The sequence below is a fragment of the Oenanthe melanoleuca genome, chromosome 7 (assembly GCF_029582105.1).
Source record: "Oenanthe melanoleuca isolate GR-GAL-2019-014 chromosome 7, OMel1.0, whole genome shotgun sequence".
Lineage (NCBI taxonomy): Eukaryota > Metazoa > Chordata > Aves > Passeriformes > Muscicapidae > Oenanthe > Oenanthe melanoleuca.
Genome location: NC_079341.1, coordinates 26298961 through 26423632, shown reverse-complemented (window position 1 = coordinate 26423632; position 124672 = coordinate 26298961). Strand labels below are relative to the sequence as shown.

General features: G+C 40.8%; 2 protein-coding genes across 2 annotated transcripts; one reads left to right on the top strand and one right to left on the bottom strand.

The window, feature by feature from the left end:
• Window positions 1–15618: 15618 nt before the first annotated feature.
• SLC49A4 (solute carrier family 49 member 4) lies at window positions 15619–78264 on the bottom strand. Its single transcript, XM_056496956.1, has 9 exons — window positions 77818–78264; window positions 58321–58414; window positions 46092–46354; window positions 40461–40590; window positions 35345–35453; window positions 34652–34719; window positions 29700–29827; window positions 20283–20465; window positions 15619–17128 (listed from the first exon to the last, which is right to left on the bottom strand). Exons 1-9 carry the CDS (start codon window positions 78152–78154, stop codon window positions 17013–17015), a joined length of 1428 nt encoding a protein of 475 aa, XP_056352931.1. The 5' UTR covers window positions 78155–78264; the 3' UTR covers window positions 15619–17012.
• On the top strand, window positions 78247–116750 carry HSPBAP1 (HSPB1 associated protein 1). Its single transcript, XM_056496955.1, has 8 exons — window positions 78247–78668; window positions 90541–90726; window positions 96235–96419; window positions 100205–100341; window positions 103489–103660; window positions 111028–111111; window positions 114093–114203; window positions 114408–116750. The coding sequence occupies exons 1-8, from the start codon at window positions 78632–78634 to the stop codon at window positions 114957–114959; spliced, it is 1464 nt and encodes a 487-aa protein (XP_056352930.1). The 5' UTR covers window positions 78247–78631; the 3' UTR covers window positions 114960–116750.
• Window positions 116751–124672: the final 7922 nt, after the last annotated feature.

Sequence of the window (124672 nt, the reverse complement as noted above, 5' to 3'; positions counted from 1 at the left end):
CAGCAGAGTCAGGAGCTGGTGTAGACCTAGCAGCCTGTCTGAAGCACCTGCTGTGCTCTAAGTTGGCACAGTGGTTCAGCAGCCCTGAACCCCCAGCAGCACAGCCAGGCAAGAGCAGCTGGGTCAGAGCAGGATCACCAGGGAAGCAGGATAGCACTGGTGGCAGGTAGCCTTCAGGGAGGCTCTCCCAAGGCCCCTAAATCCCATCTGAGGAGTGATGGCTTTGTGCCTCATGCCATAACGAGTTCACCCTGTCTCACTGAATTTCCAGATGCCCCTCAGCAATATTTAAAATCCTGACTTTAAGTAGTTCTAACAAGTATGTAGCCCAAGGGTTGGAAATTATTACATTAGACTATCAAGATGGGATTTCCCAGCTTTAATTTATGTGATTCAGGAGAAAACACTGGATCCCAAGATCATTCCAGCCATTGTAAAATCAAAGCTGTGTCTGAGCTTCCCCATCAGAAGACTCCCTGTATTAACACACTCTGCAATTACCATGCACGTGGCAAGATTGCAGCTGGAGTTCGAGGGGATGCAAGCAAGTCAAACCTTGCAATTATCTCAGTTTTCTGTTTTTCCTTTCTCTTTTCCCCTCTCCCCTTTTAAATTTTTTTTTTCCATTTTTGCCTTCACATAGTAACATGATATAAACTGATTTCTTTTTCTCAGAGTACCATATGAAATTATTTAAATGTTCAAGTCACCAAGATGGGTGACTACTGCCATTGTGCTCAGGAGGTGGATATTTTGTAGGCTATTGGAGGGCAGATGCTTTGAGGATGGTGCATGTGGATATAGTTTCATCAAGACATTCCTTCTTATCAGCCATCCAAATGGATTCAGCCCTTTTTCATATAATTGGCAATCACAGCAAGGGGCTGTAGTCTCCATTCGAGCAGAAAGCAGAATCCAGGAGAGAGTGAAAAAAAGAAATCAGAACACTGTATTACTCAATTAATGTTTGCAGGAGAGTGCAGTTCTTTGAGGACGATGTTAATGCCGTGTGAGAGTTGCATTTTTTATGAGCTCTCTAATGTGTGGCAGGTTAATGACACCATGTGCAGGGATATTCTTGCAGTCCAGGTAATTTGGCACCTTGAGCATCATGTCTGTAATATCTGTACAAGTCTGAGTTGCTCCTGCAGCTGGATGTTAAACTTGCTAAAATTTCCTATTCCTAACACCATCTTAAACTGGAGTAGAAATGCATTTCCTTTGGGAACAGTGCTTTCCAGAAAGTTCATTATGCTATATATATAATTCTTTTTCCCTTTACTTCTAAGACAGAGAAAAGGAATCCTGGGTGGTTCCTCTGTAGGTCTGGAGACACTGTGTCTCTGCAAACCCTTTGGATAGGATTCAGGTGTACAGGACGTGAAATATGATGGAAATCTTACACCAAGTATGTAGTGGAAACATCTGTAATTAGGCCATTCTCTCTTTTTCCATGGAAGCTGCCTTTCTCCCAGGAGGGGGGTGTGCCTGGTGCTGTTATCCAGGGATGTTGTGCCACTGCTGTTGGGTTTTCCTGGAGCAGTTGCCAGTAACTCACAGCTCACTGACAGACAAACCACTCGAGGATCAAACCCTCACATAAGAGGTGCTGTTGCTCTAAAGGTGCACTTGAATGTTCAGCATATGAGCCAGGGCTGCTCTTAGTGTATGACCTGTACAGATACTCTAGGAGAAGAACATGTATTGTTTAACACCACTGTTCCTACTGCCTTGTGTTCAGAAAATGAAGTGTTTGCTTTGCAATCAACAGAGAGCAGGAATGGAGCCCGTGTCTGGCGCAGACAATTTGATGCCTCTGGTGATAATCTGCTGTTCAGCCCACCTGGAGAGAAAACTGCTGTCCATTGAGATTGATTTATTCTTTGTACCAAATATAGTGGGGGAGAGTTTTATATATATATATATAAAAATATAAATATATATATAAAAATGTAAATGTAAAGTTTCTGTAACAACTTACTCTTCTTTTTGTAACAGTGTATACATCTATCAGTGGATAGATACAGTATATATTTATAATATATACACACGCAATATATATATTTAGCAAAATGCCTGCAGAGGAAACTTAGAATAAGAAAGGCAGTTCTGGTATTCAAATTCCACAGGGACAAACTGAAGAAAAAGCCCTATAAAAATCTAGTACCCTTTCTATTAGGTTTAAAAACCCACTTTTGAGGTAAATGAAATATAATTTTTTAATTGAAAAATAAATTGATTTTTCTAGTTAGAAATGCTGATTCTCCCCTAAATCATTCTGGTTAAGAGTTATTAAGAAAGAGATACTTGGTACTGTTTATATTTTCATAATAAGCCTCCTAAATTTCTCATGTGTATCACTCAATTGTTTTTGTAATTATAAGTAGGGAGTAATTGTGCAAAGAAAATTAAAATAGCAAGTAGGAGTAACAAGTCTTGTAGCATTAGAGCAAAAGACATCATCTGTTAGAACAGGGAAAATGTCATCTTCCGTGTTAAAGCAGTCAGTAACTGCCTTGTGAGTTATTGATCAGCTTTACAAGTCTTGCCTTACAGTCACACCAGGAGGTTTTATCTGAAATGTAGGAAAAGAAGGCCTGTGAACCCATGCCTTTTGTTTTTCAGAAGGGTCCAAAAAAACCCACCAGGCCATGGAGACACCTGGTGCCATGAGTGTCTCTGGAGCTTTCTGTCAGTGGCCAAGGCTCTGCTCCAGGAGCCAGCCCTTACACAGGCAGGGCACAGCACCCTCAGACCTGTCTGGCATGGCAGAGAAATACCCATAAACCAGGTGTGAAGGATTCATTCTTCTCCAACAAATCACTTAAATGCCCTCTTGATCAAGGCCTGAACTCCCAACAGATGAATCTTTCCCTTAAGATTTTTAGAAGGAAGCTTCAGGTGGCTTTAAGAGCAGTTTGGGGTAGGTGAGAGAGCTTTCTGTCCAACTTTGTTTTGCATGGTTGCCAGAGCCTTCAAAACTGGTCAGAAATCCCTCTGGAGCTGGGTCCTTGTGGGACTTACCCAGTGTCAGCTGTTCTGTCTGGAAATACCTTCTTTAGAACCTTTGGGAAAAATTAATGTCTGCATTAATCCTGGCTGGAGGAGCAAAACCAGCAACCCACTATTTACATAGCCACAAACTTAAGTGCTCAATAGCATTCAGTGTAAGTTTGGGTCTTGAACCTGTTACTTTTCCATTCTGCCTCCAGCCTCAGCTGCAAATTCATCCCTGCTATTCAAGAGGATTCAGTGCTATAGGAGCAGTATGTGGCTTTCTGCAGGCCCCAGCCATGATTTGGTTTTAAACAAATCTGGTCATGAAAAGGATTTACACTGCACTCTGGTTCTGACGCCTCCGTCTGCTGATTCTCAGGCCACGGAGTCAAGCGTGGATGGGCCATTAATAACTGGAGCAAAAATGTTATTAGTACCAAAATGTCAACCAATGTGAAAGCCAGCCAGCTGCACAGCACTGTGCTTTCTTTCCACATCCCTCCTTAGACAGCATCCAGACCTGCCCACACCTAAAAGCCATGTGCTTAATTAGGAGCATTCCCACAGAGGAAGCTTTAGGGAGGACGCATGGTATGTGAGATGGAAATGATAGGATTTAGCCTGTGGTTGAGGTGGGAGAGTGACAGATGCAATATTGGATCTTGGATACATGGGAAACAATTATGTAACACAGAATGCTTGCCCCAAAACGACTGGAGAGTATTATTGGACTCTGTTGTGAAGGCACATCACCTTTCCTATGCAATCGAACTTGATGGTACTTTAGCATAAAGGTGACCTAGACTATAATCACTGCCTTAGACACTGTGAATTTTTTTTGGGTACTCTGTATTTTTATATATTGTACAATGTAAAGAATAATTCAGAAATAAAACAGACCAACCTGACAAGCCTGTGAGTTATTTCTCCTGGGTGGCCAACACGTGGTGGGGCTGGGGCTCCTGACAGTGCTGGCAGGATGGGCCAGCAGGAACGAGGAGGAGCTTCCTCCTGACCTTGGTGGCCAGTGGCCATGCAAAATCCACTCAGCTGCCTGAGTGGGGATGGGGAATTGCAGCATCCATCCGTCCTCCCTGTCTGCACTTCGGCCACATCCTGAGGCCCAGGTCTGGATTACATTTGTTATGGGTTGTAGCCTCTGTGGACACCAAATTGTGTTTCTGAATGTAAGGCTCCCTTCCCCCCATCACAAGCTGGGGTGCCTTTCAGAAATGGTGTTTCTGAGTGAGGTGCCCACTGAGGTAAGATTGAATATTAATTTATCCTGCAGATCTGCAGTAAGTGTCTCCCTTCTGCTCCTCAGCTCTGCACAGGTGACACCGAGCCCCCAAGGGCACAACTGCTCTCTGTGCCAAGCCAGCAGAAAGACATTCATCCTCTGCAGAGCCTTTCAGCTGTACATGCTCAGCTGCAATGAAATCCTGTCACTGCTGCTGCTGCTGCTGCTGCTGCTCAAGCCCTACATATTGATGCAAAAAGTTATAAAAAGCTGAGGGACACGTTTTGATTGAAGGATGATCGTAGCCTCGTGTTGAAGAACGTTATAGCTCTTGTTGCATTTATTAATCAAAGTAAAGACCATGAAAAGTGACAGAGTCAGGAACATTTTAGTTTATGTTCCGATACAGCTTAAGACTTATATTGAAGTTCCATACAGAAAATTACACCATAATGTCGTAAAAAATAGATTGGATTGCTAATAACCTGAAACGTGCTACACCTGCATACATAATACTTTAATCCTACTAAATCATAAGCTATCATTTGGGTGTTTTCATATTCTCAAGTGTGCATACAGGAATTTCTTTTCAATGCAGACCATTAAAAAGTAATTGAGAGGCACAAGATCAGTAAAAACAAACTTGCTGTGAATAAGATGGATTTTTTTTTTTCCCAGTTAGTTTGCACGATAACACAGGGAGGTCATTTTTGAACAGTTTTGTTTTGCATCAAGACACCTCTGCATACAATTAGAGCAAAGTGTTACGTTGGAACCAATTTCTAATTTCCCTTAAATCTGTCTACCACCACATTTTTTTCTACTTGCTAATTTGATTCATTAACATAACAGTTTCACTTGTAACCTCAGTAAATTCTGTTCTCTCACCTTCACTGTGCATCTCAACTGTACCCTTTTATCTCTTTAATTCTTAATTGTGTGGAAACAGAGAGAGTTCTGTTATCTTGTGGGTTCCCCATGAGGTGTGGGAGCACCCCCAGCAGCATGGGCAAAGCAGGGACCCAGGCCAGGCTGTAGAGCTGTCTGGGGGAGCCACAGCAACAGCTGCAGCCCCACTGACCCCCTCCAACCTGGCTCTGGTAGTGCTCAGAGGTTCAGTATAAAAAAATGCAGGAAAAAGCAGAAGTTTCCTCATGACTCAGGTCTGGTCTCCCTGTTTCCTCCCAGCTCCCTGCAAGAGGCACTTTGGGGACATGCTGGGCCAGATGCTGCAGTGACAAACCTGTCCCTTCCCTCCAAATGAAGCCCATTTGCTGTGTTTTCTTCTCTGTTAAGGGATGGAAATATTCATGATTGGTGGGGCAAGGGCACAGCCAACACTGGGTGCTGTGGAGGTGAGGAGGGGCAGGGAACTGCAGCCCAGCCCAGCCCCTGCTCATGGAAACACTGGAGCAGGGACTCAGATGGATGAGTTGAAACCACCACAGAGCAGCTGGGCAGATGTGTCTGGGCATTGTCCAGAGCCAGTTAATTTCCTCCTCTGAGCAGGCACCACATCATGCAGAGAGCATGGAAATAAGAAATATCCTGCAGCCTGATTTTAGCAAGGCTGTTGGCTCTCTCATGCATGAGCCTCATGTGTTGCCAAGAGCACTGGCCAGGCAGAGCATGGTGCAGACACACTCCTTGGAAAGCAGTCAGGCTGCAGCAGTAAAAAAAGCCTCAAGTGAATCCCCCACTGCCACATCAAGCACTGCTGCTGGTGCCCAGCACCCCCACCAGTGTCCCCATAGGCACCAGTGCCCCCAGTCCCCCATCACAAAGTGCTTACGTGCCCTGGCTCTGACTCCAGGATTTCCCTCTGCCCACACAACCATTTCACTCCTCTGTGAGAGCCCACATGGTCGTGCTGCTGTGACCAGGCAGGGGAACAGTCCCAAGCTCAGCCACATTCCCTGTGTTGGCCTAAATCAGCTCAGTCCTGAAGAGATAGCACAGAGCAAGCACCTCAGTGTGTGAGTCAGCCCAAAACTCTGCTCCCCTGGGTACCTCCTGTGCTTCCCCCTCAAGGGCACAGCCAGGGGACCACACACCGTTACCAAAAGCTTTAGAGACTTATCACAAACTGTTTTGCTAACAGTTGAAATGCATTTTGACATGGTTTGTTTTGTTCATTCATTAAAAAAAAAAACTCTGATGGAGTTGTCATTGCACTTTCTGTTTAAAAAAACTGAGGTTCAAATTAATCAAGGAGGTGACAGTGTTCAGCTGTGCCCAAAGGAAAAAACCCAACCACATGCACACATCCCCTGTCTTTGGTGAGATTTCACCCCTTCAGTCTGCTGACAATATCTCCAAATCAAACCATTCTCCTCTGGGGTAAGGACTGAAGTGGGTGAAGGTGATTTTGGTGCTGTGACAGAAATGTAAAGCTGGCTTTTGGCAGCTGGGCAGACTCCCACCTTTTCCTGCTTGCCCTGGTGTGATCACAGGCCAGGTTTATTTTGTGACCCAGAGTTTTATCACCCTTTTTTTGTTCCGACTGGCCTTGTGTTGACACCTCACAGCAACTGCAACGTGTAAGGGCAGCTGGTTTGCATTTTAAAACTACTGAGATGACAAGGAAATCTTGTTGTGCTGCACACCAGCCACACTCATCTGTCAGCTCCATGGTGTGGATCTCTACAGAATATGGAAGGTGCAACTCTTTGGGTCCTCCCAGCAGCTGAGGCAGATCTGGAATCCAGCAACCACTTAAAGCTCCTCCTGGCTGTGGGGGAGCTGTGGAAAGTGCCTTCTGGCTGAGCAGCTGTGCTGCAGCATTGTCACCCTTCAAAATAACATCTCTGGAAATTCTCAAGGTCAAACTTCACAGTTTGTGAGCTGGCAATTAACTGGAAGCAAAAAGAAGTCCTGGCTTTCCATCACTCTGGAGACAGTGAGGTGTGTCCCAGACTCAGGGTTAGCATCAACCACAGTGAACAGCAACAGGCTCTGAGGTTCCATCCATCTAAGCTTGCTGTATTCCTTCGTTTTTAAACCTCCCATAGTCATTTCCTTGCTGTCATGGAAATAATGGAGCCAGCAAAGGATTGCTCCCCTCTCAAGCACAGGGTAATGAACAGCCATCAGAAACATTTGATATTTCCATGATGTGAAGCATCAATGGCCACAGAGAAAACTGTCCCCATTTTGGCAGTACTTAATTTACTGTCACGAGCAAGCGATCGGTACGAGAGAGCAGGCACAATGCTGATACACTTTTATTACCCTGCCAGGAGCCACATTATTGTTTTCTGTTTTCACATTTCTTAGCAACAACATTTTTTTGTTCATAGGTTTCTTCCTAGGAGCTTGGCTGGAATTATTTTTATGTTGTCCCCAATTTACATGCTGACTTACATCAGCCTGTCCTCGAGCTTTGCTTTCTGCCTGAAAGCCTCCTGGCAATTACTGCTGTCTTCTGCTGATCCATCACTCCTTTGGCTCTGGAGGAGACAAACCTCCCTGCCTGGCAGAGCTGCCTGTCCTGGGGAGCAGCTCAGCCCCTGGCAGGCCCCACTGTGCCAAAGCTGCTGGAGCCAAGGAGGGGCTGGAGTGAACAGGTACAAACTTGTACTCTGAGCATCCCTTCTGCATGACCCACATCCCTCCATAGCCAGGATAAAACCACCTCTAATACACTGGGTGTAAAAGGTGGGATGAGCTGCAGTGCTTGCCACAGGCTCAGGCCTATGCTGAAAATCTCTCTCATAACATTTTTTTCTGCACATCAGAGGCAGTAAAGGCATTTCTGGCAGAGCTTCCCCAGCCCTGGACCTGCCTGCAGATACAGAGCAAAGAAATGGAGCAAAGTAAGAAAGATCCCAGAGAGAAACCTCACTGTGGCCATGGGACCTGCAGAGCCTCCCAGGGCTGTGGGGCTCTGCTCCTGGGCTCATTTGACTCCTGAAGAGTTAAGGTGGTTTTTGCAGCCCTTAGGCCAAGGATGACTTCAGTGGGTGGCTGGCCTGCACTGGGAGAGTGTGCTGCTGCTGGCACTGGCATGAGGAATCCTGGCATTGTGCACACTCTGGACTTTCTCCTCTCTCAGCTCAAACTCAGGTTGTGGCAAAAAAAAACCCAAAAAAATTTCTCGTTGGAAATTTTTGTTCACGTGGTGATGGGTACAGAGTAACATCATGGCATGTGCCAAAGGTAAAGGTGAATGCCTTGGGTCCCAAGTCTCTGATGAGAGCCCAAATCATGCTCCTGGAGCAGGTAAAGTCCTGCAGCTCCTCAGTTCTCATGACTCACAGCCAGAGGGTAAAGGCAGCTCCACCTTCCTTGGGGGCTGCTGCCCATGTTTCCCAGCACCAGCATCCTTGGTGCTGGGCTGCAGCCCAAAGATGCCAAAACACACAGATCCAGCATTTACAAGTGGCCCCAACCTTTTCCCAGCCTCTGCTGCTCCCACAGCCGTTAGACATGAGGGTCTCTGTGAGAGCTCACCCACATCTGGGTACATCTGGGCACTGCACCAAGAGCTTTCAACCAGCTGGCCCCAGCCCAGCTGCTCCCCCGTGTGCAACTGCAGCACAGCTGAAGAGGGAGATGCCAGCACCCAGCACTCTCTCAGGAAAGCAGAATAAATGTCATTTATGTGCCAGGGAAACAGCAGACTTCAACAACAGCAAAGATGAAACAGAAAATGGGGAAAAAACCTGAGAAAGAACGACCACAGGGACTTCACCAACACACAAAACTACATCAGGGCTCTGAGACAGACCCTCAGTTCTCATCCCCCTAAGGATGGAGATTTCTGTAAGACTGCAAAGATAAATACAACTGGGAACTGTATCATTAGAGGCGCTTTAAGCTCCCATATATAGCCTGGAAAGAGACTGTTGCTAAGAATAGTGGGGCCCAGATATTCCACGACATGAGAGTTGACAGATTTCTTCCCAGCACTAATAGGATGTGAGGCTATTTTAAACTTGCCCTGGTAAGTAGTCAGGGCGTTCTTGAAGAGCTGGTCCTAGAAAATAAACATAGATCAAGAGATGCTGGATCGGGCCCACTTCAATTAAATGCAGGATAAACACAAGGAAGGTTATTACCAAGGGTCTCCTTTCTAAAAGCCCCAACAGAGACAGTGATGGTGGGAGCCACCAAAATCAGCTGGCCTGCAGCATCCTGAGCCTGGAGGAATCAGGGTGTGAAGACAGAGTTTGATGGGGTGGTGGGGCTGCAGAGGCTGCACCACTGCCAGCCCCTTCCCCTCCCTCGGGGCACACCAGCAGTGCCAGACCCCCATCCCAAAAATCACTAAGAGCCATGGAAATCTTTCACTGGCTGGGTCAGGAGATTGGATGAGGCTGCATTCATTTAGACTAAACAACCCCCATCTTGTAGCAGTATCTGCAGTGGGTTTTGGCAGCATTATGGCAGAGATAAACGACTCCCTTGTGCTTTCTTGGAAGTGATGAACAGTGATGGCAGCAAACTGAGTAATCTCTTTAATGTGCAACAACCAGTACGTAAAATAACACGCACTTCATGGTCAGAGTCCAGTTTTAAATAGAAATTACACAGTGGATATGTTACATTGACAAGTATTTAGTGGTTTCAACATTATTTCTCAAAAATAAAAATACACCACATTGGAATATCGCATACAAAATGTAGAATTTGCCCTAAAATAAAATTCTATCAAATCACTTAAAAAATTACAAAAGTAAAACGCATACAAACAACTCCAGTAAAACTGAACAGTCTTACAAGCCGAGGATGGTTTACAAAGATGTTCTCCAAGATGTAAAACCCTCTTCATTCTCCATATGTTCATGCAGTTCAAAAAACCCCAACTGCTAGGTGTGTCCCATAATTAAAAGCTGTTTCTATGACCTTATCAAGTACTTCTTTCTAAAATGCACAGCGGAAGACATTAAACGTGGTAGGGGAAAAAGAGGTTTTAATCTAGCAGATTAATAGGCAGAGAAAATAAATATGTCTGGATCATTGTCCCATGGGAGCAGGAGCTGATGGCAGGCTGCCCATGGGGACACCCTGCAGCTCTGCTGGGCTGGCTCAGCCCAGGTGACAGCAGAAAGGGCAGAGCACACAGAGGAGCTGTGGGCAGGAAGGGGGCAGGGAACACAACTCTAGTTTATATTGCACATTCAGGGTGTCCCTGCTGGGAAGCATCCCCCTTCCCTGGCATGAGTGGGCACCCCAGGCCCCAAGCAGCCCTTTCCCAAGCCCCCTGACTTGTCACACACAAACCTGCACATCCCCTCTGTGAAGGAAAACATGGGCTTGGGGATGTTGTGGCTTTGACAAATACATAGACTAAGGTTGGAGAATTGGCCTCAGCCTGAAGGGAAAATCCTCCCATAAAGCAAAGTTTTTTCTGGTGGTATTGTCTTCATGTAGCAATGCCAAGTGAGTGCAGTGAGTCTGTCCAGATGCAACAAGCAGATAGATCACATGGAGGAAGCCAGTGGGGAGAGAGAGACTGCAGAGAGCAAGTCCCCCCTGCCTTCCCTGCTGCACCTTGGAAAACCAGCAACTCTACATCGTGTGCCACCACCATGGCTGTCCCTGTCCCTGCAGCACAAATCCCATCTCAAACAGAAAATGAAGGTCACAAACTCATCCTTGAGGAAGGAGAAAACGAGGCTCTGAAACAACTGGGCTGAAGCAGACACCCCTCCTGTGCAAATACCCAGGTGCCCAACATCCCCCCCCAGGCACCATGGCTCAGTGCTTCCCTTCTCCCTCTGTGCTGCAGTCCCGGCTCTCCACCAGGGCTTGAGGCTTCCCACGGTGCTGCTGGGGCTGAGCAGTGAAGGAACAGTGCTGGGGCTGTGGGGGGCATGAATTGATCCAAAAACATTGCAATCCCAAGTAATTGGCAGGAGCCAGCACATCTGTGCAAATATTTGCTTTTACTTGTCAAAACTTTGGACAGAGTTACATTTCTTCCTTTATTTATTAGTTTCATCTGGCTTAAAACACAAACTGCAAAAATTGTAAGCAGATTGACATCTTCTTCTGACTTCAGTGGGGCTGTGCCTGCTCTGGGGCAATTCTCTGCCAGCTGAAGTGACAGTCCTGCAGGAATCAAGGCAGATATTTCTGTGCACCCACAACCCACCCAGCAGCAGTCACAGCTGCAGGGGAGTGAACAGAGTCTGGTGATGATTATGATCCCCTCGTGTGAAGCAGCAAGCCTGGAGGCTGCTGGCTGTTTCTGGTGGAAAGGAGGCAGCAGCCACAAAGCAGCATTTCCCTCTTCTCCCCCCACAGCTGGAATGCTGGGACCCATGGAAGGTGACAAAGTTATTGTGTGTTTTGGCAGGGTTGGCATCTGCCCTTGCACAACTGTGCTTCCATACACACAGCAAGCTCCTTGCACACCTCACATTCCTGCTCTTCCCATGTGGTGCTTTAACAACCCTGAGAATGGCAGCACCAACATCAAATACCAAATCAATTCCCAGAACTGGTGTAGGTTCCCACAAGTTACTACAATGGTCTGTACTTAGTATAAAAGGAACCTCCTCAAAACTAATGAAACAGAGAAAATTTCAAGAGAAATGCCTTTGTCAGAGACACTTACTGATTTGCAAGTGACCCAACAGAAGAAATGAACAATTAGAGCCCTGCTGTCACACCATTACAGAGCAGTTTTATCCACTGTGCAAACTGTGCAATCCCATTCATATTTCAGTCACTCCTGACAATTAAATCACATTTCTCTTTCTTGTAACAGCCAATACATGCACATCAATCAATGCAGCTTGTTTATGTTGCAAGGCCATGCAGTCACTTGCTCAGTATACTGTAGAACAAGCCCAGCATTAACATCCCTGTCACCACAAAATTTCATATTTTATATGGACTTTATCAGTCCAATGCAGTATTTTGGTGCTGAAATGCCCCCTGGAACTGGGCACTTTTTATTACTCAATCCATTCTGTTGCTCTCCCCAAGTTTACCACTACAAACACTGACAGAGTCTGGGATTTTCCAACCCACTCCAAGATTCAAGTCATCCCACTCCCACTCTTTTCAGCTCTGTCAGATGGCTGGGAATAGCTGTGATGCTGTGAGCCTGAACACCTGACACACACAGTGCCCATCTGCTTGGCCTCTCTAGGTGTGGGAGCTAAAATCATAGGTTTCAGGTAAATTACAGTCTGCTTGTAACAGATCATCTGTTCACAATATGTGCAGAATCCTTTGGGTCTGCACTTTCTTCCAACTGGCATGATTTTCTAAAAATCTCTATTCTTATGTACATTAAGTACATGGTCAGCCAAGCCTTCCCTGTAAAATTGCTCTGGAAGCAAGGAAGCTCTTCACACCAGAGGATTCCAGAGTTAATGGGTAACAGCAGTGACCAGAGACAGGAACTGCTCTAAGTGGAGCCTGCATTTCCTAGTCCTGAGCCTCCCCATGAGCAGCAGGGGAGCTTGCACAGCTCCACAGCTCAGGAGGAGAGCCAGCAGCTCTGAAGCTGCACCGAGGTGTCACTGAGCCAAACCAACCTGGGGAGCAGCCCATGGTTAAAATGAACCATCAGGAGAGAGCAGCCACTATGGAGCTCCATTCCAGCATTCCCAGTACAAACCACAACCATTACCTGTGTTTAGGGGCTCGGCACTGCTGGGGAAGACGTTCTTCAGGGCCATGAACTTACAGGCCACCAAGAGAAGGAAATTCCAGGGTTTCTCAGGGCACCTTCCTCTGCTGGCAGGTGACAGACCACACAGCAGCCAATGCTGTGACTGCTCCCAGTGAGAGAGACTCTGAACTTCCACTATTAAGAAAAACATTAACAGTTTTGAGCCTATTCTGCACAATTGCTACTTGCATCTGCACTGCTAAGGGCTCTCCCTGCACTTCAAACTCAAACTTCCAATGAATGCAGCTTGCCTGGCAGCTTGGATTCTTGCTAAATCCAAATAAGGGTGGACCAAGTGATAATGCTTATCCAAAAAACTATTCTATGGGTTTAGTTGTGTTACTGACATGAAATTGACTGCTCCTCCACAGAAAGATGCTGCTGTGGGGCCCAGATGGGGATAAAGTGTTTTTCAGAAATCTCAGCAAACACATTTAAAATCCTCACATCCATCCTGAGCCAGACTTGCTAATGAATAAAATCCTAAGCCTGAAGACTCTGTGTGTGGAAAGCAGCCATGTCCTGCACAACTTCAAGTGATTTGGGAGCAATCCTTTGACTTTCACTGGGGCAGATTTCCATCAGAGTTGCTGGGAACTGGGGTTGAGCCCTGACTGCAGTGGTGCCTGTGAACCCAGTGCAGGTTTCAGGGGGCCTGGCTGGGCTGGCCAGCCCTGGGGAAGGGTCCTGCTTTGGTGCAGAGGCACTGGTGGCTGCAATTCAGACCATGCTGCAGTGCCAGCAGACACAGGGCATGGGCTCTGCATGGCAGTGAGGGGCTGCAGGGGTTGTGTCCCTGAGAAGCAGCTGGGAGCTTCTCCATGAGTGACAGAGCCAACACCAGCCAGGCTCCAAATGGGGCAAGGCTGAGCCCTTCAGCCATGGTGATAACACCTCTGGATATCAGATTAAGAAGGGAAAAGAAGTTACTGCACAGCAGCCATTGCAGGAGAGGGGAGCAGCTCTGCAGGTACCCAGGTCAGTGCAGAGGGAGGGGCAGGAGCAGAGATTCCCCTGCAGCCTGTGATGCAGACCATGGTGAGGCAGCTGTGCCCCTGCAGCCCACAGGGAGCAGAGACCCACCTGCAGCCTGTGGAGAGCCCCATGCCATGCAGCTGGATGCCCAAAGGATCTGTGGGCCCGTGGGAAACCTGCTGCAGCAGACTCCTGGCAGGACCTGTGGCACAATGGAGAGGAGCCTAGGCTGGAGCAGGTTTGCTGGCAGGATTGTTCCCAAAGGTCTCTGCCCACACTGGTGAAACTTGTGGAGGATTGTCTCCCCTGGGAGGAACCCCATGCTGGAGCAGGGGAAGAATGTGAGGAGTCCTCAGGTGATGGTCTGGCCACAGCCCCCATTCCTTTTCCTCCTGTGCTACTGAGGGGAGAAGGGAGAGAAAACCACAAGTAAAGCTAAGCCTAGAAAGAAGGGAGGGATGGGGTAAGGTGTTTTCAAGACCAAGGTTTTATTTCTCATTATGCTACTGTGATATGATTGCTAGTAAATTAAACTAGTTTCCCCAAACTGAGTCTGTCTTGCCCATGATGGTAACTGGTGAGTGATCTCTCCCTGTTCTTACCTCAACTCATGAGCTTTCCATTATATTTTCTTTCCCCTGCCCAGCTGAGGAGGGCAATGACAGAGTGGCTTTGGTGGGCACGTGGGGTCCACCCACAGTCAACCCACCAGAGAGAATCAGCTGCCAAAGCATCAGAGTCACAGTGAGCCATTCACACTGACTCAGAAAAACAATCAACAGGGTTTGAAACAAGAGGTTCACTCTTCTCCCCTGCATCTGGAAGCACTGACAAGTATTCTGAATTGTCTGATGCCTTCTGGAACAGAGGAAAAATAGGTTATAGTCTGAATTCTGTGTAAAATGTTTCTCTGTCTTAAAACAGTGAAAGGATTAGAAATCTCTGTCACTCAGGACAGTGCCTGAGCTGAGCAATTTTAATCTTTATATAGCTACAGTAAATTGCAGAAACAGAGTTCTGAAGAGCCATCCAAGCTCACAGTTCTGCCATGACAATGCAACTCCAGAATCTTGGCAAGCGATCCTTGGTTTCAGAATACAATAGGTAGCAGCAGCTACTGGATACTGAAACTAATCCAGGCACTAAAACATAGTAAAAAGAAGCTGGACAGTTAACACCACTCATCTGAAAAGTAAGGGATGATGCCAGTGGATCTGAATGTGCTGGTTGGACTGATTTCATTTTCCCTATGCAGGTAAGCTACACTACTACAAAGAGCCTGCTTCAAGACAGGAAAGATCATTTAGAGCTGATAGAGGCAATGAGCTAAATCCATTTTCAGTTACTACAGTAAGTACATCAATTGCTCTGAAAGCATAAAAGCAGGGAACAGCTTGTTTTATTTTACTGCACAGATACACTCCTGAGTTAAGTCTTAGAGGTGTATTTTCTCTGCAAAAGGAGAGCAGGCAGGAGGAACAGATTCATATCTGTGAGCTTACCGTGTTGGTGTCACCCCAGGGGCAAAGAAGAGCGCACACAGGAGCAGAGGGTTCTTGATTCAGCTTCTAGAGATGCAGAGCCTCCTCCAACACGTGCACCCACCCCTGCCACAGAACTGCCAGGGCAGGAAATCATTCACCCCTGAAAAGAATCCCTGTCCCACTCATGGCAGTGACTGGCTGGGTTACAAACAAGGGCCCATCACCTTCCCCAGACAGGATCACCTGCAGTAAACCTAGGGAAACACAGACCCTTGCACAACTTATATATATATATATATATATGTATCTCTTATATATATAAGTTTTATTTGTGTATACATTGATATAAATATGCACGCCCCCATACACACACACCCCCGTAACACAAAGCACAGAACACACACACACACATACAGAAATATTTCAAATGATGCTGAACTGAAATCTAAGAATATAATTAAGAAATCATTAGCAGGTTTAAAAATTGAGTTAAAAAACTATTCAAAGTGTCTTTAATACTTCTGTTCAAGTAAGGGCCAGAATGACCACAGGTTAGTACTGATAAAAAGAGCTGGCATTAATTTCCCATATTATGCCAGAACTCATGAGTTACTCCTCATTGTCAAACTCATTGTCATTTCGCCATCAATGCACCTCCTCAGCTAGAAAGGGTTTTTTTAGGAAACAGTGATTTCTCAAGACTTGGGTTACAAGCAGTATTGTTTAGGCACCCTCAGTCATAAACTAATCCTAAAAACCACACAGACCTTAGAGTATCAGGAGAGAATTAGCAGGACTCAGACATCCACACCCACAGTATTCAGTGGCACAAACAGTAAAAAAGGCAGTACTGGAGATGGAGGATGGGAAGGTGACACAGTGGTGGCCTTTAGAACAGCAACATTTACCTAGAGTGATACTCCAGTACACCACAGATGCTCCATATTCAGGAGATATGGAACCATGGTGGCATTTCAGAGATGACTGTGGGCGCAGTTTGGGATTCAGTGGCAGCTAAAGCTATTGTTTACTTGTGCTCCAGGGTGGTAACAAACACCTCTAAAAACACTGCAATTATTTGGGATATTTAGTATGGTAAAAACCCTGGTACCAGCGTCTTATATCAGAACCCGCTTTATTAGAATGTAAATGTAGTGTACAAGCACCAAATAATTTTAGCTTAACTGTTTAATGGACATTCACTATATAAATGACTAGTGATTTTAAAGAGATCTTGAATAAAAGATTTTTGTTTTCTTATTTTTTTCCTTTTGTTAAGATTATTTCCTATTTTTATTCTGATAGAAGACTCTGAAGATTACTGGTACCTTGGTGTGTATAACCGTGAGTCAGCACACAGGCACACACACACAAACACAAAACATACATCTCACTGCTACATCAAGAGCCTCCTCAACAGAGAGCCCCAGCCCTGGCACAGGGACCTGGACAGCAGGGAGATTCTCTTTGTGCATTTCGGTGTCACCATCACCACTCCGTTCCACATTTATGGCAAATCAAGATGGTCTTGAACGTAAGAACAACCCAGCCCTCACCCTCTCTAAATAAAGCCACGATTAAGTCTGGAAATTTCTTTTTTTTTTCTGCTGTTCAGCTGTGCAAATCCAGGCAGATGTGCAGACTGCAAAGCCGACTTCAGTCTCTTCCAAGCCCTCACCAGTGATCAGACAGAGACGACGACATCGAGATAGAGTCTGTCGTAGGACTCGCGGAAGCACAGGATGAGGAGCAGGCTGAGCAGACACGACCCTGGCAGGCACCAGTTGAACCAGGAAAACTCTGTGGAGCACAACAGAGACCCACTCAGTTACCAAACATGTTCTGTGTTTAGAGTGACCAAAGCTTGGACTGATGGCAGGTTTGAAGGAAATTGCTGTGTTCTGACAAAATCCTGGCAGCTCCCAATTGATCAATGGTTAACAAGGTCTGTGAGCCTTCTCCATGGACACCTTAATTATATATATTTATACATTTATGTATTTATATATTTATAACCAATGCCTCCAGCTAATGTAAATCCTCCTTATTCAACCTGCCAATGAAGAGAACGGGGGGAAAAAAAAATCTATCATTGCTAATGGAGAATAAACCACTTCCAAAGACTCTGCTCATTAGTCCCCTGATTTCTATGGATTGAGAACCAACATTAAAAGCATAGGAAGAAACTGGGTTTGATTTTGAATCAAACCTGCTACATCGTGTAAAGAGGGAAAACCAATTCCTCAGAAGAAACTTGTGCATAATACGATCAATTCAATTTAAAAGTCATTGCACAAACAGGTTCTCAGAAGCCTCTTTTCAGCTGCTCTGAAACAGCTAACATGCTGCTCTTAAAAGCCTGTGTTCTGGACTCAAGAAATCCTTTAATCTGAGATTTGACTAATATTTAGCAGATTGATTCATGGGTTTTTTCAAATAAGTACAACACAATTTTCTTTTTTAATGTGTCAATTTATCTAAAGAAATATTAATTTCACTGGATAGTGTTTTACTTATTTTTTAAAAAATCCATTATTATTATTATTATTATTATTATTAATAATAATAATAATAATAATAATAATAATAATAATAATAATAATAATAATTTAATTTTGCAGAATCTAAACTCTCTCTCCAGGTCTGAGTTAATCAAAATCAAGGCTTCATCACTGCTACTTTCTTAAATCTGTAATTTATATTGCTGAAAGAAAAAGCATGATTTATTTTAAACAATGCAAAGGACACCAGTCAGAAAGCCTGCAAAATCAACCTTCCAAAACCAGTAACTTTCAACAACACTCTCCCTGATCCACCAAAAATCCTTATGGATTTGTTTAGGCAGTAATATTATTAAAATCATAGTAAAATTTTCCTAGGCTTGGAGAATACTGTTATGTGGTGTTATGTGATGCCAGAAGTCAACAGGCAAATGCTTTGCTATTATTTTCCTTATAACATTCCTCCTTAATTGGATTAAACAGACTTTAATTAAAATATCCTAAAAAATGAAATTTAACTTGGGAATCCTTCATGTCTTTTTTGATCTGGAATTTGTGATACTCGTGTGAAGCCAAAGGTCAGGTTCCTTTTGTTTTCCCTTGGAAGTCCCTGCAGAAAAGGCAAAGGAAAGCTCATCCAGAGGCTGCAGCTTTGGGGCACAGAATGAGCAGCAAGGCTGAGCTTTAGGAAGGTTGACAGCCCCACTCTGCTGGCTGAACCAAAATCTTCAGTGCACTGGAAAGCTTCCAGGGTTTGGGTCCTCCACAGAATTTGCTGTATCAGTACAAGGAGAAAAATAGAAATTGGAATGAAAACTACTGAAGATTATTTGGCCTAAAAGGAAAGACCAAGGGAACAAGACAAATTTGACTGAGTTTTGATTTATCTGTAAGCTTCTTAAATGTCATTAGAGGATGTATTTGAATCAAATGAAAGCAAATGATTAAGATCATTATCTACCTTCTAACGGATTTTTTTAATCAGAAGAGCCAATAACACCCTGGCACTGATCCCCCCCAGTGACCACACACTCCTACTTTCTATCAAAGAATGGATTTTCCTAAGCACAGATTACTTTATTTTCTTTGCTTTTGAAGAAATAGGGAAAATATTTTAAGTGTATGGGTATACCAATTTCAGATTTATCCTAACCTGCATTTACTGATATCTCGTAGGGAAAGAAATATGAGAGACAAAAAATGGTCCCAAATACCCTATTTATAGGGGAATGAGTCCATTTTACTGTAGTTCTTTCATCAGAAGTGAGACACCATATCCCCATCCTCATTTATTATGTAATGCCAAACTCTGAAAAAATTTTCAGAATATTCTGTGTCATCTGGCTCAGGTACAGATGTCAGAAATGATAGTATGTCTGAACAGAGTTACAATCAATTATCAAAAGCATACTTTAAAATGTAAAGACTAGCTCTCATAGCACCCAAGGCTAGCTACAGTTCAGCATCAGTATTAAAAATATTAAACTATTTCTCTCTGTGTTCACAAACCAAAATTTGGAACATGGTTGTCATCCTGCCTGCAATTTCCTGGCAGAAAGACAAACCATGCTGAAAAATTGGCCCAGGTTGAAACCATGATAATTTCTAGCAGAATTCAATCTCAAATTTGTCACTCTCCTCTTAGTTATAAAAGACAACATCTTAAGAAGGAATAATACATAAAAACTCACATTTTCTAAAGGTTTACAAGTACTACATAGTGATGCAAATGTTTACCATAATGACAAAATACAAAGAAAAACGTCTGTGTCTTTGAAAGGCATTAATAAAGACCACTTCCCTTTGAAAGCAAGCTGGGTTCTTATTGTACATTTAGAGTAATAATATATATTATAATCTACTAAACACCAAGTTTCAGTTATGATTATAAGTTAGGAGGAAGCAAATAATACTTGAGAGACAAGAAAGTCTGAATAAATTGACAAAACCATGAAGTGAAATCCTGTTGAACTGGATTAGGCCACAGGATTACCCAAAGGAAAGCCTGTTCTGTCTTTTAGCAGTGATCAGATCTCTGACCCACTGAACAGAGCTGGCTTTAAATGGGGCATTTCTGCTCTGCCCCTCCTGGGCAATACAGTTCTACCCAGGAGCATGAGGCTGGGTGAGCTTTACTGTGGTTCTGAGCACCCACAGTACAAACATTATTAATGCCCACATTACCCAGGCCTTTGTAAAATATGGTGACACTGTGTACCTTGGTGGTTTCTGGCTACAGCAAATTCAAGTACAATTATTTTGCATCTAAGAAATTTCATTTTTATAAGCATGCATATAGGAAAGAATAATTAAAATTCTCCTTCCTTGCTGCCCTTGATTAGATTCAAACATTTGGTTATTAATAAAAATTGTATGTGCAAATCCTTCCTTTTTACTGACAAAGGTATGTCCTTAAGGAGAATTAAATTTTTCAAGTGGCTTATATTTCTTACCTGTATGGTAAAATGTGAGGAAAAACAAAAGCACTCCCATGAACACATTACTCAAAAAGGTGACAACTCCACAGCTTATTCCTTCTGGAACAGGATAGACTGTCTCCACAAAGAGCTCAAAGAATATTGGTACGCTGCTGTTGAGGAATATACCCAGTAAAATGCAGGATGTGTACAGTGTAGCTATGAAAGAAATAAAAACAGTTATTAATTTCATGCTGGTGTTTTTCCCCCCTATTCAGAGCTGCCAAGAATACTAATATCTGAATAACCAAAAATGCATAACCTTATTTTTATCCTCTGTGCATCAAAAAGAACATCACACCCCACTAGCTTTAAAAAAAAAAAAATAGAAATACTGATTGATTTATTTATCTATTTATTTAAACAGAACCCATGAAGATACATTCAGTAATTTGGACTTCACTTGTAAGTAAAACAAACAACAAAATTATGAATGCAAAGCATCACCTACAGTTTGATTTACCTCTGAAACAAACAGAAAATATTGTCCTACACACAATTAGGACAGGGAGCAATTAATGCACCAAATTGGAAATGGACATGGATTAACCTTTTGACTTAGCTCTAAAGGTCAAAACTAATTTTGCTTCCATTTTACAAATAAATACTAATGATCTACTAGCTATCAAGACATTAGTATTCAGCACAGCCTGAGCTGCAACATGTTGAATCTCTTCTGGCTTCAAAAGGAAATGAAGGGCACCCAGCTCCTGACAGGAATGGGACAGATTTGATAATGCAGATTATTTGCTGCTGTACAACAAATTGTTTTTCTTGGACAAACCAAGAGAAAATTGTGACATTTCTTCAGCAGTCTCAGCTGTTTTGTTCTACAATTTCTGACAAATACTTCACAGTTCTTAATACAGAATCTTAAGATACTTATATTATCATTTAATAAATACATTATAGCTATTTCTGAGCAAAAAATCAACCTCACAAAACTTAACAAAAATGTAGTATATATTTAGAAATTTAAGTAAGTTTTTTCTTAGTGCTGTCTTGGACAGAGAAGATTTCCTGACTTGCAACCTCAATAACCCGAGGTTATTGACCAAATAAAAAGAAACAGAAAATTATCAGAAGGCTTTAAATAACCAGAAAACTCTGGAATAATTTCTGAGGTTCCACCAAAATACAAAGAAAACCTAAAGAAAAAAAAATTAGATTCAAAAGTGTTATTAAGTCACAGGCAAATTATTTATAGTCTTTTCACTGCAGTGGAAAGATTATATGGTACAAAATCCTTAGAAATTTTCTTTATATAAATATATGTGATTATATTTCAGTTTAATTTTCACTCTTTTGTCTTGAAAGGAGAGAACAGAAACAGCTCTGCTTCATCTTTTGTTAAGCACTGCTCAAGCTTTCAATTGAGAAACTGTTAAGCAGGAAATGTTCAGCTTAACAAAAAATTAAAAACCAGCTTTTTAAAACATAAAAAGTCATGGAAAAGAAATAAAGGCATTAAGAAGCAGAAAGGGCTATCTATCACATCCTCTATTTCATGTGGTTTGCTTCCAAGGTACTAGGACATTTCTTTCTCAACAGAGGACTTGTCTGGACAGGAAAAAGGAGGGAGAGCTGGCCCTACTTTTTTGAATATACCACAGTACTCTGAGCTGTTAAGCAAACACACAAAAAAATCAAACCAACCCTCTCAAAAAAAAAAAAAAAAAAAAAAAAAAGGTAGATTTTCCTACTCTTGAATTTTCCTGTCATAAACTGCAGAATAAATCAAAGAAATTGATGCAAAATACATCCAGGAGTTGTCAGAGAGGAAAGAAAAAACCCCATATAGTATTAGGATGTTCTTCCTAATGCACTCCTCCAGCTAACACTGAAGACCTGATTCCCTAGTTAAAAGATCCATAGATTTTTGCTGGAAGTCCTCACCAGTATTTAAAGTTTCATGAGCCACTCTTTGAACTCCCATTTACCTCAAACACTGCTGCATATTGCTCTAACTCTCTCTAACTGCTGCTGAGTGTAGCCAGAACATCACACTCAGTGGTTTGAAATTTTTGATTTGGCTTGAGAGACCAACACATAAATGAAATAGAAAAATCTCTTAAGAGAAATGAACATCTGCCCCTTATTACACTCAGCTGAAGATGACTGTAAAATTGACTTTTAACTTCTAGAGAACATTTTCAGAACCTCCCCCAAAGAAGCGAAGGTGGCACCCAGCCGTAATTCTGTATTAGAAACTCAAACACTGGAAACAGTTCAGAAGCTGCTGAAAGCCTCAACAGCACCATTGAAAGTGAAGCAGTGAAAGTGTCAGAAGCAACATCTCTACAAGAGGCCTAAAACATCTTGGGAAATCATGCCTCTGAACAGAGACAATGTCTAGACATGTAATTTCCAGAAACTTAAGAGTCACTGAGATGAAGGCAAAAATTAGCAGCCATTTAAAGACTTCAGATTTTGCTTAACACAGCAGGTGCCAAGGTTTCCATAAATGAGCAGAAGCCTTCAAACTAGATTTGCTAGTTTAAAATAAGCCAGTTGAATTACATCATTGCTCACCACTCACTCAAAGGTATGAAGGTGACCAGAGCACAAGTGAACAAGGGCAGTAACTCACATTTCCTTGTCATGACACTCACACAAACACACTGGCACACACCTCACACTTCCACACTGAGAGGAAAAAGCAGCTTTAGCATCACCCTTTGGCTGCCCCAAAGAATTGCTTGTCTTGTGCACACCAAGAACTGCCAACTGAATACCAGGGACAGCACATCAGCTGAGATCACAGGTAAAACACTTAGATCACTGATAAAACAAGGTCTGTGTGTACAGGTACAGGTAGGCACATCTTTGGAATTAATAAGCAGAAATGCCACAGCAAAAGGCCAGACAGAATATAGCATCCACTAGATGCCAATTTAAGTTCTAACATCAAATGGAAATTATAGCTTTCAACTGGGAAACCACAAAAAGAAGCTCTGAAAATGAGAGAGATGTGCACATCTGAAAGCCTTCTTTAAATGGTATATATTGTAGTGATAGGAAACTGCTTTTTATTTCATGCATCTGTAAATCACCCAGGGTTATCCTGAGTGCTATACAAATGAGCTTATTCCAGTAACTTGGCAACTGAGTCACAAATCCAACTGGTCAACTAGACAGAAACTCAAAGATAAGACACACCGTTTTAGAAAAATAAGATGCGGAAACAAGCAAACTCAGAGTTCAGAAGTGGTCTTTGTTTTTTATTTCTCACACTAAATAGTGTATCTCATATTCCAGCTTGTGAGTGACAGGATAGTAGGGAGATGTCATCTATTAACAGGGACCATTTGCTTTCCATCAGAGGGACCTTGTGCTGAACGAACACAAACAATTACCATGATTTTATACTGCAGAAGAACAGCTGCTGAAGTTACAGCAAATGTTCTTTCAATTAAGACAATCTTAATGACAGTCATTGGAAATGAATACAAGGATCTGAAAGCACTGACAAAAACAAAAAAATAGAGAGATGATTCACCAAGAAGCTAACATGTCCTAAAGAATAACAACTAACTTGGATAGGCATACCCTGGAGAAGTGTGTTGTGCTACTGCTATAAAAAAAACACTTTTTCTCAAGAAAAGGAATTAATTATTGCCTGTGAAGTTACGTGCAAAGTTGCATATCTAAGACAATGGCAGTTATGGACAGCAACAATGGAACTGGGCTAGGTTTCTTAAAACATGACATTAATTGAAATGGCTTAAAATATGTTTGTGCATTAAGCAGCTATTTCTCATGTTGACCACTCCAAAAAGATCAGCAAAGGCAAAAAACCCATCCAAAGCACAGCTGTTTCAGAAACTGGCCAGGAGCTGCTGCAGCAGGAGGCCCAAGCCATGTTTTATCACGTCATGTTCATGCTTGAGGCATGATGTAACCCTTGCTATTCTCTCAGCACTCATTCTGCTGGCCAGGAAGGAAGCAGGGAATAAACGTGTCTTGATAATAGCACAAGAGATGTTACCAGTTTGATGACTTGGGACTGATGCCTTAGCAGAAAGAGGAGAAAAAGTGGCAAGAAGGAAGGTTTATCTGGCTTATTTCGATAGGCCTTCAGCTACTGGATGGCAAATACATGCCCATATCCCAGAAAAAGACTTTCTCTCCTCCCAGCCACAAGCTGTGGCAAAACCTTTCTGTTAATTAAACAAAAAAAAAAAAAAAAAAAAAAAACCAAAAAAAAAAAAAAAAAAGCGGGAGGGAATGGGAGGGAAGTTAGGAATTCAAGCAGGGAAGTGATTTCAATGGCAGCCTTCTCTTGGTGTCCTCAGATGAGCTTGCAATTCAGCAGAAGGAGACTCAACTATCTCTGATATACAATTTCCCAAAATTTTCCAGGATGTTCTGCAACATGTTTAGCAATTTACTCTTAAATTATACAATCACTAAATGTATAACTACAGAGCCTGATCCAAACCCAAATGAAATTGATGGAAGGACCTCAACTGATGTGACTAGTTCTTATCAACCATTGGCACATGTATCTTGGCTGACTTTTAACAAAGAATATGAAATATTACCATTTTAAAAAAACAGTTTTCAGATAAAATTGCACAGGAAATGCTGTATCAAGTGCAAGCAAGTGGTACAGTATCTCCTTCCAAAGTCCTCCGCCAGAATCTCTTGAACTCTGCACATTTTATAACAGTTCTCTTCTGAGACACTCTCAGCCAAAACTCACACAAATTTTATATAGATAAACAGGAGAGTAAATACAATGGAATATATTCTCTTGGGAGCAGCACACAATTTAAAGCAAAACATATGGAGATCTAGGGCACTTTGTTATTGCCCATTATAACTGCAGCCCAAACAGTAAAGTGAAAGGATAATGTCTCATGTGAATGCAGGCTTTGTTGACTTTAGTGCTTCAGTATCCCCATGACCAATTCAAACAATTCAAGTTAGTTCCAGCCAAAATCTGAAGTCCATTAAAGTAGAATAAAACCTTCCTATAATCTAACTCTTGCTACTGGACATGGTAAGAAAAGTCACGGAAGAAGTAACCTTTAATTTTTCCATGAGAAATGTGACTCCCTTAAGGTAAGATGGTAAGTTTTACTGTAATTCACTTATGGGAATGAAAAAACACAATAGAAGAAGTAGTGCACATTTATAACACCAATATGTTTCACTGCCTGGATTTCCATTCCAGCATGCACTGATCAAATTGCTATCTCATGATATAGCTTCAAAGTAACCAAAAATCTGATCAACTTTGATTTAGTTGACATTCTTCTCATGAGAAAAGCAAGTGGAACTGCTTTGAAAGCAGAGCATTCAGTTTGGAGAACTAAGAAGTGAAAAACTTACCGAGTAAGCCTCAAGAAATGAAAGAGGGCTGGAAATGACACAATACTTGAGGTTTGCTATCAGTGGATATTTAAAGTGCCCAGATTCATAGACGCTCATCCCTGAAATGCTCTTCCCAAATTTCAAGTACTGCATACTATTTCACACTGTTCTTTAACATAAAATAACCCCCTAAATTAGTTCTTCTTTAAGCACTTTTCTATCTGTGACGTTAAAGAAGATGTCAGTAAAACAAAGGTCATTATTCCCATTGTATGAGTGGGAAAAGCACAGCAGGAGTCAGAGTAATGATTTGCCCACAGACCTAAGCAGATTCATGTTCTCAGGGCTCTCTGTTTTATCCAGTGGGTTCCCCTGCCTTACACACTTATCAAGCACATCTTGTTTACATTAAAGAAATTAAACAAATAATAAACCAATCACTATTATATTATTAACACCTCCTTTTTTCTGTGCTTTGTAGATGAGGACAGTGAGACACATGTTTATAATGTTCAATCTGTTGAACCTGAAAATAAAAGTGTGGGCTGCTTAACCTAAATATAGTCATAAACTTCTGGAGTTGCCTCTGTAGTCAGTGTCTAGTGCCATGCAGCACTAGAAAAGATTTTGTAAAGCAAACTTCTGTTGCATGTGCTCATAAATATTAGAATATTCTTGATATGCTACACTGAAAGCATTCAATCTGAGCTGCGAGCAACTAGTGTTGCATATCAATTTTTGGAAAATGCTACTATTTGTATCCAGAGATCCTACCAGCAATACAAAGTGGCAAGATACTGAAACTGGCAATACAATGCCTCACACAATTACTTTGGGTCGAAGTAACCATTGTACATAAATTCACATAATGAAGTTCAGTACAAAGCAAACTAACAATGAACTTGGCAAAGAGAAACAGATCAGCAGCTGCACTGGGAATTCAATGGAGAAACCTATTTTAATGCTCAATGTGTACATAAAATTGTCTTTGAAACTGAAATGCAAGTAATATACATTAAAATTAAAATTTCTTAAAATAAAATTCAGGCTTGCATAAAATATAAATGAATTCTAGAATCAAGGTTTTTGGACAACTGTGATTAGCTGATGAGAGGTATTGCAGACAGATGATATAGTAGCTGGCACTGTATCCCTACTGCCTTGCTTTCTTTTTCCCTCCACACTGACTGTTATGATTCATATATACAACTCTGAATGCACTTTTTAAAAAGTCTTTTGAACTTAAATTAAGAAGTCAGCAATTGACACAAAACTTGTCTTCCTCCATGGCAGGAGGAACAATTGAGGGTATTATGCAAATACAAAGCAGTGCAGGCATTACTCAACACAAACAATGCTAAACAGTATAATTTAAAACCACAAATGCAGTCATTGATTTTTAATATCTGCATTAAAGGTCTCCATTCTAAGTAATTACATTTTGTAGGAAATATCTTTAAATCATGTTGTGCCTATTTGAAAGGAATTAGGAGAATATTATACAAACAAGGTGAAGAAAATGTATTTTGCTGTGACCATTTTTTCAAATACCTTCCCTTCCTCAATATTTAAACCAGGCATTACTAACACTGATACAAAGAACACCAATTAAAAGAGGGGTTTGGTTTGCTTTTATTTTAAAAACAAATACTTAAGAGATTTTTTCTTAAAATTTTAAAAGATTAATGGGGGGAAAGCCTCACAATGATGTCTGGTTTTGTTTTGCACATCTTCCATTCCTACAAAAAAACAGAGAATAACTACTTGGAAGTCGACTGTCAACACCTGTCCACTGATATGCAGAGTGACTTCTACCTTTACCAGCTACCACTAATCACTTCCAAAAGCTGGCAGCCCACAGCCTGCATTTGACCTCCCAGATTTGTACTCCAATACACTCTACATCTCAAACTTTTAATTAAAAGGAGAAGAAAAAAAGGAAGTTCATCCAAATCAATTCAAATGTACCGTTTCTCCCAATTACTGTGAATGCAGAGGTCATCATCATGTTGCATCATTACATTGAGGAATAATCTAGCATGAAGTCCTATAAATTAGCTCAAATAGCTTGTGTGTTTTCATCCATAACAGCATATTTCATAAAGATATAGCACTGCTTTTCTGTGTACAAGGAACTAAATTGAACAGGCACATTACATCTATTTCGTAAGAACTTTAATGAGAAAAGCCTGATATGAACCTTCCCCCACCACATATCTATGAAATTTAAACAAAAGAAAAAAGAGATCTTATTTTCTGACTGCACTCTGATGCTTTAGATTACCTTTTTTATTGTTTTGAGGAATGCACCACATTCCAGGCACTTCTATTCAAAACAAGCTTGTGTTTTAAACAAAATGGCTCAGTATTTACAGTGACATATATAAGAGATGCACTGACAGAAAACACTGATATATAAATTACAACTTAATCTAAGGAATCATCCATTTTAAGATAAATGGTAATTGCATAAAAGTACAACCTAATCCCTGTATTTGAATCAAGGGATGGTAGTTTAGGAGACTATGTATCAAACCTCAAATACCTTAACTACTTTTATGTCCTGACACCTTTCCAAAAAGACCAGCACAATGCACCTACAGGCTACAAACAAATATAGAACCCATGTTGCATGCCAAATTCTTTACAAAAAAAACCCCAATAAAATAAAATCAGAAAGAGCTCCATCAGTTTTGTTTTGGAACACTGGTGAGTACGTACATAATGACTTTCCCCTCTTGAAACGTCTCTGCTTCATTCTTATGCATAGACTTGAAGGGTCATTTATGTGTTTGGCTTGTTGCATCAATTTAGAGGATAGAGTTACTGTAAAAATTTACATTACTGCAGGCTTGTAGTGATGAAACAGGCAAGCACAGGAAAAAAGCTTTTATTGCTTTTATTTTAGATTTGATGGAAATGTGTAGTCATTTAGTGTGACAACAGCCATCATGAAATTTGATTTGTTTATTGATTAAATTATGTTTTATTTAAACAGAATTTTTGAAAGCATTGAAATTTCAAGATAAAGCACAAATTTGACCTATCTAACCAGATGGTGTTGCTCCTGAATTGATCATGTATTTCAATTTGCTGTACCCACTTTAGTTTATAGTTGTGACATTTGCAGTGCACCAAGGACACTTACTGAAACTCAACTTCATTTGAGTAAAACACTACTCTATATACTACTTTCCCCACCAAACTCTTTTATTAAAAATGGGCAAAAAAAGTTTTCATTTCTCCTAGAATGCATAAATTGCTTGTGACAAAGATGGTACTTTATTTAAAATGGATTTATAGGAGTCTTTACTCAGTAATATTTTTGAATCTTGATGGCTCAGGTTTTACTGTAACTTGCTACTCTGTTGAAGGTTTTGGTATCACAGGTGGATCAGTCCACTGGTGCAGATAATAAGGTGAAGGACAGATTTTTAAGAACTAAGCAGTCCTAGCTTTCAACTAAAGGTACAGCTTGCTTGCAGCCCAACTAGACCTCTGAGCTTTTCCCCCCACTCCTGCCAACAGCTTTTTTCCCCTGTCCTTTTGAGGCACAGGCTGAGTTAATTTTGGGCTGGAAGAGTTCCCTGAACCTGCATGCAGGTGCAAAAAAAGAGGACAACACTGTGCAGGGACAGATTTAGATGGCTGAAAACACTATGGGTCACCTTGGTTTGAAATGCACCACGTGTTTCCAATAACTAATGTAAGTTTCAAACTCCTAAATTCTCAGACATGCAACACTTTTCTCATTCATCTGATTTTTCCTGATTTATTTCTCACTTCAGTTATTCCAAAGGACTCAAAAGAGAAAAACACTTAGCCCCCAAATCATTTTCAAATATGTATTTGGGGTTCTTGGTATTGGGTTTTTCAAGTTTTCAATCTTTTTATGAAGTCATTCCAAGCCAGTGAAGATATTTCAGCTTCAATAGACTTTCTAAACAATTCTTTGTCTTAGTAAAAGTACTATATTACTAAAGATACTAAACCAGGTTATAAGATAGTGAAGACTGTAAATATTTGCCTGCAATATCAATTATAAAGAATAGGAATTAAAATAATTGTCAATACCTGTGGTTAAAGGCAGATGAGTGACAGTAGTTAGACAGGTGAGAGTGAACCAGGTTGATGCTAATGTTGCTCCAGATAAAAGCAGCAGCAGTATGAACTTCAGCATGCCCCTGATAAAATCTGCAAATCTAAAATAAAAGCACACATCAGAGCAGTACAAATGCTGATTTTCATATTATTTAAATGTGATGCTTGACAATTAATTCAGTTTATTATCATTAAACATTCTGGAGACTATAAAAACAATTTAAAAGCCATTTCTCATTTTCAGAAATAGAAAAAAGGTATTTTTATAGAACAGTGATATTTCTAGCTGTCAAGCTGAAGAGCCATGAATTTTTTAGCTGTCACGAAGTAACAACCAAACTAGAACAATTCTCAAGCAATTCTCAATGCATCAAATGAAAACACTGGAGCAAAGTTTTTTTTTCCTTCTGCATTTGTTGGACACATATCTCACCACTACTTCCATCACTGTTTTGTCAGCATTTGCCAGTCTCCCTTGGCAGACACAGAGCTCCATTAGCATATGAGGAGGTTGCCGTGTTTCATTCAAAACACAGTTAAGTGTCAAGATTCATTCCTGTGGGAAATGGAGAAACTCCAAAAAATTCCAAAGAATCCCTAGCTGAAGATGACAAGGAAAGCTTCTGAACCCTTGGATGCATTGGTGATGAAGCTCATGGTGACTCAGGCAAGGAAGGTCACTCAGGGGTTACACTCTGCCAGTGGCTGTTTTGGGTTGAAAAGTTCCAGAAACCACAAGCTTGGTGCTACTTCTCTCCTACACAGACCCTGCTGACAGACTGGGGGAGGATAGCCCCACAAGTCCTTGGGCAGTCTGACTGTTATATAGAGGGAATTTTACCTGATGGTAAAATTGCATTTTTCCATCTTTTTTTCCCTTTTTCTTTCAAGGAGACAAAATGCTTTTGAGCAGTGCTCATGTGGCATAATTATCAGTGCAACTGCTCTTTTCAAAAGGAATGTCAACCTAACTACTGGGAAAGATATATTAGAAAAGGCAATGTCATTTATTGATGAGTAATTTTCTATAATCTCCTGCTTAGGAGATGTGATTTTGGGATGGACAGGTTAGGTATGTATTTCTAAAGCATATCTTCTGCCCCCACAGGCTCCTACCTTGATCAGGCTAATGGCAGCATAATCCACCTAGTTTGGTCCATAATGAAATTTGTCTGTCCATCAGGTAACTGTCTTCTCTGCCCTGACAAAGATCACTCTATAGGCAGATACCTTATAGCTTACTTGATAAAAGAGGAAATGCTACCAACATTTTGAGAACTTTCAAATATACCATAAGAGATGTGGGAGTAATGCAGTCAAACACTCTCCGCTTCTCCTAAACAACATTTTTCCTTGTATTTTGATTCTCCCCATGCCTGAATTCCACAGTGAATTTAGCAGTAATTCAATAAGCAGTAGTGGGAGATCAATGCTGCATATAATCTGAGAAGTTTATGACTGCAGTGTTCAAGTGGCTTATGCATTCATCTCCAATAGCCAGAGGTCAGCTATTACTACTGACAACCCAATCGAGGAGTCAGGATTGCCTCACTGGTTTGCCAGTTTCTTTAATTATTCTTTGGGATCACTAGGGTCAAAATCAGCGATTTTAAAAGCTTTGCAGAAGCATCTCGAAGTGTAAACTTCCAGCTTATCCCACAGAGACTCCTGCTTTGCCTGCTGGCAGACAGCATCACTGTCCTTACAGGCAAGGGCAGTGACATAGACCCTGTCCAATGAAACAATGTAAGAAATACCAGCCTTCTGGGAGGGACATTCAGAGACTACAGGTCTGGGGGTGATCTCTAGGGGATCCTCGGTCTCTATCCCATCACCAGGGTATGTGGGGATGGGAGGTTGATATGCATCTAGGCCATTCATGACAGCTAAATGAAGAAAATACCTACCTTTACCAAGCAGCTGCAACTCTTCCTGACACAAATATCCCTGTTTGGATAGCAGTGTGCTCCAAAGAGCTCTCATATATCACAGAACTCCAAAAGGATCAAATGCACCCCAAAATAAAGGTTTATTCAGCTATTGGATTCAGCCAGCAACAGAAATAATAGAAAAAAAAATTACATAATAACCTAGCCTAAACGTGGTAATTGAAGGACTTTTGTTTCTTGTCCGCTTACAGAAGAATAAAGAAGACTGTAAATCTAGTCTATTCTTCATACTACTTGCTTTAATCAAAAAATATGAGAAATTACTTTTATCCTCAGGCCCTGTACCTGATTTCAAACCTTTGTTCTGAATAAATCCTTCTTCATCATCTAGAATGCAAGGGATTATGTGCAGCTGCTAAAAAAGTAGGCACAACGGAAGAGAAGGTGTGTACTTTGCCAGACACAGACCTCTGAGCCTACTGCTGGTAACAGTCTCCAGCCTCCCAGCAGATGCAGCCCCAGGCTGTATTCTACAGTTAAAATCACAAACCCACACTGCTGACAACACTGTCTGTTGCTAAGGAAATTATCACCATGCCATAAAGTTTCAGCATTTTGACTACACTGCAGGTTAGAAGCAGGAACTGAAACTGAGCCGCAGAGGACAAAACCTCAGAAATATCTAATATCCTTGGCAAACATGGGGAAAAAAAGTTTTAAAAAATCTGAGAAAAGGGAAGAGATTTATGTTTCCATGCAATTACATGAATGCTGCTCTTTGACACTTTTCTTCAAACTAGTAGCATTTGAAAGCTGCCAGCAAAGGGTATAGCACCTACCAGCTGCCCAAAATAGGCCAGGCTTTTCAATTACAAAAATGTAGCAACCACATTAGCTAAACATGTAAGTTCATGGCTATCAGGACAGCAGTGGGTGGAGAGTAGAAGGATTTATGTATAATGCTGAGGAAAACTTGCACCATTTTGAAAATGAGATAGATAAACAAACTTCCAAACTGGGCATTACTTTAAATACAGATGATTTAACACCTACTGTGATGTACAAGACCTAATGCTCCAGGACAAGGCTCAGGTTGTTAAAAATTCTAAATTATAGAATCTGCATTGATAAAAATGGAAGGAGCAAATTCCTAAGATGTACCAATTTTGCTTTGACAAAATAGCAGAAGAAAAAAGAAAAAAAAAAAAAAAAACCACCCTAAAACTAACAGCTTCTTGAGAGGTGGTTAAGGGAGAGAGCTGCTTGCTTGGCAAATCACAGTTCTGACACTGAAATATATCAACTTGTCAGCTTTGACAAGAATCATTACTTAATTTTCCTAATTACAACTTTCAGCAGATTACAGTCAGACTCGTCATTGATTCAACCCTACACAGATAAATGCTGAATAGGCCTAGGAGGGAGAGTCATCCATCAGAAGTGACAGATCACCTCCTCCCTCCCTTTCTGTATGCAAACCCTCCCATATGAACTGTGCATCGCCCAAATCAGAAAGACATATTTGGAGAGAGACTGTTGGTATTTCTTCAATTTACTAAATGCTACAAAATACAGGTATTTGACAAGGTTTGAAATCAATTTTGAAGTAGTTAAAGGGAGTGCCAGCATTTCCTAAAACTTATCCCAGGCAATATATTAAATAAATTAATCTACCATAAAGACTGAAATTTGCATGCTGGTATAGAGTCTGCAGATTCTCTCCTAATAAAGTTAAGTGAGCTTCTAAGCTCTACTACTGAAGTGTTGCAAATATACTAGAGATTAATTCATGATAAAAAATATCAAACTGGCAGTCTACCTGCTTCAAATGCAACCTATGGCATCTGTGTCATTTACAGCAGTTGCTTTTAAACATCTATTTTCTTACAGAGAAAACACTGTATCTGAGATTGGCTAATCAAAAGCAACTCTTTTTAGAAGAAATCAGGGCATGAACTTTGCTTGGCTAGATGAAGTCCTTTGACCTGCATCTGGAGTGGATGGGAGAGAAGAGCTTGTTTCTTTTCCCTAGGTCAGGAGTTTTTTCCTCTCCCTGCTGCAGTTGCTAGGCAGCCTGTAAAATGTCAGGATGTGAAACCTCACATTTCTTTATGCATTGTATACACAGATGAAGCACAGCAAGTGAAAAAAAAAAAAAAAAAAAAAAAAGGAGAGTTTCAAAAAGAAAGAAAAGAGAGTCCTAAAAAGATCGCTCTTCATCCACAACACCAGGACGATGCAACAGTTGCAGATATTGGTAAACTCACTGCAGAACTGGAGTCCAAAAAGTGGACACAGAGAAGCCAGGACAATGCTCAGATATTATCCCAAAGCAAGGGGACCATGTGATAACTTTTCCTCCCTCACACCATCCCTTTTCCTAAAGAAGACCTCAATGGAGAAGCAGCAGCCTTTTGAAAGTACAACTCATTTCTTGTTGTTCCACTCCCGGTGTCATCAGCACTCACAATGGCCAGAGACAGCTGTGTCTGATTTATAAAAAGCATACAGACACCCATACTATAGCCCATAGGATACAGGAGAAAATAGTTAGGATATGCAGGAATCCAGCAACCTGCCCAAAATGGGCCCAGACTAATTTCTCTGTGGAGGAACATAATATTATTGTAGGAGGCTGCCTGTGTTACATTCCCTATATCCCTTTGGGAATCAGAAGTGTTAATGGAAGGAGACAGACAATAATTTCTTCAGTGCTTTCCAAATGTGCTACAATGAGGTTCTCCCTCATACCAGGCAGCTGAATTCATCAGAGCTGTCTTTAAAAGCAGCATACAGGATGCCATTGTCAGGAGCAAGAATCTCACTTCCAAATGCAGGTATATGCATGTGGAATTCTCAATCCTTAGCAAACACTAACATGGTACAAATTATTACTTTACTAGAAACACATTATAACCCCAAAAGAAATTTTTCTATTTCAAGTTTCTTGAAGATGAGAGAAAACAAGTTTTGTTCTTGTTAAGAGGATAAACCAAATGATAATCACAGTTGAAGAAACGAAGAAGGACTTCCTACCTTGCCATTGCTATGCCAACAACACAACCTCCAACTACAGACCAAAATCCAATCCAGCCTGCATCCACCTGGCAGGAGAAAAAAACCAAAACAAAACATAGAGAAATATGTTAAAGCTGAGAAAATAAGATTGTGTTACTTTTAAAACAAATGTTGTGCAGGAGCTCCAAACTGCTAACAACAGCTCTCTACAATAATCTGAAGTGCAAGGCTTTTCCTAAGAAACAAAATAAATTCACCACAAGAAAGTATGACTAAGTAGTCTATGCCCTAAAAGTGACCTCTCTTTATGGAATCTGAGTAATGTCCTCTGTTTTTTTATAATACTCTATCAAAAGCTTAGAAATCATCTTCTCTCCACTTCATCTTTTCCACCAGGCATACATTATTTTCTTTCACTAGAGATGCAGCAGCCAACAATATTCCCATTTGTTTACCTACTTCTTCCTTCTTGTCAAAAGGTGTGTACAGCTCTGAAAACACTCACCACGGATGGAAAGTCAGCAGGGAGAATTGTGACAGTTAGAGATGCCAAAGCTAAAGTTAATTTAGTTTTAAATTTCAGGGACTAAAGTGGTCCATATATATTAATAGCATGTTAAACATAAAAACCTGATAAAACTGCATGCTAGTGCAAAATAGAAACATACCACTTACAAAACAGCTGCTGATTATCAGTCAGGAGATACTTACCTGGCTAACATGAATGGGTGTTAATATCAAGTCCAGAACACCAGACCAGCCAGAGAAAACACCCAGTGGTATCGCATAGGCTAAAGCAATCATCAAGAATCGGAAATTGCTGTGAAGATAAAACACTGCCATTAGGCTCAGCTTATATTAAAAAATGCACCAAGATTGGCCAGGGGAGTAAATCACATCCTAGAATCTATATTCTGCTCATCAAGAAAAACAGCAAAGATCTGAAGGAGGAGTGAGCCAGGGAAAACAAGAAAGCTATCCAGCCACGTCACTGAATTTCTCATGGCTGATATGTTACTACCTGAGCACTGTGATAAAGAAAAAGCTAATCTCTCCACATAGTTCAAAGATTTCTGTAAGATGTATGCTGGGCTCATATGTTTCTCATTTCTGCAAGCAATTCTTCCATGTATTGGCATGGGCAACCTACTTTGCCTAAGTGTATGTTAGGAATAATAAGCACTAATTTAAAAGATTAAAAACTTATTTCAAAAATAGAATCAGATATTCATTCCTCTTGAACTGTAATTTAAAAAAAATACCCTAAACCTGTTTTAATTCTCTATTTTGGTGAAAGGCAAGGAAAGCTCTGGAAATGAGGCAGATACAGTTGCAAGAATGGAAAATTTTGACAATTTGAACTGATAAAAACCAGCGACAGATATAATACTCTAAATAGTCAACATGTTTGCTTTCCCCCTAGTTATCTAACCTTTAGTATTCAGTGAAGGTGAAACAGTCAAAGCTGTATCATCATCTTCAATGTATAGAGCTAAACAACCAACAATTTCCTCTGCTCACCATAACTGAAAGCAACTTGCTAAGAGACATCCAAGTTTTCCTCAAAAATGTTTCAAATGGGAAAGAAAATGTACTCTTGAATGTGAAACAGCGATATTTTAAACTGAAGAGATTTTAGGGTGATTCCAAGGTCAGTTATTCCATAAGATATCTGTGTAAACCCAAACGTGGCTCCCTCTAGTCTCAAACAATTTACATAAAATTGATCCTGATCAGTACCAGCTCCTTGGCAAGCAGTGGCAATTTGATAGAGCACAGTTACGAAAGCCAAGAGGGAGAGAGAGAGATTCAATTACTCTCCAAAACATTTGTAAGTTTGCAGCTTACACTGTTTTACTCCCTTAGATGCTCCACACACCACACACCAGCCAGTGCTTTTTGCACTGTTCTTTTTCACACATCCTCCTCTTGAATAACACATTTCCATCCCATGAACATATCCTCCACTTTCAATACCACTCGTCAGATTTATCTTTTAATGCAAAGAAAAACAACTCTCGAACTTTCAGCTCTTCTATACATTAGGTATGTATTTTTCTGAATGCTACTCTCTGCCTGACAACTTCTTTTTTCTTTCTTAAGAATGCCATACTCTTTTTCCCAGTCTACCTTGAATCACCTTGGCATTTGATGCTAATTAACACTATCCATGTGAAAGCCATTGCAACATAATAAAAGGGAATTTTGCATAGACCTTACAGAGCCATACTGTAGATTGCTAAGAGGAAACAAGTCTGAATGCAGTGTTCTGAAATAACATTTGCTGAATATTCAAAATCTTTGGCTACCTGGACCTCAACTTCATTAAAGAGCTACTTCTGAGGGAGAACTTTGTCCTTTATTTGACCAGCATTTCCTGTGGTGTATTTGTTTTCTGTAACTCAAGCAACTGTGATGTGGGATAGCTTCTCTGTGCCAACCCCTAGAACCAATCCTACAGTACCAGCTCTGCATGATGACAATATCCGGGGACAGAGCCTGCTCCCCTGCCTAGTCTCCACAACAAGGAAAAGGGAGCCTGGCAGTGACAGAGACACTGATCACCAGGTGTCATTCTGCCCCCTTGCCCAGTAATACCTCACTCATGCTGGCAAAAGCCATTTGAAACACGCATTTTTAACAGCAGCTCCACGTTTCATGGCTCCAGTCACTTGTGTACAGTTTTGCAATTTTGCAACTGCTCCACTGAAAGCAGAAAAATGTGCTGTCTGTCACACTATCAGCTGTTGAACCCACACTGTTTTCCATCCTATCAGCAATGACAGGATATCAGCATTAGCCTCTCTGTTAAACCATTCTACTGGAATATGAATTGATTTTTTCTTCTGTTTTTTTCCAGAAACCTAACGCCACTAGAATCTGTAAGACAGGCGGTTCAGAGGGGAGCCCCATCAAAGTCTGTCATCATTTTCAGAGTAACTTTGACAGTGCCTATTAACATCAGGCACATTCTGAACACATTCCATTACTGGATGCTGATGTTGATGAAAGTGTCATTAAAGCAATAATGATGTATAAAACCCCTGACACAAAATTTCAAAATTGCTTACAGAGTCCCTAGAAAATACAAAAGCCATGTAACTGGCTAAAAGTATCTTATTACTTCAAAACAAAAATCACAAGACGTTTTTAAACTCAGATTTTAAGACTTATCAACTATTTACTTGTATTAGGATTTTTTTCCATTGAAGTTTGTGAAATTTTCCTGAATGAAATGAAGTTTCCTGAACTGGGGAAATAAAAACAAGTTCATATTTGCTTCACCCAATAAACTGAGACAGGGCACCACACATTTTCTAATGGAAATTCAAACTACACTTGTCAGTGTGTGATAGACTGTTAAAAGATTTGGGCTTAGCTCCCAAACCATGACCAATCTGTTGTCTCCCACTGCAGGCTGAGAGAGTTGGTATCAGGAGATAATCAGACATCAACCAATTGCTACAATCTGTCAGAAGGAGGAACCCTCCAAATCAGAAGGAAGAACCAAGTTCCTAAGAAAGTCCCCCAAAAAGGGCCCATAGGGGATGGCTGACCTCTGCTGATGGTGTAATAACTCTGCAAGAAGCAGCTCATGTAGGTGACTGCCCAAGGACCTGAAGGCAGGAAGGAGTGTGGGAGTTGCAAGGATGTGACAGAACCCCTTGGTGTCCAAGGAAAAAAGGTCAGTGACTTCAATGGTAAAGTTATGCTACGTTGCTTTATTTTGATGTAATAAAACTGGTATAGAAGACAGAGAAATTATGAACATCTCAGTTCTCCTGAGTGTATCAGGTGCATAGCTGGGTCAGCCCACCAGCTCACACACATCCTAAATGCCTTACACACAGTTCTTGTACCAAAGGGTAATTACAATAAAAGGAAGTCATGATTTCCTGGTACTCTTCTGCTGGTTACCTTCACTCTACACCACCAAGTCTAAAGAAAAGCTCTCTGAGCCAAGATGAAGCTTAGATTAGGCAGGCAACAGAGCTCACAAGCCTAATGAACCAGATGATGGATTTCTCTTGAAGCATGGCAGATATCATGCTTTTCTTTTATAAAACTCCCTTGCATGACAGATTGTTACTGAACAGCTCCCCAAGATAAGTGGGTTTAATGATGAACTGTTGATTGTTTCATGTACAGAGGAATGAAGTGCCTTTGATAAAGGGAAGCATGGAAGAATGCAAGACCTGAGGGATGAGAGATATAATTATCTACCTGTCCACATTTTAGAAAAGCCCTCTTGGTTCTTGGAGACACTGTAAACTATACTCATTATTTAAGAGTCCAGTTTGTTTTCTTAAGTTTCACTGGTTATTGCTAACAGTAAGCCAGCTTTACTGTTTACATCCTGACCTTACTAGTATCTCAGGTCCACTGTTTACAACACTTCAAACATGGAATCTAATGGTTATAAAATCCCAAATGGAGCACTGTCAACTGAAATTTTATATTTCACCTGAGGAGCCAGTTGCTGTTTGAATTTCTGTTCAACTGCAACATTTTTACAACAAGGCCCTCAGGCAGGGTCTAACGGCACACCAGCTTGGGTGCAGAACAGCATTATTGTGTGTGCTAAGTGCCCTTAAGGGAACTGCTATTTTTTAATACCCTGATTAGGTCACTTTGCAGACTAACCACCCACTGTACTCACACCTCCTGAGCGCCACTCTGCTCCACAATGAACACATAGGATTAAGCATCTTGCCAACTATTTACTCCCCCAAACAACAACAACAACAACAAAAAAGCCTCCAAAAACAAAAGAAAACCCAGTGAAAACAAGGGATGAGTTATTTTTGCTGCCTCTAAATACAATTATTAAAAGTACAGCCCACAATAGGTCTGTAGTAACTAAATGTCTAAAGCTGCACAATTACCAAGCTTCAAGCAGCCCTTTATATGCAGATTCAGCTCCGACATCACTCAACAAACAATTACAGCAAGAGCCAGAAGCCTACCAGTGAAGTCAGTCATATTCTGCACCAGGGGAGCAGCTCTCCTTTGCCCTGGGAAGCTCCTCTGTGCAGTATCATCTACAGGGCATGGGCCTTCACAATTATTCACCATTAATATTACACTTGCTTTAGCTGCTCCTCTGTGATCATATTTCCATTACACAAGACACTATACAAACACTGGGGGAAAGTGAGACTGTGTCTTACCAAAAGAACCCAAGAGGGAGAAGCTGCAATACCATCACTTTCTTTATAATCTCTCCTTTTTTTTTAACCTAAAAATTCAAAGGAAGCTAGCTCACCTTTGAGCCTATCCAGAAACACATCTGGAGATACTTTTCCTATTCCCACTTCATATTTTGATGTACAATTAATGAGATTTAATTGGTCGTATGATAGTTTTAGAATAGTTCATGCATTGCTTCCATGGCTGAATGAAAGCAGCTCAATAATCCTTCAAAAGACAAATAAACCCCAAATTAATTCCAATATAATAAGCATAGGAGAAACCAACTTAAAAGTTAGTTTTGCCCAGTGTTGTTCACTGTTTTCTCACTGCTCACTTTTAGCTATCTTGTATAATCTGATGTAACAGAAGCATTGCATAAGAAAAGCCATGCTAACAGGATGACTAAAACACTGCTGTTGCTGAAATATTGGCATGAAGACTAGAGATATACACAGTGGTTTAAAATTTAATGTCTGCTCTTTAGCAGTTAACATCCTTTTATGTCTTGACATTAATATTTAATTTTATTTTGTTTAAAACCAACTTGTTTGCTCAATGAGAAGATTAAAGCACACTTGTTTTTATTTACTTAGGCACTGATCTGCTTTGAAGTGGAAACCCAATGAAGTCCTACCTTAAGAGTCTGCAAAAACTTCTCCTGTAGCTGAGCCGCTGGCTCGCTGCAGCCACGCTGGGGGGGAATGGAGGGCGCGAGGGGAAGTAGGCCAACGCCGCAGAAAATATCAGGGAAACCATTCCAAATTCTAAACAAGAGGGCAAAGAAAAACAAAACCAAGAACAGATGTTAGCGTTGAAAGACTTATTTCACTACAGTGCTGTTATCAGCCAGCCTCTGAGACATAAATCCCACCACAAGTGCTTGACTGCTCCTGACAACAGAATTCCGTAACTCGAAGGAGAAATTTCTTTCTCCTTCCCCAAACAAGATTTCAAATTGAGATGGAGAATCAATGAGACTGGCAGTCCATTCCAGTGATAGGTGCTGCAGAGAACCAGGCTCACACACAGGGAACTCAGTGAAGCAAAAGGAAAGCTTTTGCTTTTTCTGTTCAGAGAGAACTGCAATATGAGGATTTGGCCACGTTTCCTTGCGATGGAAGTAACTCAGTGCAGGTAACAGCATGCTAGAGACTTTAAACAGATGGGACTCGGGAGCCCCAGGGCATGGAATAACAATTATTCATTGCACAAGATGATGAAGGCAAACAAAAGGTCAAGCAAGGCAGCAGTTCCAACACAAACAGTACTACATGGCAACAGAATATAAAGAGCAAAGTGCAGAAGCAGCCATGGCTCATGAATAGAAAAAGTACAGGTAAGAGTGGGGAAAAAAGAAAGAATACAGCTGTTTGTGGATGCTCTGCTTGTTTAGCAGCAGGTACTCCAAATCTTTGAAAAATTTCATAGCAGAAGTTTGGACCTGAGCTTGAAAAGTGATGAGCACTTCACAGAAAACAGTAAGTCCCATGAGCAGACATTCTGAAAAGAAACAACTCTACCCATAGTCAGTCTAATTAATTTGTTTTACAGTGTATATATCATGTTCTCCACAGTCCTCAATCCTGGTATTTCTCCTATCCCCTTTGAAAACAAGATTCTTTGCTGATAGAGAGAAAAATGTATAGCTAAAGTGTGTTATCTTAAAAGAATTTGTGATGTTATAACAAAGAAGTGTTCACTGACACCACAAATAAATTCCAGCAGAGCGGGATACTCAATTGCCTTAATTTTCTTTCTTGTTTTCTTTTTTAATAAATCAATATGAACATGGCACTTTGCCAGGTCTTCTACTAAACTAGAAGAAAATAAATTCAGGAAATTGAAAAGTAAATAACACTCAGAGTCTAAATGGATCAGCTGGAGATGGAGAAGGGAAATGAATACTTCTATTTGGCATATGAGAAAAAAGGCATTTTGGGAGTGTGACAATGCCATTTTTCATGATCAAATACTAAAGGACTCATTTTGAATTACGTGGTGTCTCTTTTCCTGCTGTGGTGTAACTGCATGTTTTGAGGGCCAAGGGCACTTTAACTAGACCTTCTCACTCCTTTGCTCTTCAGAAAATAGATTAACTTCTATCTTTGTGCACATTGTTTTGGAGAACATGAGCAGTGAATAAAGAACTGGCTGTAACTGATCATCCCAGACCTAAGAAATGATGAGATGCTCTGTCACTACTGGATGACTCTACACAGCTCTTTAGTAAAAGCTGTTTATCCCCGCTCCTGCCTCTATTCTACATATAGGTTTACAGGCATATGTATTACATGCATACACACATTTTAATCACATATTAAAGGAAGATTTAAGACTGAAGACAGGTATAGCCAATCAAAAATGTGATCACACAATCCCATAAATTTTGGCCAAGGTACTCATTATTTAACGTTGTTATACTGCAGTACTGTAAGAGGAAAGGTCAGGGTTTTTTTCTGAAGAATGTAAACCACATCAGTAATTTTTTAAAATCATACAAACATTTTGTAACAGATGCCCATCTGGAGCCTCATCTATGCACTGTCTCAAGAATTCTACCAGTCAAATTGCTGTACTAGGAGCAGTATAGTAACCCTCTTTTGGTTTGGTTTTTTTTTTTAATTACTAAGTTCAGCATGCTGTCCTTGTAGTACTACCTTCTTGCAACTCTTCAATGTTTCCCAGTCTTATACTTTGCAGGCTACCAAATTTGCCTAGATAGCTCTGCTCTCATGCACAAATGAAAAGCGACAAATTCACTGTGGAAACAAAAGCATCTCCCTCTGTTAAGGAATATGAGTTTTTAGTGCCATCTTAGCTTTGTATAAAATACTTACATCTCTATCAAAAGTTCACACTCTTATCTCCATCCTTTACCAGCCTAGAGGAAGAGGAGTACAATCTAAAACTTTTCCTGGTCAGGTAAGTTGTGAGTAAAAGTAAGCAAAATTTAGAAGGTAAGAACTAGGTCAATGCTGAAAGCGAGGGAGCTGCAGTCACAAGAGAGAGGCTCTTCTTTAGAATCTGCCAGCTTCTCAAAAGTGATGGATGCTCTAATACAGAGCAAAGGACACAGAATGGGGCAACTCATAAATTAGCGTGCAGAGACACAGACATGAACATATCTGTGTACTTGTTGAGGAGTGAAACTGGAATGCTTCACAGAAGCTGGGTACCACACCACAGTAACTTGTGACGTGAGAGATGCCTGCATCTTAGCCTAGGTAGCAGGCACCCTGATACTTGTGTAAACCCCAAACAGACAAAAAAAAAAAAAAAAAAAAAAAAAAGGAAGAAAAAAAAGAAATAAAGAGGTTTACAGACCCACAAGCCTTGATAACAAAGTATTTTTCCTTCAGACAGGCTACTCATAGCACAAAAACCTGCTCAATCCCAGAACCCTTCCTCCCCACCTTATTTTGTGGGAACATTCCAGGGGGCATGAGGGCCCCTTACACACACACACACACTCTCTCTCTCTCTCTCTTTTAAACAAATAATGATTTTACACTGATATTTAAGAAAGCACAAGGCTAAAAGCTCTGGCTGCAGTCCATAATAATTCATGTTTCCTTACATGATTCAGGTTCACAAACATTTCAATCCTGACTTGCTACATTCATATTACTTGAGCTGTGAACCAGAATGTGCAGCGACACAGATGACACAGAAAGAGGCTGTGGCAATTCAGCTGAGTTCTTAGTCTGTGTTTGAGATAAAGGAACAGCAATTTATTAAAACACAGAAGAGACTGGAGTTAACAGAGCAGTTTCAGAATGGGCTTATAAGCAATTGCTTCGTAATCAAGCTTGAGCTTAAGTCCTTGGAAAATTTGCACGCTCTTGGCACGCTACTGATCCCAAGTTTCCCAACAATTCACATAGTTACTGTCTTTTAAAAGACATTATCTAACTTTTGGAGGTTGCTTATTTAACGCTAGCTCAACAAAAGCAACAAGCTCATTAGAAATGCAGAGTGCCTACCCTGCAAAACTGGCTTTCCCATAGTATCTGGATGGACAAGTCATACCACACCTGACCACATTGAAGAAGTGGGCAAGTGGGACATTTGAGTCCAGCTTCTTGTTCTTCTACATTCTGCAAAACCTTTACTACTGATCTGTGAAGACAGTTGGAGCCTAGTTTTCTACACAGCTGTTTAACTGGACAAATAGTACCCTACCACACCTACCAGGTATTTTTTGTCCCATAAGTGAACAGAGCTGTCTGTTCACTATCAACCCACCAGGAAGCAGCTGTCCTTCCATCTCTGGAGCCCATGGGGCACAAGAGAGTACAGTGAAGAAGGAACCTTGTGCCTTCAGCTTTCCAGGGAAACAGGGCTAAGCTGAGACAGAACAAATCCCATACAGGATTCAAAGCAAACTCCTCTTTGACAGTTCTTTGCCATTTTAAACCAGTTGGAGGTTTTCCATCATTACTGTGGTTCACTGCAGGCCAGCAATGTTCACAAAGAAGCTCTCTGTCATTGTCTGAACAGCTACAGGGTTTGTAGCTCCTGAAAATACACATCCCATAGGACACAAACACCAGCACAAAGAAACCACCTTTGCTCAAAGCACTTTCAAACCCTAAGTGAGTAATACAGAAGCAACAAAAAACAGAGTTCCTAGGAAGCTGAACAGCTGATGTAGGATCATCACGTGCTGGGACCAGTGATCCCCAACAGGTCTATGAGGGTGCTCCCACATCCTTCCCAGCTCAGAATGGTAGAAAGAGCCATGCTGAGATGTTGGGCAGGGAAGATCTGAACCTTGGTGGCAACATCCATCCCCATTTCTGAGATAAATGCTTAGGAAAGCCTCCGGAAAGAGAACAGAAGAGAATGTGAGTCTAATGCACTGTTGAAGGCAACATTTCTAGTGCTACCAGACTCAAAACAGTGGTTTCAAGCACCACATGGTATTTCCTTAGGCAGATGAATTCTTCCCTCTCCATGGAAAATCTGCAGAGGGAGAGCTAAAGCACTTCTCTAATTGCTAGGGTTTTTCCTCTCCTTATCTACTGCTCCTCAGGAAGAAAACCTGACTTGCTTTCATTTTTCCTTCTTTCACACTAGCCATGTTCATCTGCCACAAGATTTTCAGAGCCTTACACCATATCTACTTGTGAAAAAGGCTTAGCCAAGCCTGAATTTCCTTCTTGTTTCATTTGAATCCGGTAAAAAGTAGGTTACTCAAAAATACTTGCCGAAGTCATGATCCAAATTCTATTACACTTCCTTTAAAACAAACATTAAAGTGGCCCTCACCCAACAAGAATATTAACTTGACAAATTTCCACAAGAATAACATCCAGGAATAAATGATCACAAACAGCTAACTCAATCCCCTAAACCTCCATATAAACTACACAGTATATATATGTTAGGACTTCTGGAACACTTAGGACTAAATCCTGGCTGAATTTCAGAGGATGCAATTATAAGTAGGGAAAACCCCTGTAAGATGTGCAACTCTTAATGCTGTACCAATTTATATCCACTAAAAATCAGAATGTAGACACTTAAACCACTTAACCAATTCTGTTTTCTTAAAGTTTGCTGCTAATTTTTCTAAGTGACAGGAAGAGGCATAGAAGCCATTGCAATAAAAAGAGCAACCAAATCCAAATAAACCAAATAAAACCAAATAAAATCCAAGTTTTATCAGGTGAATTTTATATCAGTGTTTTTTTCCACTAAACTGCTGCCACTTCATTGAAATTGCTCACCAGTAGGAATTATGTGGTTTTAGCTAAAAACAAGATCTATTGTGTCTTAATTTCAGTGTTTCTGATTCTGTAGATTCTGAAATACTAATGATGCAATCACATTTGAAAGGCACGTGCAGGTCATAAATTAAGCCTCAGTTAATGCAGAAGAGAATTTAATACTAAAAGACTATTGAATTTCCATCCTTACAGAAAGAGTAGAAGAAACCCAACCTGTCATGGAAACATATTTTTAATGAAAATTCAATAAGCAGAAACCAGTTTTGGAGCTCAGGGAAAACTCTAAGAAGACATTTCTCCCAAGATCAGCCGATACAAACAAATGAATTACTTCTTTTCGAATCAGTCCTTACAAAAGGCTATTTGAAAACCTTTCCTACACAAAAGGAAAAAAAAATTAAGTCTCCTGAGTTAATGAATTTTCCCTCAGCCAAGACTGTGCAAACCAGCCACTAGAGGGTAGTGGTTCCCAAGCACCAAGCACACACGCAAGCACGCACACTGTGTCGTTAGGAGCTGCGGTTGACGCGCACCTGCATAGAGCACGGCCTCGATGCGGTCCTTGATGTGCTGGGCGCTGCTCAGCGACGCCAGCTGAGCCGTGCCGTTGGGAGGCGGCACCACCAGCGGCCCCACCAGGAAGGCGGCGGCGCAGCCCAGGTAGTTGAGCAGCGAGGCGATGGCCGTGGCCGTGGCGCGCTCGTCCGGAGAAAACCAGGTGGTGGAGAGGAAGGGAGCCGCGTTCATCACCGTGGGCCCCGCCAGGCCGTTCAGCAGCTGCCCCCCGTGAATCAGCCTGAAAGACACAACACGCCGCCGACACGTGGGTGACAATCGCTTGGTGGGGTTCTTTCATTAAAAAGGCACGTGGGAGACCAAGTGCTGGAGATGAGCACTGCACAAAGAAATGGAAGTGCAAAAGAAGGATATTCTGTACACTAAAAGAAGCCAACTTAGATTGATTTAAAGAATCTACTCTGATCTCATTACCTCTTACAAAAGGAAAAGCAAATGTTCTCTTCAAAGTAGAAGAGGAAAAAGGACTTTCTTTGCAGCAAAAAGATATCATGACAGGATATAAAAGTAGAAAAGGTGTAGCAGCAGAAAAGCTTTAAATTACAAACACTGTAAACCTGACCCTCCCGCCTGCATAAATCCCAACCGAAGATTTAAATTAGTTATGGCACATCCAAAATTGAAACACTTCAGCAAAATACTCTGCATATTTTTTCACTGCATTATTTATTTTTATTTACACACTCAGATGAGCTTTATGTGCCTGCAGATGAGAAGGCCGGGCTGTTAGGGTTTCCAAGAGTCGTCTTCTCCAGCAATCTGGCCATTCTCAACATACTGCTGAAACAGCCAAGTAAACCCAGATTTTTCTCATTTTTCACACTCGTTGGGATTTAACAGATAAGGCTGGTGACAGAACAGAGATAGTACTTCCAAGCAGTGAAATCTCTAAAAAGTTTGGCTTAATATTAATACAATGAACAAATACAAAAAGGACTTTTTGAAGAATCTCCTACATGTGGAATTCAGTCAGAAATCTTCCACTTTGATTTTTCCAAAAAGTAATCAGCCATGGAAGGCAAAACTATTTTGGAATTTATATAAAAACTTAATGTCTAAAAAACAGCTAGAGAGTCACATGAGATATTTCAACCCTCCAAAGTAAATCTATTCATTGTGCAATAAAGTGGTGACAGATGATATTTTCAAATGGGTGGTGTTTTTCTAACCATAGCAGGAACTCAGTGTTATTGCTGCAAGACTTGAGTTGTGAGACATAAAAAGCTATGGCCTGAAAATGGGGAAACATAAGCCAGCATTTAGGCAATGCTTCAAGCCACAAATGGCTGAATAATATACAGTGTAGCAGGAGTTTTTTAAAGCACACAAAGGAACACAATATGCAAAAAAAAAAAACCTACAAACTCTTCATTGAATTAACAAGATAGACTGCAATAGAAAGGAATAGATGCTACTGATTCTCAGTGGATTGGAAATAAAAAATTTAAACCAAATTTATAAAAATATACAAAAAAAGAAGCTCTATTGTATATCATCTAAAGGAAACACTTTCTGAGCTGAGACAGACTCTTACTTATAAGCAATTCAATGTTTTAGGAGGTTTTTTTAAATCCTCCCACAGAAATTACAGATTTCATTACTGGTGTTGATGATGTGCTTCAGATGGACACCACCAAGGCATGGTCAGGCCTTGTCAATGCTTGTTAAACTGTCACACACACTAAACAAAAATGAAATAGTTTTAAATAAAGGAAAAGTATTATATAAATAATGCTCTGGTATTTTTCTGGAGGACACATTACATCAATCCCCTATAGTTACTCTCCAGTGTACTCTGGACAAACCAAGGTATTCTTGTGCACTTTGGTATTTTCATTCTACTTATTTCACTACAGTAAGTTATTCTCAAACTTCTAAAATGTTCCAGGGTATTTGAAGAGCTACAGCACATCCCCAGAAACAACTGCATTTCAGTAGCAAGTGAGGTAACCACTGCAACATATAATGATTTTATTTTAATATTTCCTCCTGCTCCAAAGTAAATGTAAAGCTTAAATTGTGTTCTTGTTACTGTATGTTTGGAAAACTGTGCACACAAAATAACCTTTATAGCTTTGGGTGCCATACTATCACTTCTGTTCACTGACACCACTCTGGTATTGTTTCAATTCAAACATGCCTATCTGTAGTCATCCTAAAGGCAAATAAAACTCAGTAAAATAAAAAAAAAAAGTACAATAGTTCTGCAGCATCTGTAGTCATGTAGGCACTTCATCTGATAGAAGAAGAAAAGTTTTGTAAAAAAAAAAAACAACCCTAAACAAACTATCAAACAAAAGCCCCCAATTTATATATTGTGAAAATTACACACACATATTCTTACCATGCACTTCAGATTTAGATTATGTCTATCAAACTCCATAATCTGAATAAGGCTCTATAACCAATCTCTCCTCAAAGGAAAAAATAAATGTTGATTTTACTTTGCAGATCCCAAGGGAAAAAGTAGCAACTTTATCCAGAATTTTAATTCTATATTAGCTTTTTGTCTTTGTTGTTTTGGTTTTGGGTTTGTTTGTTTTGTTTTTTTTTTTTTTTTTCCAAAGGGACCCAATTTTGCCACTCTCAAGGTGTCTTCTGCTGGTGTTTTCCTGGCTGGTGTGCTCCATTCACATGGATTTGCATTTTTGGCATTTATCACGCCTGACATTATCATCCAGGGTAGAGCATCTCTTATCTTCATATTGTTTAATTTCTCAAGTCCAACACATTTGAGTTAATAAACACCATTTTCAGACTAAATTACCATCAATATAGAGACTACTACCTCAAATATCTCTGCAAATGATAACAGCTTAAACCCTATTTTATCTCTTTTTCAATTCTGGCTTGAATTAAGCTACTTTTTCCTGAGAAAAAGATTATTTGCATGGTTCTTCTGCACGTCCTTAACTCATTTCCCCAGAGAGGCAGGGATGAGAGATTCAAAATGCAATTCAGAGCATTTACTAAGCTGCTGCTCTGGGAGATGTATGTAGCAGCTGCTCCACATGACAGAGAAATATGAACACAACAGTATTGGTGGCTTTTTGCTGTTTGTTACAACATCTGATCAGCACTATACTAGATTTTGGTCTCAGTCTGTGAGTCTCCTCTCATACACCACCAGTGCTAAAAATTGCTCCAAGACCAAGAGACATTTGTTTCTGTTATCCCCTGATTTTCTTACTGTTTCTGCTACTGAAAAGGTACAAAGAAAAATTGGATTTCCCCCACCACTATTCCAATTTCATTCTGCACAACAAGTTTTCTCTTTCATGAGGAAAGGGATGAAAAGATAACTTTAGCTCAGGATCTTGCCCAGATGGAAAAATATTTTTCAGTCTCATGACACTACCAAGTGTAATGTTCATCTGTTATTTACCCAGTGCTGCTTTCAGACGTGTTATTTATCCAATCATCATTTAATTATTTCCGTGTATCAAAAAGTAGAAAGCTATTGAGGTCAAATGACAGAAAATAACACGAGCAGAAGGCTTTTTAATGACAATTATGAAAGAGAAAATTGGAAAAAAGTTACACCAGAAATTCATTCTCAACTTACAAAATAATTGATGTCTGTAGCAATAAAGCAAAATTAGGGAAGTAAATATCTATCTAAAATATTTTGTTTCTGTCTTAGTAGCCAGGTCAGGACTCATGTTGATATGTCAAGGTTTTTGCACACCTGACCTCCCTACTAATGAATTTATGTGCCCTGCCAAACTTGTAACTTGCAATTGAACATGAGCTCTTTATGAGTCCTTTTCAAGAAAAAAAACAAATATTTGAGAACTGATAGTAAATGGTATCTATGTCAATATATCTATTATCTAAGAAAATACATATATGCACACACATACACATTTTTGCAAAAAATAAAGATCACTTTTGTGCCTAAACTGGCCTCTGAACTGTAAAAATATAGTACAAGGGACAAATACAGCAATAGAAATTAGAGAAGATAAACTCTTGTACTATACTGTCACCTCTTCCCCAATTTTTTTATCAAGTCACTTTATAAATATTTAATTATGCAGTTTTCATCACCTCTCTGAGAAGACCTGATACTAGTATCAGGAACTGACCTGGTTATACATATCTTCTTCATTTCTTGCAATCACTGTTGCAATATCCTAACAGGCAGCAACAAAGAAAACCAAGTAAGGCTATAAATGCTGGAATTACAGTATCATTGAGCAAACTGGGTATGAAAAAAGTGAGATTACACAGGGAAAAGGTTCTAGTGACTGATGATAATATCATAAAGTTAAGATGGGAAAGCACTTCCATTTACAGTCGGCTTTATTTTTCTTTTTCTCCTTGTAAAAGTTGAAACTTTGCATGCATGGTCACAGCCACATCAGGTACTGGATTTGTTAAGCTATTTAAAAGCTGTGTGTTACATAAATGCTTTTTCTAGGTAAAAAATCCAGACATTTAGTGTTCCTACCACTGTGTGTCTAATGCCCGGACTTAGGAGAATTTTAAATGAAAGAAAATCTCATTAGTTTCTGTACTCAGATGGGGAAAAAAAGGCAACACTGGAGGGAGAACTACTTACTCCAAAATTACTTTTGATACAATGGATTTAAAACTCACAATACTAAAATACATACCCAAAGTTCAGTTCTAAGATATATTAAGTAAACTCTTTCTGGGAAGACTAAGACTGGAGAAGTTGGATCAGTATTTTAACTGATTCACAGGGTGGAAAAAGCATTTTCACCTTTTCTTTGCCAGACAACACAGTGAAGAGCAGGGCAGTTCAACCCCAGCGTGTTGCTCCGACTCTCTAAACAAAATGACCCAAGCCAACTGGAAAATTCATTCCTTTGCATCTTAGGAGGAAGTAAAGCTCATTTCAAGAACCCTGAAAAGATGTGATTCTGGTGCAGGCTTTTTCACAAAACTTCTACCATGCTTTTCCCACTCACTGCCATGAGAATTGACCACTTAGTCACTTTTCAAACTTGTATGCAAATACAGCAAAAATAAACAAAAAAAAATTCAGAAGGGGAAAGAGCTTCTCCTTGAAACTCACAAAAATAAATACAACAAAAGAACTTTTTCAGGCACTTTTAAGGCAAAGAGAATTAGGGAGGTCAAATTCATGCTTTACTGCAATTCACTGCTACAGAGTACGAGGAGAACCAATGCAAATGATGTTTTGTTTATACCCCAAAGAGAGAACAGTAAGACTCCATATCTGGAAAAAGACTGGAAAGAAAAATACCTCTGGGTAAAGCAATGAATTCATCTATTAGAAATAACATTCTGATAGATAAATTTCATGGAAATGCACTTCCTTTCAATATTTTCATTAAATTATATATTTATACTACAAAAGCTTTCTGCCTTCTGGATATTCATGGATTGAGGCCATTAGCATTTTTTAGCTTGTTTTTGATGCATGCGACCATTGATATGTGGAATAATTTAAAGCTGTTTTTACCCCATCAGTAAGAAATATTATTACAAGCAGAAAGCCTGAGTCACTGTTTGGTACATTATCTCCAGAAATAGAATGAAAAAGAAAAGAGAAAAACTTAGAAATGCACATTTAGCCATTTTCATCAGGAATTAGGATCACGTTTTACCCCTGCATGAACCATGGCCTCAGCAAAGTCAGATCATAATGGGAGTGGACTTGGAAGGGACCACAGCATCTCCATCCCAGCCTCATGTCTCTTCTCCCACACTTAAAACAGCAAACACATTTACAATGGTCTAAAAGATAGTGAGTGTTGGGATTAAATTTAAAGGACTGGAAAACCAGAGTTACTCCGGCACTCAATACAGAAAACCTGCCAAGAGAGACAAGTATTTGTAAGAAGAGGAAGCAGCTATCTCAGGCCAAGAGCCTGAGGTGTCCATCAGACATCCAGACAGAGGAGAGGGATGAGGTGGATGTACAGTGAGACCCCCTGGCACTGTGGTGACAAATTCATTTGCATCCTCACTCTGTTATTGTGCAGCCATCACACTTGTCACACAGCTGTGTATGGGGGGCTGGTTCTTCACTTTATCCAGGTTTGAAAGACAAGGGCACATAAAGTCAAAGCTGAGGGCTTTTTATTAAAACTTCTGTTTTCTGGTTTTTCTTTTAAAACTAACCAACTCCACAAATCCATTACTAAAAGAATAAATATTTAAAGCAACACTAATAGAGGACATACTCATCAAATATGAACAGACCCGAAGTACACAACATTGTAAACATCAAGTAGGCAATTACATTATGGGCTAATGAGGCAAAACATACTGAAAAAAATTATCAGGGAAGTGCACCAGGACTGGCTGCTATTTGGGCTGCTGTGGGAGAAAGCTGATTAAGATTATTTAATACAAAAGAGGTCCAAAGTAGGATTTTTTAGTAAAAGAGTAGGAGTGTACAAGAGATGCAGCAAATTAAGGAATGGGATAAACAAGACCTATTTAAATATTCCTTAATAATTTTTCTTAAGTGAGTGAAAGAGGAAGAGGGTGTTTTTATTATAATGCAGCAACTTCAATATAAATTTGATGAATACGATTTCTTTAAGGACAGAAATTAGCCACTATAATATGAGTCACAAACCAAGGCAAAGAACTTAGTCTGATTAAAAAATTAAAAGCGTTCTACAGTTAAGGACACCACCTGCCATTATATGAGATGAAGCTAAATATCCCACAGAGAATATAAATTCCCTACCCTTCCTGAACAGGCTTGCACTAACTGAGGCCATAGAAGTGCTGCCCACTAAACACTGCTGCAATACCAAGCGCTTCCTGAGTTTCTTTTAATGTGCCCTAAGAATTCACACAGGTCTGTAAATTGCTAATTCAGCAGCCACGCTGGCTGCAGGTGGATGACACGCACTGTGCCACAGCCAAAGTCCAGTACAGGAGCAAAAGGAAGAGTGTTTATGACCAGAACTGTCAAGTCACCTCCCTTTTCCACTAAGGCAGATGCAGCTGAAGGAGAAGCCACTTTGGCTGCCCCTGGAGTGGCAGTGCTGATCAAGAGCTGCTGGTCCATCACAGGACGTGTGGCTCACAGGAGCAGTGGCAGGCAGGACCACTGGGCAGCCAGAGGGACACTAAATCACCCCACACTACCATCAACAAATAAGCAAAGCTGGAAAAAATCATAACCACTTAAGAACACAGGACTTCTAATCTAAAACAAATGCTTTGGAGCAGGGATTAAAAAATAAACCTGTGTACAAGATGAAGCTCTTGGTAGAAGTAATAAAAAGATAAAATGTTAAGTTACAGGGGCATAAAAAATAAGTATTCCCCATGCAAACCTACTTATGAATGACCCCTTTCCTTTTCCCCCCCCACTTTCCTATTTTTCTGATGCCATGGATTAACCCAGCTCAGCTTCCCCCAGCACTGCAGTACAAACCAGCACCATCAGCACCTGGCAAGTGCTCAATCTTAACGTTTTTCCCCTCTGCTTGCTAAGCTACAGCACACAAACAGGTATGTTTATTCATCTTTCTACTCCCAGACCCTCACTTTAGATTAAATGCTTTTTTTCATTTCCCTCCTCCAGTGAGGTAGGGAGCACAAAACACTCAGCACACTCTGTCTTTATTTCTTACAAGTTGATTTGTCTACCATCCTCTCCTAACAGGCTCTTCTCATTCCCTAGCACACTTTAATTCCTCTTCTCCACAGATGCTCCAGTTTGGGTTGCTTGGGGTTTTTTGAGCACAGAAGTGTGTTCAGTATTACCAGGGAATATGGGAATCTTAGTATGTCTTTACTGAAATAACCTCTTCCAAGATGCCCCTTTGCATTTTTCATGCATAAGAATGATAGCTTATAGCAGCCTTAGGATCAGAAAATACAAATAATGAGATGATCCCATTAATTCTTTAGGCTTTCAGGGACAGAAAAGGGGAAAATGTGGAATTATTAAAGGGAAAGTCTAACAAGACTAAAATACAAAATAGGTTGCAACTAGCTAATAGAGCCAAAATGTACCAAAGGTGTGCTAAGAGTGAATCGTCAAATATAGTAAAGGAAAGAGTTCACAACAATATATCTAAGAGAAATATTAAAAATCCTAAGAACTGGTAATATTAACAGAAAGACTCATTTACAGCTACCAGCTATTGGTGTGTCTCCTATAAACAACTGTGTAAACAACCACTCTGTTTCCACTGTAATTCTCTGTGCTATTTTGCTGGATTCCCAACAAACATTTTAATAGTACTTACTGCCAAGGAGCATCCTCTCACTGCCATGATTCAAGGTCCTCAATAACTACTTATCTGTTGTGAAATCTAATGTGAAGGACAAACACTACCAGCCCACAGCATAACAAGTTCTAATAAATTGCTTAATTAATGTGTTCAATACAAATGACAAATTATGTTACATCCTTTACTTCCATGTCTTTAATTATCCTGTCTTTCAAAACATTTTAAGAAGTCTTACATCACACAGTCAGTTTTAAAAGCCAAAGATTTATGGCTGTGGGCTGATTTCATCATTTTATTTCCTTCTTTTTTGCACGCTTCAGCTCATACAGCTTTTTGTCTAGATTTAAGATCTAAGATGTATGTAAATCTATTCCTAAACACAGAATACAAGGTAAATATGAAGTGCTATGTGGAGGGAAAAAACCAGCTCTGATTTAGTCTACAAAAATATGGCCTCTCAGTAATGTTATTGTTCAGGATAAAAGAACCAAATCCTAAAAGAGTCCAATTAAAATATTTACTCAGTGACAAGAAGGTACCAGAAAGGAAAGGACTGGACAAAATGCAGGCAAAACAGCATTAGTGATGTTCTTGCAACCTCCACGCAAGGGAAGAAGATTCAGGAAAGGTACAATCTGGTAACATCTTTTTTTCCTTTATGTTCTATATAATGTACATTAACTGTAAACTAAATAAACAGGTGTGGCAAATGAAGTTTTCATAACACTTAGAAAGGAATAATAAATTTGGGGTCAATTTACTGTCATATATCTGGCACATTTGACAAACCCAGAAGCACATGGTACATAAGAGAAATTCTTTTTAACATGCTTGTCTGTATGATAGACTCATTAAGCTCACCAGTTACTGGGCCGGGGAGGAAAACAGGTGAAAGATATGGTACATGAGAGGAGCTTTTTTAGTCCATGTAAAGGATGGATCTTCCATCAAACTTCAGCATTTTCCCCAGGTACTCCCACTTCAGCCTGCACTGAATTTATGCAGTTCTGGCATGGATTTCCAGTAAAATTTTAGGCCACACACTAGCAGAGAAGAAAAATTCACCATAGAAAATTCATAGCTGCTTCAAGAGACACACTGAAATGTGCAATTTGAATTTTCCCTCATATGCATCAAATATACTGAAAAGAGGCCCATGTTTAAAACATGACTCGGAGGACTGGGGATGATCTTAGTCTGATATTGCATGCTACAACCAAAAAGAGTGGACTGGAAAGGGGCTTAAGAATATACCTGGATATTACAGGTCTGTTTGAGATAAGGAGCATAAAGCAGCCAGGATTAAATGTCAGTCTTAACAGTGATCTCCTTACACCTATGACTGCTCTGATAGGTGGTAGGCTTTAGTAGCTCTCCTTAATGTTAATCACAAGAGCTTAGGGAGCAGAGCCTGCTACAAACCACAGAACCCCCAATTTAAGCCTTACAAACCTTATGAACATTCTTATAATTTTATGTATATTAACTTTCACAGAATTGCTCCATGGAAATCTTCAGCATATTCCCACAGATTACTCACAGACTGAAGGAACACACTACGAAACACACAAAAGCATTTAAAAAAATTCCAGTTACACTGGCCTCTGAAATTCTTCCAATTAGCTTGTGTGTGATCTTGTCCCTCTAACAGGCTCTCAAATTCAAATTGTTGTATTAACGCATATACACATTTAGAATAAGTGCATAATTTGGTGCTTAGCCAGTTGTGGCTAATGCATTAAGCAATAATGCTCATCTCAAAAATACTATTTTATTTGGTATCACACTTCAAATAATGGATGAAAACTGGCCTTAAACCTTAACCCACGAAACCATGCAAGTTATGGAGGATAACATCACACTGTCTGTACAATTATTCACAAAGTCTTAAGAAACTTTACTGAAAAACATTATTTTGCTTCACACAGTTTGTCATAATTAATTCTTGGTAGATTTTTTTAATCAAACTGTGTAAAAGATCAAGCTTCTTCCTCATGCAGAGCTACAACTCTTGAAAATTTCTTTTTTCGGAGTAGGATAAGTAGACAAATTTATCAGTTTCAGCTGGAGATGATACATATTTTCACAGCATGAATATATGAAATTATTAAACTTTTCCATCAGTATTCTGCTCATACTCTTTTTTCCCTATATAGTTTTCAATAAATTTTAACATCATGTTTTATACTCACTCATCAGACTCTATATAGAGTCCAAAGCCTTTCTTTGTTCCTTGAAAGTTTGTTCTTAGTTATGTATTCCATTGTTTTCCTAGGCCCACTTTCTGCAGCTACACTGGAAAACCTTGTCTAAAGGTGATAAGAATTTGTAGAAACTCTCCTTCCCACTCCACAAATGATACATCACATCTAAATCTCACCTGGGAATTTTCATCTTCTCTGGTATTTACTGTCTTCATCCTTGCTTTGGTAAAGCCTAGGGCAGCACATGTCTTCTGGCATACATCATAAAATAAGAGCTACATAAAACACCACATTTCATTGCATTTAAGCCATCTGTCCCATTTCAAAGCTATTGATATTTAACCCAAAACTGATGAGAATCAACAAACTGAATGTTGAGCGCCCCTTGACATTTTAAGAAAATGTAAACAGAAGGTAAAAGGAGGACAGCTCTTTCTGGTCACCCAAAGAGTGCATTTTCCTCAAAAGGGTCACTGTGAAGGGTAGCACAATATGGTTAGTTCAGCCTGCTCTGCTCACACAGTCCCTGAGCATCCTGTCAAAATGGCCAACACTGGGCAACCAACATCAGGAGCACCTTGAGTGCTTCCTTGTATGCTCACATTAGTGAAGCTGCATCCCCTCACCCAACATTCTGCTCTCAGTTTACTTATCAGAGCTAGTTTTACAATTCATGTGGTTTTCACATTCTCAGTTCTCTCAATCTCTTTCTTTGTTTTATGCATGGTACCCAGTCATCAGCTTTTAGCTTCACACCAAACATTTTCTTTCTCAGCTTAAAAGGTTCCCAACTTGATTTTCAGATTAAGTAATACTAAGAGGATTTGGAAAAAAAAAAAAAAAAAACAACCAAAAATTCCAAACAACTTGCTGGAGTAATACCAGGACTGTGTGGTAGAATTCAACCTGACTAGAATTCAAGGGGAAAAAACCCAATCTACATAAAATATTTTATTTGTAAGATCTTTTCTTACTGTTTACACATTATGCAAGAATAAGTAGCAAAGAACCAGTGCTACTGCTTTTTTTAAGTAGCAGAGAAGAGCAGTAATGCCTGCATACTCCCACCTTCACACTAAGAGGCAAAAGAAAGTTAAGTGAACAAGTGATCCACATTCCCTGGCTGTATAAAATGAGCACTAGTCCTTAATGAGGATTCCCATATTCGGGATATGTTGATGGAACAATTAAATTGTTTGGCTTGTGGGATTTTTAGGAAGGAATCTGTTTCTTTCACAAATTTGTAAAGTGCATGTGTACAGCAGACAATCATTTAATGGAAGAAAAAGTACAAGGCTACTTTGGAACATGGACTGGAAGAGACTACATGAAAAAAGCCATTTTGCACAAATTCATCTGTCTCACGGCATGATCCCATACATTCAATATGAGAAAATGAACTAATTATTCAATATTTGCATACAAATTACTTATTTTTGGGGGTTGAGGCATGGCTCCCTGTGTGATCTTGGGCCAGTTTCTGAACCTTGCTAAATCTCTGATTACTTATTTGCAAAGCAGATTAAAATTAGTTATGCAGTATGGGGTGAGATTAAATTGACTCAAGTTTGTAAAGGGCTTTCTGATCTTCAGATACTATGAAGAAGAAGGACTAGAAAAATCCATTTAAAAAGCAAAGCAGCATGTAAACCTATGGCCACACAAAAAACATTTGGTATATCAACTTCATACAGAAAATTTGTACTATTTCTTTGTAGTAGCAGCAAAAATTATATTAGCAGAAAGAATAAAATACATATATTAAAAATAATTAATTCACTTACTTCTTCCTAATTTCTAGGTCTGAAACTGGAACACATCTCAGGCCAGCTCCCAATACCATGAGGGATGATGTTAGTAGCACTGTTACCCTCAGACCTAAGATGAAAAAACAACAATATTTTACAAGTTAAATCAGTAATGTTGCAAAAGAAATGTTGCTTAAATATACATATATATTTAAATGCAGTCTCACAAAAATAACACCTATTTCTTTCAAATCATAAGCACTTGGTGCTGATATAAATTCCAGACACATTATGAAATTGTGAGTTATTTTCTACACTTACACTCCAGAATTATGAAGGCTTACTCTTGGCATAGTAACATACAGGACTGTATCCAAAATCTTTACAGACATTCTTGAAAGTGAAAAGTGGTAATAAAAGTATCATCAAAATGTACAATATTCCCTTCAGAAATAGAGGCATTGGGGAACATGCTTTACTGTGTTATCTGAAATCTAGGCAGACACAAAGAAAAATCTGGACTTGTTCATTCTTCTCCAACCACTTAATGAGCAGAGACACAGCACTGTTATTGTTTTCTTTCATAAAGCAGATATGCATTTCATCCCAAAGAAACAACCATTTATTCAGGGGAAAAAAAGTGCGAGTATTTTTTGCAGTCCTTGCAATTAGGGCAGATTTTTGCTGCTCTCAGCTCAAATTGTCAGAGGTTGTAAATATCATACATTAGAAAAAAGCCACAATTGACTGATTCCTTGAATATGTTTTTTCCTCATGCTATTTTCAACTCAGAAGTGCTTAGATTAGAAACAACCTTATCTTCGTGCTGCAATTCCTTTTGCCAGCAGTTTGTTTGCTGCTAAGGTGTTTCCATCAGCAGCAAACAGTGACAACTGAGGGGCTTAAGCTCCAAAACATCAAAATCATAAATACTCATAATTAAAAACCACAGAGAGAGTCTGCATCTGTGAAGTTGTAAATTTTGAAACAATTTCACAGCAAGAAATGGAAAATAAAGAGCCTTCACGTTCTTAGTAGAATATAATAAAAATTATTAATGATGACAAACATGTAATACCTCTAACATTTAGGTAAAACTAGTAATTACCCAAAATACAGATGGTAAAAGAACCTGTCCTGTGATAAGTCACCTATCAAACAAATGACTGATTCTTTCTAAAGGTGCCTATTTTCAGAGGAGCGCTCCCTCTGACTCCTGTAATCAATGTAATTCAAGCAATAGTTGCATTATATATTTTGTCTCCACATATCTTAATAAGATGTAATTTTACTGGGTGAGACAAAATTTTGCTCATATTTTGACATTTCTTAGTGAACCTCACTCATGGGTATGCAACTCCTGGTGCTGGACACTGCACAAACCAAACCAAAGACAAGCTTCTCTATCAATCAGTGCAGCCCAAAACAACTCAAACAAAAGTAAGTCAGTAAGTAACAGCCTTTCTAAAATGGAACTGAGACTTCCTTTGCTAAGGCTCAGTCATCAACACAAGGAATGCCAGCTGCAGTGATGTGACTCCAAAGCACACCTCACATCCCTAATGCCCTGGAGAAGTATCATTGGCCAAAAATATTTCTTTCCTGGTTAGGATTTCCCAGTGCCTCTCCCAAATTAGTTCCTTGACTCTGTGCTCAACCAGCAAATGCTGCTGTTAAACTGGTTTTTCAAGTGTGTTCAGAGAGCCCTAAACAAATGCTTATTTAATATGGCTGTTCAAAACCTTCCTGTTCCTATGTTTGCTGGGCCACCACAAGTCTCCATGTGACATTTATTTCCATGTTACCATACTGCCCATGCTGTGCTGGGGGCAATTATGTGTATCTGGATTGCATACATGATGCTTCTGCCTTTTCTTCTTGGAAATTAATCTTTGTTAGCACTGCTTTTGTGTACAATAAAAATCTGTATGCAGTAAGGATTGGAATTTTATTGAAGGAAAATTGAAATAGAAATCTTTTATATGAAAAATCTGAAGTTTTCCATTAGGAAATGCTATAGACATTTTTCTGAAAAGGTCTAGCAATGCACACACCACCTTATTTTCCATGTAAACTAGGCTCTTTTTGAACTACATTTCACAAAACCTGGTGCATTTTGCCTTTCAAGAGACACAAGAACAAGGACAGCATGGAAGGTGCTGCTCACGGGGCTCTGCTTGAAGTGCAAGCTGGGGGCAAGCCCAGGACACAGCTGTAAATGAGAAACAGAAATTCAGGTTTAAATCACCACAAGACCCAAAATGAGTGTTCCCATATAAAAAACTCCTATGAGTTCTAATTTTTAAGAAAATCTCTAAACCAAAATATATACAAACCAAAAAAAGTTTTAAATTAAATCTGGACAAAAATTTCCTTAAAAAAAACCCCAACATGCTATTTGGTGAAAAATTAATTAGATGCTGAAGTTTGCCTCCAGCCCTAAATGCAGGCTCATCTTAATGTCAACCACACGTTAGATAATTTTAAAGTAAAATTATTTGTTAAAGCTTCACAATCATGTATGCCTGATCTTTTCATTCTTTGAAGTCCTAATCTTGAATACTATTTACTGTAAGGTATCCCTTTAAAATGTTTTGATTGCCCAAATTATTCTTTGTCCTTTTTTTTCTGTTTCCACCATAACATGTAAATACACCCCTGAAAATTCCTTTGGTTAATGCTGCATGTTGAAAATGATGACACCAAAATGAAAAGACTATCAGACAAGCAGCCTATTAGACATTTTCTTTGCTAATTACACAATATAGTTTCACCCTCTAAGCATCTCACCCTATTATTTTGCTTTACATTTTAACTCTTTTCCATCATTGTTAGAAACGTCTTTTTATTTATTTCAGTATTTTTGTTTTGAATGCTGCAGTTGTTGTTACATTGAATTTGACATCTTGTATTACTCTAAAAGGTGCACCCCAGAGTGCTTAAGATAGCAACCATGCATCATAAAGACTAGAAACCAAAGTAACCAACGAAGCTTGAAAAACAGCCTGTGAATCTTGCAGAAAATTATGTCTCTACTTTAAAAGATCTAAGCAATTCACTCAACCAAGAGATTTTGTGTAGATGTAATTAACTTCATTAATTCTACCCTGTAAATGCAAGCATTAATTGGAGGGAGGGAGGAGGGTACAGCTTCTTAAAACCCATCATTCAGTTACTCTCCCTTTCTATCAGAGGTTTCTGACATGGATGGAAGGGGAAGAAATTCCTTTAAACCAGATTTTTGCCAATGGATGGAGTTTTGAGTTCTTTACACCTTATCTCCTTAGCTGCTCCTTCCCATCCTGTTCTTGCAGGAGGTTTCTGGGCCCCACAGGTGGCTCTTGAGCAAACTGTGGCCTTGCTCAGAACAGCCAAACCTGATTGACAGCAACAGAAAAGTCCAAGCAAGCGGCAGAAGTGGAGTCAGTAATAAAAAAGACGTATTAATTATCGTTTATGAGTGTAACAGTCGATATTGTTCAACTCTTTAACCCTCCTGTGGCTCGTAACACCATCTGCTTTATGACTTCAGCAGCCAGTGCTGAATTTGCTGTTTCATATTTCTTTTTAAAACTACTGTCTCCAAACTCTGGCCACTATTACAGATTAAACAAACTCTCAAGTCACAATCCCCCACCACCCACAGCCCAACACAGCAGAAGCAGAACCCCACCATGCTGGAAAGTGGGGGCAGCAGCTGCCAGCGGCACCCAGCTGCTCTTCAGCTCCCTCACAGCAACATCAAGCAAGAGCATCCAGGACGTAGGTGCTGATCCCCCACAAATCCTCCAGCATGCCTTACTTTCAAGATGCTCTTCAAAGTATATGAAAAGAAAATGCATTCCCTCACCCCCTACATTACTGACCTGTAACCCAATGAGTGAAGTACTATGCTCAGTTTAATAAGAAACTTAAAAAGATGCTGTTGTCCTCATTCCAACAGTTTATACATTAGAGTTTGCCATTCACAAGGAGAATGTGATTAACTCATTCCTGTACATCCCCTACCTGAGCCCAGCACAGCAGCTCCCTCAGTTCCCCACAAGTGCTACAAAGCACTGCAAGCAGCCTCTTCCAGCTCAGAGCATCACACACATGGCAGACTTTGTTTGAGTTTGGTTTCCCCCTACAATGAAGCATTCTTCCTTAGGGAAATCCCAGCTGGATGGGCAGAACAGAGAAGTTTTTACCTTTCTCCTTTTTTAAAGAGAAGTTTGGCCAGAGGAAATGCTGCTGGATTCAGCCCTTCCCTTGGCACAGCAGCAGTGATTTCCCTCATACAGCTTATACACCCTACTCTTAGATGCAGCAATATTTCAGGGGTTTCCTAACTTCCCTTGAGATACTAAAATCAGTTCTCACAAATACCAAGTACAAGAAGGCTCTGAGTAGAAACAAGTGACACCAGCCTCCTGCACTTTTTCACAGTTTTTAAAGACCAGGCTGAAAGCGTGAATGGTCCCCTTCTCACACTGAACTGAGAGCATTTGCTTAACTTCTATCATTTTGACTAAAATATATCTAGCTCTGAGAAAATAGAAAAAATAGGAAATTAAAAACTCACCAATTGCACCAGCTGTTTCAACAATTCACTGTTAAATCATGCTTTCCCTCCCAATTTAAAGCAAATTCAAAGAAGCTGTTATTTTGCCTTTCTTGACAAAACAAACCACAGTCACTGCATGCTTCCTTCTATGAAATTAACCTATAAAAAAACAACTTTTACATTTAGTTTCAGTAAGCAAAGTATTGAGCTCCAGGTCTTCCACAATTTTAATTTGGTCATAGAATTGTTTTTATGTCTTGTTTAAATGTCCTCCTTACTGGTCAAGCATTATTTTTAAATGGGTTTCTTTGCTGGATACCAATTCTCTGTTTCATATGATGGATCTGCTTTTCTCCCTTCTTAATATATGCCTATACATTTAGCTGTAATTTCAAAAAAGGCTTAATTAAACAGCTCTCTTTATCAGTGTATCCTGAAAGCACAGCCCACACACACCATCCTCCAGAAATCTTTGGATTTTAATGACAAAATACTAATAGCTGCAACATTTACTCTCATAACATCAATTATTTTTGGCATGATTAAAATACCCCCAAAAAATTGCTTTGTACTAAACACAGTGAATAAAACTTGCATTGTGCCTGCTCTTTGCCAAATTGACTACAGTCATTAGGGAGAATAAGTGGCAATCCTCTTTCAGAAGAGGCATCCTTGCATCAAGCAATACAATTTTCAAAAGAAAACAACCTTTTCATTGATGTAAAAATACTTCATAGCTTGAGATGTGCTCCCAGTCTTTCTGCTAACACACAGAATAAACTTGAAAAGTCAGTATATTGGGACTGCCTTGGATTCCACAAAGGCACTTGATTGCAGAGTGGCATAAATTGTGTTTGGAAACTCTAAAGAAAAGAAATACGTTCTCAAGAATAGCATCAACAAAAACTGAGAATCAAATACAAACACTGCATGCATGAAAGAACAACTACCAGGTCATATGTAGCTAATCCAAAATTACAGACTCACAGATAATTCTGAGGTGGAAGGGACCCACAAGGGTTGAGTCCAACTCTTCAGTGAATGGCCCATACAGTGATTGAGCCCACCACCATGGAGTTATCAGCACCATTACCACCATGCTCTAGTCCTAGTTTGGTGGCCAAGATATCATTGGTGCTATTATTTGCTGCTTCTATCACTAGGGGCTGTGCCTCCCTTTTTCCCTCAGTATTGATGCTGAGGCTTCTGTTATTGCCCCATTTCAAACCTCTGTTTCTAAAATAAGCTGAAGCCAAGTGTTTTCATTCCTTCCCCTGGCTTTATGTGGCACTGCCAAGACAGCATCCCAATCTCAACTGGAAAGATTTAGGACCCAACTACTTTTTTTTTTTTTTTCTGATTGAAAATGAAGCTAACTCAATTTAAACATTCTGCAAGACAGGTGACAGCACCCTTCTGGCATCAAAATGTAAGAATCAAACTCTATCATACAGAACCTGTCTGAAATAAATTAAACCCAGAGCTACATTTCAACCCTCAGTCTTGTCTAGGGCACAAGATCTTTTCCTGTACTAATCCACAACACAGCCCAGTTCCACCTTTCAGTGAAGGGTTGCAGGGCAGATTCCAGCTGACACTGCTCCAATTTCTGTCTGACAAACAGTTGGCAGATTGAGATGCCCATATGAAATATGTACTAGAAACTTCTTGAAATGTAGATGTAGGAGGTAATGATCTTCAGAGGGGCAATTTCTCTTCACAGTATCTTACAGCTGTTGCAACAGAATCTATCAGCAATTGCTGCCCAGTTAACAGCAAAGCTATAAGCAAGAGTTTGACATGTCTATATAAATTGATTTCCTTGCTGCAAAATTTAAACTTGAGAAAGCAAACTCTGTACACAAACACAAGTTGAAGTACAATAATTCCTATGATTTGGAGAAACTTTCTCATCGGGGTCAGAATTTCAGTAGAGCCAACGTCCCTGAAGTGTCATCACCACTGATGGGGGAACCCACAGGGAAGTCCCTGCCAAATCAGGGTGCCAACAACCAGATCTGACCCATAGATAAGGTCATCTCTGCTGCTTGCACTTGTTGGACAGACATAGCAAGGCTGCATGCAAACTGAAAGCATGAGGGCCAATACACATGCTTTCTTTTTTCCAGTGTACCTCCCAGATGAAGAACATGCATACTCTGCATAAACACTGTCATGTGCACCCTTGTAAGGAGAGTATCCCTCCCAAATTCTGAGATTAGTTAAGAACTTTGTAAGAAGACACTATATAGCTCAGAGACTCAAAGCACAAAATTAAGCCTGTCAAGTGTTTCACAGTGAAGACACTCATCCTGAGGGAAATGACTGAACACATATAACCACAGAAACAGAAAAGAAAGCTGACAGAACATAATTGTGAGAAACAAACTAAACAGAATGCAATTGAGAGTTATTACGACAATCACACAACCACTCCACAATTCTTGAGCTGCTGCATCTTTTTTTTATGTGTACTCCAACTGTAAGGAAACCAAGACACTTAAGTACACACCCTAAATTGCACGGCTCACTTCTAGTTTGTATTGTAAATACTGCTCCTGTTTTTAAGTTATTTTTATTCTTCCCCACACACATCCCTCCCCAACACTTATTAAAGGATAATAAAGTCCTTATTTTTTTGTTTACTCTAGATACAAGAACTTGACAGCACCTGTGAGAAAGAACAAGCTGAAACAACCATGTCAAGAGGCTGCAGGGTGCTTTTATCTCATTTGCATGGATGAAGCCAAGCCCATGTGAACAGTGGACCTACACTGTTTTTAAGATTATCCCAACATATTAGGCAAGCAGATAATCAATCTCTAAAACATGTCAAGGAAAGTATCACTTAATTCTCCTGTGCTCTACTCCTCTACATTTAGTTATTACAGATTTAATGATCCAAATTCTTTACAGAATTGGCTCCACTACCACGGATTTAACCACAGCTGGTGACACTACACCTGCAAATATAAAGCAAGTATTTCAGAGTTTGGGCAGCGATTTATAAGTCTGTACTGTAAATAAAATAGTCCTGCTTTTAAGAACTGAACTGGCTTAATCTAAGCTTTCAGATCTACAAAAAGGTAGCTTACAATAACAAAGCTTCCTTCCATATGGCAGAGAAGGATTTTGAAGCATTCTAACAGTTCAACATCAACAATGGGAAAAAATGGCAAAATATGTAAATCAGAAATCTGCATTGCAAGTTTATACAAGTGTTGTAAATTCTATTCAGCAATCCAGAGACTGACATTTTGCCTGAACAGATAAACAAAGTGCTGAGCTGAATGGTATTTGCCTGAAGATCAAAATGATGATTTTAGAATCAGTTTTAGACCCTTCATTAGAATATCTCCTATTCTTTAACAACGTGTTTCTTGTCTCAAAGGAGACCAATTATTTCAGCCAATTATTGTTATTATACATTTTACTGCAAAAAGCACACATTTTATCTTCAACTAATCCAAGTGCACTGAACCCCTCCTAATGCTTGCAGAGCATCTCTGAGAGAAGAGAGCACTGGTTTAGGGCAGCAGGACCTGCATCTCTCAACATGCCTTATGAAATTGTGCAGGCCACTTCTGCTTCTCTTTCCTCTCTTTCCCCTGCCCTCTGCCTTGTTTATTCAGGCTATGAACACAAGGAAACATGAGCCAGTCTCACCATTGCTATTAGAAAGTCTGGTAAATCAGGTTTTCTCTTCACCTAAGGTGTACCTCACCACCAGTGCAGTGCTGGTACAACAAAAAAGAGCTATTTAAGTACTTCATAAATCTGTGACATTAACAAACACTTGTATGAATTGTTCTTTCTTCTCTCACCACAAGTAGTTGCTTTCTACTCTCTGAAAATTCAGGTGAATCATTGAATCTATCTTTCCCATTTGATAAAAATAAATTTACATAATGGCACGTGCTAGTGTATATGTAGAGATGCAGAGCAATTGACAAAAATGGCCAATAATGCAGTTGGAGGCTAAACCTCCTCACTAATTCTGAAGCTAAAGAAAGGATATCACTAACAAGTTGACAAAGTACACAAGAAGCCTTTGCTCCAGCTCTCCTGAAAGAACACCAACCTAAGTGCTTACAGCACCACACAAAGGGAGGGAAGCACTTTCTTTTCTCTTTCCACTCTTTTCAAGAACTCCCAATTGCACAGCAGGCTCAATTACCACATCACTAACTACAGAGCTTTACCTGTGGACACAAAGAGCAAAAACAATCTCTCTTACACACATCTACCAGGGAAGATGTTCTGCTGTTACTTTGATAGTACTTGCTCACACCACTCAATGATGCATGAAATTCTTCTTTTTAAAAAGCACAGAGGCATTTTTCTTTGCATCAACAGAGTATCAAGAAGCAACGGTGCAGCAAGGATTGGCAGCTACATTAAGTACTGTTTAGTGCATCCACTAAGCAGGACACTAAGTGCAAGGCTTCTCCTTTTTGTTACCCTTGCTGTGAGTGGGGGAAATAAAGAGCTGGAAGAGCTTTACTGATGCAATATCCATGCAGGTCTTGTGACTTATATAAAAGGTCACTGGAGTGAGCTTTCAAATTTTCTCTGCGTGAATAGTTTCAGTGTTACTTTAACATTAAAATGCATCAGGCACTATTTAAGATACACAGTTCATTCTAAAAGACATCTTTTGCAGCATTATAATGAGTCCTAAACCCATCGTATTTTTTAAGGGTCCTGATCAATTCTTTAGGTTCATGTGATTAATTAAAATTATAACACTACCACCTTTCTCAAGTATTCAAAAGAGATGGCTGTCATCAACAAATAAAAAAGTAAAACAAAAGTTTCTAACTGTGGTCATACTTGATGTCCTGTATTCTAGAAAAACACCAGCATTCTTTGCAAAAAGCAGAAGACCTCTCACTTTCAAAATATGTCACTCCCTTTGGCTGAGTCACAGATCTCCAGCTCTAAAAACAGGAAACATCTAAAAAATCCTCTCTACTAAAAATCTGCATGAGAAAGCTTAATTTACAGCTTTTGAGGAAGCTGGAGCATTGATCACAAGCTCCTGCAGCACAATTACAGCTACACCACAGCTACAGAGCTACAATAGTACGTGCACGCGAGAAGCATTAAAAAACCAAAGTTATGGCAGGAAGTGCTCTGAATAGCTCTGAATGTCACCACCAGGAGAAAGGTAGGGCAAGCCACAATTTCCCTGGTGCTGGGAATAGATTGTTTATAATATATAATAATATAATTGTAACAAGAAAACTTCTTAAAGAATTTTATCAGGTCTTTGGTCTGCTCAGGTAAGGCTATACCAAGCTGCCACTGGAAGAATTCAAATACTCTCCAAAAAAATTTCTAAAATAATTGAACAGCTGCCAAAACATTGTATTTCTTCAATTTACTTCTGCTCTTCTCAGCACTGACCACGGTTGTGGGGGGTTGGGTGTTTTTAAACAAATGTTTTATATAAACCAATTTATTTTTTTACAATGTCAGACTACAGATTTTCACAACTGGGAAGATTCTTTCAGAACCTGTGTTATACACTGTTTCATCAAACTGAAAAGGCAAGCAAATACCACTGTTTTACATGACTCCTTTCCCACAAGCAAGGCATTTCTTACCAGAAGGAAAAAAAAGCACAGGTGAAAAATCAGCAATGCAGAAAATACCCAAACTTTATTAACGAGTAATGAACCTCATTTTTGTGTTTGCTTCAGACTTGTTTCTCACTCCTAAAATGCAACGCGAAACTAACGCCTAAAAACGTCTGCTGAAAATAATGAATAAAAATTATTTTGTTTATGCAGTCATGTAATGCTTTTACTAGAATTCAGAAATCAGTAAAGTGGGGTTAGTTCAGCATTACCAAGTGAAAATGGTCTTTTTTTGTTCATACTTAATTTCTTCTGATGAAAAAAATAAATATCACGTTAACTCTTTGAAGAAAAGTCTCTGTTTTCTTTAAAGGCAATAGATTCAGCTTTCAGAACAAAAGCTGATCTACTCTTTTTCTCTTTAATAGAATTCTAAACTAATAGCTTGGAATTATAAATATAGTATAAACATACAGCTACCAAAATGAATGCAATACAGCTTTCCTGAGTACTTAACTACTTCCATATTAAGAATCTATGTGAAAGCCCAGGGGACTTCGATAATAGAGAAATTATTGTTGTCGTTCATATTATAAAAGTTAGTACCAGCTACTTTTATGCAGCATACCAGCTACCTTTATGCTGCCACGCTACCAAAACTCCCAGAAGAAAAGAGACTGCCAAAATTTCAATGTTTTTAAAATGCAGCAAGGCAGTGCAAAGAAAATGGCATTTTAACACTTTTTGTCCCATTCCACAAGGCTTTCCAGAAGGGGAGAGATACCAGCCAGAGGGGCCACATCCTTTTCTACATCCCACTGGTGCCTCCATCACGAGGCCAGACATGCTTACCACCAAAGCCACACAGAAGGAACAGCCACGCTCCTGTGCGTCAGCAGCGCCCGGAGAGCCCCGCAGGCAGCAGGCGGCTGCGGCCCACCAGGGCAGGCAGGGCTGAAGGAAGGGCCAATTCACCCTCTGGCTAACAACAGAGTGCCAGGCAGAGTTCAGAGGTTTGGCTGTGAAGAGGCAGGACACCGCGATTTTGTTGGAAATAAGAAAAGGCAAAAAGGTCAATTGTGTCCCAAGAGATTACCAGCTCCTGGTTTCAAAAGCACTTCTCAAGACACATCACAAAAGCCATGCTGCTGACCTACACTGCTGTGCAGGCATCAGCCCCCTCCCCATTTGCTGCTGACTACCTCAGTCCCATTTCCTACTGCCCCTCCCAGTACCCATTTCCCTGTGCCTTCTACTCAACTCGTTCCTCCACCTTTCCCATTCCCAGCACTTCTTGCCCTCTGGCTCCAGATCTTATTTCTGCATCTGTGCCTCCCATACTTCACCCATTACCTTGCTCCACACTCTCTCCTTGTCTCCCTCTTCTCATCTATCCACAGGCTCTTCTAACTCCTTTGAGCTTCTTGCATCCAACCTCTCCTACTCCTCAACCACCAAGAGGAGTGGAGAACAGAGGAAAATAGGAGGACAAGATAGGCATATCCCAACACAGCTGAGGTAGGAAACAGAGAAGAAGCAGTCATATTAGAAAGAACTTGGGTCAAGAGAAGGTTATGAGTAGTAAAAACATGTGAGCATACAATAAGGAAGATATCAGTGCACAGCTGCCCTGGTATTACACCCTCTATAGTCAACTTCTAAAAGCTACTGTTGACAAAATATCTTCCTATCTGGATCCGTGTCCTGACCCAGTCCAGGGATGCTTCAGTGCTTTAACTCTGCTTGTGTTAGCAGCTGCATAAGAAAAGCAAGGAATCATACTTCACACAGGTAAATGATTTCCCTATTCATCAATTTCCCAACATCAAGGTGTATCAAGTTACATACAGAATCACAGAATTGTTAGAGTTGGAAGCGGCCTCTGGAGATCCTCTAGTCCAAACCCTGACAGTCACCTGGAGCAGGTTACACAGAAATGCATCCAAATGGATTTTCAGTGTCTCCACTGAGGAGACATGACTCCACGACTTCCCTGGGCAGCATTTTTCAGTGCTCTGCCACCCGCAACATAAAATTCTTTCTCATGTTGAGCTGGTTTTCCTTGTGTTTTAGTTTATGGCCATCACCCCATGCTCACTGTGCTTGTACGTGCAGTGTACCAAAGCCTAGGGGCATTATCCCCAGTTAACATGGCCATTACTACTGTCACATGAGCTATATGCAAATATAATTACTTTACTTTCCACCATGGAAAGGTTCTTTTAAATCAGTCATGCAGCTTCCTGATATGCTTCACTACATGGTGTTTAAACAGCTGTCCTCGTTCCCCTCCACATCTGCAAAGACCTGAGTGAAGAGTGCAAAGGGTACAGCAGCATAAAGAGAATGTATGGAAACACAGCAGCCATTAGCACTGGGGTGGGATCCACCCAACAGAAAGACCAAGCCCCAGCAGAGGACAGCTATCTACAACCTAGAATGATTCTTTTCAACTCAACCTGGCCCAGCAGGAGGTAAGGGAAGCACTACTAAGAATCAAGCTAGCATTGCTATGATGAACTGCAGCAGCATCATGTTAATACAACTCACCACTGGGTAATTAAACCACTCTGTGTTGCTAATCATTCTGTATCAAGTGGTCTTTTGCAGCATGCAAAGCACCCAAGGAGGGTGGGTCAATTAATTCTCTAAAGAGTCCTCAGTTCTAGAAGCACTTGCACAAATACACTGTGGACATTCATGTAGCCACAGTATATAAAATTAAGCAACAAAAGCAAAGTTTGGTTCAGTCTTTCTTTTTATTTTCTTCTGATGACATAGAGGAAAAGTATGTCTACACAAAAATGCACACCAGCGCTTATCAAAATAAATTTTGTAAAACCAAGCTGATCAAATACCTGCTCTAGTGGGATTTACCTACATTCAGTTAATTGCTTCTTTCATCTCTCCACATGAAAAGCAACACTTCGTCTCATTTCTTCCAAGATTTGTTAGTTTAGGAAAATTAATCCCTTTCACAGGGTTTCATATGTGTGGATCAGTATCACTTACAAGATAATGAAATATGCATCATTAAAAGCATGTGGTATCTGTCTACAGATGAGAGAGACAGACTGCAGTAAAGCAGGTATTTTCCTTCAAACTTCTTTTGTATCTGGTTAAAGTGCACCAACCACTTGCATTTTCACCAAATACATGCACCTTTCACTTCTTAGGAGTCGAGGCATTCTCCCCCTACTCCTTTCTTAGCTGAAGCCCTAAGTTCACATTTAACTTTCATTAAATCTGAAAGAGCTTCTTGCTGCTCTTGTTGGAGTTAAAACCTTTGCCACTTTTAAGAGACATAAAGGGCGTAATAGCCTGAGAAACTTTTAGGATCACCAAAGGACTTTGTCCACTATGGCAAACTGTAAAAAGAAGCAACTGCTCATCGGTGACCACCAAGCTCCCCATCCTGCCCCTGTCCCTTGAATATGACTCCATGAATTCCTGGAAATTTGGACAGTAAGTTATTCCACCTGATGGGAACTTGAGATAAGATAAAGGTGGTACTATTTTCCAATTATTTCTGACTAGGAAAACAAGCTGGGGGAGCACTGGTAATAAACATAAAGAATCCACACTGAAAGCCAACACAGCTACTGGGCTGAAAATCAGTTCTGGCTGGGTGCAGGAGGTGGAGGCCATAGCTGACCCATTTAAGAAGGGAAGCCCACCAACTTAAAAGAAGTGAAAGACTGAACATGGGACTAATTAGCATTGAAAGAGAGGGAATCATTTAACCAATAAAATAGAACTGCGTAGCCAAATGAGCACTGATTCCTTTGTTTGCCAAAATGTATAAATGGTGCAAGTCTGGAGTGACCTCGGGAGCTCCACCACTGAGAAGACAAGATGAGGACAAGATCTGGATCTGTGGGTGGTGATACCTTTCTGCTTAATCTGTCACTCCCTTTCTCCCTCTCTTCTTCACATTTCTATCTCTCTCTACCTCACAGTTACCATTAAATAAAATCCATACTATGGACTGGACATATGGTCTCATCTGCACTTTAATCTGGGCAAAGGCATCTCTCTAATAATCATAATTACTGGATCCTAACACCATAAATACTAAGTAGAATCAGTTGTTTATTATGAGACTACTCTCTAATCTCTGCATCACACTTTCCTTTCTTACTTGCTCCCTTGCCATTCTACTCACATTTTTGAATCTGTAAGTTTTCCCATGGGTATTTCTTGTAGGCTGTACTAATCTACCAAAGTTAGAATGCCTAAAAACTCCTTCTACTGTTGAAGTATGTAAATTCCTTTGGCTTGTTAAAGTCTTACAGCTTACACCAAGTCTTATCCCAGATGTTTTTAGCTAAGACTCACGCTTGAACTTACCACATGAATTATCAAATTGGTCATTTTGAAATACTGGGCACTCATCTTGCAGTCATGAATCTGAGATAAGAAAAGTCAGTTTCTGAGATCACGATAAAAAGGAGATGGAAACGCATTTATTTGCCAAAGATGAAAATTCTCAGACTTGCAAAGTTCACAAAGTCACCTCTTTTGTCCTTCTGTTAAGCACCTGTGACAAGACAGAACTATGAATACTTCCATCAAAACCTCCCATTTTTTTGTGAGTGCCACCATGGAAAGTACTTCACATAATCCATCGATATCAAACCCAAAGGCATTTCACAAACACCTCCTAGGCTAAAATCTTAGGAGAAAACAAATTCACTTGGAGTCACCTCCCTTCTGTCCCAGTGACCCTCTATGTGAAGTAGAGGTATCCAAAGGTCACCTGAAAGCAAAACCAGCACCAGCACACAGCACCAAGTGACAATCCCAAAACTCCAAATATGAAAGCTGCCATACACAATTATACATCATGTATAGCTTATTCTATATGGAGAACAGTTATTAAAACAGTTTTATATTAGTAAGGTCCAATTTAGTACTTGTACTCAATATTCATGACAATTTTGTCAGACTGCATTAAAGGATTTAATCTCAAAATTCCCAGGTGGAAGAGAAAGAACTATCAAATGTTTCAGAGAAGGAAACCACGATGCATGATTTAGGAGACAGCAATAAAATAAAGAGTTTGGTATTCAGGAAAAGAATAACTACTCTTACAAATAAAAACCTTCATGGTGTCAGTGGACAAGCCAATCTTGATTAAAACCAGAATCTGATTATTGAAATCTTCTCTCTACTTCATAATGTAATCACGAGAATAACATTGCCGTTTAAATTTAATTTCAGCAAAATAAAGTTACTTAGATTGTCTATGCAATCCACATAAGCATATATAATTTTATAAAAAAGGACCAAGAAATAGATTACATTCCACTTTTACAATATGTCTCATCTTCAACTTCAATATAAAACTGTTCACTGTATTCCAAAAATTAATGAAAAATATCACCATTCTATTCATTTTGTTTAATGTAAACTATCGTAAAATATTTCATTCTTCATTGCCTCTTCTTGCTTATATAGGAACATAATGAAGACTGACATACATTGCTTCTAGGTCTCATTTTGTAACTAGGAGCTTAATAAAACCCCCTTGGTGAACCAGATCCAGGGAAGTATGTAAGCTTTTGATTTCAAGTTACATATATAAACATCCTAACAGTCTGTGTGCTTGTATTTACAGTTCTCGGGAAATGAAACACTCAAGGCACAAAATGTACATAAACACTCAAGCACCATGTGACAAATTGTAGCTAATTTTAATCATGTAAACAACAAGGGTCCATCCAATAGCAAACTGAAATAATTTCCCATTTAATTTAAGTCTTATTAAATCTCTAAAGATAACTGGAATCTAAACAAGGACTCTCTAATCTTACTGCTAAAGAAAATGCACCATATAAGACACATGTAGCTCCATGGCACCCTCTATCTTTTCACCTTTCTTCATAACAAAGCCAACCTCGACAACACCTCTAATCCTATAAATAGAGAAGAGTTTTCAAACTCACTCAAAATGGCACATACTCCAAAATGACATGCAAATATAATTCCTGATTTTCAACATACACCCATCCCAGAACAGGCCTAAGAAACATGACAGATGCCACCACTGTCCTTATACAGCACCCAGCCAAGGGCTGGCACAAGTCTCCATTCAGCCAGAGGAAGTTGGGAGGCAGGAACGGGAACAGAGCTCATTCCCCAAAGAACTTTCAGCTGTGATATGTGAACTTCACTAGGCATCTGAAAATGTATTTTTAAGAAGGACAAGAGCTCAGGAAAAATACAAAACAGTTTTCAATTTACATACCTTACAGAGACAGGCTAAAACCAGGCTTCCTCCAGCGCCTCAGAGACCCTTTAAAACAGTGTTGAACACCCTTCAAAAAATGTCTTCTCTGAGTCTGCTCAGATCTTCAAGTAAGATATTCTTTGTGAAGCCTTGTGAAGACCATCACTATCTTCCTGATGAAAAATCACCCTAAACTTTTTAAAAAACATGATATCCCTATAGTTCCACAGGAACACAGGCTTAAGTCAACCAAGACTTTTTGCCACGCTGCTTCTGGTACGAAGACCCCTTTGGGTCATCCTCTGGGGAGGTGTACAGATGCCAGAAGTATTCCCTGGGGAACCAGAAGCAATACCATCTATACCCTTCCCACTATTCCTGACATTCCCCAGCTGCCTTGCCTGGGTTGGCTGCAACCAGGCTTTCAAAAAGAATCCAGAAGAGACTCTCAGCAGGCCAGCAGAAAAAAGATCACAAAGCCCAAAAAACCTTTTGAGGTTAGAAAGCCAAAAAAATTGTAATTCCTCCCTCCTAGAACCCTTCTGTACAGAACTGAAGAACAGAGCTTATTTAGCACACCTTTCACTAACAAAAAACCACTTCTGTTGTCTTTTCTCAGAGGGCCCCACATTTCTCTGAGAAACTATAATGGAACTGGATCACTGAACCCAAAAAATGCTTCTTGTAACATGCCCATTCACAAATATTTATTATTTAAACTTCCAGTTAGTAAAGAAGTGAAAAACATTTAAAAAAAGTGACCAAACCTTAACAACCAGTACTGAAACAAGGAGTAGGTGCACAAAATGCTCAACAGGTCTAGGACAAATGCAGATTTATGCTGTGAACTATGTGCTGTGAATGAACAACTAAAAACCAAAAAGACCAACACTTCTGAACTTCTTCTGAAACAATATAACACAAAACCAGACTTAAGTGACAGCAGGCAGCTACTTTTCAGTTAGATTTACCTCTGACTGTGAAGTATAGGACTATCTAACAGCACAATCTCTTCTCAGATTCTGACATGCCTCATTTACAGTGTCATACTTCTGATACTTGCCAGGTTTTACATGTTGACACTTCACAAATACATTTTCTCCTGACAGCTACTATACTAGCCAGCTCCAGTGACATGATTGAAGACAAAGAGTAAATGGTATAGCTTCTCCAAAGTAAACCCAGTGTAACAGCAAGCAAGTGAAATACTGCCCTTGTAAGATCAGATTCAACCAACTTTACAGCTTCAAAGAAGTAGAGTCAAGATCCTCCTGGAACATATGTACTCCAAAGAAGAGGTAACTCCCCACAACATGCCTCCAGTGGAAGTGTATCCCATGGCTGACTCAAGTCTCAGTAGCCCTCCTCTCTGCTCCATGATGAACCATCACTTCCAAAGTGAACAGCACCTCATTCTCTGCAGGAATCACCCAGACTCGGAAAGCAGCATGAAACAAGTATCAGGAAGCATTCAAGGCCCTCAGAAAATCTGCTGATCTGGAAAGAACTTGTTCCAGTGCCCACGTGCACCCCTTACACACACAGTCAAATGAGCAGAGATGCTCTGTTCGGGTCTGCCAACATTCTCTCAATAAGGAAAGCAACAGACCAAGAGCAAAGGGGTTGTTTGTCTGCACTTCCAATGAATGTGGGAATTTAAAAAAAACTAACAACCAACCAAAAACAAACAAATAAAAAACCCAAAAACCAACAAACAAAAGAACCCCAAAAAAACCTCCAAACCAATCAGTTAACAAAATGAGAACACCTGTATACATACTCTCACCAAAACAACCAATACGTTAAACCAAGAAATCCCTCAACTACACTACTAATCACAGTATAAAAGAACAAAATGCTAAAGTTTCTTTTCCCATTAATTACTTCAAAACTTTTCCAGCCTTATCTTGCACTCTTCAGAATCAACTTCACAGAAAATGTAGAAATAAAAATACAGACTCAGCTCCCTAAGCACAGGTTCACATTTACCTTTTTTTCCTTTGTGCCATGAGCAGTTCAGTCTTCACTGTACAAATCAAAATAACTTACTTTAATTTTAAGATAATTAAAAACACTATTATGTATCAGTCGAGACAGATATTGCCAACTTAAGCCTGAACTACCTGAGAGAAAACTGGATGTACAGCCACCATGGACTCATTTTGAGAATGTACTTTCAGCCCAGTAAATTTTATTCCCCCAGTGCCTCTTCAGTTTTAGGAAAAATAATTCCAATTTTGACACAGGCCTTCTCACATACAACTTCTCTCCCTGCCTGCTTTCACTTTCCCTTCCTCTTCCCCTTCCCTTCCCACAAATGAGCTATTAATTCCTAAATAAATGGAATAAGTAGCACTTAGGATCAGGAGCCACAAGGGTCCACTGGCGCCTATCTTCTGTTTAGAGGTCTGTTTAAACAGGAATTAAAAGAAATCCCTTCAGTGAATTTAGGCACAAAAGCTGAAATCTGACAACACAGGTACTTGACCTCTGTGGAATGGTCCCCTGGGTGACCACAGAGGAACCACACAGACTCTGGAGAAGCTCTCCAGAGACAAACACCATTTTCGTAAGTTTGCTACCAAGATGCAGCGGCCTGAACAAAAATTAAGAAACTCCTCCTTGTACACCTCTTCGAAACACTGAAACGCAACTTCTCTGTGTTCCCTGTCTTTGTATCTCCCTAGCACAATGTAAAGAAAACAACAAACTTCATGTCCAGCCTGCTTTTGAAAATGAAGAACTTTCAAGATGCAATGACCACCCCGAGCGATGACATTACTCGAAGCAAACATCAACGCGTGTTTGTTTCCCAGCTGGTACCCAGAAATCACGGCTATCTCCAGGTCAAACAGCCGGTCAGCAACGCCGGACTGGAGCACACTCCAGACCCACACCTCACCTGCGACGTCAGATGCCCTAATTCCGCTCAGCTTAAGTATCTTCCTTGTGAATGGACTTTGATGTGCCTTCGTTTGGGCACAGTACTGAAAACAGCAGTCAAGATGCCTTTTAAGTATTAGTCAACCCTTTTAAAGGCCGAGGCCACTGGGCCCGACTGTCCCCGGTCTGGCAGCGACACGGCCACGGCGGCCCCGCCGGGCCCGGGGAAGCCACAGGAGCGGGGCGGGGAGTCCCGAACCCCCGGCCCCGCCGCCCCCGGCCCCGCTCACCCTTCTTGTCCATGAGCCACATGAAGAAGAAGCAGGGCGCGAAGCCGATGGGCCCCCAGAAGACGAGCAGGGCGATGTCCCAGCCGCTGAAGCCGAAGGCCAGGCGGGCCGAGTTCTGGATAGGGCCCCAGGTGTTCCACACCAGGCCCTGCGCGAAGCCCAGCAGCGAGAACAGCAGCAGCACCAGCCACCGCCGCCCGTACACGCGGCCCGACAGCAGCGGCGGCAGCCGCCCCGCCGGGCCCCCCGCCGGCCCCCGCGGCTGCGGCCGCGGCTGCTGCGGCGGCGGCGGCAGGAGGGGCCGCCGCTCCTCCGCGCTGCTCCAGCCCAAGCCCATCTGCGGGGGCGCTGCCGGGGGCCCGCGGGGGAGGAGGGGACGGGGCCGGGGGAAGGGACACCCACACTTCAGCCCCCGAGCGCGGCAGCGCTGCCCCGGCCCGGCACTGCCGCATGCGCGGTCGGGGAGGGCCGGCGGCCGCCTCCTTCCTCCGCCGGCGAGGGGAGGAGGGAACCGGCGCCGCGGAGGAGAGCCGGGCCCGCCGCCCGCGGGAAGGGAGCCGCGCCGGCGGGCAGCGGGGGCGTGCGGGACGGGAAAGACAGCGGGCCGGCTCTCCGCGGGGAGCGGGGGAGAGGAGCCCGGGGCGGAGCGCGGCGGCCCGCAGGCACAGCCGCCCGAGAGTCACCGGCAGGGCCGCGGAGCTCCGGCCCTCACGCTCCGCCCGCCGCGGCTCCGGGCCGCGCTGCCCCTTCCGCCGCCCAAGGCGGTGCCGAACGAGGCCCGGCCGAGCCGCCCCGCAGGCAGAGCCGCCGGAGCATGGCCGGGGCGCAGAGCTGCCGTCCCCCCGTGCCGGGTAGGTGCCCCTCTCCGGGCCCCAGCGCGGCTCCAGGCCGGGCCGAGGGCGGGCATGAGGAGGGCGCAGCTGAAGCGGGGCCGTGGCCGGGCCCGCCGAGCCTCTCCATCAGCTGCTCCTCCCGCACGGCCTCTCGGCCCCCCGCCGCACTGTGGTACCCTCGCGACGGAGATGCTGCAGGAGGGCATCCCTCCGGTATCGGTCCTTTTAAAGGGAGAAGGAAATCGTGTTGCTTTGGTGGATACAAATCAACCATGGTCCGAATTGGGAGGGGAAAAAAATAGCAGGTTTCAGACGAAACATGCACTGAAACACATTTCAAAATAATTCGGGTGAATATATCATTATGTGGGCAATACTATGCTCATTAGTATTATCATTTAAATAGATTGAAGTATATATTCATTAGATTAGGTTATGTGTGAATTTATCCGTATATCAACCATCTGCACTTGTCATAAAATTAATGGCTCGTATGTTGCACAGTGCTTCATCTTCCCTGAAAAATGGGATATTTCAGTGTGGCTTGATTAGGCATTCTGTCACAAAGTCTGGAAGTTGGCTTGATAAAGGCCCGTGTAATTAGATGGGGAGAGCTGAACAGTGGCATCCCCACAGACTGGTTTTAGGTCCAGTGTCAGTGTCATAACTGGTGATGTGCTGGGCAGTGAACAGCTGAATTTCACACGTGGCCACCATCCCACAATTTTGCAGCCAAAACTACAGACTCCCATGAAATTCTTCTCAGGACATAACAGACATTGCATTTTGTTTAGTACAGGTAGCTCGGTTGCCTTGACTGAAAGGAAGTATATGCTGACTGAAATCAGCAGAACTATGATCAAAAGAAAATTTTGTCTACAAAATATCAGGAAATGCCCCAGGAGAAATAAAATTCACACACTTAAATAATAGGGGGGACATCCAGCAAAGTCAGTTGTACAGTGACAAAAGTACAGTAAAAACATAGGATGAGATCGGACTTGCTTGTGACTGATGTATATTCTGGTAGTGCTTTGGGGCTCCAAATAAGATTAATTCCCCATTTTACTAAATCTTTTTCATACATTACCACCTCAGCATAGCTTAGCCCAGGCCAAAATGTCTTTCAATATAAAAAGGGTATGTTACTACTATAATTTAAGTGATTTGCTGGCATTCATCCAGAGACAAAGTGCTGCTATTTGCAGAAGTAAACAATGTGAAAAAGTACTTCTCTCTTTGAACATTTTTCAATTAACTGTAGTAATTGTGGAGGTTTCATGGTTCTAGTGGCAGGAAACCCATGCAGAAATAAGGCACGGGGGACTTTGTGGTGTCATTTTAACTGCAAAACTTGTCTCATGCTTTGTATTATCTGCACGGTCAAATGAAAACTTGAATATGAGCAGGATAACTCTGATAACTTATCCAAGACACTTCATCTTATGATGGGTTTCAAGATATTTTGACTCTTTCATGTGTCAAGAAAGAAAGAAATTTCTGAGAAACAGCAACAAACTAAAGGGGCTGTTGAAATAGGCTCAAAAATATCTAGGTGTATTTATTATTGACTTAATGATGATTTAAATAATTTCTTTTAATAGCTTGATTTGAAATCTCTCCATCTTTTCGCAACCCATATGCGCATCTTTCAGTCATGGCCTGACCTTTTCTATTCCAGCTATTTAATTAACACAGTGTAATATTCTGTGTGAATTATTCTTGTTTGCAGGATATGGTATCGGTTAAATTTGTTAATGTAAAGGAGCAGTGTATTGTTGATAAACTGTTAGAAACCAAATTAGCTTTATCTTGCAGCTAGCTGATTGCATTATTTCACTCATGGGTATAATACTCCTCTGAAAATGCTAATTTCACTCTTTTCTCCGTGTGGTGACATTTTTACTGTTCTCATTACTGACATTTGTAATATTTGAGGTGGGGAAATTTTTCTTGCTTTAACCTCATTATAATGTAACTAAAGAGATTTGAATATTATCAGATGAAATGCACATATATTCGGGCAAGCAGAAAGGTTATTTTCTCTCCTGGCCCATAACTTTCATGTCTATAGCAGGTCTTGCATGGACAGAATGACACCTAGATCCAAAACTGTGATACAGATGCCCATGCAGGTACTAATTGCCTAAACACAATAGTGTGTCGTTTGGAAAGTGCTTCATTTCCAGCCTGCAAGCTCTGAGGTGGTTGTGTGACCATATTCATGCCTCTCTGCCCATGTCTGACCTGAAACATTCTGGAATTCATCTTAGGAGGAGTGGGTCGCCTGGAGCTCTGATAGACTAGTGGTGACAGACAAAAATTACATGGCTAAGGCTGTTTTTGCTTCCAAATGCTCTTCCCATCCCTGAGGCTGGCCTGGTGGATCTGTTTACAAGTTGGCACTTGCAGTGTGCTGATTTAAGATTAGGTTATTAATATAAACTGAGGCTTTGATGTGTTTGTTACAGCCTGGAGAATCTAGTTCAGCTAAAACCAATCTATCAGGTAATGGTTGTGCTCAGCAGTGCAGGAGAGCATCCCCCATGGCACCATCCCCAGTTCCTTGCACACTAGGAATTGCCATTTGCTCTTTCCTGTCATCATGGTTTTGACAGATTTGCTCTCCATGTGACATTCTTCAGAGAGATTCGATGAACTTCAGAGTCTACACCTCTCTCCCAACAGCTCCTAATGTCGTGTATACAAACAGCATTGTCCTTTCTTGTGTCAACTCGTACCTTGCAATGTGACAAGCAGCAAGTGATTGCATACCCTGTACAGGTTAGAAGCATTTTGGCATAAAATGGGCAGAACCCAAAATTAATTCAAAGATTGAAAAATGGTATTTAGCAGATTCTGAAAATTCTTTCCAGTATCTAAAAAAAGTTCTTTTACCAGGGATTTCCCTCAATTTCTAGACTTCAGCTGGAATTGTGACAGTGCAGTTTCTGAGCTGCCATAAACAACAGTGGTGTAGCAGGGAGCTGTAATGGGTGTGTTCTTTACATCCCATCTTGAAAAACACCTCTGAAGGTGAGCCTGTGAGGTGTGAGCAAATCCCGTTCTTCCTTCCTCAAGTTTTGACATCTTTTTCTTCTAGTTGCTCAGGAACAGGTTGGTTGAAATCTGCCCTGTCTTGGGCTTGGTTTGGGCACCTTCCAAATCTGTGTATTCATTCAGCATATTTTCTTGCCTTTCTTCTTTATTGAGAATTATGTAAACTCCAGCTCTAACATCATACGATTTCCTCGTCCTTCAGGTTTTACAGTGCTTCCTTTTTTCTAGTTTCAACAAGAAGCAAAAATACAGACCAGACACATCTTTAGCTTATGAAAGCTGATCAGTTTTATTCTTAAATTCAAACTTCAGTGTTTTCCAGTGAGGAATTCATTAATACCTTTTGATTGCAGGCTGTGTATATTCCCACTGCAGAGTGACCATTGTAGTGTAGATGATTCCAGGTTTGTGGTGAGCCAAAGCCCATTGTAAGATTCTCTAGGGAGAGGTGGGATAGCTTTTTCTTTTGGAGTTACCTTTGTGGCTGGCTAATGAAAGACATGTCACTAGATTCCCTATACACCACTCTGTAGGTTCTTTACTGCGGCTCTCAAAATGAATATGCAAAAGTCATATCTGACTTGGTCTTTGAGCATGTTTAAAGCATTTTGTGCTCCATTTCTGCTTGTTCTGCCATTCATCACCTGCTTAATGATGACCATGTAAGTGATGAATGTATATTCTTTGAGGGGGAGGTGGAAGCTACATGATGTCTTTCATCAAGGTAATTTTGTTGGCTACTTCCCTACCTCACTTAGCCTTCAGGCTCCATGTCTTAGACGTTTTAGGAGCTTATCTTGGAACTCCAGCTTCAGCTGAGTACTGCCCTTATGTTGTCTCATTTTATTTGGGGCCACCATGTGCTAGTAACCAGAAATTACATCAATGAAGTATTTTACACCCCGAAGTTATATTAAAGAAATTCAGTTCAGAGACTGATGGTTTCCTCTCTTCCTGAAAACCTGAGAATTATGCAAGTGAGCTGAGTCTCAGGGATGGTGGAGGACGTTAGGCTTGAATTGGGAATTACAGGATGAAAATCTCCACTGTCTCCGTGCGCTAGGACTGCCTCAGTGCAGCTCTCATTGTCTGTAATGCCAGCAAGGAGAGATAGTCAGGGTGCTCTGGTACTGGTCTGTCCATTGTGTCTCTGGTGCATGTGTTTCTCATTTCTTATCAGACTGTGCCATTGTTCTCTTGTTGTCTTACATTGAAGCAGCAAGGGGTAACTTAATTACCTCTCTGCTATAATTAACAATGTAGACATTAGGGAGTTTGTTTCTCTTGGTGTAGTCATGTTTAGCTGTCATACAATAAGTATGCTGTGAGCTCTGCAAATGAGTTTTCTGAAGACCTGATGGTCTGGGTAGGTGTTTGGGATCAAATCCATTTTGAGGACATAAAGCTCACAAAATGTTGTTTGTGTCTTTGAAAATGTGACCCTATCATGTAGTTCCATATAAAAAGAAGAGGCTGAATGGATTATTTCTTTGTCTGTGCTCTTCTCGGCAGGGACATATATGAATAAAATTTAAAGTATTCTATGCTTTGTGATCACAGACACAATGAAATTGTTGGGAGTTTATACAGTAGCATGAGATTTTGACTTCTGTAAGAGTATTTTTTGAAAGAGCAATGTTAAGATAGTTTGGATGTCTTGGTATAAAAGTACAACTTTAATCTTTCACAGTTTTACTATTTTGTTAATGTTCAGGGGGTTATCTTAAAATTCTGTGTACCATGTGCTTTTGAACACCAGACATAAAAGACATAATTCCCTCTAATACTAGTATTTTATCAGACAATGGTGAGTAGAGGGATGTTAATGTTTAAAAAGAATATGAAAATATTGAAGCTCTTCTACTGAAAGGAGTTTTCCATATTTGCAGATAGGCTTAAAAATACTGAGTTTTGGTAGATTTTGATTATTGCAAGAAACTTCCAAAATTCAAAGCAGCAGCACTGTCATAGTTCATTGTATAATTAAAGGTCACCTTCAGTCTCCAGAAATGCAGATGCAGCTGATTATAAACAGGAGTTCATGGAGATCTGAGTAGAGACTTGAGCCTGCAGTCCTTGATCTTCTCTGATATTTAGTCTTGGGGTTTACAAATAAAGAAACTCTGCAGGCAGTTGTTATTTGAAAAAGAAAAGAGAAGGGAAATCTCTGGAGGGAAAATGCTGAAGGTATATTGACATCACTAGCAGCAGTTTGTTGTATTACAAAGTTGTGAAATATGAGCTTCTATGTAAAAAGGCTGTGCTTTTTCAGCTAAAGAAGAATTTACTTTATGTTTAATAGTTAAATTAAGAAACAGAACTAACATGAACTAGATGTTAAGGTCGAAAATTAAATCAGAAAACTTTGGTAGTTCACATTTTTGTGGGTTGTTTTGGTCAACTGTATTTTTGACATTATGTCAAAGCAATATTTTTAAAGACTATATGAATCCCAGGATTCAAAACATATGCAGTTAACAGTTTTTCACCTACAAAATTCATGTTGAAGCATGAGAATCTTTATAAAGAGAAATAGCAATTTGAAGCAAAAAATGAAGCACTTCTGGGTGTTTTACCCATGCTGAAAGAAATGGAATGATGTAAACAGTGGAATAATAGCCATGCATTTTCTTTCGTATTCCTATAATAATGGAATCCCTGAATCTAATACCCTTATTGTGCATTTCAGAAACTATTCTTGAGGTTCACATGATGGGTCTCTTTCAAGTTCATGATTTATATAATTCAAAAACTTCTTTTACTCTTTTAAAGTATAATTTCATTCTGACAATTAATTATACCTCTAATTGTCTCAGTCATTAATCATAATTTGTATCCTGTGCAATATAATAGTAAACAAGGTCATGTATACTGCCATCATAACCCCTTTGTGGACCAAATTCAAAAGGCTCCATTGTATTAATTACTATTTATTACAATAGCTTGTAGAAAAAAAATATGTATTTTGAGAATACTATTGAATATGTACTACAATAGCTTATGAGAAAATATTATAAATGAGAAGATTTAGATTGTTTTGTTGTTGCCATTTTGAAGTTCTTGTCTGTCAGGTTTGCATGACTGAACAAAAATAAAGTCACAATTGGTTACAGTTTCTGACAGTGAATTTTATACCATGTATTCATCTCCTTAAGAGCAGTGCTTTCATATTTACTACTGACATGGAATAGAAAGAGAAATACAAAAAAATTTGCCTATAATATGGACAAATTCTTTTCTTTCTTAGAAATAAACATACTAACTTCCTGACATGCCAGATCCCTTACCTTCAGTTATAGTGTTGTATTAGTATTGAATTTTATATTAAATTTTCTGTTTATTAGGAAATGTCAGAAATGTGTATCAGTGCCGGTTGGCTATGGGAAGACATGGTTTGGCTACTGAATTTCCTCAGTAGCAGGTGTGTGTAATTTACACCCCATAGACTAACAGAAGGGTGGAATTTTGGCCGCCTAGCTTAAGGAGAAATTATGTATCTTTTCATATCCTGGTGGAAGCTTTTGGTCAAAGACCAGAGTATTTTCCTCCAAGCATTTCTTCTGCTGGAGGAGACCAGAGGAGCTGAGGTCATTCGGCATTCAGTTCTTTAGCCGAAAACTGGCGCGACTGCATTCTAAACCTGCACTGCAGGATGGAGGGGAGACAGGCAGAAGCTGGCCAGGGGTTCAGGAGGAGCTTTCAAGGAAGAGCCTTAGGCGATTTAGGGAAAGAATTTCCTAAACCTATGCTTGAGATGATGTGCTGTCATTTACAGCAGCGGCGGGAAGTCCCTCCCTGAGCTGTGTGCTGGGCTCAGCCCCTACTCCCCCCGAAGGAGTCTGGCAGCAATTCGTTGCTTTATCGGAAGGACAAGATGAGGTTTGGGCATGGCCCCCACTCCTGTCTCATTTCATGTCTGAAGTCGCTTTGACTTCCTGTGAGAAAAACTGTAAGATGCTCAGCCCTGCCACAGAAGCACTGGAAAGTGAGTCCAAATTCTTCTTTCAGGCTCGATCTTTTCTTTCTTTGGCTGCCCTCCTTCTGCAGTAGCAGATGTGGAGAGGAAGGGTGTGTTGGCTGCAGGCTGCCGGAGTGAGCTGCAGGTGCCAGTCTTACCGGTGCAGACTGGTTTATCCTGAGAGTCCCCATGCAGCTACCACCTCTCCTTCAGTAACCAAAACATCTGTAATTCTGGGGTAGCTACGTGCTGGCTGTGTGCATTTACAGTATTAACATTCCCAGAGCCAAAACTAATAACAACAGCAATAGCTGGCTAGGAAGTAATACCTAGATGTTGGTGCAGCCTATCCTGAAAACTGCTCGTGTATATTTAGAGGCATTCTGTTTGCCAGAGGATGCTGATTATAGTGCATAGTGTTGTAATCACATGCAGATTATTCAAAGTTGTTTTTTTAATTTACAGAGTTAATGTACTGTGAAACCATTAAGTCTGACCTCCAAACCAAGTCACTTATATTTGGTTTTGGGAGCTTGCTCATCCTCCCCCATTCCCTCTCTTTTCCCATTCCTGGTTGGTGAATAGTTAAGATTCTGGAGGTTAGGTGATTTTTTGACTCACCTCGCTGCTCTGTATTAATGTATTCAAAATTTAATTTTTTTTTCTATTTTTAAAATATTTTTTTAAATAAAAGAAGTAAGAAAAGGGAACATTACAGATTTGCAAGAAAAACAATTTGATGATGCGTGTACCAAATACATTACCAGGATTTCCTTGTACTCCCTATTTTAGAAAATAATTTTAATACCTCTCAATTAAATCTCATATTTAAGCAGCAGGGTGTTTTGGCAGAAGCCAACTGCCACACACTAATGAACTCTTATAATTTGCTAAATTATTTTAAATGAATGACAGTACATTTAGCTTTTTAATGGCAGTACATTTAAGTTCTGAAGAACTTTGATCAAGTCCACTTTTAGTTAGACTGCCTGCTGTGCTAAACTCTTAATTCCCAAACCCCACTCAGTTATTCAGAAAAATCGTTAATCAGGAACATGAAATTATTTTCTCTTTTAGAAGCACAAAGTCTGCTAGAGAGTACTTGGCCAATTCATTACTTTTCTTTTACTTGCTCTCAGTGCTAAGTCTGGATGAGGCTTAATGTTTGACAATACTTTGTGTAAAGACAACTGGAGAGCTTTCTTTTTTTAATTGGGAGATCTCTATTTTGCAAGGTGTTGCCTTTCTAAAGAACACCTATGTTTTTTGCCAATTATATAAGCTGCCACAGTTACAGAACTTGAGCTAAAACTTGGTTCATTTTTTCAGTTCCTGGTTGGATTCTGTACATGCCTTGGGTAAAGTCAAAACATGAGACAAATTATTCCTGCTTCCTTTTGTACTGTGAAGTTCCAGCGTTTGTTGAGCCTGATAGAAAGAACTAAGCTGAAGTATTCCTTTTCTCTTGTGGATCAGAGTACAACTGAGAAAATGAAGACTCCCACAGAGCTTTTCTTTTTCAAGGGAATATGCATTTCTATTCTCTCCTGCTACCCAATCTCCCCTGGGAATTTGATATTTAATGCCTAAGATGTGCAATGGATATTTTTTTTCTTTGCTACACATTTTATTTATTCACCTTTTACTTGTGCACATCTTTATCCAAACTGTATGTGCTTATATATGCTACACAACCTCAGGTTTTGTCTTGGATTCAATTACCATCAATCTCAGGCTATAAAATACTAAGAAGCAACAGCCCAGTTCATAAGGTGTTTGTGAAGCTATGATAACAATAACTGAGGAAGAGATGATTTTAAACTATAATACTGCTAATCTCTCTTCAGGTCTTCTATCTTCAGATATCTCTTTTAATTACTTTTTCCCACTCCTACAGCATATGGTTCCATCGGAAATCTCTGTTGATCTTGAGCAGAGTTCTCCAAATTATTATAATATCTATTTGCTGTGGTATATGGTATTTGCCTTTTACCATGTGTCATTTCTCTAGCAGGCACTTAGGTATGCATGACAAGTGTTAAAGGGAAAGAACTATGTTTAGCTGACTCCATCCTCACCAAGGAATACATAAAGGCAAATCAAGACAGATTCTTCACACAGATCTAATAAGAATCTGCGTTTGTCTTTGCAAAAATCCCCAATGTATATTTATTTAAGTCTTTAATTTTTACAAAATATTTCAAATGTCATTGTGCATTATATGTATTGTACGTGATTATCTACATCAGGAGAAGATATATACTTATTTAACAAAATTTTAATACTGTTGAAGATAGAAATTATTAGCATACAGACTGTCCTCTTTCATTTTTTGTTAATTTTATGGGGGAATGTTTTACAACTGAACATGGTGACATGACAGTCATTCAGTAGGAGAGGCTATTTAGCCTAATTGTAGTTCCCACTGAGTGTGTATGCACTGTGGTGAAAACCACACCTTGCAAAAGCATGATGTGCATGTGGAAATCACATTAGAAAGCCACACAGAATCAACAGTTGGCTTCAAAGAGCCTTCTTGTCTCTTCCAGTAAAATTTCTGCTTTTGTAGCACATCCCAACTGTAGACTGAAGTTACAGGATAAACCTGAAGCTTTTGCAATAAAAGTCAGCTTTACAAAATCCTCCAAAAAAGTGTCACCAGTTTCTTGCATTTATTTGGGTTTATATCCTCTAAAATACTTAAATGTAGTGCCCTTAAAGCAAAAAAAAATCCCTGAGTAGTCAAAAAGACATCCATGCAGGGATAAACATGGCCTAAGCAGAAGTAATTTCATTTTTATGAGCTGGAAAATCTGAAAGGTAGGTAAGGCCTGCCAGCTCCCACATGGTGAAAGCCACCTCTATACAATATTATAATTGCACTGGTGAAAGACAGAAGTTTTATAAACCCCTTGAGAGTGTTCAGATCTGGACCAACTCTTGCTTTAGCTCTCAAGCAGAATCACTGTGAAAAAACATGCTGAGCTTTCACCTCTTCTGGTGCCTCCAGCCAGCTCCTGGCACCAGCACGTGCCCTCGTGTCTGCAGATGGTCTCTGTGCCTCCCTGACCTGCTCCCTCTAGGTGTGCTAATCTCTTCCTTGGGAAGCCCCAGAGCCTCCTCCCGGGGGCAGGGAAGACCATATGGTAAAACATACGGTCCCCATGAGGCCTCCTTATGTCCTGGTTGTGTGAGTTGCTGGAGTGTGAGACTGAAGGCCGAGTGTCAGAGACATCCCTGTGTCACAGCAACACCATCCTGTCAAGTGTTGCTCTGCGTACGAGGGGAAATGTGGAAAACAAACCGAAATCCAAGCTCTCTCCTGTCATCTGCCTTAGGAAAGAGAAGCCATTTAAAAAATATAGGTTCCATGAAGATAAAATACCGGAGTTCTTTAGTTTTAAAACTTCAAAGTGGAGTTTTCATGGGCGAAAAGTGAGGGATTTGGTTTTTGTGGAAGACTGTGGAATAAGAGACCCAATGACTCTAGGAAACACCAGCCCCAAAACCACCGACTGACTTTGTGTGAAGATAGCAGCTTAATTTAGAAAACCAAAAAGCACAGCTATGTGGGAGTACAAACCCTGTCAAAAGTAGAGGGATTCACAAAAATTACCAAGATATAGCACACAGCATGCACAGGACACCTCTTATTGCTGCCATTCCCACTTCAGCATTCATGGATTTATTTTGGATTTTTGTTGCATTTAAATTAATCCTGAAGAACCTTTCTCAGTGACATTGTTCCCAGTGGGTCATCTTGTGTTTCCCCCAGCTGGCTCCACAGGGTTGCCCCATGTGCAACTGGGTGGTTCTCTGCTATCTCCAACACATGGGAAGCAGTGATAGACAAAATTAGCACCCAGCAGTGAAGGAAATTTTCGTGGCCTGTGTTTATTTAACTCATCATGTTTGCCAGACCATCATTTGACCCCTAAATACAATGGTTGAATTGAATTTGTTTGTTTGTTTTAAATAAACTGCTGGAAGTCACGGGGAGCCATGTGTATCAATTCAGTGTGTTAAATCTTAGCCATTACACAGATACAAATTCTGGATGAGTTAACTTCTATAGAGGTTAAAATAATGAATGGGTTTTTTTGTGATCTGAAGCTGCAGTCCACCTCTTCCACTCTATGGAGATGTCATTCCTTTAAAAAAACTACAGATTTTCCTTCTGAATATGTCCCTAAAGAAAAGTTGTTCTGATAGTGCTGAGTTAATTCAAGATTGCCAGGATTTGAGCTTGACAGTTTCAGTGGGGCGTATAAATCTCTAAACAGCAAAGGAATAAATGGAAATCTTGGGTTAGTTTAGCTCTTGGATCGGCATAATTTCCTTTTTCTGAAATTCTGTTGATGAAATTTTAAAACACTTCAAAAATACCTGCTGATTGGTTATGCTACTCTTCCTTTGTTTAAAGTGAATGCATGGGGAGCTGGTTTGCTGTCTCTGACAATACACTACAATTTTGGAAATAATCCCATGCAGGAAGACTGTTACTCATGAAATTTATGTTCTCTAAACTCTGAATGTTATTTGCAAGTTTATTTTATTGTTAGCCTATTTCTAAGCAGTTTGGCTACAGTGATTCATTGCGTAAGATAGAAGTGAAAATTCTAAGCTTGTGCCTTGTATTTTTATTTTTTGCTTTACACTTTATGTGCTAATACACCACTTTAAACTTTTAGTTCTTCTAGTGTTTGCAGTACAACTTTGATTTTTTAAAAATCTACAACTGTAATAAAACAATCAGTCATAAACAAAGAAGGTCTTAGTTCTTGTTTTCTGTCCCATGGAAGATGGTAGGTAACACTTCATGTATGATAAATCATCTCTCTCCATCTGTTTTTTTTTTTTTTCTTTACATAGGTGAAGATGTCAAACCATTTACTCCTGAGAAAACCAAGGAAATTGTGATGTCTCTACAGCAACCTGCAGTCTTCTATAACATGGTTGGCAACTGGCCAGCCCTGCACTGGAATGTGAATTACCTTTCTGCTATCTTGGAGGGAAAGACAATCCAGTTTAGGCTGGGTCTGAAGGCAGTGGATTTAGGTGAGAATGAGGTGGGCAGGCATTAATGTCACAAGTCTCTTTTTTAAGTCCTGCAGTTGTCTGCCTTTTCATTATAAGTATTCTTTCTTTAATGTATTGCTTTTTATTGCAGGCTTTATTTTTAGGAATGGGATTTGGCCAGCAGTAGAACTCTTCCTTCTCTTTCTCATTTGTTTATTCTCAGTAGGAGGTCTGGTGGTTAACATCAACATTAACAACCAAGCCTCTCAGTTTTCCTTCCTTTCTTTGTAGTGTGTGTGTTTGGTCCTGGTCTTACACATGATCAGATTGTTCATGTGAGCTGAGCTTCCATATTCATAAGCCTGACTGTGTTAAGGAGTTGGCTAAATAATTAGCCTGACTTGGGGTTTTTATCTGTAGCGGTGGTAGTTCTCACTTTCCTCTAGAGGTTTTTCAGACTTAGGTGATTTTCAATATTTTAAGGTCCTATGATGAAAGACAAGATGGAAATGTAAGCATTAAGAAAATAATTTGACACCAGTGCAATAATTTCACTGCTAACCCTCCAGATTTACTCATACATCTTGGAACATGCCATGGGAGAAAGACAATTTTCCAACTTGATTTTAAGTACTACTACTGTAGCCACACAGTAGTGTGTCCATGGACAGACTGAGTTTCACACCATGGCAGGAAGACAGAAGAAACATATTCCAAGGTGGCGATCTGCTATCCACTTGAAAGGTTATGTATGCACTGCTTTATTCCTGCCCTTTACATCCTTAGCCCTCCCAATAACTTACCAAAATACATTTTGCCATGCACTTTCTCCCTTTTGCCTATAAATACCTTTAGGATTTTTTTTTTAACCCTTAGGCCAGAAAAATCCACTTCAAAAATATTTAATATGTCATGGTCTTTTAGACGCCACATAATTATTCTTTCTTCTGTCTCTAACCTTTTCCAATTGGACTTCCTCTTTCTTGGAATGTAGAGTCTGCACAGACTCCAGAAGAGAGTCTCCCAGTTCCAGGGAAAGTGGTAGGATTACATCATACTATCTTACTTAACACTGTGAAATTTGCTTTCTTCACAGCATCATGACCATGTTATTTCATGTTCAATTTTTGCAAGAGAAGTGATGAAACAGAAGTGTTAGAGGGAAAATGCTTGGCATGTTACGATTTCAAAGCATTTTACCAGCATGGATTAATGATTTCTGTGCCATTTCTGAGGGGAACAGATATTATTTACTCACTTTCTACAGATGGGAAAACTGAGGTGTAGAATTAAAACCTTGGTACACATCTTCATAACAATACCTCTATACTTCAGTGAGGTACCACCTAATTCTTGCACTAAGTGTGAAATGCACCCCATTGCCAATAGAGAAGGTGTAGCATATATATATATATAATTATATATATGTATGACACTTTCCTTGATATGTTGTTAGTATATCTGAGTTGTAACACACAAGGCCTGCCAGGTAAAAGAGTAGTTTTGGTTCTACTCTCCATTAATTAGTGGGCACTCTTTGTGAGCCAGATGGATGTTCCAACTGGCAGAATTTCTGATGGGACTGATGGAATGTTATGTAGCTAAGTCACAGATTGATGCTACCGAGTAGATAAGAGTCATCACTTAACAATAACTTATAGTCACTAGAGATACAGAGTGGATTTAAATTGCAGTTTATATCTTGAAACATCTATCTGCATTTTGCTTTTTCCTAACGGCATTTATCCCTGTGCAGCAATCAGTTTGTCTCCAGGAACCTCCATTATGTGGTAATGTTGGTTAGAATTGGCTTCAAGGAGATGGGTATAGCCTTCAGGGGTTATATTGTAACTGAATGACACCTGTGATGCCATAAAAAAAATTCAGTGTAAGAATATATTAGTGAAGCCATTATCCAAGCCATCTCAGAGTCTGAAATAATGTAATACATTCCATGTGCCACTGCCATTTGGAAGGTAGTTGATCTCACTCTTGCATGCTTAAAACTACTTTTAATGAGGGCCTCTCCTTCTTATTGTTCCTGCTAACTTTCCTAGGTGAAATGGAGCCAGTCATGTGCTTAGAGAGAGAACAGAATTAGTATTTTAGAATACAACTAAAATTGCATTGATCTCTCTCTGAATATTCTTTCCATGTTCTCAAGAGGTTTATTGTCTTAAGACTAGATGGGACTACTCCTACTATGGAGTTGGAAATGCAGAAGAAAAAATCCACTCTCCTGCTTAAAGGCACATTTTAATGACACTCTGAAATGGCAGCTTCAGAGTTTCTGAGGTTATTTAAGCTGTGAAGTTCATCTGGAAGACTCAAAATTAATGGAGACCTCTTACTACAGCAACTCCTCATCTTTCTTTAGTGCCACATCTGCAGCCTGGATGGGTTTCCCAAGCTGATTCCTTAATGTACAAAAGTGAGAATTGAAAATGGGGCAACTTGGTGGGAGTTGCATGGATTTTGTGTTTGCTTTTCTTTCTAGTTTGTAACTTCCTGAGGCATATTGATGTGGATGGCACATTTGAAACATGGAAAAATGTGAGAGCTAGCAGTATTATTTGTGTATATTATTTGTACCTGTGTGTTTGATAGCATTCTGTCTGATAGTATTCTGTCTGATTACACAAGTTAAACAGTTTGTGTCCATAAGAAGGGGAAAAAAATACACTCAGAGGACTAAGCATTGACAAAAGATACCTTCAAAGAGAGTACCAGAGTTCATTACAAGAACAGTGAAGGTGCTATTAATCAGGAAATCCCTACCCATCTGGTTCCAGCCACACTAAAAGATTTATTTTTCTGATGTAGGCCAAAGCTACAAAAATCTTGCTTCTGACAGAGAAAATGCAGCCTTATAGCCATTGTGTCTGATGGCTGCCTGGAGCACACCAGCACAAAGTAAGAAGAAAACTTACAGAGAACTGACTTCTATATACAGTCATTTCTTGTTTTTACCATTTATGGTGGTTGCATGGTAAAATCAATCAACAATGAGTTTATTGTGAAGAAGCTGGAGAGAACAAAAAACTGTCATTCTGATCCATTTCTGAGTCACAAGACCTCTGGAGGATGTTTTGATTACTAATGCTGGATAGAGCTGCTGCTGTCAGATGTGCAGTTGGATATGAAAGGGCTGCAATTTGACCATTTTGCCAAGAGATTTTACCACTAAGGATGGCAAAAGAATTCAGGTCTCTGAGGCTTGATACAGAGACTGCAAAGGTGACTATAGAATCAGTAGCTGAATCAGAGGCTGAAAATGCACTACAAATACTGTACACTGATTAAATGTTGCATAAAGCTGAAATCTGAAGTGGTTATGGGAGCTGGATGTGCATGACTAGGTTTTTTTGTTTGTAAGTATGCCTGTGCTTTGTTGTAGTGTGAAAATGGCTATTCTTTGCTTGGATTATTTGTTTAATTCCCCAGCAGCTGTGAATAGGGGTTTGGTTTTCTTTAAAGAAATGGAGAAGACATTTCACTTGCATTCTTAATGGAGCTTTAAGTGTTTTCTAAGCCTATTACACGTTTTTGTTTTTTTAACATTTTCCTTAGTGCACATTGCAAACACTCTGAGAAGAACAGATTTTGGCAACTGTCAGAACCAGACCTTAACTAAGGAGGAGAGCTGCTTTTTCAAAACTCACTTTACCTCTTACTCCTTCCCTCCAATTTCAGTCTGGTATTAGGGGAAAGAGGAGGACTGTTATGCCTTCAGGTACCATGTCATCAGACAGAACTGGCAGCCTACTTTAGACTTGCATGGCTTAATCTGCAATTCGTCAATTACAAAACACTCTCTGCTTTAAGTCATTAAGTATTAGCAAACTGGTTAATAATCTTCTTGCTTTCAGCTGCTCATTGCTAACATTTTCATCCTCATTGCAGCCTACAAACTGATCTAAGCAAACTGTCTGTATTGCCCAAATATGTTTTTTATTACTATTTATTTTTCCATAAGCACCACACCTTGGTACTGAACAAAGTATAAATCAAACCAAGAACCCTGCCCTGAGGAGATTGTATTCTATAAGATAGTCTTGCCTTTCATAGTTGGATTTTTTTTAAATGAAACTCAGAGTGAAATATGCTAAGAGGTAGAAAAAGCATATTTCTTGCCTTTAAAACATTTGCTTATGAGTTATCTTGGAAAATAGGCAGTGTTCTAAGCACTCTTTGTTCTCATGAAAACAATACAGATATTGAAGTGCCCTCAGTAATGCTTGTATCTTTTGTCTAATTTTTCTGTCAGACCACCTTTTAGTAAAATTATATACATTGCATTAAAAACTGGGTATCAGGAGAGGGACTGCAGCACAGATATGGGATCAAATACAGAAGGTTTTGGTTGTGATTTTGTGAAGTGCAAGTGATTTATATGTCTTGTATGCAGTCCTTAGGCAGGGAGCCCATCCCCTGCACAGACACAAGTTACAGACTGCTGAATAATGAGGCTTCTCTGGCATTTTTAGTTAATGATTTGATAGTAGTGGGAAGGAAACCACTACCTATACTACTACAATGGAAAATAGCAAAATAATAGTGATAAAGATTTGTAAAAGCTGTATGAGACTCTGTGCGAATTGCTGCAGTAACAAAATGAAAGTGGTAAAGAACGAAGAGCTGCTGCTGCACAACAGTGAAAGGATCCCATTTCTGTGCAGCTCTATGCAAGTTACACAAGATTAAATTGCAGCTCTGTCATTGTCATTCATGCAGGCTGCAGTAATTTTTCCCCAGTAGTAGTTACAGTAAAGTAATATTTTTTTTTAACACTGGATAAGTCTCTTTGAAGATGGCATAATTAGTGGCGGCAGGAAATGAAGATCTCTGATTAACTGCAATTAAAGTATAATGTGATGTGGGTTATCTTATAGACCTTCCAAGTGACCTGACCTTGAGCTGAAAGGCTGTATCAGTCAGCCTGACCAAAGCGTGCTGGGAGCAAAACCCTGCTGGTATACACTTTTTGTGCCTGCCAAGGAACACTGCAATATGCTTTTGTCAGTCCCAAATGAAAAATAAGGGTACACGGAATTTTAGATGGATCATTGGCAGCATGTGTGTGGTTCCATACCTCACTTTCTATGCATGACCACACTGGTTTGGTTATTGCTTTAGGGAAAGGGTAAGATGCACATATCCATCTGCATAAATCTATGGAGACAAAATAAAGGATACAGAAATACTTGATGTGCACATTTGCAACTCACACTTAGGAAGGGAGATGAAGCAAAGTTGTTTAGCGAACTTGGATGAGTTATTGAGTTACTGTGCTGAAGAGCAACATAACTATTGGTCTGCTTTTGTCTCACAGCCAGTTCAAGGTATTCAATTAAACCTTAATGAAAAAGCAATAGTCTCAGACTTTACTTATGAGTTAGGTCATGAGAACCATTTTATTGACCAGCATCAAGCTACCCAGTCAGATTTGTATCTCGTGTTTAACCAGAGCTGAGAAAAAATGTTTTATTCTTACTGGTTCTATGCTCAATGCTCATGTAATATTTGATTTTTCTTTTGTTGCTCTAGTTCCCCAGTTTGAAACCAGTTGCAGCTATGTGGAAGCTACACTTGAGGAGTTTTTGGCTTGGAGTTGTGGGCATCCTTCTTGTCTCTCTGGACCATTCAGTTGTTATGATTATTCCAAATATTGGGCTTATGCTGACTACAAGTACATTGCCAGGATATTTGAAGACAAGCCAGAAATTTTCCAGGTGAAACATTAATATTATCTCTTCCTAGCTGAACCACTGCAAATTATCTAATATAGTTTCTGAAACCTCTCCTGCTGTCCCTCTCCACTCCTTTGGCCACTTTTTTTAAAATTCTGAAATAAAAGCTATTGGCTCTCAGGTTAACTGAAATCTGCCAAGTGGCAGCCATCAAAATTCTGGGTCTCCATATAAATTTAGAAACACCGCCCCAAGTGACAAAAAAAGAACTACCAGGTTGGCATCAGTTTCCTTCCCATTTAGGCCAGATCCACCTTGCACCCAAATGGTGCCCAAATTAACAGCTCCACTCAGGAGGAAGGATTGATGGCTTGTATTTCCTTGTAGTAACAAGGCTGTAATATGGCTTTGCTCCACATTTTGACCTGTGGCTCATTTTCTTAAGTAGCTCAGCTCCTTCCCTTAATATAATTTGATTAACTGTTTGTGAGGAGGAGAGATTCTGTGGAGGCAGTAAAATGCAGGAAGTGCCTGCCCATGGAAGTACATAATCTGTGGTAATTACCATACATAGCAGGAAACTACCCAAGGTATTTCTTTTTATTTTCTCTTTATCTATCTTCTATTTCAATGTCTTGCTTCATCTACATTCCTGCTACTTCTCCTTACAAATTGTAAGAAGGCAAAATTAGGGATAGCTATACAAAAGGTGTACTTCTTCAAAAGATATAAAGAAAGAGTAAGTAAAGCCTTATTCATTTCTAAATGTTGGAAGGTGAAAATGGAATAATAATTCGCTGCAAAATCACTGTTTCACTGAGGTGACAATGATCATGAACTGATAAGCCCCCTCAAATTAATTATTTCCTCAGAAAGCATTTCCTGTACTCCTTATATATATTTTATTCTTTTGTGCCAGTAAAATTGGTGGTTTTCAGTGATCAGTCTTTTTTCAAACTTTCAGACTTTTCAGGCTTTCCGTTGGGTCAGAAAGTAAGAATTGGATGCAGACATCATTTTACTTTTCTTTCCCCCTTCCCTTCCTGAGCACATGGAAAGAAAACCAGGATCTCATAACCTTGGGCTGTTTTGTATTGTCTGAGCTGTATTGGGAGCTCCTAGGATGTTTCAGGCTTTCCCAGATCTTTGCATAACTTTCTCTATCTGTGGTCCTGTCTTGGTCATCTGTTTTTCTGCCTCCACAGACAGCATTTCCATGTGTCTTCCAGCACAAGCCAATAGCAGCCCAGAAGCCCTGAATATCCTGCTGCTTCCTTCACACTTGAAGGAAACAACCATTTTTCTACCTCTTTCTTTCCCTTGTCCCCATTCAAGAACAAAGTTGAGGCTCCAGGAGTTGCATTTCTGTGCAGCTGTCTGCCACAACCTGATCACCTGACCTAACACACAACAGATTGTACTGCAGTTTTAGAATAGACACATGTAATGGTTATGCCATGGATTTTTTTGAAATTCAGAATCTGGGAAGGAAAAAAAATTGGTGGTGTTATGCAAGCAAATATGGTGTGGATCATCTGCCATTTTCACAGGCATGTGAGAGAAATGCATCTGTCAGTTCCACACGCACATGGCTTTTGAAACACTATTGCACCAGCCAAAGGAGTTCTTTGTAGAAATTCTCTTCCATTCTTGTGTGAATTTGATGATAACTCCTTTTTTCTTTCTAGATTTTATTTAGATTTACGTAAGGTTATTTGAAGGGGAAAAGAAGGCCAACTGCACTGTTATTTATAGTGATTAATAGGGCCATTTAGAAGTTGTTTGAAATTTAGATTGCACTGTTTATCATTTACAGTTGTGTGGGCTAAGGTAATGATTCCATTATTCTAATCTATGAGCAATATCTAGCATCTTACATTTTTTGTTCAGTTGATATTTCATTACAGAATTTGAGATATAAATCAGGAGCAAGATACATGCATGAAGTTTAAATAGAAATGAGACCTTTTAAAGTGACATACGGGTACAGATTAACTTCATTATAAGCAGCAAATGAAATAAATATATATCACAAGTAATGTGCCATCTGTTATGGTTGGAGCACCTTTTAGTGCATTTCTTCTAACTGTGGCTTTTTATTGTAGAAAAGGAACCCATTGTGACAAGATTTCAGTAATACTACCACTTCCTTTTCAGTTCATTGGTTAAAAACTATTTTTCCCATAATCGCTTCAACTATTTACTACAGCAGCAGCATTTTCAAAAAGTTCTTTTAAATCTAATATTGATTATGTGTGCTTTCTTTTCACTTAAATTGTAACAAAATATAAAAACTATTTAGGTGTGAGATTAAAGTGTAGAAATGGTGTTACGCTTAACTTTTTCACTGAAATAGTTATATTGAATTTCAAATTTTATGCCTGCTGAAATCTATAGGGGCAACTTTTTCATTTTGATCTTTTGCTGTCTTTGACAAATGTTTATATTACACTTCTGCATTTTTTTTCAAATGATATCTTTAAAATCAATAACTCTGAAATTCAGAATCTTTAGCAACACCTAATTTTTGGAAAGGCTATTGCTTATTTTGAAGGTTTCCTGATACAGAGTCATGGTGAAGTCATCCTTATAATGTCTAGCTGTAGTTTTCCTCATCCATAGATCTTAAAAAAGGATAGTCATCCACCTGTCTGCAGACAGCAAGCTTACATACTTAAATTAGGACTCCTAGAGTCCTATTTTCTCTTTATAGACAGCAGAGAGAGAGAGGCTTTTCCAAGGCTTGATTGAGAGTACATAGACTAGAGCAGGAGCCAAGCTTAAATTAGGTTCCTAAAGTTAGGTAATTTGAATGACCCCAAAACGTTTTACTGAAATGGAACAAATACCATTATCTTCCTTTTCAAGATAGGAAAAATAAAACTCAGAGATGAAGTGATTTGCCCAAGACCATCAGGAAGCCAGAAATTTAATCTCTGTTTCTTAAGCCTCAGTCTGGGGCTCCAGCCAAAAGGTACCCGTATCTCTGGCCAGTATTCCTCAAGTGCTTTCCAATAAACAAATGATCAGGCCCTGCAGGTGGCAGGGAGAGCTGTAGATATATGGGAAAGCTTTATCCAAGCTACACAGAACCATTCTGCAAAACCCTTGGATTGTCTGAAAAATACCTCACTGTGCCTCTTTCCAAGTGTCAGCCCCAAGGGATTGCTTGTGGGAGGATCAACAGACTGGAAAGATCCAGAACTGTGTTCATAATACATGCACACCTGTTCTGCCCTCTCTCACCCTGTCATCAAGTTAAGTTCACTGCCTCTGCAGTTGCAAATGTGTCCATTAAATAATAAGGAACTTAACCTGGCACAACACTGGGTCACAGATGGGGTAAAATCTGTGTTCCCAGATTGTGGGGAGAAAGCTAAAATAGGAGCAAAGGCAGAGCAAAAATTCCACATTCATCAACTGTTTGAAAAGGGAATGGGGATTTTTCTTTCCTTCTTTCCTTTCATTATCTTCTCTGATGCCATATATTAGAATTTTTCTGAAAGCAATCCTGAGCTTGGGTGGATGGTTAAGGGTGGAGAAAGATTAAAAAGTATTTAAAAGGAAAAGAAGCCCCATGTGGCCATGAGAATTTGGGCAGCCCTTCTGAAGAGCAAAGGAGTAACTTGAGTGATGAGAAAGGTGGGGATGAGAATTTTGGAGGAAGGGGAACAGACTATGTGTTTTCCAAAACCAACCAAGGCAAAACAGCTGCAGTGGATAAAGAGTGATGAGCAGTGGAAGGAGAAGACAGGAGACTCCCAGAACTAAGGATTGGATGTGAATCAGTTCAAAGCTTACATAAATAAACCTTTTTGTTGCTGTAGGATGTTAGGTGGTCTGACTTTGGTTTTCCTGGAAGAAGTGGAAAAGAGAGCACGCTGTGGATTGGTTCTGAAGGAGCAAACACCCCCTGCCATTTGGACTCCTACGGCTGCAACTTAGTGTTGCAAGTACAAGGAAGGTAATACAGGGCAAGTACAGGGGAGTTATACTGTGCATAAAGTCAGTTTTGGACTCTTTTAGTATTAATTCTAGGTCCTGATTATTTTAGCATTCTGAGTTCTGGATGATTGAAGAGCATAATAACTGTTCTACAGGAAATGACAAAACTTCAGGGCATTCTGGAGTGAAGATGATTTTATTTTCTAGACTGTGTGTCATGTGGTCCAATTATAAACACTTTAATCTTCCTAGTAGTATGAATTCAGGAATTTGGAATTTGGAGATTAAAGAGTTAAAAATAAAAAGGCCCCAAACAAAATAGAAATAAACTACTTTAGACTTTTACAATATTGTCTGTGCAAGAGGCTCTAATAGCCTGCTAGAATTAATTTAAAAGGGAACCATCAGGATGGGAGCAGCCAGCTGTGAGTAAAGTTGAAAGGGACATTTGAGGCTCCAAACTCATTTGGGAGCATGTGGCTTTTGCTGTATCTTTCTGTCTGTTTGTGTGTTTTTTGGTTTTTTTTCCATTCTTTTATTTCTCCTTTCCTTGCATATTGGCCTCAGGGTTGGTGGTGGGGTTTATTTTGTTTTTGGGTTTTGGTTTTTTGTTGCTTTTTTGGTTTTGGGCTTTTATCTATTATTGCTGGAGTAGTGCTAGAGTAGCAGAACAGGTTGCACGCGCTTTTTAGGTTTGATAGTATAGAGGGGAAGGAATAACTTGCTAGGGAGTTTTCAGTGGAATTACTCTGCCATTTTATAGAACAGTAAGATCATGGTGGTGGTGGTGGTAGTGTGATTAAGGTGCAGGATTGGAAGTCAGGTGTTGCCTTTTAGCTGGGCAGTGCCACATGCTGACTGGCTTTAAGGCCTGAGGTAAATGGGTTTGTCATCATCTTATCCCTAAAAAGGGTAACTCTGTGTAGGGTTTTCATTCATATTTATAAACAGCCTTGAGGTCCTTGGGTGGATATGCAGCAGAGACACTCTAGAAGCCTCCCTCAGCACTGCAGCCAATCCTGTAGACTTCAGACCACATCAGTAAGCATTGTATTTTGAAGTCCAGACACTTTAGTGTATTCAGGAGCCAGAAATCTCAATGAAAACCAGGAGACTTAAATGCCATAATCTTCTAAGGGTACACTTAACTACTGGATGTACTAAATAAGTACAGTGATGTAGCAGATGCAATACCTGCCAAGCCTCTTTGATATCTACCTTCAGATGTTGAACTCAAGGCAGAGTTCCAGCATCATGTAGCAATTTTGTTCACCTTCCCAAGCCACTTCCTCCCCCTCAAGTAGACCAAAATCCTTGTTCCTCTTAGTGAAAGAAATCCAAAGCCTTTGCACAGCCTGAAAAGACAAAGTTGTTTTCCTCTTCAGAACAAAGCCTTTAAATAGATTGCAAACTTCCACAAGCTTGTGAATCCTGGACTTCTTCAGAGCAGAAAGATTCCCTTTTGAGACTCACAAACAAGACAGGCTTTGTAACAGAATATAAGCTTATGCTAAACTTAAATAGATTTGCCTTTGCAAGAAAGCCAGGGACAACTCCTTAGCCCTTTGTTGCTATCTTGAATTTCCTCCTTGCATCCCTCAGGCTTCTTAATTTTTTTGCTTTATGATATTGCTTTGTCGTCAGTCTGCAGGATTAACCCTGAGCCTCCTAACCTAGTCATTCTCTGCCCCCTCAGAGGATCCAGCTTAGAGGGCAAAATAAAGTTGCAATAAGGCTTGAGTTTCAGAAGTGGTATTATGCCTGCATCCAGCAGTTGCTTTGGTAATTACCAAGAAATATCAGCAGCCTATGGCACGTGCATCTGTGCTGGTATCTGTAGTTCTGACTATCCTGCTATTCCTTTCTCTTCTGTTCCTGTCCCTTTTGGTGTTGTGCCATTTGGTTGCTTTGCTCACATTTTCAGATCTGTGACTTAGAACTGACAACCAGAAGTAGTAGACAAAATTCAAGAAGTGAGTGCCAAGGGAAAGGACACAAAGAAAAGTCCTTGCTAGAGTCCAAAACAAAGAGAAGAGCTACACAAGGTCTCCAGCTGTGCTGTAAAGTGCTGTCTGTACTTTTCCATTGCTTAGTGCATTGGTCATGTTGTACTGTTTGCCTGGCACCTCTTAAATGTGATCAATTCTCTTTGTGTATTCCTCTTGTTTTTCTCTATCACCTAAAGTACTGCCATATAAAACTTCTATTTCTAAATCCCCTGTGTACCTGCTAAGATATTTCATTTATATTACCCATAAAATTGGCACCAGCAGTTCTGGCATATTCTTTTTTTTCACTTTGATCTGGTCTGTATAAGTGAAATAGAGACATTAGCTCCTAAGGACAAAGGGTGGTCTCAGCTCTGCTTAGTCTTGTACTGTGGTGCATTCATGTGCTTCTTTAGGCATGTAGAGAGCAACCTGGCACATGAGTGCCCTCATGAGCAGAACAACCCTGTCCTGCTCCATCTGGCATTTAGTCACACCAGTAAGTTCTTAAATGCACAACCAGCCACATTTTCATCATATGGTACTGATAACACAAAAAAATACAGATATTTAAGGATGCTTATGTCTATGGCTGTATCTGGTTTTTATTTATGCCATCTTTGGCATGGGAGCATCAAGGTGATTTTTACTAAGAATGGGGGGGGTTCACAACTAAAAGCCATGTAAGAACTGCAGGAAACAGAAGATAATATCTATATTTTCTTACTGTTGTCATTCTAAATACACAATGCCCTCCTTTCAAAACAAATACAGATTGTGAAAGCTTTTCATTCAGTGAACAAAAATACATTGTCTGTAACAAAACTATTTCCTCTAGTTTATGGAGCAATTTTTAATGCTCTGAGCATCTGTAAATGCTGCATGTAAAAAGGAGGAAAAAGAAACCAGATGGGAGAGGTTTTTTTAAATTTTATTTTATCTGCCTTTAAAAATGATTGGTGAGAAGCTGTAAATCTTTTCAGTTAAAAAATTAAAAAGTGGAATATTTTAAATATACTTTCAGGAGACAGCCTGTAAGCACTGTCTGTGTTCTCACTGCGTAGGAGATTCACACAGCGAGGCAGATTTATGTTTTATTGAAAACCTTGCTACTGCCTTTAGTTCTTTGCTGCAAGTGACATACACTGAATACATTTTTATCTTCTCTCTATTTTCAGGAAGAGATGGCACCTCTTCCCACCTGGTGACACCAGTTTCCTTTATCCTACTAGGATCCCTTATGAGGAATCCAGCATATTCAGCAAAGTCAACATTGCCAACCCTGATCTGAAACGCTTTCCTGAGTTTAGGAACTCAACAGCCCATGTTGTTACACTCAGTCCAGGACAGGTACCACTTATATAGAAGCTTTACATTACTTAATAATCTATCTAACTGGCTGATTAAGGGCTAGGAAATCTTAACAAATTGACTGTGGAACTTCCCTCTTCCTTCACTCCACATTCAGACTTTATAGATTTCTCCCAGCACAGGAGCTTTCTTTGCTGACAGTTACTTAACCTAGACTTTTTTGTACAAAAACTGCAGACATTTGGAGAGCTAGTTAATCAGCTGATTAACTAGCTGATCAGCTAGTTAATCAGTTGATTCCATACAACCACCTTTCTTGCAACCACCTCAAATCTGTCTACTTCAGAACTTTCTTGAGCTCTGAGCTGTCTATTCTGACAGCAGTATGTTCCATAAAACACATTTGGTTAATGAGTATATAGAGCTAGCAAAGGAACTCATATTTTGGTGGTGAATAGCCTTCATGTATTGCTTTAGTAAATACTTTAATGATGATACTTGCATTTAGAGTGCACACCATTCACAGGTTTCCTGGTGCTTTACAGGGCTGTGAGGATGTTTTTAATCCTGCTTTACTGAAAAGGTTCAGCTGTAAGTGCCTAGCTTACAGTCACACAGGCAGGCAGCAGCAGCATGAGAGTAGGGCTCAGGACTCTTGATTCCCAGTCTCCTGCTGTAAATAGTGTCCTTCTTTATTTAATCAACAAGGTGTGTATTTGGAGACTGAATTACCCTTTTTCATTTGTTCAGCCATGCATGTCCTTGTAACACACTGCTGTGCATCTCAAACTGTCAGGCCCTTCCAAAGGAATTTTGCAATGGTCATTGCTCAGACAGTGGAGTTGCTGCTGCTGGAGCCCTTCTGCCATTCTGCTATCAGATATTGTCCTCTTTTGACCTGCCAGCTCAACAATTGTATGAGCATTCCCCTATCCCTAACTGGCAAACCCAGCTGCCTTCAACAATTTAAAGAATGGATTTTTGCTAATTAAGTTAATTTTGAGGAGGCAGAGTGGGGCAGGATAGTAGCTTCCAACAAAAGGGTGATACCCATCTACTGGAAGTGTATACTCTCCAGTTGGTACAGGTACAAATGGGGAATCTATGATCAGCCTTTACTGTTTGCACTACATTAACTCGTACTCATACTCCTAAAGCAAATCATTAGTTTCACATTCAGCACTGTGTAGAATTGCAGCAGTCAGTAATTTAAAGCATAAAGAACAAATTTTTACTATTGATAAAAATGTCACATCCATTCAGTAATGTGTTATCCCTGATCCCCAATACTATTTGAATTTATAATCTCCTTTGCAATGATCAAGTGTACTAGTGAACCTTTAATATGGTCTTAATTTTAATTAGGCTTAAAGCAATTACAAATTAATCTTGCTAGGAATAAAGATCTTGAGCCAGCTCAGTAATACAATTTGTCTGTATTGCCATGAAAGAGATACTGTTTGGATTTCTTGGGGGGAAAGTAATGTAGAAGCAAGGATGGAGCAGTGAGGTATTGCCTTTGTCCATTTTATCACTGCTTTCTGTGTGGTGCTTGCCAGCATCTCACCCAGAAGCTTTTGGGGCAGGTGGCTGGGAACTGCTGCCATTTGATGGAGAGGAAAGGAATGACCTAGAAGAACTCCTTTATTAACAAGGGAGAGGATTCCTAAATAATGTCTTGATATGTGCTTAACGGTGGTTTTCACACAGAATTAGCCCAATTACTGCAGAATTTGTAGGCATCTTTATTTTGTGATAATATGTAGCATCTCCACTCATTCCCAGAGGGTATGCAGAACATTTTGGATTATTGTAACAATAAAAGACTGAAAAAATGAAGACAAAGGTGTTCTTAGGTATTCAGGAGAGCAGCTGCATGTAGGGTGAGTGCAGCTTTGAATATCAAAAACTTAATGTGTCTAATGCCACCTTCTGGTCGATGTTTGCTACCAGCCATTTTTCTACACCCTTTCTGCCTGAAAGCAGAATTCTGCATGTAACATTGTGCCAGTGCACAGAGTGTGCTCCAATTAGATCCTTTGTTCCCTTCCATTGTACTGTTCAGAGGTGAACCTCTGCTATGAATTTTGGTAGCTGACTGAGACTTAAGGTTTTGTAAGGTTTCATCCTTTACCTAACCATTGGCTGTCAGCTGCATTTTGACAGACATAACTTCTGGTTATACATTAGTGATCTGTTCTGAAACAAATGATAAAAACATTGAGATGTCAAGCTTACTCAAATATGCATCTGAGCAGTTGAAGGCCTTGCAGCAGTACATGAGTACATCCACTATATCCATGAGGCTGTGTCACACAAATGTAGGGGCTCCTTATAAATGTTTGGACCTGGTCACCTATGTGATGATTGCAAAACTGAGGACTAAGTTTGGAGCAGCATTTCTAGTAACACATTAATGCTTTTCTTAAATATACAAATATTCCCTAAAAGACCAGAAATGGGACAAAACATATCTGTTCTAGTATCTTCTACCCATGCTCTGGGACAGGTGTTAAAAGAATTAGGGATCTGTCACCCTCAGCTTAAATCCTGTTCAGGACTGGTGTCCTATCTGCCATCAGTGTCTCCTGGCACCTCAACAAGGTGGTTCATCCTTCCTGTCTTACACAATTAGAGTCCTGCAGGAACATTGATCCCACCTTGTCCTTCAGCACAGGCTATAGAAGGAGCCTATGCACAGAGATGTTTAACTTTTTTGATGATTAAAAATAGGAGAGATGAATACCACCTGAAAAGGCTACAAAAAACTGAGATGCTGTACAAGCATAAAATCATTGATCATTCTTTCCTCTGCCCCACTTCTCACTGACTTCTGGCTTCCTTCCTGCTCACTAATGTAATTGCTCTTAATCCATCTGCCTGTTAATCCATATCCACATAACTAGACAATGGTAGAGGGACTACAAAGTGCATCTGAGTTTATCTGAAGGTCTGGAGAGCAAGCAGCTGCCACTCTGGGCTCCCATGAGCAATTCCATTCCCTCTCTTGCTACCCCAGACAGGTGCTGTTAGAGGCAGTGCTTGCCTGCCCTGTGGCCTGGCCCTGTGCCCCAGTGCAGCCTGGAGCCAGAGGAGCTGCAGTGCAGAAGTGCAAGGAAAAGGCCTAACTGAGGTAGTCTAAGAGGCACATTGAGTCTGAGAAGGATGCCCTCCCTCCAGCCTTGAAAAATATTGTCACTGGGTGAGAAAAAATGGTTTTAGAAAAAGGTGAACATTACTGTTTTCTGGTTCTTACCATGCTCTGCTGCTCAGAATTTCCTCTCCCCTGCTTCTGCTTACCTGCTTTCTCAAAGTCTAAAGAAACACATTTGTGTGGCCACAAATACAGTTGTCACTCAGTCCTTGTGCTTAGCTGCAGGATTTTCTCTTTCTGTGCTTCTGCTGCAGAATCTAACAAACCATGGGATCCTGCTCAGCAGCAGAGCTGCCAACAGCACAGGCAAACCTCTGACTTGTAACCTAACCCTGAGCAAGAAGAAATCTTCATGAAGTCAAGGAGGGATTTCCCTGCGTGCTGCCTTTAAAGAAAGAGTGTGAGAACATGAGATTTGGCTTAAAGAGCAGCAGAACACGCAGTCCAGATAGCCAAGGAAAATATAATTAATACCAAAGTGTTTTAGTAAGTCAAGAAATGGAGTAATTCAAAGGTAGTGTAATGTTCCAGCTCAAAGTATACAAAAGAATTTTTAAAAGGGGTTACAGTGAAAAAAACTACTTTTGTTGGAGAAGAATTTAAGTGATTTTACTAAAAGAGAATTCAGGGTTGGCCACAGCATTATGCATAGTAGATGGTAGATAATTCTGTTCTGGGGAAGGAATTAAGAGTTTTTGTATGGCCCCAAGTTACCCCATAGAGAAGGCAGACAGCCCAACCCAACCTCAAGACACCAGAACTGTCATCTCCATCACAGAAGAATAAGAGTCCAGGAGCTGAGTTTAGGCTAGGATTGGTGATAAAAACACTGCAACCTGCTCAATATGGAGAACTGCATTAATGCCCCAAAAGCCAGACAAACTAAAGGTCAAAGCTGCAAGTTCTGGACTCTACTTCTCCATGTGTTCCCTGAGCTTTGCCTGGGTCACTGTGGGCATGGCCTGACACAGCCCCTCTCCCTCCTCCTTCACTCTGCTTTTCCCCAGGGCTGTGCCCATATTTCTGACTCCAGTCACCCTTGGAACTCTGTGTCAGTAGAGGGGAAGCCACCAGGAGGGAGGAGGGAGGCAGAATGGAAGCACCTTCCAAGCACCAGGACAGCCAGGCACCAGCTGGGATGAGCCATAGGCTGGGGCAGCAGCTGTCACAGAGCCCTCAGGTGGTGTTCCCACACAATTCACTATGCCTGCACCTACTTCATTTGATTTTCCATTGCCATGGTTGCAAACACTTCTGGTATTTCTTTGGGTCCCCACGTGGCTCGATGTCTTTATCTTCCCATCACACTGGCTTCCTTTTTGTGTGCATTTACCTAAATCTCTTTTTCTAATGAGCAGAAATTTCTTGGTATAATATTTCACTTCAGGGTATGCTCTCTTTTTGAAGCAATTCCACCTTTGCCCTACCTTTGCACTGTATCAAGTTAATCATGTCCACTGAGAATTCAAACCTGCTCTGTTCTCTGTGCTGTACAAGTCTTCAGCATTGCTCCACTTGCTCTTCCAACTGTTTCTTTGGTTTCTTTCCTCCCATTACAACATCTCATTTTATCTTTTCTGGGACTTCTGTCCTACTTTAACTTCATTTGCTATATTTGGATGCCACTAGCCTAAATATTAAAATTATCTGATTGGTTACTGTTTAGATCAGTGTCTTCCCAGCACTAATAAAATTAGATAAGTTCTGTAGAAAGCAGGCTAGCACAAGATTATCTCCTAGTCTAGAGTAGTTCTGTCTTGCTATTGTACTTTACATTTTCTTTCTAAAATGTTTGCTGCATTTGTATGTGTTATTTCACTGTGGCTCACTTTCACATTTCCTATAGGAATGTAACTAAATATGTGTCCCATATTCATAAGCATATAGAAGTCTGCTTTATTTTATTGTGGAATTGATCGTTAGAGGTGGGAGTGGTGTTTTTTTTGTTTTCATTTTATTGTGTGTATGTTTGTTCTAATTTGAAAACCTAGAAGAATACTAGTAGGTAAACGCAGAAGAATCCTACCTCTTTCTTTTCTGGGTTGTTGGGGTTTTGGGGGTGTTTTGTTTTGTTTTGTCTTGTTAGTTCTGCTCTCTTGCCAGCTGTATTTTTTGGTTTTAATTACCATTTTCCCTTTCTTCATGTTCCTTAAAGTTTTAGTCCTTTTACTTTTTGATAATTTCAATTTTCTTGTTGCTATAAATCCTTATTTTAACAAGCATAAGTTTTTTCAACAATAAAAGAGGGAGAGCAAGTGTCTTTATGGACTCTTTTGCCTATTGGAGTCACAGCTCTGTAGCTCTTCTATAAACTGCATCAGCAAACAGTGCCAGCTGTAGAAAGGCACAACTGCAGTTATTACCCTTAACTTGCTGGCAAGAGAAATCTGATTAGTCTCTAAAGGACCAAGTTCCTTCTCTTTGGTTTGAAAACACAGGTCAAGCTGGGGGGGATTGCATTTTCCTTTTGGCAGTACCTCCTCTCTCCAGAGCAATTCTGTCTCCATTTTGCATGTGAGTCATGTGAAGCCAGCACGTTCCATGCTTAATTTCCTTCTTGGTTTTCCAGGCAGCATCTCTTCCTGAAACATTTATACACCTCCCTTGTATCTTGCTCGTGTTTCCTTGCTACATAGTCCCTCTGCACCAATTCTCCAGTGTCTTCATCCAGTTCTCCAGCATGTTGGAAGCTCGCTGTTCCTACAGAGGTCTCACAGGCAGGATCCTGTTGTTGCTGCTTACGGGAGCTCTGCTTTCTTCTGCTGTAAAACAAAGTTTTCCAGGGTTCATCATTTCACCCTGTCACTTGGAGGGCACCCAGATTCTTTAGCAGAGCTCAGTGTAAGATCCCCTGTACAGCAGATGAGCATTTGGAGGTAGGGAGGTTTTTGTATGATTTTGCAGTCCATAAAACTGGCAAACACTTCCTTACAGATAAACCCATTGCTGCTAATGCAACTGCACTGTTCATTTAAAGTGGATGTTTTCTTGATAAAAATAAAACTCTGAAACTTGTCCAGTGTAGAAAACATGTTTTGGCTGCAGTCTGTAGGGTTTCATACACTTATATGTCAGGACTAACTAGTGATATTTTTAAAATAATGACCCTCCACTGATTGACTTCCTCTTCTGTTCTGTACGCTGTACCGGATTAAAGAATAATTTCCAAATGTTTTTGACCTTTGGAGAGCTGTGCCTTTTTTTTGTTTGATTTAAATTGAAGCCTGTGGAGAACATTTTGTCATCTGGCCCAAAAAATGAGTGTTCCAAGTGTCCTGTAAGTGTTTGCAGAGCTGGTGCCATTGTTTCCTCCACAGACATTTTCTCATTAGCCGTGTTTTGATATAATGAAGCACAGGGCTATCTGGGTAGCAGAACATTCTTCCAAGTAATTTGTGTCTACCAAGAGAAGGAATTGTCTGCAAGTCAGATACAGATCATTGCTTCACTTTCCCCATTGTGAAGTGCATATTTTTATCTGTCTCTGACCATTTTTATAACTTGTCAAAAAATATCTTTTATGCTTTCCTTGATAGCTCCATGCTAATCTAATGTTCAGTAATCTGCAAAGCTTGTCCTCGATCATCAAAACAACATCAGTGTCATGTACCATAATAACCATGGGTTGGAATCAATTTTATGTCACAGTTATCATCCTGATCTTGTTATAAAGCTCTGATCTAAACTAGATTGTCCCAGAAATCATGACATTTTCTTTTAAAAGCCTGTCTACTAAAAGTGACAAATTTAATACTGGTGATTATTTACCAGAATTAAAGCTATGTTTTGTCACCTAGTCACCTAGATGAGCATAGGGATGCCTGTTTTTTGGGGAAACCAGCTGGCAGTCCTAAAGGAACTGGGATGTCTGCTCAGCTGGAGAGTCACGAAAGAATTCCTGCTTGCCTGAGACTCTCTGAAGCCCTGATGTACTGCTGCACCAACTGCACCCCCTCTGTACTGCTGGACTTTGCTTACCTACAGCAGTTAAAGGTTATAGTCCTGCTTGGGACTGTATGGGAAGGAGTTGGGATGAAAGGTAGTTCTGGATCATGTCCATTTCTTACGTGATAGTGTTGGTAGAGGGCGCATTTAAGTCTTGAGAAAAGGCTCTTTTAAAGAGAGAAATAAATACCACCTCTCACCTGTGTCTTTGCCTCAGTTGTCTCTACATCCCACATCACCTAAATTTAAAAACTGTGTCTTTCTTTGTGCTTCTGCTTGTACCCTAATGTAATGTCTCCCATTCCAGGTCCTGCTTGTTCCAAGGCACTGGTGGCACTATGTGGAATCCATTGATCCTGTCACTGTCAGCATAAACTCTTGGATTGAACTGGTATTTTCCTTTTAATGTTCTGGGGATGTAGCACTTCCAAAGGATTTCTGTCCCTTGCCTAGCAGGTTCAGTCATATTGGGTGTGTTGTGTTCAGAGGCTGGGAAGGGAAGAGCCCTTATGGATACATTTTTTTCTGGAAGAACCTTTCAAGGTTCCAGATCTGAAGCCCCAGTTCAGCAGAAATCCCCTTTCAAGTTTACTTCAACCAGGTAAACAAGTAAACACAAGCTAAATTTTCATACCTAGTTTCTTAAGGGCCAGCCAGCTTTGTGCTGAGTAGACAACAAAAATGCAGCAACTTCACCTCAAGGACAAGCTTATGTGCAAAGCTAAATTAGAATTTAAATCAGATTAATGTGAGTAGGAAGGGAGGGGAAAAGGAATTTTGAATTTTCATTCCTCTGTGATAGCTTTGATTTGGCTGAAGTTAGATTTCCTCATGTACTTAATTAATTTTTTTCTCCCTGGGCTTTGATTTTTCTTGCTCATGTTAACCAGTATATATGGGATGGTTCCAGGGATATCAGAGAATCATGGAATAGTTTGGATTGGAAGGGACATTTAAAGGTTGTCTAATACAATCACTCTGCAGGGAGCAGGGACATCTTCCACTAGATCATCTCAATACTCCAGAAGGTTTTCTGATTGACATGATTATTAATCCTAAGTTAATACTAAAAAAGGAAAAAAAAAAAAAAAAAAAGCAAGACCTTTTGAAATGGCCTGTGAAAGCTGCCTCACTAAAATACTCACTGCCTTATATTTTTTCCTACTTCTAAGACCTATATTAGACTGGAAGTCTGCAGGGGAAGGAACATATGCATTCATCTGCTATACTGAGACCACACAATGCATTTCCCATACCAGCATCAAACCAAGCAGAGCAGAGGAGCTCACTTGGGTATTTCCCTCATGGAGAAGTTTTTGAGATGAAACTTGTGAATTTAGCAAGGAGAGCAGGCCAAAGCCCAGCCCAGGCTCTTACATAGCCCTAAGTGCAGTCAGGCTGTTTCCAGTGCCAGAGAAAGCACCAATTACACTGCAGAGCAGCCACTTAAGCCTGCCTTGAATTTGAGCCTTTGAGGTAATTCAGAGCAGCTGGCTGTGTGCCCTGGGCTTGGGAAGGCCCTGATGTCACCACACACTTGTGCCCTAAGCTGGGCCTCACAAGTTGTGCCCCTCTGGAGGAGCAGGCTGTGATGGGATCATCTTGGCTGGGAGCTCCCAGGTGCTGGGGTGGGGCCTGAGCATTTCTAGCTGTTCTTATATGTTGCAATGTAAAAAAAAAAAAAAAAAAAAAAAAAAAAAGTGGAGCTAAAAGTGGAGTTCTATGTCCTTTTCTGTCATAAAGGTCTTGGAGAAGTCATTAAGATCCTATTTGGTAACAGCAAGAGTCAGTGGTTGTATGGCATCATAAGCAGAGGAGCGTTTGCTGGTCTTGCTGATAAATGACACACATCCTCCCCAAATATCAGTATCTGCCATGAGCAAATGTGGCTATTTCAGCCCAGGTGAAAGTTTCTTACAGAAATCATCCCTGCAGCTGATGATGCAGCACTGTTTGTTAGGTGTTGGGCAATCCATCTATAGAATAAATTCTGACATGGATTCTAAAAGACAATTCTAAGAACATTTGCATTACCAAACCAAGCAGTTCTTGCTCGCAGCTGTTACCAGCTGCTTTCATATTGACAGATGTGAATCACACCAACAATTACAGTCCCAGTGAAACCATTAATTATATTGGCAAGAGTTTAGAGTGGAAATTTAATTTGTTTTCAGCTGGATCTGAGCTACCCAGAACTATTCCTTGCTTTCTAACATTCTGTCATGTAATCAGTACAGCCCTGTTACTCAGCAGGCCAGGATGAATACCAAGAATGCAACATCTTAAATAATTTCCACATGTAGATACTAGAGTCTGTATTTTGGTGTTTTTTCATACCAGGCTATTAAAAAGCCAAGCATCTAAACCCATGAAATGCCAAGAGCATTGCTTCTATCCCAAATTCTGCTTAGGGTTCCAGGACAAATTGCTGCCTTCAGCACTCATAGTGGCCGGATGTGTGGTTTGCTTGACAGGTTTCTTGGAGCCACAGTTAGACTGATCAAGGCTGTGGGTAGATCATCTTACATCTCCCTCCAAAATTAATACATCTAAGCAGCTCAGTTAAAGCAAATTTATGCATCCACTTGTCATTGAGATAACCAAACCACCATTGTGTTTGAGAGTCTACCATTCCTTCCACATACAAGAAACTCAAATGGGAAAGAAAGCTAAGATCCTGTAAAATTTTGTTCTGCTATCCTAACTTAGCTAGTATCCAGCTGTCCAAGGAGGGGGATGCAGGAAGTGAGGGCCTGGAACAAAGAGTCTGTTACTAAGTAAGTTTTTAGTTTTGCAGAAGAGCTTTTAGAGCAAACATGCTTTTCCTTCTGGTAATGTTCAAAAGTGAAGCAGTTTGTCAGGTGCTGTTACATCATAAAATATTTCCTAAATTTCCTTAATATTCACTTTTGTGCTTGTGTAGCCCCTAGATAACTGCTGCATTGCTATGACATCCTGTGTGTTTTAATTGCTTAAATTAGATATAATACGTAGCTGTAAAAATGTGCTATGTACATCTATGGCTCTTCTAGTCCTAAAGAGCTGTTTAAATGCATACATTAATTAAATGCTAATATTGCATTGTAATTTGAAGCACCAGATTCAATTAACAAAACACTAATAAGGGAAAAGATTATATACACATACTATTTTTTGCAAATCTTATTCAGATGAGCAGTCACACCAGAGCCTGTGCTGTCACCTGTTTGGAGGCCGTACCCAGGAAGAGAGCCTGAAACTTTCCATTGACTTCACATACATGAGTGTGGCTTTCAAACAGAGGCCATCTATGTTTTTCCTAAGGTCTTTCAGCTTTCTGCAGAGACCCATGAGCTAATCTATCTCCTGAAACCTTCTGTTCTCTTGGGGCAGGATGCAGATCATGAAGCCCGTGTAGAAGAGGCAATAACTCGGATGCTGGTATGCGCCATAAAATCAGCAGAAGATCCCAGTGATGGAGATCTCTGGCTAAATCCCACGGAGGTAAGCCCTCTACTGCTCCCATTACAGCAGCAATAACAAAGAATTACTGACATTTTGCTTAGCTCCCCCTGAGTCTTTATGCTGCTTTGAGAAAAAGAATTTTAAGTTCCATCCCTAGCAAATTTAATTAATGGAAGATAATCACGCAAGGCTGGATTGAAACATGTCTCCTTTTAACTGAGTGCATTCTGGGTGTTTTCCTAGGTTGAGGCAACATCCCATGAAATCAATCTTCAGTACCTGAATAAAGCAGTGTCTGCATACCTCAAGTGTCAGAAGACAAGTGTGTCAGGACAGGCACATTCCAGCAGCACTGGTGCAGAGCAGAGGACAAACACCTCAGGCAAGAGGAAGAGAAGGGAAGTTGGCTGTGAACCAGGGAGCTGCACATTACTAACCCAGGAATGTGACTGTCCAACACCCAAAGCAGAAGAGCTGCAGGAAATACCTTTTGGGCCTCATCTTATTAAGGTTTTACCACAGTCTCACAAAACAAGTGTGATGGGTGCAGTCACCATTGAAAGTGATGGTGGAGATCTCCATAAAAATGAAGAACATTTTGGAAAATTACACTGCAAGAGGGAGAGATTGCTAATGAGTAATGACTGTGAGACAGCTGCACATCAAATGGATTCAGACTGCAGTCCATGCACCTCACAAACAGCCCTTTCTACCAATGACTTGTTAGACTGTCTGGTTAACCCTCGTGTCATCAGTTTAGTGGCTCAGCTGCTGTTGGAGAGAATGAGAGTGTGATGCTGGAGTGCTTTATCATTTCTGAAACAGAAATCAAACAGCAGCTTTGTTCTGCGTGTTTAAGATCTGTAGTAATTGAATGTTCCATTTCAAATAATGTTTAGGTACAGATAGACACAGTTAATGGTTAAGTGCAGGTGGAAGTTGAGCTGAAAGAAGAATAGCTGGTTGATGATGGCTGGGAAGAGAAAGGTGTGTTTAGTCAGTGAGCTGCTCAGTGTTACGAGCAAGAGAGAGCACACACACGTGCTGTGCAGGTGAGATCTTCACAGTGTTCTTCAGCTCTGAGCTGGAAAACAAGTATGGCTTGATGATGGACAGCAGAGAGAGTGCTGGGACATGGTCACATAGCAGAGGGGACCAAGGGTGGGAGTAGATAGATTGACTGACTGCAGACTGCAGTCCTTGACCACATTTAAAGTAAAATGGTCAGTAAGCAATCAGTTGATCACATTAAAAATAATAAATTCAGGTAAACCTAAACCTCAGCCAAGAAACAATGCACTCACTAATGCATCTACTTCCTCCCTTCTACTAACTTCAGTTTTGTCACAAAGCTCTAGATTGGAGTGAGACAAAAGCCCTTAGCAAGAAAGTAGCCTTTAGCTAGTTCAGAAACGCTTGAAACTGGGAGATTAAGGGCCATTGGGGAGTTGCTGTTGTTATTTATTTAAAGCCAGATGTGCACAGTCCCCTATCTCTAAAAAACAAAACAAAACAGCTATGACTTTTTACCTCTGTCCTTCTCTTTACCGTAACAATCAAAATGTATTATTGTTTTCTTTTGGTTGTAAATGGTCGCTGTTCAAGATCATCCTTTCTTCAAAGGATAGTGGTCCTTGGATTTGTTTTTGAAGGCTGAGTTGTTCTTTCATTGAAAAGTTAGGGAGCATGAAATATAGGCAAGAAGGTTTGTTAACTGTGAAGCTGTGCATGGAGGCTTGAACAAAACCTGGGAAGAAAGCTGCTGGCATCTTCCAGGATGCTCTCACCTCCTCTGATTTCTGTTTGTGGTGGCAACAGAGGCATTTGCCTTAACCACAGTTTCAAGAGACAGCTTCAGGGACAGCTCCTGTGAAACCTTTGCTTGTGTCTGCAAGAGACCAAGAAACCAGTTTCTATCATCAGCCTGTTCCCATATCCATAACCTTGCACCACCAGCCCTCCAGCTGGTATTTCCTTTGCTTAGTGTGTGTTCCCTGCTAAATACGTGAAGTTAGTGCTGTTTTCACAAGGATCACCTTCCACTAATTTATAGCTGAAAAATCCTGATAGCAAAGGTGCTTTTCTGCTTTTATTGAGATTGCATGTTGGCAGGGCCCTGATGAATTATGGTAAAGGCTTTAGATATGCACCAATAGATCAGAAATTCAGGAAACCTTGCTATTTCAAAAATCTCCCCAAAAACCTAATACACTTGGAAGAGGATTAAGTTGAAAAGACTCAAAGGTTCACATTTAACAAGCACAGAAACCTTACCCTGATGGAAACAGGTGTGTGTGTATTTTGCTGGAGACCCTTGCTTTGAAGAGTGGCTGTGAGTTGGTAGCAGAGGCATAATCTCTGACCCATGAAAGTGCAGTTTCCAGTGTCCTGCTCTGCCCTGGTAATTTGGCTCAGACCCTGATAACACCTTTGCATGATCCTCAAGGGCAACCTGCAAGTGAGATACAATTCTCAGCAACCTGAGAAAATCCCCTGTTCTTGTTTCATGTTTCTATACCAAAGGGTCTCAATGGGGTTGCACCCTTGCAACCAGACCAGAATTTAATAAACAATCCTGTTGATACAGTTCCTGTTTGTGATGGTGCTGCTGCTAGGAAGGGATTCAGTTAGGAAACGTCTTGTTCAGCTCTGCTGCCTTTAGTGATTCACCACGCTCATAGGGAGCAGTCTGTGGAACAGGGCAGACCCATCCTGAGGCATAGGCACACCTCAGCAGAGCTGGGTTTAGCAACACCCTGCTCATGTCCTGCTGCTGGGCTTGCCTTTCCCACACTGACCAGGGGGTCTGGGACCAGCTAGAGAGCACTGCTGCTGGGAGCAGCTGCACTGGGAAGGAGGGGTTGCAAATGCTTCATTTTAATTCACTGAGCAAAAATAGTCTTGCAATAAAAAAGCTTTTATGTCTAGAACAGATAGAGGTGGGGGAGGAGAAGCACAGGCAGTAAAGTGGAGGAGGATGGCAGCATCATCTTCCAGTCCCCACAGTGTGAACTTGCTTAGCTTAAGCTTTCCTCCCAACACACAGATCATCTTAACACACCCCACAAAATCCACACTGAACATTTCACCCCTCTTTATTCCAAATGAGTGTCCTTGGGAAGGCTCACTGAATATGTCAGGAGTGTCTGTAGGATTTGCCCTGATCACCTTCAGTGCCTGTGCCAGAGGACCCATCTGGGGCTCAGCGTAGGAGCAGCATTCTCCCAAGGCTGAGCTGTGTTCAGAGTCACATCCCTCAGCACTCCAGTCAAACCCTCTGTGTCTGGGGACAGTTGCAGTTTATGCCTGTCCAGGTGCAGCCCATGATTTAAGGGCCAGGCTGTGGCCAGAAGCCATTAAGCCAAGGGGACGGGGAGAAGAGCGAGCGAGGCTGTTTAGGATGCAAGGCAAAAGCACCAGAAGGACTTTGTGTCTCAGAGGTGCAATATAAAATCTCAGCCATACACTCTGCACACAGGGGCAGAGAGAGAAATGACCACAAATTCAGCAAGTCACGTATGGCAAATGGCTTGTGCACCAGAAAGAGAAATTTATGGCTGTGACCCGATTCGCAGGATGCCGAGTGCCACATTCCTGACCCTGTCTAAATTCATGGCCACTGCCTGCAGAAGCTCAGACAAGTTTCTACATATTCATAGCGTTAAAAATAAATGATTTCTGATCTCTCTGGTGACAGCCTGTCTCAAAGAAGAGCAGGAATCCACTGCTAACCCTCTGCAACTGCTAATAGAAACTTTCTCCCCCAAGAAAGAATATTTCCCACTCAGTGTCAGCAGTGGGCATGGCAGCAGTTGAGATCATAGCCTGGAGCCATCACTAGGGTGGTCACAGTGGTGACATGCTTGTCATCTCTGCTTTGGCTGAGTGACTAAGAGATGGACACTGCAGTGCCTGGTGTGGAAGCTCAAGCCTTGCTCCAGCCCAGGGCCAGTCCAAGCAGAGGATGAACCAGCACATTCATGTCCCCACACACACCCAGGCTGTTCTGCCTGGCTGGTGGATCCCCTGTGTGTTCCCTGCCCCAGTACCAGGTTTACAGGGTGGCTCATGGGCCAGCCTGGGTTCTCTCTCCTGGATTGTCTGAAATTGCCACTTGTGGACCTGAGCACCACCCTCACTAAAGGGAATCTGCAGAAACCACACCCAGGTCTGACAGTATCAGCTATCAAGTGAGCAGGAAGGGAAAACCCCAAATAACATCTTCCAGAGTTTCAGTGTTCTGTGGAAAACCTCCCCACTACATTTCTGTGGTACCACTGGGTTTTACAGTGCTACTGCCCCCATTTGCCTCTCTCAGAATTTCTGCTGTGGCACAGTTTTCTTGATGCCTCAGAGCAGCTCAACTGCAGAGCTGTGGCATATGTGATCATATAACATTAACCATAAATTGAGCTTTTAACTAACAAACATGGCATATTGAAGAGGCAGAGAGAATCCTTCCAAAGCACTAATTGCCCTTTAAAATAAAAGTAGTGCTACTATTCAGTCTGTTTGCCAACTAGTAAGCTCCTTGCTGTGTTTCTCAGCTACAAATGTGAACTGCTTTAGTGTTTGGCATGAGCAGGCTTCCACTCACAGGAGTTTCCTGACATTTCCAGTATGGCTGATGGGGAAAGACCTCTGCAAACAAGTGGCCTGGTTTTACCATCTGGTTCATCCAGATGTGGGAGGAAAAGGATCCTAGATCTCCTGTACCATATTCTTCTGTCCTCCAGCAAGAGGGGGACACACTTTGCCACACTGGCTGAGGGGGCAGTGGGATGATGGCATCTGATTAATGAGCCTTACATTTCAGAGCTGTGTTTTTGGAGACATCCCAAGTGGATGCTCCTACTAAACATTAATTTCTCCATCTAATTAGTGGGGTTTATCCATCTTAGTGGGGTGAATGGGAGCTGGAAGTTCTGGTGACCTTGGAACAGCCAGTTTGGCAGGACCACAGCACCCAGGGCTCCAGGGAGGACTGTAGGGCAGTGAGGACAGAGTGGCAAGTGCTGGGCAACAGTGGTGGGCAGAGGATTTTTGTGAGTCTCCTAGGGCTCAGAGAACACAAGCAGAAACCCTGGAGCTCTCTGACCTCCCAGTGCCCCTGTGCTGAGGGACCTGGGGAGCCCTGGAGCTGGTAGGTGTCTCACAGGCCAGAAGTGTTGCTTTGCACCAAATCTCACATGCATCCCAGCTCTCCTGGTCCTTGCATTTATTTACAGGGGAGTGATGTGGAAAAGACATGGCCAGCTCCCCATCAGCACCTGGTACAGTTTCTTAGTGAAACCTGGTTCTAGGTTTTGGGGGTGCACACTTGGCTGCTTCCAAAGGTCTGGTGGAATTGTCCCAGCAATGAGTTCTCATTCCTTGTGATGATCTATGAAAACTACTTTGTGAAGGTCTGAATCTGATACTTTCACCAGTGAAGAACTTTTAAATTCAATTTCACAGCAAAAGAGGTGGCTCCACATCTTTCCAGTTCAGAAGGGTTGATTGTAAAACAGGTTTTCATCTCCCTGGGAGATATTTGAATAATGTTGAGTCACTCTCTGTCCCATCACTGCCTTGGGGAAGGTGTATGAGCTTCAAGGGCAGGTAAAGAGTTAAAAGTGTTCCTGAATTCCTCTCTCACCCCTGTCATGTCCCCTCCTTCCTTCCCCAAAGCCTGGGCTATGCCCACTGAAAGCACCAGGCAGTAAAACCCTTCCCTCCTGAGCAGTGCCAGGCTTGTCCTGTGCCCTGGTGGGACACATGAATCCAGCCCAATTAGCAGCAGCCCTAACAAAGCTGGCTGAAAAGCCACTATTAAAATGAAAGATGGTGCTGTGTAAAAAGAAGGCAGAGCAGGCAAGGCCATAACACAACTTATTGCTGTCCCCAGAGGAGCCTCATAACTTCTGAGGGACTCGGTGCCTCGCTGTGCTCCAGCCCGTGCTCCCCAGGGAGGTAATGTGTTACCCTGCATTTGGGAGCTTTGGGCCTTTATCCAAAGGGATTAGCACCTCTGCCATGGTTAAGAGTGGAGCTTTGTGCCATGGTGTGGCAGCTCAGTGCAGTGGGGTTATTCCTGGCTGAAGGCTGCAGCAGTGCAGGGTCGGTGCACACGCTGCACGGAGCTCACCCGGCTTTGGCCGTGGCTGGTGTCTGTCACATGGGCCAGCAGCCCCATCTCCCCAGGGGGGCTGCCCTAGGACAGCCTGGCCTGGGTGAGCCTCCTCTCCCTCCTGCTGGGGCCCTGATGGCATCAAAGGTCTCCACATCACCAATGGTTTGGCTCCAAGCATGTGGACAGGCCTGATTGCCCCCAGGTTACATCCACGAGGAGGAGCCTTGTGGGCACAGCAAGGCCAGAGCAAGGGTACAACACCAACAGAAACATCCTCAGCCCCATGACTGCTCTCCTGTGCCTGTCAACCATATTATCACCATGACTAACTCAAAACAATGCTCAGAGCTCTATCAGAAGCAGCCCTAGAGCAGAAATCAGGAGAAGCCAAGCCTGTCCTGGCTGGGATGAGGTGGCCATGCAGGTCTTTGCCATCCCTTCCTCTTCAGAGAGTCAATTAGCAAGGCATGGTGACAGTACTTGTGCAGTGCTGATTACAATAAATTTTGTCCTGCATGTTAAAGTCAGAAACATCTCGCATCTGCCAAACAGCAATCAGGACCAATTAATGAAGATGTAATTTCCCCAGATGCTGCTATTAACATAATTCACCGTGCTCCTAGCAACATGAATATAATTAACCCAGTTAACCACAACTCTCATCACAGCCACACCAAGCTGCCCTTGCTCCCAGAGGAGCCTCCCTGCCCTGTCCCGGTCACATCCTCAGGGCTGAGGGGCAGAGCACTCCCCGTTCTCTCTCCTCAGGGGGTGGGATTGGGAGCACACATGTGGTCAGATGCACTTTTCCAAAGCACTGGGTGACAGTGAGCAGAGCTGCCCCAGCCCTGGGAAAGGTGCATGCCTGTGGTGGTCAGACACATGGCAAGATTAAGGCAGTCCTTTAATGCCCTCCATCCCTTCCCCCAGGTTGATGCCAGCATAATGATGTGGCTCACACAGCTCTGCCTTCACCACCACCCAGAGCACAAGAACACACTGTTGGGGAGCAGCAGGTCCAGCTGGGAGTCTGGGGCCATCCTCACCCATGGGGCAGTCCTGCAGGGCTGGGACCAGCATCCATCCACATCTCCACACAGAGAGGTGTGAACAAGATCCAGGGTCCACCAGAGCCCAGCAGATGGAGCAAATGGATTCCAGGCTGGAGAAATGGGATGATACAATGCAAGGCCCCTTCTGAAGGGAGGCTGAAGGGTTGAGCTGCAAGAGGCTCCAGTGCCCATGGGCAGGTGTGTGTCCAGCTGAGGCTGGGCATGGCCATGAGGGCCCCCAGGTGCTGCTGTGATACCTGTGATTGCCATGGGCTGGGGGCAGGTGATGCTCCTGCTGCTGATGGGGAAAGCCATGGCAGTGGGATTTTCTCCCCTGTCTGTCCTAACTCAGCTTTGCTGCTGCTGCTTTTAAGGAGCCACTCAGGGTGAGGAAGAGGAGGAAATGAAGGTTCAGATGTTCAGACCAAACTTCAGGGTTTACCCAGTGCTTTGGTCCTTGAGGCAAAAGTCTCATCCTGTGCCTGCATCCCAGGCTTGCTCTCACCTGATCGTTCTCCAAACGCTGGAATCAGGAACTGGAGATGCTCTTGGGAAGGACCAAGCCTCCTGCAGCCCCCTGGGCCATGTTTCAGCAGAGAAACACAATCACTACCCACCTTCAGGGCTGACACAGGGTGCAAGCAAGATGCTTTAGCCAGTCCTGATTGTTTGCACAAAAAGTATTTCAATTTTCCCTGATTTTAGAGAATGGGCATTTTCAAGTGATCAAAATTGGTCAGAAGTAAGTTTCATCCACATCAGAGTGTGCCCTGAAAGGACTTATCAGCTGGGGGTTTGGGCTGGGCTTTATTTAATCCTTCCACATTTTCAGTATAATTTCACTTAAAGAAACCCCATGAGTAGCATTTCTGAAAAGCTCAAAAAAGTTGGCAGGGCTTTTGTTTCCTGAGGGAACAGCCCCTGGTTTTTCTCCCAGCCTTTTTTTTTTTTCTGGTGAGAGAGGAAACAAGAAAGAGTATGTTAAAAATTAATGATGCCTTTTTTTTTTTTTTTTTTTTTTTTTTTTTTTTTTTTTTTCCCCACAAGTGTGGGGAGTTTTCAAATGAATTTAAACCATTCAGTTCGTTCTTTTGATAGCTTTGGTCAATAGGGAGTTGATTTCCCAGCCAGCTCTGGGAGCACCTTGAAACTTCTAAAATTTGGAGAAGCATTGACCAAATCCCATTTCCTAGTGTGAGACCACTAGTGCTTTAAATAATTCATCTGCTTTCTTGCAGATTGATTTAACTCAAATCACCTGAAAATTCAACGTGTAAAAATGTGGGTAATCTGCTGGGTCAGAAAAAGCAAGACATTTTAATGAAAGCACAGACCTCTCCAAACCAGTGAATAGTTTAACAATTACCTGATATAATAACATGTAAAAAGATGCTGTGGACAAAGGTGAGATCATTCATGTTAATTAAAGTGTCTGAGCCACAACACTCCTGCCTTAATAGTGGATTTAAAGGGAAGCGTTGTAAAGTGATGATGGAATGGTTATTGCTCTCCTGTAATTAAGGGAAAATAGAGAATTAACAAGTGCTTGTGTGGAGGGGGTGCTGCCAGCTCCTCCCAGCTCCTGTTTTGGGCTTTCCTGGGGAAAAGTGGGCGAGGAGGGGAGCGACTGGGGCACGGGGGAGGGGGAGAACAATTATTCACACCCAGGGAGCGGCTTCCACAGCAGGGAGAGCAAAACCTTCCAGCACCCTGCCGGGAGCAGGGAGAGCCCTGCCCTCTGCTGCCCCATCCTCAGTCCATGGCGTTTGTGCCCCTTTGTAAGGGATGCAGTTTGGTCCCAAACCCCAGAGTGGGGTGGAGACTGCACTCCCAGAAACAGGAGCCTGGCTCCCCATCATTGCCCTGCTTTCCTCTGCTCCCACCACAGAGCACCCAAATCCTTGGCAGCCTGTGTGTGCAGGTGGGGGCTGCAGAAGGATCCTGTCCCAGGATCCCAGCCCCACTGATGCACAGCACGTGCCAAGGTGGCTTTTTGAACAAAGCTGGCTTCCTTGTTTTTTTGGTTTTTTTTTTTTTTTTTTTTTTTTTTTTTTTTTTTTTTTTTTCCTGCCACAGTAATTCTTTTATTCCATCAGCTACAGAAAATCAATGTGTCTTTTCAGTTAGAAGCCCTGGCTTGAAGCTTTCAGTTCCTTAAATCATCTTCCTGTGATTTAAGGACGGGCAAAATCCCTCCCTGCTGCAAGGTGTGTGATGCCTTCCCAGGAGAGGCTCCTCTACAGAAGGACAGTGTGATGGCACAAGAGGGGCTGAGCCCCCATGCCCTGCCCTGACCCCACTGAGCCCTCCTGCCCCAGCCCAGGACAGTGCCTCTGCCAGGATCGGCTTCTCCAGCATCCCACACCTCTCAGCAGAGTGGGAAGGTGCTGGCAGGACCCGCAGCTCCCAGAGCAGCCACTGAACCCACACAACATCCTCCCAGCTTGCAAACACACGAGCTTGGTGGGGAAATGCCCCAGCACAGCAAAATGAGTGCTGGAGGCCACTTCCAGCCCCACTGCTGGGAGCACAGCGCACACTAATCCAGCCAGGTGTTATTAAAGCCTTGATCAAATTAAATATAGTGAGCTTTTAAGTTCACTTACATTTTAAGTTAGCCAGACTAAATTCTTCAGAGAGAACCTGCTAATTGACAGGTTACTTTTTAAAAATGTTGGCAGCTTGCTGTGTTGGAACGTCAGGTGCCCAGCCAGGGGCTGCTGGTGGGATGCCTGCAGGGTCCATGTGCTTCCCTAATGCTTTAGGGACTTGGCTGAAACAGCAGGAGGACACAAAGAACCCCAGAAATAATTCTTTAAAATCCTGCTCTGAAGGCTTTTCCCTCCTTCCTGTTTTCAGATTCATTTATTTAATTTCCCCCATTGAAATAAAGACTAATGTTGCTGAGTTGGAAAGCACAGCTCTTTTGTCTCTCCTTGCAGGGAAAGAAAACAGCCTTGCTCCCCTTTTAATGCTCATGCATGAAAAATCTCCCAGCAAAATCTCCATTTATCAAGCCAGATTGAAAGGCACACAACAGAGGAGCTCGTTGCCCTGCACCTCTTACCTTGTACCCCTGTTTGTGCTCACAAGTGCTTTGATTAAGAAGATTGCTTTTGCTTTTAGGTGTCATGGGACAGAAAATTTACAGCAAGGGGAAGGAAGGACAGGTACAGCTTTACATGGAAATCAGAGCATTTCCTAACAATGAAGTTTGAGGCACATGATGATTTTCAGTACTGATGGTGTGTGCTCCTAGTCACCAAGGGGCAGTGGGGAGCTCTTGGGGAGGGAGGGCTCAGGCTGGGTCTCTGCTGGTGCCAGCACAGCATCCACCAGCTGGT

Excerpts from the sequence above, each read along its gene's own strand:
- SLC49A4 (XM_056496956.1), bottom strand. The coding sequence starts at position 78,154 with ATGGGCTTGGGCTGGAGCAGCGCGGAGGAGCGGCGGCCCCTCCTGCCG. Across the intron at positions 35,454-40,460 it reads AGTTTTTGCAGACTCTTAAG|CAATTTCCGATTCTTGATGA; the intron begins GTAGGACTTCAT and ends TTATCTTCACAG. Across the intron at positions 29,828-34,651 it reads GTTGGCATAGCAATGGCAAG|ATTTGCAGATTTTATCAGGG; the intron begins GTAGGAAGTCCT and ends CTTTTATTTTAG.
- HSPBAP1 (XM_056496955.1), top strand. The coding sequence starts at position 78,632 with ATGGCCGGGGCGCAGAGCTGCCGTCCCCCCGTGCCGG. Across the intron at positions 78,669-90,540 it reads CTGCCGTCCCCCCGTGCCGG|GTGAAGATGTCAAACCATTT; the intron begins GTAGGTGCCCCT and ends TTCTTTACATAG. Across the intron at positions 90,727-96,234 it reads TCTGAAGGCAGTGGATTTAG|TTCCCCAGTTTGAAACCAGT; the intron begins GTGAGAATGAGG and ends TTGTTGCTCTAG.